The sequence below is a fragment of the Perognathus longimembris genome, chromosome 12 (genome assembly GCF_023159225.1).
Source record: "Perognathus longimembris pacificus isolate PPM17 chromosome 12, ASM2315922v1, whole genome shotgun sequence".
NCBI lineage: Eukaryota > Metazoa > Chordata > Mammalia > Rodentia > Heteromyidae > Perognathus > Perognathus longimembris.
The window spans coordinates 674,432-806,569 of NC_063172.1; the positions used below are offsets into that span (position 1 = coordinate 674,432).

The following is a 132,138-nucleotide window of genomic DNA, read 5'->3' on the forward strand; positions in this document are numbered from 1 at the left end:
TGCGGGCCTCGAGCCCGCAGTCAGAACAAAAGGCTTCCCAGGAGCGCGTGGGGAGGCCCGCGGGGTGGGCGGGAGGGGCGGGGTTCACCTGCAGAGGCCCCAGGCGAAGCGAGCAGCCCTGTGGGCCGTGCTGCAGGGGTGCGGCGAAGGCTGTTTGAGTGGCGCGGTGGGGACGGTGCCAGGTTCGAGAACTGGGGCAGGGGCGTGGAGTGGGAAGGTAAAGGGGATGGGCAGCCCCATTTTCTTGGGGTGTGGCTGTGTGCCAGAGCCAGCCGGCAACGAAAGGGAATCCTGAATGAAGGGGGCGAGGACTAAAGAAAAGGGAAGATACAAGACAAGAGAAAAAAGACAAGAGACAAAGATGGGGTCCGGGAGGTCTGCAGCTCAAGATTGTAACTCAAGACTGCAGCCATGTTTGTTCTTAACTTCCAGCTTATATGCAGATTAGGAACCAGGGAATAGCATAGGGTTACCTAAGGTTTAAGAAAACAGGAAGGCCCTGAAGTTGGTAAATGACAAGGGGCAGTGAAACAAGATAAGGTTGAGTGGTTTACATAAAACAGACTCTGGTGGACATAGTAAAACGTCTCGGGATTAGTGCTGTCCTTCAAGTAAGCCGTGTCCTTGCACGTCCTTGAGATAACAACATAGCCAGAGGTCAGGATGAACTTTGTTGTTGGCTCCCTAAGCCGTGACCTTGCACGCCCTTGAGAGTGTAGCCAGAAGTCAGGATGAACTTCGCTGTTGGCTCCCTACAGCTGTGCCAAGTGGACTGTGGGCGGAACTGCAGTGGGTCCCCAAAATGTGAAAGTGGGACAGGGCTCCCGCCTCTCAGGTAACAGGTGCCGCACCGGGCTGAACCCAAACCCGCCCAGCGGGCTTGCGCCACCGGCTCCCGGAACCAGGCCTGCGTAAGTTACTTCAAGCCCAAACCACAAACTTGCAAAACCCATCCCAAACCTTTCCGTACCCTCGAGTCACCGTCACCCAGGACCTCAAGTCCCTCCGCCCCGCCCCCCACACTCTCCTCAGGTCACCATGCCGCCCTCCTCGACTCTCCATTAAAGGTGACCTGGTGTGTTGCGTTCCTCGCCGGCTCCTTAGGAACTCAGGCTGGCGCGCTCTGGCTCCTGGGTGCCCGGCCCGATCTGCCCCCTCTGGTTTGGATCACTGGATTTCTGCTTTTTCGTTATCCTAATACCCTCATAACCCAGTTTCCTCACGGATCCTTCTTTCACTAGCGCCTTCCTCGGCTGTAGCCTGGTGCCAAGGAAGGCGGCGGTGCTGCCGCCCGGGCGCCTGCGGGGCCCAGCTCCTCAGCCACAGAGCACTGGAGGGCCGCAGAGGGCCCCAAGGGGCCGGGAGCGCGGCTCAGTGCTAGTGCGCTCGCCTCACATGCGTGGAGCATGCATGGCTCCATTCCCCAGCACCACATACACAGCAAAGGCTAGAAGCGGCGCTGTGGCTCAAGTGGCAGAGTGCTCGCCTTGAGCAAAGAGAAGCCAGGGACAGTGCTCAGGCCCTGAGTTCAAGCCCAGGCCCCGAGTTCAAGCCCTGGGACTGGCAAGAAATAAAATAAAGGATCCTAAGGCCTCTCCCAAACATGGAACTGCCCTCTCCTCTGCACGTACAACCATGTGGTCTCTCTACTGGTATTTCCTCTTCATTCCATTTTTTAAAAATCACTTTATTGTATGCACAAAGTGTTTGTAGCCAGCTCTTTTGGGTTTGAGTTTGAGACAGAGTCGTAGGCTTGGGAGGGCGAGGGCGTGCGGAGGGCCTCGTCGGTCCGTCCCGCCCCCCCCCCCCCCAGGCCGGCCTGTCTGGGCTCTGCGACTGGGGCCCCTGGGAGTGGGCTGGATGGTGGAGTCCCGGGAGGCTGGGCCTGTGGAGGGACAGACCCCCCCCCCCCGCGCGTGCCTCCCTCCCAGCTCGGCCCGGTCACGCTGGCCTCCCTGTCCGGGGCTCAGCACTGGCCGCCCAGCACTCCGCAGGGGTCGTCGCCCTCCTCCTGGCCCCAGGTTCCGGGGAGGGCTAGCAAATCTCCTTCTCAAGCTATCTTTTCAAGGCACAGAGGAGTGGATGAAGGTAGGCCTGCGATTGGAAGCGCTCTGTCCACCCCGTCACCTTTCCGTCCCCATCCCCTCCGCAAGAACAGCTGCCCTGCACTGTCCCCGGGGCCACGGCCGCCTGGCCGCCACGCCAGCCTGCCTGCGGGGACTGCCGGCCCGGCCCCCTCCCGTGGCTGCGGGGACGCGGGGTGGCCCCCTCCCGTGGCTGCGGGGACGCGGCCCGGCCCCCTCCCGTGGCTGCGGGGACGCGGGGCGGCCCCCTCCCGTGCCTGCGGGGACGCGGGGCGGCCCCCTCCCGTGGCTGCGGGGACTGCCGGCCCGGCCCCCTCCCGTGCCTGCGGGGACGCGGGGCGGCCCGGCCCAGTCCGCGCCGCACAGGCTCAGCTGGCCTTTGGCTGCCCTGCGTCCCCGGCTTCACTGCTTGGGTTGGCTCCGGGGCTGGGGGGGGGGGGGGGGCCTCGTCCTGAAGCCCAGGCTGACCTTGAACTTGTGATCTCCCCGCCTCCGTGCACAGACCCCTCCCAGGACGGAGTTTGGCCCCACCTCCTGAGGACGGCCCGCCCCCTGCGGGGCCTAGGCGGGTGAGGGGCAGAATCCTCGAGGGGCAGAAGTCCTACCTCCAGGCCCCTTGCCAGCCTGCCAGCGCCCTGAAGCCTCCTGCCTGCACCGGGCACCACTGGGTGAGGAGAGGTCGCGCTGAGGGGCCTCGAGACTCGCCGCTTGTCGTGGTATTGAAAACCCTGGTGAATGGAGAGAATTATGATGATGATTGCCAGTGCTGGGGCAGGGCTGGGCACTGTTCTCGAGCTGCTCTGTGCTCAAGGCTAGTGCTCTGGAGCTGGGAATGTGGCCTAGTGGTAGAGTGCTCCTCTCGTATACACGAAGCCCTGGATTCGATTCCTCAGCACCACATAGATAGAAAAAGCCGGAAGTGGCGCTGTGGCTCAAGAGCTAGAGTGCGAGCCTTGAGCAAAAAGAAGCCAGGGACAGTGCTCAGGCCCTGAGTTCAAGCCCCAGGACTGGCAAAAAAAAAAAAAAAAAAACAATAACCAAACCCAAAACCAAACAAGAAACTGTAACCCCTCTTTACATCACTCTGACAAAAAAGAAATAGAAAAAAAAAAAACGGCTAGCACTCTACCACTTGATCCACAGCGCCACTTCTGGCTTTTTCTGTTTGTGTGGTACTGAGGAATTGAACCTGGGCCTTCATGCATGCTAAGCAAGCAGTCTACCATGAAGCCACATTCCCAGCCCTCCCTGGGAATATTTTATTTTTCATCATTATTTTTGTTGTGATTGTATGTGTGTGCCCGTTGTGACGGTATAGCTCATGAGGTAGAACCTTTCATGAGGCCCAAGTTCTCCAGTACTGCAGTAAATAAATAAATACTGTTCATTTTACTGTTATACAATGCAAATTTATTTCAACATGCTTAATATATTTGGGCACAATTGGAATTGAAAGCAAATTTTGTGTTTGGGTCTAATTTGGTCCATAAAAGTAACACCTAGGCCAGGAGTTAGGCCGAGGTCCCAGGACTGACCAAAACAAACACACACACACAAAACATAAAAACACCACTCAGGTGAATAGACCACAGCTATGTAGGAAGACACACAACACTCACAGAGGACATGACATACCACAGGCAGCCCGCGCAGCACACAAGAACACGCTGCACACACAGAGCACAGAGCACAGAGCACAGCACACTGCTGGTAGGTCGCAGTGGCTTGGGTTCACCAGTCAGCATGATCCCCACCTGCTCTGACAACTCGTACCTCATTTTAGATGACTCCCTTCCCACGATTCCACAGGGGCCGCCTTCTGGAGTCCTTGGCAAGCAACTTGTAGGTCTTCCACTAGGAAATGCTCTATTTCTTGTGTTATTTGTTCCTTCTTCCCCTCCGTCGGTCTCTCCTCCTCCTCCCCCTCGCCCCTGCCTCCCTGCCCACTGAGCCACGCTGGGGGTTGAACTCATGATGTCATGCTTTCTAGACAGGTGGTCTAGGGCTGGGAATGTGGCCTAGAGGTAGAGCACTGGTCTCGTATACATGAAGCCCTGGATTCGATTCCCCAGCACCACATACATAGAAAACGGCCAGAAGTGGCGCTGTGGCTCAAGTGGCAGAGTGCTAGCCTTGAGCAAAAAGAAGCCAGGGACAGTGCTCAGGCCCTGAGTCCAAGGCCCAGGACTGGCAAAAAAAAAAAAAAAATAGACAGGTGGTCTAGCCCTTGAGGAGGGGTCTACCGATTTTGCCCTAGCCTCCTACTTAGGATCTCCCACTTAGCGGGGTGGCAGGCCCCCACGCCACACACAGCTCATGGATTGAGATGGAGTCTCAGTCACTTTTTGCCCAGGCTAATCGGAACCTGCAACCCTTCCCAGTCTCCAGCTGGGATTGCAGGTGTGAGCCACTGCGCTCAGCTGGAATCTCCTTCCTCTTAAGGAAGGAGAATGTATGCATGTTTTACACACACACAATGTATGCATATGCGCCAATGTTGTATATGCTTCATCGCTCTGTAGTGAACACTTGGAATGGCATCCACGTTTTAGCTATTGGGAATGATATGCTATGAACATAGGTTCTTTTGGGGGTATTTACCCTTAAGTAGAATTGCAGAACTTTAGGTCATTTAAAAAAATATTTCAGAAACCATATACTGTTTTTCGACGCACTATGTGCTATGTACTATTTTATCAGCAGTGTGCAGGGGTTCTGATTTCTCTATAGCCTCTCCAATATTTGTTGGTTTCTGTTCTTTTCTCTCTTTGCTGTACTGGTGATCAGACCTCGAACCTTGCGCATGCTGGTCAAGTGCTCTTCCACTCAGCTCTCCCCTCTCCTTCTTTTCTTTTTCGGTGAAGTTATCCTAGTGGGTGTGAGGGTGATTCTCATTGTAGCTGTGTTCTGCATTTCCTAATGATGAGTGCTCTGGACATCTTTTGTGTTGGGATTTATTTCTTTGGAGAAATCTATATTCAAGCCCTTGCCCATACTTGGATAGAGATTTTTTTTTTTTGTTATTGTTGAGTTGTGGTTATTGTTGAGTTTTAAGTGTTCTCTCTACATCATTCTGGATACGAATTCCTTACCTGATACATAGAATTGCAAATACTTTCTTCCACTTCATGAGTTACCTTTTTATTCTTGCTGGTATTCTGTGTGTGTGTGTGTGTGTGTGTGTGTGTGTGTGTGTGTGTGTATGCACGCGCTGGTGGTCCTGAGGCTTGAAGTCAGGGCCTGGGCACTGTCCCTGAGCTTTTTTGCTTAAGGCTGGTGCTCTACTCCTTGAGCTCTGCTCTGGCTTTTTGGTGGTTAGTTGGAGATAGGACTCTCATGGACTTCTTGCCCACGCTGGCTTCCAACAGCGGCCCTCAGATCTCAGCCTCTTGCGTTGAGGAGATTACAGGCTTGAGTCACCAGCGGCTGGCTTGATGTTGTCTCTTGATGCACATTTTATTTTTTACATTTTGTAAAGTCCAGTTTGTTGGTTTGTTTTGGGCATCTGTGCCTTTTCCGTACTGCCCAAGGAACTGTTGCCAAATGCAGTGTTGCAAAGCTTTTGTAATGTGTTTTCTTTGAGTTTTAGATTTCACATTTAAATCCTTGATCCATTTTGAGTTAATTTTTGCATATGATGTCAACTAAGGATCCACTTCGTACTTTCTAGCAAAACCTTAAAATGGTCTTGGGTACCCCTGTTAAAAACTATTTCATCATACATGGAAATGTGTGGTGAATCTGGTCTCTATGTCTGTGTGCCAGTCCCATGCTGTTTTGGTTTTTTTTTGGCCAGTCCTGGGGCTTGGACTCAGGGCCTGAGCACTGTCCCTGGCTTCTTTTTGCTCAAGGCTAGCACTCTGCCACTTGAGCCACAGCGCCACCTCTGTCCGTTTTCTGTATATGTGGTGCTGAGGAATCGAACCCAGGGCCTCATGTATATGAGGCAGGCACTCTTGCCACTAGGCCATATCCCCAGCCCCTCCCATGCTGTTTTAATGGTTTTGTTTTTGTGGATTTTTTTCTTTGGTGCTGGTCCTGGGGCTTTGAACTCAGGACCTGAATGCTGTCCCTGAGCTTTTGTGCTCAAGGTTAGCACTCTGCTACATGAGCCACTTCTGGCTTTTCATTGGAGATTAAAAGTCTCATGGACTTTCCTGCCCTGGCTGGCTTCGAACCACTATCCTCAGACCTCAGCCCCCTGAGTAGCTAGGATTACAGGTGTGAGCCACCGGTGCCTGGCGTAATTTGTAGTTGAATGGGAGGTATTGTACATGCGACATGGCAGAGGCTCTGGATTACATTATCTTTTTTTTTTTTCAGGAAGAGTTGACTTTGTCAAACAGAGTTGGGCTGGGTGGTCCCCTTCAACCATCAGGGCGTAGCTTGTTGCTGTTCCCACGGCGGCGGGGGGGGAGGGGGGGGGGCAGGCCGGCGCCCAGGTGCTGCAGACCGCTCTCCGTTTCTCACCGGAAGTCAGCGTGGTGGCCTCCCTCCAGCCTGATGCGTAGCCCGAGCCCCTTCTCACTCGAGGTATTTTCACGTCTTGTCCTCTAGTTGCGATCCTCCTGCCTCAGCCTCCTGGGTGCGGGGATGGCGGGCGTGCCCCCAGGCCGGGCTCTTGGCACAGCCCCCGCTTGTTCACCGGCCTCTCCTCCGCGTCCTGTGCGGGTGACGGTGCCTCGCCATTTCCGCACTTCTGAGCGTGTCCCTGGACCCGCCTTCCTGAACACAAGCCCTCCACAGCTCCTGCTGGGCCCACTCCCCCCATCCAGCTCCTCTTTGGGGGCCTGGAGCTCTTGCTGGGGCTTTTGCTCGAGGCTGGAGCGCTGTCATTTGAGCCACCCGCCTCCTCTTGGGCCTTTTTTCTGGTGGTTGGAGCTGAGCGTCGTGACTTTCCTGCGTGGGCTGGCTTTGCGCGGATGCCGTTCCCGGCCTCGTGAGTGGCCAGGTCCCAGGCGTGAGTCCCCAGTGCCCGGCTGGCCCCTCTGGCAGGAGGGCTTTTCTTCTGGGTTCCGCCTCGCAGGTCCCCTTTCCCTAGACCCTAGCAGTCCCTCGGTCCTGCGGGGTCCGCGGGCTGGCACCCGGCTTCTCATCGGCACGCTTCCGCCCTCGTGGGGCTTCTCATCGGCACGCTTCCGCCCTCGTGGGGCTTCTCATCCGCACGCTTCCGCCCTCGTGGGGCTTCTCATCGGCACGCTTCCGCCCTCGTGGGGCTTCTCATCGGCACGCTTCCGCCCTCGTGGGGCTTCTCATCGGCACGCTTCCGCCCTCGTGGGGCTTCTCATCCGCACGCTTCCGCCCTCGTGGGGCTTCTCATCGGCACGCTTCCGCCCTCGTGGGGCTTCTCATCGGCACGCTTCCGCCCTCGTGGGGCTTCTCATCCGCACGCTTCCGCCCTCGTGGGGCTTCTCATCGGCACGCTTCCGCCCTCGTGGGGCTTCTCATCGGCACGCTTCCGCCCTCGTGGGGCTTCTCATCGGCACGCTTCCGCCCTCGTGGGGCTTCTCATCCGCACGCTTCCGCCCTCGTGGGGCTTCTCATCGGCACGCTTCCGCCCTCGTGGGGCTTCTCATCCGCACGCTTCCGCCCTCGTGGGGCTTCTCATCGGCACGCTTCCGCCCTCGTGGGGCTTCTCATCGGCACGCTTCCGCCCTCGTGGGGCTTCTCATCGGCACGCTTCCGCCCTCGTGGGGCTTCTCATCGGCACGCTTCCGCCCTCGTGGGGCTTCTCATCCGCATGCTTCCGCCCTCGTGGCCCCGCCCGGGGGAGGAACTGGGCTGTTCAAGCAGCAGGGGGGCTACCGTGTGGCATACTGCCCTGACCGAGGCACCGCCGCGTGGACTCTCCTTGGGGCTGGGGAGGGCGGCAGCTGGAGCAGGAGCTGGGGGCCAACCCCGAGGATCTGAGGCACGCGGATCACGCGGTCCCCGTTTCACAAGCCCCCCCCCCCCCCCAGCGGAGGGCCGGTAGACATAGTGACACCGAGCCAGGCAGAGGAAGCTGGGTGGGGGGAGGAGCCAAGGGAGGGGGGGAGACAGCCGCGTCTGGCCTGGAGAGATAACGGGAGCAGGGCCGGGGAAGGTGCGCGTGGCTCGGCGGGCCACGGCCTAGGGCCTCTGGTGGCGATGGTCTCTCTGCCTCTGGGAGGTCCTGGCACGGACGGACTCCAGGGCACAGCAACCTGCCAGCGTTTCTCAGGCCCTGGGGATGCTGCCGGAGCTCAGGGGACTCAGAACTGGGCTCTCGGCACCAAGGTCCCTTCCGTGGGGCAGAGGAGAATTTGGACGGCTGGCCGACCTGTGGGTCCACACCCCAGTGCCCGGGTTCCAGGGCAGAAGAGCAGAGGGGGCGATGTGCACACAGAGTCCCGGCCCACGAGCCAGCGCGCGCCAGGTGCCCGCCGCAGATAGCAGGGGTGAGGCCGGGCCCGGGGGCTGAGCCGTCTGAGCAGCTGTCAGAGGTGCGTCCGTGCTGTGCCGCGGGCCTGCGTCCTTGGGGAAGGGCAAGCCACTCAACGTGGCGGACGCCGCGCTGGGCCCCTTGCCACGCACGTGAAAATGCAGCTGGGAAGACGGCAGGGAAGGAGGTGGACGCGTGAACAGAGAAAGAACTGGCGAGTGCCACTGAGCTCCGGGAGGGGCCTCTCTCCCAGGCTCCCGCGCCCCCCACCCCCCCCCCCCGACCCCGGGAAGGAGCGTGAGGAGTCGGGGGCAGCAGAGAGCAGAAGGTACCATTTATTGGAATATTAATGACAGCAGCATGAAAGGCAGGCTTCCTTCTCCCTGAAACACGCCAGCCTCTGCTCTCAGGGCTCAGCACAGGAGACCCCACCCTGCAAGTCCCCAGAGGGCAGTGCTCCAGGGTGGGGCGGGAAAGGGTATCTAGGCCAGGCTGGGGGCTGGGACAGGAGGAAAGACGTGCACCCTCACCGCGTGGCTCTCTCCCCCGGGACCTGGTGTTGCCCCTGGGGTGGGCTGACAGGGCTCATGCAACAGTGGGTGGACAGAAGATGGCACAGAGACGCGGCCCCCTGCCCCGTGGCCAGGGAAGGCGGGCCGAAGGACACGCCGTGGCCGTAGCGGTCCACGCGTGGATGGATGTCTGCAGTGCACACACACAAGGGTCACAGGGGCTCTGTCTGCCCAGGCTGTGCCTGGGGAACAGAGAGAAGAAAATACAGATGGCATCGTCATGTCAGGGGCGGGGTCCAGGCCACCATGCCCGCCGAGGGGCTGGGCTACTCCTTGGCACGGCCAATGATGGTAAGGATGTACAGGAAGATGTTGATGATGTCCGTGTACAGGTTCAGTGCCGCGAACACGTACTCCTCCGGGCTCAGGGACAGCTGCTTGTTACCCAGCAGCAGCTGGGTATCCACTGCCAGGAACTGGGGCAACAAGGCAGGATGGTACCGACCGCAGCCCGCGGGGCCCCCCCCGCCCCCCCAAGGCTCACCACCGTCACTCACGCAAGTGAAGAGCAAGGCGCCCAGCGAGGCGTACACGATCTCCAGGATGCGGTTCCGGATGAAGATGCAGAGGATGGCGAAGATGAAGAGCACCACGATGCTCACCAGGAGCACGCCCATGCACGAGGTGAAGTCATAGCGCGTCTAAGGAGAGGGGCAGGAGGCCGGGAGGGCCGGGCCCTGGGAAGGCCTCTGGGCCCGGGAGCCACAGGGGGCCGGGAGGGCCGGGCCCTAGGAAGGCCTCTGGGCCCGGGAGCCACAGGGGGCCGGGAGGGCCGGGCCCTGGGAAGGCCTCTGGGCCTGAGCCACAGCTCTGTCTCAGGAGGGTAGGGAGGGGGCTCCTCACCTGCATGGAGAAGATGACCACCGTGAAACAGACGGCTGTGGTGATGCCCACGGCCATGATGACCGCCTCGGTGTTGTAGAAGCTGGCAATCATCCCCACCATGTAGGACAGGCTGACGGTCAGAATGGACTATGAGAGGAGAGGGGCACGTGGGACACTGGGTGTACAGATCTGCCCAGGCCCTTGCCCACAGCCTTGCCTGTCCCTGCTCTAAGAGCCCGGGAGACTTAGGCTTAAGTTTGGGGGTTACCAGTGCAACAAGATTCCAGGGGTGCTTTCGCCGGAATTCCCCACAGCAGCTGAGGACGATGAGGGAGATGAAGAAGATGGCGTAGGAGACGTAGTAGGTCCACACATTGTCCCGGACAAAGCCCTTCACCTCCTTGACGAAGGTGAACACGGCCACGGTGGACAGGGTCACCGTCAGCTGCACGGTCAGCACCAGGAACACCTGGGGAGGGAGCGTGTCAGCGCGGCCCGGCCGCCCGGCGCCCGCCTCGCGGGGGACCAGCTCCTACCTTGCGGATGAAGGCCTGCCGGATGCTCTTGTCGTCCCAGTTGGTGGCGGGGAAGTCTTGGTTGTCGTAGTAGGAGGGGGGTCCCTCCTCCTGATAGTTCCCATGCTGTGGCGCTAGAGGCACAGAGGCCGGGTCAGCGCCCCCCAAGGGTGCCCGTGCCCCTGCCCCTGCCCCGCCCCTTGCCATACTCACAGTCAGGATCCTGGCCCGGGAAGGGCTGTGGCTGTCCATAAGGGTTGGGAGGGAAGGGGCTCTGGGGGTAGGGCCCCTGGGGGTAACCCCCTTGGGGGTAGGGGCCCTGAGGGTAACCCCCTTGGGGGTAGGGGCCCTGAGGGTAGCCCCCTTGAGGATAGGCGGCGGGGCCATGAGGGTACCCTGGCTGACCATAGGGGGAGGGCTGGAAAGGGGCCTGCGGGTAGGGGGTGCCAGGGTAGGGCGGATAGGGGTGCATAGGAGGCTGGGGCCCCCCCGGATATCCAGGGTTGGGGGGAGGGTAGTTGTCCCCAGACACCAAAAAACTCTTTTCATGGGACATGGCCTCAAGTTCCGCAGGCGGCCCCTAGAGGAGGGAGAGAGAACAGTCGTCCCCGGGGCTGCCGCGGGACCCAGGCTGCGGTGGCAGCTCCACCTGCGGCTGCCAGCCGGGGAGCGAGCCCGTGACCTTTGTCCGGGGCTGCGGGGCAGAGGGGCCCGGAGGGCAGAGGGGCCCGCGGGCAGCGCCGGGGAAGGGGCGGCCGCAGCTGGGCGGGCGGAGGCCGGGGGTGGGGGCCGCGGAGGCGGCGCGGGTGGGGGCCCGTGGGGCGCCCAGGCCCCCCTCGCACCAGCCCCTAAGCGGCTTGAAGGCCCGGGGCTATTTCCATCCCAGGAAATCCCGGGCCATCTGTGGCCCGCGGGCCTCCCCCGAGCGCCGCCCCGCTCCTTCCCCGGCGGGGGCCGGCCCGGATCGGCGGCCGGGCGTCTGCCGGGGGGGTTCGCCGGGAACAGCGGGCTGCGGGGGCGTGGGGGGGATGGGAGCGACCGGAGGGCGTGCGGGGGAGCGAAGCGGGGGTGCCGGAGGCCGCGCGACGGGGGTGCGGGCGAGGGGGGCGCGGACGGCGGGGCGCCCGGGGGGCGGGGGGCCCGGGGGCCGAGGGGGGCGGAGGCGGGGGGCGGCTTCGCGGCGCCGGCCTTCCCCCAGTCGGGGGCGCTGGCCCGCGGGCCCGCCCCGCCCCGCCCCGCCGCAGCGCGCCGCCCCCACCGCTCCGGGGCTGCCGCAGCTCCCCACCCCCACGGCCGCCGCCATCCCGGCCCGGCGGGCCGCGCACCTCGGCCCGACCGGCCGGGCGACCGAGCGACGGCGACGGCGGAGCAGGGCCTGGGCGGGGGCGGCCGAGCGGCCGGGCCCGGGCTGGGGACTCACCGCTCCGGGGCGCCGCAGGCCGATGCGCCCCGAGTCCGCTGCGCGCCGCGCGGTGATGGCCGGTGCGTCCGCACCTGCACCCGCGGGCGGCCGGCTCCGTTGGGCCTGCGCTGGCGGAGACGCAGCGGGGCCTTGTGACGGGGAGGGGCGGGGCCTCGAGGGGCGGAATTGGGGCGGAGCCTGTGAGAGCGAGTGGGCGGGGCCTTGAGAACGCACGGGCCGGCCCTGTGGCGCGAGGGGCGGGCTCTACGGCGCGAGGGGCGGGCCCTGCGGCGGCGAGGGGCGGGCCCTGCGGCGGCGAGGGGCGGGCTCTGCGGCGGCGAGGGGCGGGCCCTGCGGCGGCGAGGGGCGGGCCCTGCGGCGGCGAGGGGCGGGCTCTGCGGCGGCGAGGGGCGGGCCCTGCGTCGGCGAGGGGCGGGCTCTGCGGCGGTGAGGGGCGGGCCCTGCGTCGGCAAGGGGCGGGTTCTGCGGCGGCGAGGGGCGGGCTCTGCGGCGGCGTGGGGCGGGTCCCTGCGGCGGCGAGGGGCGGGCTCTGCGGCGGCGAGGGGCGGGCTCTGCGGCGGCGAGGGGCGGGCTCTGCGGCGGCGAGGGGCGGGGCTCGGGCGGCCCCGTGACTCGCCAGGGCGGGAGGGAAGGGCCTCCTCGTGGACGGAATCCGCTAGGCCCTGCCTGGCGCGAGGCCACCCCGCCTGGCGTGGCTCGGCGCCCCAGGCCCGGGCTCGGCGCCCCTCGCTACCCACGGCGGGTGGGGTGGGTTCTGGCCCGGTTGGCTTGCTCCTCGGGGAGTCCGGAGATAAGCTCCCACGTCCCGGATGTGGGGCGGCCTCAAGGACCCTCCCTTCTCTCTTGGGCGTTCGCTTTCCCTCTCCGTCCACGTCTGACTCCCGCTTGACCCCTTCTCCCCGGCAGTCATGGGGGCCAAGCCGCCAGGCCTGGAGCCCCCGCCCCTGTGCGGGCCCTGCGGCGGGAGCCCCGCGGCCCGCAGAGCCGCTCCCCTTCTCCGCCCCAGTGCCAGGCCCCCCGGGTCCGAGCACCTCCGGGGACCCCGGCTTGCCCCGAGGGCCGTTCCCCGGCCCCGGGGTCGGGAAGACTGTCATCCCAGCTACTCAGAGGCTGAGCTCCGAGGGTCACGGTTCAAAGCCAGCCGAGGCAGGAAAGTCGGTGCCACTCTTCTCTCCAGCTCTCCACCAGGAAAGTGGAAATGGTGCTGTAGCCCAAAGTGGTGGAGCACCAGCCCTGAGCCAAAAGAGCTGAGGGACGGCACCCAGGCCCCGGGTTCAGGAAGCACCACCAACACCGACACCGACAAGACTGTTGAGTGTCCACAATGCGCTGGTGTGGGTCTTTTATTTAACAACTGGGTCTAGTGAAGGGAACTCCTGATCTGCAGCTTTTTTTTTTTCAGTTTCCAAATGGTTATTTTATCAGATTGTTTGAACATTAAATTTATCTTCATTTGCAGTCCAAAGTTACCTGTGTGTGCTGTGTGTGTGTTGCACATGCCCGTGGTTGATTTCACACTAACCGGTTCACTGGTTCATGCAGACTTCGCCATTTGTCGGTGGCGGCGAGTCCCTCACTGCCTGTGACAGGCCCCGTGCAGCAGAGATTGGCACACTGAGTAATGACAGCGTGCTCATGAGGAAGAAGACGCAGCGCGGGCCGGAATGCACTTAGAATTTTGTACAGCCAGAAGTTAACACAATTTTAAAGACCTTGAGAAAAGTGAAAGGAGGAATACGAGCAAGTGCTGGAGGCTCACACCTGCAATCCTAGCTATTCAGGAGACAGATCCAGAAGACTGTGGTTTGAAGTCGGCCAGGACAGCAAAGCCTCTGAGAATCTGTCTCTCCAATAAGCAGCAAAATGGTAGAGCTTGAGGTGTAGCCCAAGAGGTAGAACTCCAGCCTAGTATGAGGCCCTGAGTTCAAGCCCCAGTGGAACAAAAGAGAAAGGAAAGAAAGAAAAAGTAAAGCCCAGCCAGGTCAGGATCCATTAGCTTCACGTTCAGTCTGCCACTTAGGGCCAGGGAAGGGATACCACGGAGAAGGGGTCCCCACGCGGCCCCAGGGAGGCTGTGGGGTGAGTGTTCTAGACTCCAGAGGCTGAGAAGCCAGTCAGGCCAGAGTCTGCGGAGCACGGTATGGGTCAGGAGCTGGGGGGGGGGGAGGAGAGGGCCTCAGGGGGGTCAGGTGTGGTCAGTCAGGCCCTCGAAGGGTCTTCAGCTCTCATCATCATTGTCCCTGGGAGGGGTAGCAGCCGTTGGTACCCCTAGGAGCGCCAGCAGGGAGCAAGGAGGGCAGGGCCTGTGCTGGCACGTGTGAGCCTTTGGCATGGAGCTCCTGGCTCTCAGTGCTTAGCTGTGAGGACCAGGGGCAGGCCTGCAGATACGGTGCTGCCCGTGGTGCTGCCCACGCTGGGAGTAGGGGCGCAGACGCGAACCCCGGGGGGGGGGGTGGCTGTGTCCTGCTCCCCTCGGTGCGTGCAGGAGGAAGGGTAATTGGCTTTTCCCCGGCCCCAGGAAGAAGCCAGGGGAGTGAGGACAACCGGAAGACATCTCCTTCACTTGTCAGCCAGCGGGGACTGCCAGTGGGTCCTAAGGGCCAGAGTCTGGGCTGGGGGGAGAGGGGGGGCTGAGCACTCCCTTGTGGCCTGGGGGCCGGGGCTCCTGCAGGCCGGGGGCAGCTGAGCCAGGCCGGGCGCTGCCCAGACCCAAGCTGCCCAGGCGAGAGCTGTCCAGGTGGCCCCTCCCTCCCTCCCTCCCTCCTTCCTGCCTTCGGTTTCACTTTTGTTTTCCTGTCCTGGTCCTGGCTGAGGTCGTGGTGGCAGGGGTGTATGTGCGGAATGGGGGGGTGGGATGCTCCTGGGGGGGTAGGGGAGGGGGATGGCCCTCTGCTCTAGCCCGCGCCTCCTCCCAGGGCTGTGCGGGGGAATGGAGGCCGGGACCGCGGTGGAGCTCTGGGGGCTGCCCCCCGACGTGCCCGAGGAGCTGCTCACGCTCTACTTCGAGAGCCGCCGGCGCTCGGGCGGGGGCCCTGTGCGGGGCTGGCAGCGGCTCGGCCGCGGGGGCATCCTCACCTTCCAGGAGCCTGAAGGTAGGGGGGAGGGCAGGGGGAGGGCAGGGGAGGGGCCGCCGCGGGCCCCGACGGCCCCGACGGCCCTGACGGCCCGCTCCCGCTCACAGACGCCGCCCGGGTCTTGGCCCAGGCGGAGCACCGGCTGCTGGGGGCCCGGCTGGGGCTGCGGCCGGCCCCGCCCCGCGCGGCGGCCCGCCTGCTCCTCCAGGGCCTGCCGGCGGGCACGGCTCCCGCGCGCCTGGAGCAGCACGTGCGGGGCCTGCTGGGCGCGGCGGGGCTCCCGGAGCAGCCCTGCCGCGCCCTGGCCAGCCCCCGGCCGGACCGCGCCCTGGTGCAGCTCGCGGCGCCCCTCTCCGAGGCTGGTGAGAGGCCGGGGGTGGGCGGAGGGGCGGGCGGCGCGGGGGGTGGGCGGCGGGGGGGGCGGGGCGGGCGGCGCGGGGGGGCGGCGCGGGGGGGGGCGGGGCGGGCGGCGCGGGGGGGGCGGGGCGGGCGGCGCGGGGGGTGGGCGGCGGGGGGGGGGGACGGCGAGGGGCGGGCGGCGCGGGGCGGCACGGGGGGGGGGGGCGGGCGCTGACCGCGCGCCCCGTCCGCAGCGTTCGCTGCCCTGGCGGCGGCGGCCCGGGCGCGGGGCCTGGACGGGGCCCCCGTGTCGGTGGCCTGGGTCCCCCAGGCGCGGGCGGTGCGCGCGGTGGCGGAGGCGGGCGCCGCCCCGGTGGACCCGCTGCTGCTGGAGCTGTACCTGGAGAACGAGCGCCACAGCGGGGGCGGCCCGCTGGAGGGCGTGCGGGGCGCGCGGGGCGCGCGGGGCGCCGTGGCCGTCTTCCGGCAGTGGCAGGGTGAGCGGCCCCCCCCCCCCCCGGGCGGCGGGCGGGCCCGGCGGGGCGCCCCCTCCTCCGGGAGCCTGACGGGGTTCTGTCCCCCGCGAAGCGGCCGAGCGGGTGCTGCGCCGGGAGCACCGGCTGCAGGGCGCCAGGCTGAGCCTCGTCCCTCACTACGACGTCCTGGAGCCCGAGGAGCTCGCGGAGGACGCCGCCCCCGACGGCCCCGCCCCCCAGGGGCCCCCCCAGGCCCGGGGGCAGGCGGAGCCCCTGGACGCCGCGCCGTCGGGAGCCTCGCCGAGGACGGAGCCCGCGGGCTCTCCAGAACCGGCTCTGCGGGACGGCCCGGGGCCTGGGGGGTCGCCCGCTCGCGAGGGGCCCCCAAGCCCGGGGGCGATGGGGTCTCCGGCGGGGCGGGGGGCCGCGCGTCCGGCGCCCGTGGAGCCCGCGGGACGGGTGGGCCCCGGAGGCGGTCCGGCCGGGGCCGGGGAGGAGAGCCCGGGGCCCGGGGCCCCACTGGGGCCGGAGGACCCCGCAGAGCTGGTCCTGACCATGGAGCCCGAGGCGCTGCGCTTCCTGCAGCTCTACCACCAGGACCTGCTTGCCAGCCTGGGAGACGTCGCCCTCTTCCCCCTGGAAGACATGGACGTGGCTGGCTTTCGGGTTCGTGACCCTGGGAGCCTCCCCTTCCTCCCCCCCGGCCCGGGGCTCTGGGTGCCCTGCCCGTGCCCGGAATCTGACAGGTGCCCCGGCCCTGCAGCTCTGCGGAGCCCAGGCCCCGTGCCAGGCGGCCCAGGAGTTGCTGCAGAGTCTGCTGGGCGGCCTGAGCCGCTACGTGCTGCGCCTGAAGCTCCCGGGCAGCGCCCGGTTCCTGCGCGGCGGGGAGGGCGGGCGCCTCCTTCGCGGCCTGGAGGCCCGGTTCCAGTGCGTCTTCGGGACCGAGCGTCTGGCCGGGGCCGCTCCGGACACGGACCCCGAAGAGGTAGAGACGCCCCGGGCCTGCCCTCCGCGTTCCTCCCACTCCAGGCCCCGGTGCTTCCTCCACCCTGTCGCCCCCCCCCCCCCCCCAGGCTGATCCCGACGAAGCCCTGTGGGTCCTCCCTGGCCACAGCCATGCCCCGCGCCCCGCACTCAGGAGCTGGGAGAGCACGAGCGTGGGTAGGTGCCCGGGAACTCCAGGCCTCCTGGGCTGTTTTGGCCTCCCCCGTGGCCTCTTCCGCTCCACCCCCGCCCCGCTCTTCCTACCCTTGAGCACCCCTCCCTGAGCCTGACCTCTGACCCCGTGGCCTCTCCCTGTCCGCAGAGGAGGTCGGAGAGTGGCTGGCCACCTTGGAGGACTGGCTGCCCCTGGAGGTGGGGGAGGAGGAGTGTGAGGAGGACTCGGTGTCGCCCAGCCCCCGCGCCCCGGGGCAGCTGGAGGAGGAAGCCGCCCTGCAGCTGGCGCTCCACAGGTCGCTGGAGCCTCAGGGCCAGGCGGCCCAGCGGGCGGAGGCCGCCATGCTGCGGCAGGCCCTGGCCCTCTCGCTGCTGGAGCCGCCCGCGTCAGAGCCGCCGGAGCCCCTGGACGGGGCGTCCGACGGCCGCACCCAGCTGGTGGTTCACGCGCCCTTCGAGCAGGACATGGAGGAGTTGGAGCGGGCGCTGGTGACTGCCTTGGAGGGCCATCTCGCGGAGGAGACGGTGGGGGCCCCGGGCCCCGGGCTGCCCGCAGAGCTTCGTGCCCGCCTGGAGCGGTACTATGGCGTGAGTGTGGCCTCGCGGGGCGACTGCACCGTCCTGCGCGGCTTCGGGGCCCAGCCTGCCCGGGCCGCTCGTCACGTAGCTGCACTGCTCGCTGGGCCCTGGGAACCTGGTGTGGCCCTTCCCCCGGCGGCCTCGGACACGGCTGGTGCGTGGGGATCCTGGGCTGGGAGAGGGCGGAGTGGGCCGGCTGTGGGCCCAGTGCCCAGCGCCGTCCTGACACCCCCTCCCCCGCCCCTGCCAGCGCCGGCGCCGAGGCCGCAGGGCCCCCTGGGAGCGCTGGAGGCCCTGGCCCAGAGCTCCGAGGAGTTCCAGCAGGTGGTCCAGGCCTTCTACGACACCCTGGACACCGCCCAGAACAGGGTCCACATCGTCCGGGTGAGCCTTGGCTCCATCTCCCTGCCCCCCCGCTGACCCCCCGTCTCGCTGGCCCCCTGTCTCGCTGGCCCCCGTCTCACTGGCCCCCCGTCTCGCTGGCCCCCCATCTCCCTGACCCCCCCCTTGCTGGCCCCCGTCTTGCTGGCCCCCCATCTCCCTGCCCCCCCGCTGGCCCCCCATCTCCCTGCCCCCCGCTTGCTGGCCCCCCATCTCCCTGCCCCCCGCTGGCCCCCCGTCTCGCTGGCCCCCCGTCTCGCTGGCCCCCCATCTCCCTGCCCCCCCGCTGACCCCCCGTCTCGCTGGCCCCCTGTCTCGCTGGCCCCCGTCTCGCTGGACCCTCATCTCCCTGCCCCCCCGCTGGCCCCCCGTCTCGCTGGCCCCCCATCTCCCTGCCCCCCCGCTGGCCCCCTGTCTCGCTGGCCCCCGTCTCGCTGGACCCCCATCTCCCTGACCCCCCCTTGCTGGCCCCCCGTCTCGCTCCCCCCCTCCCCCGTCTTGCCATCCCCCCGTCTCGCTGGCCTCTTGGTCTGGAGAGCTGTCACTCTCTTATGCATTAGCTCAGCTGGCCAGAAGTGGCTCAGCACAGACGAGCTAAAAGCTAATGGAGGCCCAGGGGAGCTTTGACCCCCCCCCCCCATTGCTGTTCTCTGCTCAGAGGGCGTTCACAGCCGGAGTGGAGGACGCGTAACCTCTCAGATATTAAGGCAGAGGTTTTACAGAGGGACGTGGCAGATGACCGGCCTGAGCCAGGCTCCTTGACAGACTGCCTCGGTTTCCTTGTCTGGAGCGTGGAGTGGTAGTGCCACCGTGTGGCCCTGTGGGGAGGATCCGTCCTGTGTGGGTTCTTCAGCCTCCACAGGCCTCCCTGCACGTAGCAGCCGCTCCACCCACACCTGGGTGCACACACACACACACACACACACACACTATGGCCACGTAGCACGCATATACACGCACACTGCATACAACCTGCACATACAACAGCGGATCAGACATGGCAATCTCTGTCTTTGTCTCTACACACTTATATTTAGGTTCAATTCCAAATCCTGCACGTCTAGGTATGCGTGTGTGTGTGTGTGTGTGTTCCCATGTGCAAGTGCAGAAAGAGGCTTCTTGCATCTTTCTTGCTAAACTTGGCAACCCTGAGGATGGACACGTTGCCAAAAAAGGCTGTGAGCAGTTGGTGGGGGTGCACTGTGGAGCTGCAGGAACCCCGCCCCCCCCCCCAAAGGAGAGCCGAGCGACCAGGGCGGCCAGGGAGACAGAGCACACGTGCTCATATGGAGGAAGCCACGCCAGGGCTGACGGGGTGCACAGGAGGAGGGGCACCCACAGAATCTGTGCCGCCCGAGGGAGGACCGAGGAGGAAAGGTCTGCCAGGCCGCTCGTCGGTCCAGTGAATCGTGTAGGGAGAAGGTAAAGAGTGAAAAGGGATGGGGGTGGGGAACCGCTAGACTAGGAAACACAAAGACAGAGTCAGCTGGATGGAAGTGCAGAGTAGAGGACGGCACCCCCCAAAAGATGGAGTGTGCTCGGGGCGGAGGGAAGAACCCACACAGGGAAGGCCACCACCAGGGGAGGGGGGGCATTGGAGACCTTGACTGGGGGACTGTCCAGCAGTCGCCAGACACCAGCTCTACCACAGCCCTCAGCACCCATGACTGCCGTTACCCTGCTCACCACCGCACTACAGGGACCACCCCCACCGTCACCTGTCACTACTGCAGCACTGACACACCATCAGCATCACTGCGACGACCACCTCACCAGTACGCCCTCACGGTCACCACCACATCCTGGGCCCCCGCCCCCCCCCTCCCCGGCCAGCAGCAGCGCTGGGGCCATGGCCTGCCGGGGTTGTGAAGTGCAGGCGCTAGCTTGGTTCTTCTGCTGAGTTTCTCTGCGACTCTAGATGACACACTGGAGTTTCCCCCACATGTTTACTTGTTTGCCTCCTGGAAAAGTAGGAGAGGCCGCTTGTCCTCCTCTTTTGTCTCCTTCTTACAATGTAACCAGTCCCATGATTTCATTATGTAGTGAAGGCACGAGCCTCACCTGTGTTCTCCCCGCTTGTCTGTCTCCTATCGCTAGAGCTGATCATGAGAAAAATGCCAACCTTGAATCATAGTGACGTAAAAATATTCCTAGAATTTAGAGCTGTGTTGCCTGAGAGTGTCCTGGAATTCAAGGCCTAATGCCTTGTCTCCTCTTGTAATTTTCTACTCTGTGTGTGTGGTGTGTGTGTGTGTGTGTGTGTGTGTGGTGTGGTGTGTGTGTGTGTGTGTGCGTGCGTGCCAGTAGTGGGGCTTGAATTCAGGCCCTAATGTTCTCAGCTCTTTTTTTTGTAATTTATTTATTAATTACACAATTTTTTGACAAGGTGTTGTGCAAAAAGGGTACAGTTACATAGTAGGGCAGTGTGTACATTTCTTGTGATATCTTACACCCTGTTTTTCTTTCCCTTCCCTGGGTCAGGTAGACATATATACAATATACAATGTACCAAGAAAATATACAGTAGCCACGTGGCCTACGCCCAAGAAAATTCACCTAGGGCTTTAAATGTAATGTCGGCATTAGACAGTATGTCGACAGTAGTCTTATATGAACGTACGTACATAGCTTTTGAGCTGTTGTGATCCACTGAGGGGTCGATTTTTTATCTCAGCTCTTCTTAGCACAAGGCTGGACTTGATCTCCATGATTTCGTAGTGCTTGAGTTATACCTCTGGCCTGGCTCTTCGTGGTTAGGGTCTCATGGATCTGTAACCCTTGTCTGCTTCAAACCTCGGTCCTCAGACCTCCACCTCCCAGATGACACCTAGCTTCCCTTTTCCTGGTTCATGTTTGACTCCTAGAGTGCTCTGCCCTCTTCGCTATCCTTGGGTAGATTTTGCTGTTGAGTTGAGTAGGAATATCTCAGTGTGGTTAGTGAACACCTTTGACTTTTAGGTTTATTTGCCTTTTATAATTAGCAGTATTTCGCAACTCTACTTGGATATTGATATAAACATTCCATGTTCCTTCATGTGCTAATGTGTACTTATTTGTCTTCACTCTTATTAATAGCTTGGCTTGGATATGGTGTTCAGGTCCAGACTATAGTTTCCTCATTTTTAAACATATTGCTGGGCTGGGAATATGGCCTAGTGGCAAGAGTGCTTGCCTCGTATACATGAAGCTCTGGGTTCAATTCCTTAGCACCACATATATAGAAAACGGCCAGAAGTGGCGCTGTGGCTCAAGTGGCAGAGTGCTAGCCTTGAACAAAAAGAAGCCAGGGACAGTGCTCAGGCCCCGAGTTCAAGCCCCAGGACTGGCAAAGAAAAAAAAGTTTTCAAAAGCCTTGTAAACTTATTGCTTTTTTTTCTTCCTTTTTACAAATGCCTTTCTTGGAAAGTTTTAAGAAAAGAAAGAGAAAGAATCTCTTAATGACTCCTTAGCAGCTAGTGTGGATGGTGAGAAAGCCAATGTGACATTTGTTCCCCGTCTGTGTACTCACCTTGGTGGGTGTGTGCGTGTGCGTGCGTGCGTGTGTGCACTTGCGATCTTCTCTTTGCGTGTGTACACTTACGACGTTCTCTTCACTGGCAAGGCTGAGGGCTTCCCTCCGCGCAGGGCCTGGGCACCGTCTTTCCCATTCCTGTCCTTGGTGTCACGTGTCCTCTGCCTTCAGCTCAGCAGCCGTCTCCTGCCGTGCCTGTCCCCAGATGTGCGTGCCTGTCCCCAGATGTGTGTGTCCCGGTCCCCAGATGTGCATGCTTGCCTGTTGTCCTATGATTCCGAGCTCTGGCCTCCTCCGCTTGCCTCACTTTCTCCCGGGTTCTCCCCTGGCAACCTTCTCTTTCCCCTTTGCTCTGTCCCTGCTGCCCCCCGCCCCCATCTACCACTGGCGGGAGTCTCCTGCGTTGATAACCATTTCTTCATCACCTGGTGCACCCGCAGGACTCCCCCTTTCCCTCCTTCCTTCTTCCCTTTCCCGATTCTGTTGGGGTCTAACCCACTTGCCAGGCAAGCACTCCACCGAGGAGCAGCACCGGCAGCCCAGCAACCCCATTCTCCGTGTCTCCACCGGTGCAGATGCTCTAGCTGCGGCTGGAGCTGCGTCCTGGATACCAGATTCCTTTGTATTCCTCTTAAGGGACGAATGGGAATTGAAAAGCGCTGCCTGGGCCCCGCCGAGGCGGGCACGGTGTTGCTCACCCAAGGCCTTCTTTCCACCTGGAGGGGCTGGGGAGGGAAGGCCGTTCCGAGGGCCGCGTGGTCTCCTGTTTTGGCTCCCCTTCCTCCCCTGGCCTCCTGTCCGCCCCTGGACACAACACACGGGGGCTCCACGCCCGACCCCAGACCTCAGACTTCCCCGCCCCCCCCCACCGCTCCTGATTGCGGGGCTCAGCTCTGTCCCCGGCCAGCTCGCGGGTGTCCCAGGGCCCCCGTGGCCGGGCCTGACCGCCGCGCCCCGGCCCCCGCCCCGGCAGGTGGAGCGCGTGCGGCACCCGCTGCTGGAGCAGCAGTACCAGCTGCATCGCGAGCGCCTGTCCCGCCGCTGCCAGCGCCCGGCGGAGCGGGTCCTGTACCACGGCACCACGGCCAGCGCCGTGCCCGACATCTGTGCCTACGGCTTCAACCGGAGCTTCTGCGGCCGCAACGGTAGGCGGAGGCCCGGGGCCGGGGCCGGGGCGGGGGCTCTGCCGCCCCCCGGCCCCCCTGACCTCCGCGGGGCGGCCCCGCAGGCGCGCTCTACGGCCAGGGGGTGTACTTCGCCCGGCGCGCGTCGCTGTCGGTGCTGGACCGCTACTCACCCCCGGACGCCCGCGGCCACAAGGCGGTGTTCGTGGCTCGGGTGCTGACCGGGGACTACGGGCAGGGCCAACGCGGCCTGCGGGTGCCCCCGCCGCGCGCCGCGGGCCACGCCCTCCCGCGCTACGACAGCGCCGTGGACTGCGTGCAGGACCCCAGGATCTTCGTGGTCTTCCACGACACCCAGGCGCTGCCCACGCACCTCATCACCTGCCGGCAGGGCCCCCCGCCCGCCCCGGGGAGCCCCCCGCGCCCCGCCCCGGACACCTGACCCCAGGCCCGCGCCGCCCCGGCGCCCGGCCCGAGGCCCCGGAGCGCCGGGCCCGGCCACCAGGGGTCAGCAGAGCCCGGCGGGAGGGCGCCGGCCGGACCCGCCCGCCCGCGCGGGGCTGAATAAACCTGTCCGCCCAGCCGCGGGGCGGAAGAGCACGCACCGCGTCCGATCTCTGTGTGGGGCTGGGGTCGGCGGCTCCCGGGGCCGCGGGCCGCGCGGTGGGACCGCGGCGCTCGAGCGACCCCGACCCCGCGCGGTCTGGGGCCCAGCGGCCCGGGCCCGGCCCGGTGTGCGTGCGCGGTGGGCGCCGCGGGCCGCCCGGTGAGCGCCAGCCCCGCGCGGGCCTGGGCGCGCGGGCGGGGCTCGGGGCTCCCGGCCGGGCGGCGGCGCGCGGCTCCGGTGGGGACGGGGCGGGGCTCCGGGTGGCCCCGCCCGCGCCGCGCCGCGCTCCTGCGCCCGGCAGTCTGCGGCAGCGGGGCGAGGGCGAGCGGAGTCGCCGGCACGAGCAGCGCCGAGCACCGAGCACCGGGCGGGTACGGAGGGGCTCGCCGCCCGCCGAGCCGCGGGCCGGGTCCGGTCGGGGTGGGGTCGGCAGCCGGCGACCCGGAACTGGGGCAGCTCAGCCGGTCCTGCGCCCCGCAGATTGCGGAACTGGCCGGGAGGTGCGGAGGTGTGGGGCGGGAGGCTGCGGCGCGGCGGCGCGGACCTGGGCCGGGGCGGACCTGGGCCGGGGCGGCCGGGGCCCGGCCCGCGGGGGGCGTGGGGGGCGAGGGTCCCCGCGGGCGCCCGGCGTCTCCTCCCCGCCCTGGCCGGAGGGCGGAGGCACAGAGCCCACATTGTGCCCCCACGCCACCCCATCCCCGCCGAGACAGAGCCCTATTCACCCCCTCGCACGCCAGCCCTCGGGGCCGGGGCCGGGCGCGCGGGGTGGGCGCGCGGGGCCGGGCGCGCGGGGTGGGCGCGTGCGCCCGGGCCGGGCCGCGCGGTGGAGAGCAGGGTGGGCGGCGGGAGCGGCGGCCCGGCTCCCGGCCTTGCCGCAGCGGAGCTCCCACGCCGCCGCAGCGCCAGCTATTTATAGCCCCTCGCTGCGGAGATCCAGGTGGGATGCCGGGACGGGAGGTGGCTCCGGTGGTGCGGACCCTAGAGACCAGGCGCCGGTCGGGGTTCTCCGAGGGCGGGACAGGGAGGCGGTGGCGGCCGTGGGGTCGGGGTCCTCCCAGGGCGGGGACAGTGGGGGGGGGGCTGGGGTCCTTCTCCCAGGGCGGGGACAGTGGGGGGGGCTGGGGTCCTTCTTCCTACGGCGGGATGGGGTGCGGGGGGGGGGCCTGGCCCGCCTCGCTGGAGGACTGGAGGACGGGGAGTCTAGGGCCGGGCTGGAAGCCTGGATCCGAGGGCGGGGCGTGTGTGCGGCCTGTCCGCCCCCGAGGGGCCGATGGCCCCCTCATCCCCCTGGACAGATGGGGGCGTCGAGGGGGCAGTGTTGGGCGACTGGGCGCGTGGGCATCGGTGCTGGAGGCGGGGAGGGCGCGGCTGGGGGCGCGCGGGGCGGCCGGCGAAGGCGTCTCCACCCCCAGGCAGACGTGGGGTCCCCGCTCTCCCCGCAGGAGGCCATGTCCGCGGAGGACTCGGAGGCCAGGCCGGCGGCGGAGAGCGGCTCCAACGGCAGCAGCGGCTCGCCCAGCCCCGGGGACACGCTGCCCTGGAACCTGGGGAAGACGCAGCGGAGCCGGCGGAGCGGCGGCGGCCCCGGAGGGAACGGGAGCGTCCTGGACCCCGCGGAGCGCGCCGTCATCCGCATCGCAGGTAGGGGGGGGCGCTGCCGGGGAGGCGCCGGCCCGGCCTGCGTGGCGCGCAGGTGCGCGCGGGGGCCCAGGCCCCGGGGCTCCGCGCCCAGGTGAGGCCGCCCGACAGCGCCACCTGCCGTCCCCGCCCGCACAGGGTGGGGCCGGGGCGGCCCGGGCGGCCCCCCTCCGGCTGCCCCGGGTGCTCGCTCCATAGCGCCGGGCCGCCCACCAGGCTCTTGGCCGCCCCTAGGGGGCGTCAGGCGGGAGGGCGCGGGAGGAGGGCGCGGGAGGAGGGCCTCCTGAGCAGCCAGAGCCTCAGCCTCTCCCCAGTCCCTGCCCCGCCGTGCCCTCCAGGGCCTGCTGGGCAGCCTGTTCCCGTGGGAAGCAGGCCACCAAGGGCTGCGGGCCGAGGGGCAGGAACAGGGGGCACTGAGCCCATTCCCCGAGTGAGCCTTCCTCTGGAAGGAGAGGAGAGGCCCTGGAGGAGGCAGAGGGTGGAGCAAGGCCAGTGCCAGCCCAGGTGGTGCCGCGTGGAAGGACTTGGTCGGCAGAAGCTCAGGAGCAGCGTGGCGGAGGGGTCGGTGAGGGGCGACGGATGCCTTCCAGCCACTCTGCCCGTCGCCTTCCGGGCGACGCCTTGGTCACACCGAACAGGGCTGCTTCCCCACGTAGAATCGTGCGTGCCCTTCCCCGACCCGAGAAGAGGAGGGAGGGGGCTCCGCGTGTTTCCGCAGCCCCTGCAGGCTGCTCGGCTTCTAGGGCACCGTGGCCCGAAGCCCCAGGCAGGGGCTTTGCGTTCCCTTCTGGTGGTTTTCTTACGTCTGTGACCTCTAAGTGGGGCTTCTTCCTTAAGGGAGGGCGCGGAAGGTTGGCAGGAACCATGCCAGGGGTGGCTCAGAAAGGTGTCTGTCAGCAGCAGGTGAAGGGCTTTGCCAGTGTGGTGGGTGGAAAGGAGCGTGTGTGCGCGCGCTGATACTGGGACTTGAACTCAGGGCCTGGGTGCTGTCCCTGAACGTTTGTGCTCAGGGTGACACCTCACCACTTGAGCCATCGCTCCGCTCCCGGCCTTTCGCCTGTTAGTTGGAGATAGGAGTGCACAGACTTCCCTGCCCAGGCTGGCTTTGAACTTCTGGAGCCGCTCACACCCGGCTGGGAGTGCTTTTTAATTTAGTGTCAAGCTTTTTTTTCTGTTTTATCTACTTCAGGTCTCTTGGATGCAAGTAGTAGTAGTAGTTGTTGTTGCCTTTTAAGGGCTCTTTACACGCTGGAGACAGCAACTCGATCTGCGATTCTACACTGGGAGGATTCCAGTGACTGCCCTGGAACCGAGCCAGGGCCGGGGGGCCGGGGCGGGGGGGGGGGGGGGGGTGGGGGGGTGGCGCGGGGCGACCAGGTGAGGTCGCGGCCGGCCGGGGAGAGGCGGGGCCGGGGCGGACCGGGGCTGGCCGGGGCTCCGGCGGCCCCGCCCCGCCTGCCCTGGGGCATCCTGGGTGCGGGGCGGATCGGGGCGGCGCGGGGCGGGGCGGGGGCGGCCTCTTTAAGCGGGGCGCGCGGGCGGCGGGAGGGCAGAGCGGCCCCGGCCCCGCGCCCGCCCGTGCCCCGCGCCGCCCCGCGCCGCCCCGCCCCGCGCCCCCGGCATGGCCGCTTGGCCGGTGTCCGGGCCGCCGCCCGACGAGCAGGACTTCATCCAGGCCTACGAGGAGGTGCGGGAGAAGTACAAAGGTAGGCGCCGCCGCCCGCTCCGGGGGTCCGGTGCCCGCGCCCGGCCCCGCCGCCCTCCGGCCCCGCCGCCCTCCGGCGCCGCCGCCCGCCCGCCGGCCCCGCCGGCCCCGCCGCCCGCCGGCCCCTGCAGCCGCCCGCGCCGCCCTCGGCCGGCGCTCCAGGACCCCTCGCGTCCATGACCGTAATAGGACATGGTGCGCGGGCGAGCGGGCGGCGGGCGGGCTCCGCGGCTCCCGGGTCTGCGCCCTCCCCGCCCCCGCCCCTCCGCGGGCCGGGCTGAGCCCGCCCACCCCCGCGCCCCTCCGCGGGGTCCCGCGTCTGCGCCGGGTGGGGCCGGGCCGTGGTGGCATAGCTGCCGCCTTCCCTCACCTCCCCGATTTGTCCAGGCCTAGGCGCACCCTCCCTTGGCAGGGACCCCATTGCGCCCTGCCCTCGCCCCGGGGGAGCGGCCCCTCCTTCCTCTCCAGAGGGGCCAGCATGGCTGCCTCGTTCGCAGGGACCCTCCAGGCTTGCCAGGCTCTCGTCACACCTGGAAGCCCCGCTGCCTGGGGCTGGGCTGGGCCCTGAGCAGTGTGGACGCCGCCCGGTCCTCCCGGGCTCCCAGCGGGCATGGCCGGGACCCTGGCAGGGCCGAGGAGGGTGCTCCAGGCACGGCCCGGCTGGAGCAGGTTCCAGCCCCATGGGGTGGCTTTCGCTGGCTCTGCCCCCAAGGGCAGCTCAGGGAGAGAGGTTCTGCTAGGGCTTTGTTGGGAGCCCTGTGGTGGGGCGGTCCAGCCTGCACCTCACCCAGGCAGCTTTCCAAGTGCTGTGGGCAGCATGGATGTGGGCCCTGCCCCCCTGCCCGTGTGGGGCTCCGTGGGCCCTGCCCCCCTGCCCGTGTGGGGCTCCGTGGGCCCTGCCTCTGCCCGTGTGGGGCTCCGTGGGCCCTGCCCCCCTGCCCGTGTGGGGCTCCGTGGGCCCTGCGTCTCTGCCCGTGTGGGGCTCCGTGGGCCCTGCCCCCCTGCCCGTGTGGGGCTCCGTGGGCCCTGCGTCTCTGCCCGTGTGGGGCTCCGTGGGCCCTGCGTCTCTGCCCGTGTGGGGCTCCGTGGGCCCTGCCCCCCTGCCCGTGTGGGGCTCCGTGGGCCTTGCGTCTCGGCCCATGTGGGGCTCCATGGGCCCTGCCCCCCTGCCCGTGTGGGGCTCCGTGGGCCCTGCCCCCCTGCCCGTGTGCTGGGGCTCCGTGGGCCCTGCCCCCCTGCCCGTGTGGGGCTCCGTGGGCCCTGCGTCTCTGCCCGTGTGGGGCTCCGTGGGCCCTGCCCCCCTGCCCGTGTGGGGCTCCGTGGGCCCTGCCCCCCTGCCCGTGTGGGGCTCCGTGGGCCCTGCGTCTCTGCCCGTGTGGGGCTCCGTGGGCCCTGCGTCTCTGCCCGTGTGGGGCTCCGTGGGCCCTGCGTCTCTGCCCGTGTGGGGCTCCGTGGGCCCTGCGTCTCTGCCCGTGTGGGGCTCCGTGGGCCCTGCGTCTCTGCCCGTGTGGGGCTCCGTGGGCCCTGCCCCCCTGCCCGTGTGGGGCTCCGTGGGCCCTGCGTCTCTGCCCGTGTGGGGCTCCGTGGGCCCTGCCCCCCTGCCCGTGTGGGGCTCCGTGGGCCCTGCGTCTCGGCCCGTGTGGGGCTCCGTGGGCCCTGTGTCTCTGCCCGTGTGGGGCTCCGTGGGCCCTGCGTCTCTGCCCGTGTGGGGCTGGCTCCCCGCATCTTGTTCTCCGTGCCACTTACCCGGCACTTCTGGGACCCTGGACTCCCAAGCTCGACCGCCACATCCCTTGGTGGGCTTTGGCGGGGGTGGGGGGCCATGCCTTGCTCCCTGCCTGGCTGGCCCTGCCCCACCAGGGCTCACCTCCGCACTGCAAACAAGAAAGTGGCCACCTACTCGGGCCACAGCCCTCCCGACAATCCCCAGGACCGAGCCTGTACGAACTGGCTCCTCCTGCCGGAGCTGGGGCGTATGCGGAGTGGTGCTTCCCGCCGGCCTTGCTCGGGCGTCCGCGCGCCGGGAGGCCTGTCCCGCCGTCCCAGAGCCTGAAGTCATCCGGGCCCGAGGGACTTTCCCTCCTCCGGCTCATCAGGGACCCCGTCCCTGGACTCCCCCCCAGCCAGCCCCTGTGGGGCCCCTGATGGCAGGCCCGCTGGGCTGGCCGGGTCCCTGTCTGTCTCCGGGCTTGGCCTTGGAGGCTGGGAGGGCGCGGGAGGACTCCTGCCTGCTTCTGCCACGGTGCAGGGGTGTCTGCCCGAAGCAGGACGGTCCTGTGACGTGACGGTGCAGCTGTCCCTGCGCACGTGCCTCGCGCCGCCAGTCAGAGCAGAGCAGGTGCTGGGCTCCCCCCGCGGGGCGAGGCGCAGAGGGCGCTCAGGACGTGCTCCGTGCCCGGGGCCTGCTTGGCCCTGGCCTCAGGCGAGCGACGGGGGAGAGGCCAGAGGCGTCCCCTGCATCCGCCCATCTTCCAGACCCCAGCCCCATGGGCCGGGGGGCTGCCGCGTGCCAAGGCGCCGCCCCTCTGTTCCCCGGGGGGAGGGTGCGCTGCGTGGGGAGGGCGGCGGTGCGGCCCCAGGACCTGGGGGGCTGGGCCTCCCTGCCTCAGCCCTGCAGCCGCCCTCTCTGTGGCCGGGAGGAGGGCCCAGGGCCCTGGTGAACTGAGCAAAGGCTCTGACCTCGGCCCATGGCCTCCGGCCCACTCTGGCGATTGCCCCCACCCCCGCTCTTGCCCCCACCCCCTCTCTCGCAGAGACACTCATCTCTGACTCACCCCACTGACCTTTACCCCCTCACAACTGCTCAGGCCTCCTGGACATGTCCTTCCTGGCCCTGCCCTGGAAACCCCCTCTCTGAAAAGCGCTCCTCCTCTGAGATCCCCCCTGCCCTGAAGGGCCCTGCTCCTCCTCCTCTGACTTCTAGAGAGTCCATCTGGCTGAGCGTCCGCCCTCCTGTCCACCCCACCTTCGGTCCGGTGGTGGGGCCTGGGGTCGTTCCTCCCTGGGTGTCTCATGGAGGGGCCTCCCTCGCTTCAGGGCTGTGGCCGGCTTGGGAGGGGTTCCCGCTGCGGCTGGGGAAGCTCCGGGTCCGGGCCGCCCTGCGGAGGGAGCTGGTGGTGTGGGGGAATGGAAGCGGGGTTGTCTGGGGTACCCAGGGCAGCTTGAGGTCCCCAGCAGTGCTGGGGTCCGGCCGGGCCCCTGGCTCATGCAAGGCAAGGAATGGGGCCACTGGAGTGGGGCACCCACCCGGAGACCTGCCCTCTTCCGGAGAAGGTACTGGAAGGGGCTGGGAGCTGTCAGGGTATCCACAGGAAGCCCTGGCTGGGGGCTCGGGGCCTGGGCCTGCCGGGTGGACCCCTCCTCCCTCATGTGTCTCTGCCCTCTCTCAGGCTGGACTCTGAACTCCATTATCTGTGTGCCGGCACCAGTCCAGGGCTTTGCTGGGTGCTTCCGCGGGTGAGCAGTGGAGTTGTCAGCTGGAGGGACGGGAGCTTAGCTGGCGGGGGCGGAGGCCAGCTGGAACTCTCTGGAGAGGGCTTGGGGTCTGTGTTTACTGTCAAAAGTAAAATGTCTATATTGTCTAATGTCGACATTACACTTAAAGCCCTAGGTGAATTTTCTTGGGCGTAGGCCACGTGGCTACTGTATATGTTCTTGGTCCATGGTGTATTGTATATATGTCTACCTGACCCAGGGAAGGGAAAGAAAAACAGGGTGTAAGATATCACAAGAAATGTACACACTGCCCTACTATGTAACTGTACCCTTTTTGCACAACACCTTGTCAAAATTTTTTGTTTAATTAATAAATAAATTACAAAAAAAGTAAAATGTCTAGGGCTGGGAATGTGGCCTAGTGGTAGAGTGCTTGCCTCATATACATGAAGTCCTGGGTTCGATTCCTCAGCACCACATATACAGAAAAAGCCAGAGGTGGTGCTGTGGCTCAAGTGGCAGAGTGCTAGCCTTGAGCAAAAAGAAGCCAGGGACAGTGCTCAGGCCCTGAGTCCAAGCCCCGAGACTGGCAAATAAATAAATAAAAAGGTGGTCTCAGTCACCTCTCTGCCCCAATCCCTGTGTGGGGCGGAGGGGACTTGGCCGCTCTGCCCGTAGTGCACACCCCGCAAGGCACATGCTTATTGGCTGCTCGTTCCAGACAGCTTGATCCGGTGAAATCACAGTCCACGCATTGACAGCCCACAGCCACTGTCAACCTCAGGACACTGTTGCCCCGAGCCCCTGGCAACACCGAGCTCCAGTCCCTAGAGACCGGGCTGGATCGGACACTCCGTAGAGACTGAGCCTGTGCCTGCCTTCACCTCGCAGAATGGGTTCCTGCTTGGTCATGGCGCAGGGTATGGGCACCCCTTCCCATGAAACGGGGGTGCCAGCTCTTGCTTCTTCTTTTTGTCTTGAACTCTGGGCCTGGGCGCTGTCCCTGAGCCCCTCAGCTCAAGGCTGCTAGCACTCCACCACTTTGAGCCACAGCACCACTTCCGGTTTTCTGGTGGTTCATTGGAGCTAAGGGTCTCATGGACTTTGCTGCCCGGGCTGGCTTCGAACCCGGATCCTCAGATCTCAGCCTCCTGAGTAGCTGGGATGACAGGCGTGAGCCACCGGTGCCTGGCGGCTTTTGCTTATTAATTGATGAGTTGTCCCTGCCTTTGGGTTGTGGCGAATAACGATGTGACCTTTTGTGCCGATGCCTGTCTGTGCTTCTCGGTGGGCACCTAGGAGTGGATCGGCGGGGTTGGGTGGTGACTCTGGATTGAACCGTGTGAAGAACGGCCAGATAGCTTTCCAGCCTCGCTGCAGCGTGGGCGTCGGCGGTTTCACGCCCTGCCCGCTCCGGCTGGTGGCCGGCAGCCTCTCACTGGGGTGTGCGGTGCTGAGGCGGGGCTGGGTCCTCGTCTGCGCGGTGCGCGGGCTCGGTCCTTGCGCCACACCCCCATGCCTGTTTCTTTGCCGCGTCGCCAGGCTGGCTTTCCACTCACGGTAGCCCAGGCTGGCCTTCGGGCTTGACATCCTCCTGCCTCTCCCACCCGGTTCCGGGAGTACCGTGTGCCCCACCGAGACTCCTCCTCAGGCGAGTGAGGGCTCAGCCTCATGGCCAAGCCACCACTGAACAGCCCGCTTCGTGCGATCACCGCCGCTTATTTGCTCGACCCTTTAGATGGACATCAAACTCGTATTTATAAAGGCTGCACCTCTAGATCGCCCTCCAGTGCCCGTGAGCCCGGCCTTCACTCGCTCGCCCATATGGTTGGTGAACAACAAAGCCCAGTGTGAGCCAGGTGTTGGTGGCTCACGCCTGTAACCTTAGCTACTCAGAAGGCTGAGGAGTGTGGTTCCAAGCCAGCTCGGGCAGAAAAGTCTGTGAGACTCACCTCCACTTGGCCACCAGGAAATCAGAAGTGGAGCTGTGACTCACGTGGTAGAGTACCAGCCTTGAGTGGAAAATTTCAGATCAGGGACAGTTCCCAGACCCTGAGTTCAAGCCCCAGCACTGGCGTGTACACACACACAAATCTAATCTGACTTAATGTGCGAATTCTCTTTAATGTAAGTTTTTTATCAATGCACATTACTTTGCGTTCTTTGGCTGTTAATGAAGGCAGGAGGTGTCCTTTCATAGTTACCGACATGGACATTTTTCCTTTTGAGTGGCCTTTCCAGAAGCTGCCTTCCTTTTTCTACAGAGCATTTTGCTGTGGGAGGCTTGGGGCTTGCTAGGCAGGTGTTCTACCACTTTTTTTTTTTTTTTTTTGCCAGTCCTGGGCCTTGGACTCAGGGCCTGAGCACTGTCCCTGGCTTCTTTGTGCTCAAGGCTAGCACTCTGCCACTTGAGCCACAGCGCCACTTCTGGCCGTTTTCTGTATATGTGGTACTGGGGAATTGAACCCAGGGCCTCATGTATACGAGGCGAGCTCTCTCGCCACTAGGCCATATCCCCAGCCCCTACCACTTTTTCTTTTTCAGAATTTTCCACGCAGGGTCTCTGGCTCCGTGGCCGGGGACGGGCCTGCACTGGGACTTTGCTGTCTGCGCCTCTGTGTAGCTGAGACTCCCCCGTGGGCACGACGCTGGCTTCGCTAAACTTTTTTTCTTTTATGCCTGTCTTGGGTCTTGAACTCAGCTTAGAATTTATCTGGGGCTGAGTGATATAGAACAGTCTGAATCGTGTCCTCAGGGTCTGGGTGCGGGTTCAGGCTTTCAGAGAAGATTGTAAACAAAATTCAGCTTCTGAGAGCAGGGCTGGGGAGTGGAGCCCGTGGGGGGCCCCGGTGAGGGGGCTTCGTGCTGAGCCCCGGGTAGGAGTGGAGCCCGTGGGGGTCCCGATGGGGGGGCTGCGTCCTGCGGCCCCCCAGGGGGGGGGGGAGTGGAGCCCGCGGGGGCCCGGTCTGCGGGGAGGGCTGGGTGGTGCTGTGTGCCAAGGGGAAGGTCAGGACACTGAACACTCCGGGGTGAGCTGGGGAGGAGGCTGCGGCCGCTGCGGAGGGGAGTCTGGGGGCGTGCTGGGGCTGTCCAGGTCTGTGGCCGGGTCCCAGCGCCTCTGCCCCTCCGTGTCTGCGGCCTCCGTTCCTGGCCCGGCATTCGTGACCCGGCGAGCCCCTGCTGTACTCCTGCCCCTGCCTGAGCCGGCGCGTGAACGGACCACACCGGGCTGGCCGGTCCCAAGCAGGCCCTGCCGCTGGCACCTCCTGCCCTCTCCCCGGCTGTGTCCCAGGCCACAGTGCTGCCGTCCTTTGTGCTTCACCTTCCTCCTTCAGCAGATTCCTTTAGTGCTGGTGGCCGTGCCTGTCATCCAGCCACGCAGGAGGCTGAGATCTGAGAACTGGGTCAGCCTGAGCAGGAAAGTCTGCGAGACTCTTACTTCCAATTAACCACCAGAAGAAAAAAAAAGCCGGAAGAGGAGCTGAGCCTTGAGCAAAAACAGTTGAGGAGGGGCTGGGAATGTGGCTTAGCGGCAGAGCGCTAGCCTAGTGCATGGGGCCCTGGGTTCGAATCCTCAGCACCACATACACAGAAAAAGCCGGAAGTGGAGCTGAGCCTTGAGCAAAAATAGCTCAGGAACAGGGCCCACACCCTGAGTTAAGCCCAGGACCGGCACAGAAGAAATTAAAATGACATTTCTTTGCTTCCTGTGCTTTTAAGATGACAAGCAAGAAGCGACACCACAGCTCGCTTAGAAGTCTCACCAGCTCACAATGTGCACACACCGTGCACAAGTTCTGCCTCCAGCAGGGTCTAGCTCAGCCACCTGTGTCTGTGTAACATTCTTCCAGTCCCCCAGTGTGTGTGTGTGTGTGTGTGTGTGTGTGTGTGTGTGTGTACATGTGTGTGTACCGAGGCTTGAACTCAAGGCCTCGAGCTCTAGCTTGGCTGTTTCACTTGAGGCTGGTGCTCTACCACTTGAGCCACAGTGCCACTTTTGGCTCTTTACTGGTGAACTGGAGACAAGAGTCCCACAGACTCTCCCCCTGGGCTAACTACTCCAAACCGCAGTCCTCGATCTCAGCCTCCTGCGTAGCTAGGGGTTCAGGCCTGAGCCACCAGCCCCGGGTTTCATTTCCCTCGAAGGTCTCACTGGCAGACATCTTCGGCCTCCATGTTGCTTCTCCTGCTCCTCCCCTCCCTTCTCTTCCTCCTCCCTGCCTCTCCTGCCGCTGGGTCTCTGGGTTCCCTTGTCTGGGCTTGTACTCCCGGCCAGCGGGAGCCATGTGCCTGGCCCCCCTCAGTAGCCTGTGCTTCAGTTTGCGTTGTCACCACACCTGGCTTTCAGCTGGGCAGACTTACGCGTTTTCTGTCACATGCTTTAAAATGGTCTAGTTTCAGTGTGAAAAAAATTCTTCTCTGTTCCTGCCTGTTACCCAATTTCCAAGTGATTTCCACACGTTTAGCCCTGTCACAGTGGTACCCCGCCCCACCCTGGCGGCTTCCTGCGGTTGCCATGACAAATGACCACACACAAGGTTATCTGCAGCAGCCGGCGTTGATTCTGCTGGGGACCTGTGGGCCTGTGGGCCAGAGGTCCCGAGTCCAGGGCTGGGGAGGAGGGGGGCTGTGCTTCCCCGGGGGGAGGTCCCGAGTCCAGGGCTGGGGGGGAGGAGGGGGGGCTGTGCTTCCCCGGGGGAGGTCCCGAGTCCAGGGCTGGGGAGGAGGGGGGCTGTGCTTCCCCGGGGGAGGTCCCGAGTCCAGGGCTGGGGGGGAGGGGGGCTGTGCTTCCCTGGGGGGGAGGTCCCGAGTCCAGGGCTGGGGGGGAGGGGGGGGCTGTGCTTCCCCGGGGGAGGTCCCGAGTCCAGGGCTGGGGGGGGGGGGAGGGAGGGCTGTGCTTCCCCAGGGGAGGTCCCGAGTCCAGGGCTGGGGAGGAGGGGGGCTGTGCTTCCCCGGGGGAGGTCCCGAGTCCAGGGCTGGGGGGGAGGAGGGAGGGCTGTGCTTCCCCGGGGGAGGTCCCGAGTCCAGGGCTGGGGGGGAGGGGGGGCTGTGCTTCCCCGGGGGAGGTCCCGAGTCCAGGGCTGGGGAGGAGGGGGGCTGTGCTTCCCCGGGGGAGGTCCCGAGTCCAGGGCTGGGGGGGAGGGGGGCTGTGCTTCCCCGGGGGGAGGTCCCGAGTCCAGGGCTGGGGGGGGAGGAGGGAGGGCTGTGCTTCCCCGCCCCCGGGCAGGGCAGGGCCAGCCTCGGCTCCCGGGCCTCCCCCTGTGCTGCCTCTCTGCAGGTCCCGCCCTTGCTTCCCTCTGCCTCTCGTATCTGTACGTGTGCGTAGATCCGAGTAACGTTAACCTAGGGTCGTGTTCCTTGGTCACTCTGTTCATTTTCTCACTTAGTTTATTTCCTAGGGCTGTAACAAGATGTGTGAGGCTGGATACTGTTGCAAGGAAAGGAGGTTTATGCTGCACAGTTGTACATGCTCGGGGACTGGGATCACCCGGGTCGCAGTTTAAGGCCAGCCCCTCCTACACACGCCAGGCCCCCTCCCCTGACACCCGGCACGTGGTGGCAGGATTGCCATCCGCTACTTCGGAAGGATTGCCGCTCCGGGCCGGCCTAGGCAGAGGAGTTTCCCATCTCAGCAGAAGGACAGAAGCAGGACTGGCGTGCGGGTCCCTGGCTCAAATGTGACCAGAGCCGCCGGCGCGCGGCCCGGTGGCTCCTGCCCGCATCCCAGCCGCCCAGGGGCTGAGAGCAGAGGACCACAGTGCAAAGCCAGCCTGGACAGCAGTGCGCGAGACTCGTCCCCAGTCAACCGGCAGAAAGTTGGAAATGGAGCCGTGGCTCAACTGACAGAGCCCAAGCCTCGGCCAAAAAAGCTAAGGGTCAGTGGCCAGGCCCTGAGTTCGAGCCTTAGGACAGGCACAAAAGAAAACAAAACCAAAACCCAACCAACCAACTAATGACAACAGAAAGCCAGTGCAAGCTAGGGGCTCATACCTGTCACCCCGTTACGTAGGAGGTGGGGGATCAGGGCTGGAAGCCAGCCCGGGCAGAAAAGTCCAGGTGACAGTGTTGTAAGAGAGTGCAAACGGGACAGCACCAGCTGGGCGAGTGAGCTGCGTGCAAGACCCTGAGTTCAGACACCAGCACCATGGAAGGAAGGAAGGAAGGTAGGAAGGAAAGAAAGAAAGGAAAGGAGAGAAGAGAAGAGAAGAGCCAGTGCAGTGTGAGGACTGAAGGCCCAGCAGGCCATAGCCGAGCTCAGGCGCTGAGTCCAAGCCCCAGTACTGCCAGGATAGCAGGCATGAGGCACCAATGCCTGGCTGTTGTTCGGTTATCAGACAGGGTTTTGTATGTAGCCCAAGCTGGTCCTGCATTTAGGATTCTCCTGCCTCAGCCTCCTGAGAGCCAGGCTTATGGGCATGTCCCACCATACTTGCCTTATTAAGGTTTTTTTGTGATGGTTCAGAGTCTTGTACCTGCTAGGCAAGTGCTTTACCTCTTTCGCCTAGCTCCCAGCCCTTTCGGGCATCAGTTATCTTCTTCTTTTTTTTTTTTGGCCAGTCCTGGGCCTTGGACTCAGGGCCTGAGCACTGTCCCTGGCTTCTTTTTGCTCAAGGCTAGCACTCTGCCACTTGAGCCACAGCGCCGCTTCTGGCCGTTTTCTGTATATGTGGTGCTGGGGAATCGAACCTAGGGCCTCGTGTATCCGAGGCAGGTACTCTTGCCACTAGGCCATATCCCCAGCCCATCAGTTATCTTCTTGATCTCACGTTTTGACCCACATAGCTCGGATCATTGGCTGAGATGGGGTTTTATGAACTTTCCGCCTGGGCTGGTCTGCGAGCACAATCCTCCTGATCTCCACTTTGAGTAGCTGGGGATTATAGGTGTGTGCCGCCAAGCCTGGCCAAATACTTTGTATGGAAACTGCTGCAGTGGACAGCTTTGTAATGGGATTATTGTCACGTCCGTGACTGTCACTAGGAAGAATGTCTGGGTCACATGCTTTTCAAAAGTTAAGCTATATTTATGCTAAGATACCACTTTTTTCAACTGTCATATTGGCAAAAATCCGAAACTCTGGTCTTCTGGGAACTCTTGAAGCTGTGGGAACGAGGCTGGTGGACGTGTCTATCAAACACAGTGTCCGGCAGGAGCAGAAGACAGGCGCAGCGGTGGTGGGGTGCCCGCGTGAGATGAGACTGCGGGTCTCCCTGAAGACCCGGGAGACCCCCCGGGTGGGCGGAGACACCACCACCACGTGCGTTAAAAGGAGGAAAACCAAGAATCACATGGGGGCTGGGCCCCAGTGGCTCAGGCCTGTCGTTCCAGCTCCTCAGGAGGCTGAGATCTGAGGATCACAGTTCAAAGCCGGCCCCGGGCAGTTAGTTAACCACTAAAAAGCCTGAAGTGAGGGGTGCTGTAGCTCAAGTGCTAGAGCACGAGCCTTGGGCAAAGGAGCTCAGGGACAGCACCGGTGTGTGTGTGTGTGTGTGTGTGTGTTGGGGGTGGGGGGGTGCTGTCAAGCAAACTGCACCACGTCCCTTGCCGGTCAGCAAGGCGGAGACTGTGGGTGGGTTGGTGGGGTGTGGTCAGGGCCCCCTCTGTGGCCAGCTGTGGGCCCTTCGGCCTCTGACTTGGGCTGCTGCGTTCAGAGTGCGGTTCACGCATGCGTGCTTCCCAAGCTTGACGTTCTGGCTGGATCTTTTCTCCTTTCTTTTTGTTGGAAGGTTCGAACTCAGAGCCTTGACCTTGCTTGGCTCGCGTGCTTTCTCTGTTGAACCACAGCTCCAGCCCTGCTTTAATAAGCTGGTTATTTGGAAGGTGGCGTCTCTAGGACTTTTTCCCCTGATCCCCGGTCTCAGCCTCTTGAATAGCTAGGATTACTGTGCAAGCCGCCGGTGCCCCGCTGTGTTCTGGCCGCCTTGGGCTTGTTCTGCAGTGTTTTACGTCTTGCACTGCTGTTCAAGGCCTGCCCTGCTGCTTTTCCCCGACCAGTATGCTGACTTATATGCTGTGTTTGAATTCACCCCCCTCCCCCCCCCCGTGAGCTTCGTTCCATTTGGGTTGGGTTTGTTTCGGTGGAAGGAGAAGGAGCTAATGTTGAATCCTTGATAGGCCGGCACCCAGAGAGCAGCCCCGCTTCGCCTTCACCCTGGCCTCCCTCCTGACACCCTTCGGCTGTGCCTGGGAGGGGCCTCTGGGGGCCTGCGCTTCGCGGGGTGCGTATCCTCACGTTAGCTAGGTGCCATCTTCCTAGTTTACTGGACAAGGGTGTGTGCCTCTCGTCCCCCCGGTTCCCAGGCCCTGCCCATCCCACACAGCCACGTGCTGGACTCCAGCCCTGGCTCCGAGGCCCCTCAGGGCGGGGTCCGGGCAGCGCCCGTCCATGCACCCCGGGGTGGAGGCCGCGGCCGGCGGGGAGCCAGGCAGCCCCGGGGTCTCCGCCCTGGGGACCTCGTGCAGGGTGCTCTGCCGCGGGTGGGTTTCTCCGAGCCGTGGCGGGACATTCTGTACCGAATCGCCGTGTTTCCTCCTTCCGCCCCGTGAGCCCCCGGGGCAGGTTCATGCCCTCTTGGGGAGAGCATGGCAGAAGTTTTCAGGGTCCCCCACCCACGTGGCCTGAGGACACCCTTGCCCCGCCAGGCTGCCTGCCTTCGGGTGACCCCCTGGGAGCCGGCGCCCGCCGGGATCCAGCTTCCCGCTGTGCCGGAGCAGTGCCGGCCGCGTCCCGCCCTCTCCGTCAGGAAAATCACTTGGCATCTACGGCTGGCTGCCACGGCCCCAGGGCCCAGAGGACCCGGGCAGCGAGGCGTGAGCAAGCTCCGTACCGCGGACCAGGCTCCGCTGCTTATCAGCCGGAGCTGGAAAGACGGGGGTCCCACTCCCCGCACCCAGCATCCTCTCATGGCCCCATCTCGTTCCCAGGCCCTCCTTTTTTTTTTTTTTTTCCAGTCCTGGGGCTTGGACTCAGGGCCTGAGCACTGTCCCTGGCTTCTTTTTTTGCTCAAGGCTAGCACTCTACCACTTGAGCCACAGCGCCACTTCCGGCGTTTTATATATATGTGGTGCTGAGGAATCAAACCCACGGCTTCATGTATATGAGGCGAGCACTTTACCGCTAGGCCACATTCCCAGCCCCATCCCAGGCTCTTCTTACTGTCAGTTGCAGAATCTGCCTGTCCTGGTGAGCTCCTGCCAGGGCTCTGTCTCCTGCCTGCCCCCCCTCCCTCCTCCCCCCCCCCCGTTTGTGGAGCACGGGTGGACGCCGCCCAAGGCCCTTGCACATGCTGCTCCTCTCATGTTTCCCCTTCCTGCCCACCCGGAGGCAATGGAAGAACCTGCGCTGTGTTCCCGAAGGTCACGTGGCCCGACTTCTGAGGTGGCACCACGTGGCTGTTTCAGGCTGGTTGACAAGGAGATGGGGCTTCCTCCCAGCACCTTCCGCGCGGTGACTTCTGTGAGCCGGGTCTGGCCGTGCGCAGAGCTGAAGTTGGCCTCACACGGCCTCCGCCTCCCCAGTGCCGGGGCTGCAGGCAGCTCGGCACCCCTGACAGGCCCCGGGCTGCAGGCAGCGAGCCGCACGCCCGACTTGTGGAAGCTCAGGGCAAGGTCTGCACACCTGGCACGGCTGAACACGGAGGACAGACAGGCCTTCCCACAACACTTGTCTGTCCCCACTTCCCCTTAGCTTAAAACCATGGTCTCATGAGACTCAATCTTATGCAAATAAAGAGAAACAACACCGATGTGTGTGTGTGTGTGCGTGCGTGTGCGCGTGTGTGCGCGTCCTGGTCCTGGGGCTTTGAACTCAGGGTGTGAGCGCTGTTCCTGAGCTTTTTGGTAAGGCTTGCGCTCTGCCACTTGAGCCACAGAACCACTTCCAGCCTTTTGTGTGTGTGATTAATTAGAGATAAGAGTCTCACAGGCTTTTTCTGCCTCGGCTGATGCTCCGATCTCCGCCTTCCTACGTAGCCGGGGTTACAGGTGTGAGCCATTGGCAGCACTGATTCTTTTTTGGTATTGGGGTTTGAATTGTGGTTGTGAAGCAGGTGCTCAACTGCTCGAGCCAGACCTCCAGTCTGTGTGTGTGTGTGTGTGTGTGCGTGTGTGTATAGTTTGACAATGAATCTCACACGTGGTGGTACATACCTGTAATCTCAGTACTCTGGGGATGGAGCAAGAAGATTGAACTCAAGTTCAGTTTGTGCTACACAGTGAGGGACTGTTTTAATAAAAGTACTGTTTGGGCTAGGAATATGGCCTAGTGGCAAGAGTGCTTGCCTCATATACATGAGGCCCTGGATTCGATTCCCCAGCACCGCATATATAGAAAATAGCCAGAAGTGGTGCTGTGGCTCAAGTGGCAGAGTGCTAGCCTTGAGCAAAAAGAAGCCAGGGACAGTGCTCAGGCCCTGAGTCTTAGGCCCAGGACTGGCAAAAAAAAAAATACAATAATTGGGCTGGGAATATGGCCTAGTGGCAAGAGTGCTCGCCTCGTATACATGAAGCCCTAGGTTTGATTCCTCAGCACCACATATATAGAAAATGGCCAGAAGTGGCGCTGTGGCGCAAGTGGCAGAGTGCTAGCCTTGAGCAAAAAGCCAGGGACAGGGCTCAGGCCCTGAGTTCAAGGCCCAGGCTGGCAAAAAAAATAAGTACTGTTTGCCTGTAGGCCAACCTAGGTTTATCTAGATGCAGCTTAAAAAGAAGTAGGAATTTGTAAGTGCAAGATCCCCCACGTCTTGTGTGATGCCTCACTTTGCCATTTTCTTCTTTTGCAAACTAGTATTTCCTGAAACCCACCCTAGCTGGGAGGGTGGAGTCCTCGGGGTGGGTGGGGTGGGGTGGGTGTGTGGTGTGGAGCCAGCTGGGTCCCAAGCTGGGTGGGTGCAGTCCTCGGGTGGGGTGGGGGGGTGGGGGGTAGGAGGGTGGGGGTAGGGGTGAAAACAGCTGGGCCTGCTGGGTCTCAAGCCCAGGTAGGGACAACATTGTATATTTTATTGGCCCAGGTCTGTGGGTGCAGCGGGCCTGGTCCCTGTGCTGTTCCGGCCTCTTCTGCAGCTGCAACCTGACCCACAGTCAGCGGGCGCGGGAAGGAGCTGCCCAGAGCGGCTTCCTGGCTGGGTCCCCCGTAGGGTGGTGGGTGGTGCTGGGGGACGGGTCCCTGCAAGGGAGGGGGAGTCTCCCGGTAGCTGTGCAGGTGGTGTGCAGATGGTGATGGAGGCAGAGGCCGAGCCAGGGAGCCCCGTGGGGCTGGCACCGAGGGGCAAAGGCCCCAGGGTTTTGACCGGAGCCCTGGAGCCCTGCGTGGTGGGTGCCCCGGTGGGGGCCGAGGGTGATGGGGGCCTGGGTGGGGACAGACCCCGGAGGGGCTCGCTGGGGCTCCAGCCCCGCAGCCCTGGCCGGAGGGAGGGCGGCCTGAGCGGCCGGATCTGGGCCAGGACGGGCTTTGTGCGCCTGCGGCGGCCCGGGGCGGAGCCCGGCTCGGCGGGCAGGGCGGTTAGCGTTAGCGGCCGGGGCGGCCTGCGGGCCGGGGAGGAGGGGCGAGGCCCCGCCCACCGGCGGCCCCGCCCACCAGGCGGCCCCGCCCACCCCAGCGGCCCCGCCCAGCCGGGCGGCCCGGACAGTGCGGGTGCGGGGCGGGGCGGAGCCGAGCCGAGCCGGACAGTGCGGGTGCGGGGCGGGCGGGGCCGGCCGAGCCGAGCCGGTCCGTGCGGTGGGTGCCGAGCGGCCTCGCAGCCCTCGCCCCGCGCCCGCCCTGCGGAGCAGCATGGACCCCTCGAGAGCCATACAGCATGAGATCAGCTCGCTCAAAGGTGCGGCCTGCCCACCGCCCGCTGGGCGCGGGGTCTGCGGGGTCCACGGCCGGCCGGTTCCCTTGCGGGGCGTTCCGGTGCGGGGCGCTCCCACTCCGTGTCCCGGGCTCCAGCCCCGCGTCCCTGCCCGGCCTCTGCAGTGGGGGGCGGGGCCCGAGGCCGCAGTCCCGCCTCTGCCGGCCGCCCGCAGGGTCCGGTCCAAGGGGGCTGCATCGGGTCCATGGGGGGTGCATCGGGTCCATGGGGGGTGCATCGGGTCCATGGGGGGTGCATAGGGTCCATGGGGGGTGCATAGGGTCCATGGGGGGTGCATAGGGTCCATGGGGGGTGCATCGGGCCCATGGGGGGGTGCATAGGGTCCATGGGGGGGTGCATCGGGTCCATGGGGGTGCATCGGGTCCGTGGGGGGGTGCATAGGGTCCGTGGGGGGTGCATCGGGTCCATGGGGGGTGCATAGGGTCCATGGGGGTGCATAGGGTCCGTGGGGGGTGCATCGGGTCCATGGGGGGGGTGCATCGGGTCCATGGGGGGGTGCATCGGGTCCATGGGGGGGTGCATAGGGTCCATGGGGGGTGCATAGGGTCCATGGGGGGTGCATAGGGTCTATGGGGGGGTGCATAGGGTCCATGTGGGGTGCATCGGGTCCATGGGGGGTGCATCGGGCCCATGGGGGGTGCATAGGGTCCATGGGGGGTGCATCGGGTCCATGGGGGGTGCATCGGGTCCATGGGGGGTGCATAGGGTCCATGGGGGGTGCATAGGGTCCATGGGGGGGTGCATCGGGCCCATGGGGGGTGCATAGGGTCCATGGGGGGTGCATCGGGTCCATGGGGGTGCATCGGGTCCGTGGGGGAGTGCATAGGGTCCGTGGGGGGTGCATCGGGTCCGTGGGGGGTGCATCGGGTCCGTGGGGGGTGCATCGGGTCCATGGGGGGTGCATCGGGTCCATGGGGGGTGCATCGGGTCCATGGGGGGTGCATCGGGTCCATGGGGGGTGCATAGGGTCCATGGTGGGGGTGCATAGGGTCCATGGGGGGGTGCATCGGGCCCATGGGGGGTGCATAGGGTCCATGGGGGGTGCATCGGGCCCATGGGGGGTGCATCGGGTCCATGGGGGGTGCATCGGGTCCATGGGGGGTGCATAGGGTCCATGGGGGGGGTGCATAGGGTCCATGGGGGGGTGCATCGGGCCCATGGGGGGTGCATAGGGTCCATGGGGGGTGCATAGGGTCCATGGGGGGTGCATAGGGTCTATGGGGGGGTGCATCGGGTCCGTGGGGGGTGCATCAGGTCCGTGGGGGGTGCATCGGGCCCGTGGGGGCGTGCATCGGGCCCGTGGGGGCGTGCATCGGGCCCATGGGGGGTGCATAGGGTCCATGTGGGGTGCATCGGGCCCATGGGGGGTGCATCGGGTCCATGGGGGCGTGCATAGGGTCCATGTGGGGTGCATCGGGCCCATGGGGGGTGCATAGGGTCCATGTGGGGTGCATCGGGTCCATGGGGGTGCATCGGGTCCATGGGGGTGCATCGGGTCCATGGGGGGGTGCATAGGTTCCATGGGGGGTGCATCGGGTCCATGGGGGGTGCATAGGGCCCATGGGGGGTTCAGTGGGCCCATGGGGGGGTGCATTGGGTCCATGGGGGGTGCATAGGGTCCATGGGGGGTGCATAGGGTCCATGGGGGGTGCATAGGGTCTATGGGGGGGTGCATCGGGTCCGTGGGGGGTGCATCGGGTCCGTGGGGGGTGCATCGGGTCCGTGGGGGCGTGCATCGGGTCCATGGGGGGTGCATAGGGTCCATGGGGGGTGCATCGGGTCCATGGGGGGTGCATAGGGTTCATGGGGGGTGCATCGGGTCCATGGGGGGTACATAGGGCCCATGGGGGGTGCATCGGGTCCGTGGGGGCGTGCATCGGGTCCATGGGGGGGTGCATAGGTTCCATGGGGGGTGCATCGGGTTCATGGGGGGGTGCATCGGGTCCATGGGGGGTGCATAGGGTCCATGGGGGGTGCATAGGGCCCATGGGGGGTGCATTGGGTCCATGGGGGGTGCATCGAGCCCATGGGGGTGCATAGGGCCCATGGGGGGTGCATCGGGTCCATGGGGGGTGCATTGGGTCCATGGGGGTGCATCGGGTCGATGTGGGGGTCGGGTCTGGTCCATCTTGGGGGACTTGCCGGGTCCATGGGGGGGGCCGAATCATGTCCATGAAGTAGCTGTGTAGGGTCCTTGGGATGCCTGGATCAGGTCTATGGGGGTCCAGGTCGGGTCCATCTTGGGGGACTGGCTGGGTCTATGGGGGAGATGTGTGCATTGGGTCCATAGGGGGCTGGGTCAGGTCCATCTTGGGGGTCGTGTGCATCGGGTCCATGGGATGGGGTGCTGCATCAAGTCCTTGGGCTGGTTCGGGTCCATCTTGGGGGGCCAGGCCCATGGAGGCCGGCTGGTTCAGGCGGGGAATTTGTGTCCCGGCGCCGGCGGACGGGCGGGCCCCAGCAAGGCCATACTGTGGCTCTTTTGTCCTGGGTTGGGGAGCTCGGGCTACCCAAAGGCCCCGGCTGGTTGCCCTGGAAACCCACAGGGGCCCCGTAATGGGGGGTGGGGGGCCAGCCTCACATGCCTTCTTCCCAGTGCGGAGTGGAGTCTGCCTGTGGGTGGGGTGGGGTGCTCTCCCTGCGGAGGGGGGAGGTGGAGGGGCTCCGTGTGCAGGGGTGCACCTGTGGGAGCAGGCTGGGCACCGCCGGTTCAGGCTCTGTCTACCCCGCCTGCAGGGGTGTGGCTGTGGAGGGGACCCCACATCCCCACCCCACCCTCGAGCTGGGTGCACCCGCCCCCTCCCTGGGGGCTGGCAGGAGGGTGGGTTGGGCAGAAGCTTTAGGACTTAAGGGCTTTGGGAGAGATGGGGGGTCATTTGGGGGCCTGTAGGTCCTGCGGGGCTGATTTGGTGATGTAGAGATGGGAGAGGATTAGGTTAGGAAATCGTGCCAGCAAGATGGCGCGGATGTTCAGGTGGGGCCCCGGGGCGCGTTGGCGGGCTGCGACCGGCCCGGTGGTGGGTGCGGGTACTGCCGCGGTCCTGGGGACAGGCCTGGAGCTGGGGCGCGACGCGGTGTCCCCCGTGGTCAGGTTCTGCAGGCCCTGGGGTGTGGCCGCCGCCCGTTCTGGTCCTGTGGCCCTGCAGTCCAGCTCCGCCTTGCCCGCCCTCCCAGGGAAGCCCGCCCGCCGCCGCCCCCCCTTCCTGCCTGGCTGGGGCGGGAGGATTTCGGGAACAGTTGGCTGAGTCTTCAGAGTTTCCACTGGCCGCGGCCCGGGGCAGGGATCTGTGTGTGTTGGGGTGTGCTGTTTGGAGCCTGCCTCGGGCACCATGGAGACGCCCATAAACCGTCCCACGCGCTGCTTTGTTGGCTGTCAGCCCAGGGCGGGCCTGCCCGCCCTCCTCAGGATCCCCCACCCCGCCCTATTTATAATCAGTTCCTGGGGTTGCGGTGACGGGTGGGAATGGGTGTGTCCTCTTGGGGGAGCTCAGATCCGGGTGGGGGTGGGGAGAACCCAGCCGGGAGCGCCGGGTGCCGTGCCGGAGGGGCTTTCAGTGACGGGGGTGGGGCCGGACAGCTCCCCGGGCCTCCAGTGGAAGGTTTTCCTCCTTCCTTTGGGTCCCTGCGGCTTTCCTGCTGTCTCTGCCCCGGGCTCTGTCCCGGTGAGCCTGGGGACCACCAGTGCCGGGGTGGCAGCGGCTCGCCCTGGATTCCTCGCATCCGCTGGCTCCTGACAGCTGTCCGGATGGGGGAGGGAGTGGCCTGCCACCAGAGCCCCACCCTGGGCGCTGCCCCACTGTAGCATGCCATGAAAGTGTTAAGTTCCACGGTCACTGCCCCCAGGCCTGGCATGTGGCGGTGGGGGCTCCGCGCCTTTGCCCGAGGGGCAGCAGGCAGCCGTGGAATGCACAACTGCCCGTCTGTGTGCTCCGGCAGCTGCCCCTGCCGCTCCCCTCACCCCCGAGCCCCCAAGACCCCAGCTGCCTCTGAGACCCAGCCCTCCCTCCGACCCCTCGATCCCTGAGCTCAGAACAACCCAGCGCCCCTTCTTCAGACCCCCCGTAGGCTGTACCCTGGGTCAGCGCGTGGGCCTGGGGGCCCTTCCCGCCCGCTCTGCTCCCCCCCTGCCCGCCCGGTTCCGCGGCCTCTCGGGGACTCTTGGACCGTGTCCTTCTCCTTACAGTCTGTGGAACCTCGGAGAAGCGTTTTAGAAACTGATGTAATTTCTGTCATTGGAGCTGCGGGGCCTGGGAGGGGAGGGCAAGGCGGTGGGGGCGGCTTCTGCCATGGGATGCCCCCCGTTCTGCAGGGGGCCCCCTCTTGCCTGAGTGTGGGAGGGGCCGTCCCTCCTGCTGAGTCAGAGGGGGCCGGCCCGGCGTCCTGGAGGGCGGGCGGGCGGGCAGGCGGGAGGCTCGGCCGGCTGGCGGCAGTGCCGGCAGGAATCCACAAGCCAGGCGCCAGAGCCCCACGGCCCCGCGCTTCACGCCGCCGGAGCCCGTCAGCCCGCTCAGCCCCGCCAGAGCCCGTGCCGGGAGCCTCGCCCTCCCTCCTTCCCGGCAGCCATGGTGGCCGGCATGCTCATGCCTCTGGGCCAGCTCCGGGCCATCTACGAAGTGCTCTTCCGCGAGGGCGTGATGGTGGCCAAGAAGGACCGGAGGCCCCACAGCCCCCACCCCCACGTGCCCGGCGCCACCAACCTGCAGGTGACGCGCGCCATGGCTTCCCTGCGGGCGCGGGGCCTGGTGCGGGAGACCTTCGCCTGGCGCCACTTCTACTGGTACCTGACCAACGAGGGCATCGTCCACCTCCGGCAGTACCTGCACCTGCCCCCCGAGATCGTGCCTGCCTCCCTGCAGCGCACACGCCGCCCCGTCTCCACGGCGGCCCCCGCACGCCGCTCCCCCCACGTGCAGGCCGTGCAGGGTCCCCCGGGCTGCCCACCCAAGCGGGGGCTCGTGCCAGCCAGGGACCCCGCCCGGGAGGAGCGGCGGGTCTACCGCAGGAAGGAGCCCGAGGAGGAGGCACCCGAAACCCCCGCGGTGCCTGCCACCGCCTCGGGGACCCTGGCCAGGCCCGTCCCGGAGCCCACCCCAGCCACAGGTCAGCCACATCCCAGCTCCGGTCCAGGAAGGGCGGGAAGGGGCCGCGGATGTCAGAGGTGCCCAGGCTCGGGCCTGGTAGGCGATCGCGTGCCCGGCCTCCGGCCGCACCAGCAGGTGGCGCCGTCATTTCCCGAAGCTCCCGGGTGCCGGGGCCGTGGACCCACGTGCCTCGGTGGGGCGGGTCCCGCGGGCCCCGACTGGCGAGGCCAGCTGTTGGGACGGTCGCCTGAGCCCCAGCGTGGGGCCCTTCTCTCTAGCCGTGTCCCCCCCTCCCCAGCGGCCCGGCGGATACCCCTCTCTCTGCGCCTGGTGGGGCGGCAGGAGGCCCTGGCACACGGCTTGGCCTGAGCCCGAGTCTGCATGGTGGGGTGCTGTCTGCCGGGGCCCGGGGCCAGCTTGGGGTGGGCCGGGGCCTGGATGTGGGGCTGAGGAGAAGGGCAGAGCGGGGGCCTCTCCTGTCTCTAACCCATTCGGGGGATACCAGCACACGCGCCTTGCGCCCAAGACCCTCGGGGGGCCCCTTGGCGCCCGCTCAGGCCGTCCTGGGTCCTCCGGTACCAGGCAGGCCCACACCCTAGGAGAAGTCCATTCTCTAGGGACGAGGACCTGGGTGAGGTAGAGGCCCCCCCGGGGCACCGCTGCCTCGCAGGTGCCGAGCAGCAGAGCCCCACTTCTGCACTGGAATGTCTCCTTGGGCCCCAGGGCCTGGATGGAGGAGTCCATCCTGTAGCCGCCGGCCTGGGGGGTGGGTAGCGGGCCACCCCTGGGCTCTTCCCGCGGCCTCGTGCCACTTGGTGGCCTTTCTGGTTTCCCTGTGAAAGGTGGCAGTGTCTGAGCTCTCTCCCACCATCAGCCGGGTGTGGCGAGGGAGGAAGCCCTCCCCCCACCTTCCTTCCTCGTCCCGTGCCCCCGGCTAGGCCAGCTCAGTGGGCAGTTGGCTGCAGGGCTGGGTGAGGGCTCTGGGTGTGGCTGTGGTGGGCAGAGCGGCGGGCACCCCCATCCCTGACCGAGGTGACTCAGTCTTCCCTTCCCAGACACAGCACCGGTGGCAGCTCAGAGTTTCCAACAGGAAATGAGCTCCAGGCTGAGTCAGGGCCGCAGGCGGTCCCCTCCCTCCCCGCAGTCCCGCAGGGCTGAGCCGGAGGCCTTGGGCTCTGGGTGTGGCGTGAGGGCCAGGACTGTGCCCGGACTCACGATGGTAGCGGGGACACGAGGGCCCTACCCAGACGCCAGGGCGGCCGCTTCTTCCCTGTGTGTCCAGAGCCCTGTCCTGTGTGTTGTGCTGGTAGATGCCTGGGAAGATCAAGTCCAGCCTGAGGGACCCTGTGTTGTCTGTGTGCCCAGGGAGACAGTGCCTGCCCATGCTGAGCCCAAGCTCCCCACATCAGATGCTGCTGGTTTGAGCAGATCCAGCGAGAGAGTGCGCACTCCAGTAGAACTGCTAGTTACCCCTCTTGCTTTGTTGTTGTTTGCTTTGAGAAAGGGTCTCACCGCATAGAGCCGTCATGAATGGCTCCTCAAGCGGTAAGACCCAGGAGGTGCTCTGTGCAGAGGCTGATGCTGGAGCCTCGGGGGGGGGGGGGGGCTGTGCTGGTCATCGAAGTGGCCTCTGTCTACTGGACCGCCTCTGTCCACCCAGGCCGGGCTGGGGAGCCCTGGCCCTCCGTGTGCCCCTGAGGTCTGTCTGTCGGGTAGCCCCACGGCTTCCTGGCCACACACCAGCGTGGAGGGAGGGTGCCCCCTCCTGTAGATGCCGACACAGCCTCTGCAGACCCTGGGAACCCCCAGACACCAGGAGGGACTGTGCAGGGAACGTGGTTGGAGGGGAGGCCCAGCTGAGCCAGGGCCTGCCTGGGGAGGGGGAGCTGTCCTGCAGAGTGAGGCCGGACCGGAGGAGGCGAGCTTGGGGTCTCCTCGCGTGTTTGTGGGTTTCGCTTACGCTCCAGAAATAATGTTTTGCCCCGCTCAGAACTTAGAACAAGACCAGAAGCGTGTGGAGAAAAGATGTCTCCGCACGCTCAGGGTGTCGGCCCTCAGGGCTTTATCCTGGGTAGGAACATCACGGCTTGCCCTCCGTGGCGGAGGTGCCGGGGAGCTCGGTTCTCCTCCAGTGCCCCGTCCACCAGCGGGGGCTGTGGGGCTTGGCAGGTTTGGCGGTGATGGCGAGCTTTGCACGTGGTCGCCTTGCTTGTTTGGGGGCAACCTGAAGGACTCCAGCGGGGTTTGCCTGGGTCGCGGTGGGTTTGGATCTGCGTTTCCAGCCGGGTTGGAAGGTGTGGATGGTTGGGAGGTGATGCGTCTGCCGAATCGGGAGAGCACGGTGGCTGGAGGGAGCTGCTCATGGAGGACTTGGGCTAGAGGATGGGGTCTGCTCTGGGGTGGAGGCGGGAGAAGCGTGGTCAGAGATACGCAGCTTGCCCAGCTGTTTGGCGCCTGACTTTGATGGGCACCACCACCGGCACCAGAACGAGCGGAGCTGTGCTTCTGCAGCACAGCCTCCAGGATGCTGGGAATGTGGGTGGGTGGGGGGGTGGCGGGGCAGGGTGGTGGGCGTGGCTCGGGGGCCCGAGAAGGGACGGGAAGCTGCTGGGGCCGCTGGGTGTGGCAGCTCTGTACGAGGGCAGTGGACTGGGGCTCTGGGCTCCGGGCTCTGGGGATCGAGGGCTCTGGGGCTCGGGCTCCTGGACAGAGGCAGGCCTGCCCTCCATCCTTAGGCTCAGCCCAGGCTGAGGTCTGTGAGGAGGAGCCATAACCCCAGAGCTGGGTGGGGAGGCCAGGGTATGAGTGAGGGAGCCCTCCCTTTGCCTCCCACCCCTCCCTTCTTCCTGCTTTGCTGTCCTCTCTCTCTCTGCGGGCTCTGGGAACAGCCTCGTTGACAGCTCTAGGGGCTTTGCTATGGACAGATACAGCATGGAGGAGCTCATCCAGCTGGGCCAAGGTAGGCATGGCAGGGCTGTTGCGGGCTGCAGGCTGCCAAGGAAAAGAAGGGGGAGAGACGGAGGTCTCTGGCCGGGGCTGGGCTCTGCCTGGTGGCCAGCCTGCTGCAGGGCTCTGCTGCTGCAAGGGCCTGCTTGCTCACCAGCCAGTCCCACGCACGCTTGGGGGACAGAAGTTGCTCTGAGGCGCTTGAGCCTGCCTGGCTTGGCCTCTGCCCACTGCTGCCAGTGGCTGGCCGGAGCCTGGCAGGAATTGGGCTGCCCTGGTCTGCTTTGGGGCAGCCATCATCCCCGATCATCTGGGGACCCGAGAGCTTGCCACGATGGGCTTAATTTCCATCAGAAATGGTGGGGGGTGTGTGGGGGGGTGGTGGAGCAGGGAAGGGAGCAGGCTCCAGCCGCCCTGCCCTGGCCTTCTGTCTGTCTGGCCTCTGCTGGCAGCCTCGCTTGTCTGGTCCTAGCAGTCAGTGATCAAAGCTGTATTGCTATGTGGTGCTGAAGGTTGCAGTATACATTGGAGACTCAGTTTCATGGTACCACGGGCCAGCCGCTCACTGTGTATCGTGCCTCAGTTTCCTCATCTGGATGCCACGGATCCCTATGGACAGCATAGGACTTCATGGGATTCGTGTCGTCATAAAGTGGATCGGTGCCTGACTCGGGGATGCGTGGGGTCTGGACGTTAGCGCCCTTTCAGCCCTCCGGCAGGGCCGAAGGGCCAGGCCCCTAGTCAGGCTCCTGGAGGGGGCGGGCGGGCCTGAGCTCTCCTCACACAGACACGCGTAGCCTGCCTGCATCCGCTTCCCAGCGTGCACTGGGCTCCAGGTCAGCGGACACCGAGCGGACGCGGCGCAGGCCTGCGTGCCGACCTCCGACCCCACGCCTGCACAGGGCAGGACTGCTGGGGGCCCAGGGTCAGCCTTCCCCATTCCAGACCTCCCGGGACGCCAGCAGACAGCCAGTGCTGCGGAGCCGAGGAGCTGTCCTGTGGTTCGGGCCCCAGTTTGGGGTTGTCTGGGTCTCTGCCCTGCAGCGCGACCTTGGGGAGGCTCTTCTGGCCACTTGGGGGGCCAGGTGTTGTATTGAGTGACATGTGCTCGGCCTTCTGGGAAAAGAGGGGGGTGGCACCTGATTGGCTGCTGTGGTATTTCCCAAGAGAACCCCTAGGAGGTGTCCAGCCTTGGCTGCTGGCTGCCACCCCACCCTCCTGCCCAGATGTGGCCCAAGCCCCCTCACGCCTCCTTCAGCGCCCCAACCCCGGGACACGGCCCGAGCCCCCTCACGCCTCCTTCAGCGCCCCAACCCCGGGACACGGCCCGAGCCCCCTCACGCCTCCTTCAGCGCCCCAACCCCGGGACACGGCCCGAGCCCCCTCACGCCTCCTTCAGCGCCCCAACCCCGGGACACGGCCTGAGCCCCCTCACGCCTCCTTCAGCGCCCCAACCCCGGGACACGGCCCGAGCCCCCTCACGCCTCCTTCAGCGCCCCAACCCCGGGACACGGCCTGAGCCCTCCCTCGCCTCCTTCAGCGCCCCAACCCCGGGACACGGCCCGAGCCCCCTCACGCCTCCTTCAGCGCCCCAACCCCGGGACACGGCCCGAGCCCCCTCACGCCTCCTTCAGCGCCCCAACCCCGGGACACGGCCCGAGCCCCCTCACGCCTCCTTCAGCGCCCCAACCCCGGGACACGGCCCGAGCCCCCTCACGCCTCCTTCAGCGCCCCAACCCCGGGACACGGCCCGAGCCCCCTCACGCCTCCTTCAGCGCCCCAACCCCGGGACACGGCCCGAGCCCCCTCACGCCTCCTTCAGCGCCCCAACCCCGGGACACGGCCTGAGCCCTCCCTCGCCTCCTTCAGTGCCCCCCAGGCCGTGGCCCGAGCCCCCCTGGCCTCCCTGGGTGGGTCCTTATTATAGCATCACCCGTGGGAGCCGAGGGCCGTGCCCGGGCAGGCGGGACCGCGGGGCGCCCTGGCTCCGCACGTCATGTTCTAAGTTGGGACGAGTGACGGGCCTTGCTTGCCTCCTCGGATATTTATATCGCCCGGGCCCCCTGCCCGCGGCTCCCGCGGCTCCCCTCCCCCTCGGCGGCTGCCGACATCGCTGGGGCCTGCTCCCGCCGCGCCGCCGCCCGGCTTGCCGCCTCCTGAGGGGCCCGTGACCCTCCCCACCCCTACCTGCGCCCCGGCTGCCCCGCGGGCTTCAGCGCTGTCCCCGATGAAGATTGTGCCCGGTAGGTGGGGCGCCCTTGGAAGCGCTCTGAGACTCCGGCTGGGTCGGAGGCCAGGGGTTCTGTGCTGCACAAGCCTGTTCTCCGAGCCCACCCGCACCCTGCCCCAGCCCCCGCCCAGGGCCCCACAGGGGGACTTGGGGCCTGTGGAGTCCCTCTGTCTTGGAGTGAGGTGGGGTTGGTTGCAGGCCTGTGGTGAGGACCACAGGGGCCAGGGCACAGAGCACCCCTCCCCCTCCCCCCGTGCCTGCTGGCTGCCCTGGAGGGCGCCCTTGGCAGAAGAAGGGGGTTGGGGCTCTCCTTGATGAGTGGGGGGGGGCGTGGGGGGCTGATTTTCTTAGGGAGGCTGGATGTGCCCCAGCCCAGGCTAGGGTAGGGGGGCCGCGACTTGGCTCCCTTCCCCCCCCCCCCCCGCAGTGCCTCAGGCCCCTCCTCCTGGCCCGAGAGGCTGCGGGGAGGCAGGGGTTAAAGCTCCAGCTAACCTTGAGCTTGACAGCCCTGCGCGGGGACAGCTGAGCTGCTCCTGTGGGTGGGGAGGGAGGGAGGGAGGAGGGCCGGCGGAGGCTGGGCCGGCGTGCGGCTGGGGCCGGCCGGGTAGTCCCGGGCTGCCGGTGGGTAGGGCGGCAGGGCGGTTCCCACAGCCCGAGCGGCGGCGCCGCGGGGTGGCCCCCGCTCCCTCGCAGTCCTCGCAGGGAGGCGCCGCCTGGCCCTGGCCCTGCTCGCCAGGGCAGCCATGGAGCCCTCGGGGAGCCTGTTTCCCTCCCTGGTGGTCGTGGGCCACGTCGTCACCCTGGCCGCCGTGTGGCACTGGCGCAAGGGGCGCCGGCAGGCGCGGGACGAGCCAGGTAAGCCACCGCCCCTACCCCGCGCCGGGGGCGTGCCGGGCGCCAGGCCCACCCCTCCCCGCCCCTCGCCCTCCTCTTCCCGTCCCTGGGCTAAACACCAGTCTTTGGGAAAGCCCGTTGGTTTTCTGCTCTCGCTCTGCGCTTCCCGGGGTGTGGAGGAGCCCCGGTTCTGTGGCTGTCTCTGGCCAGGAGCCCGTCCCGGGCAGGTGGGTGGAAGGACAGGCCCGGGGTGAGCTTGGGGCAGCGGAAGTGCCTGCCTCTGGAGGGAGGCCCCTCCCCTCGCCCGCCCTCCCCTCCCCACTGCCGCCGCAGGAAGGTGTGCTTAGAAACCGCAGCGGCAGGTGTATGTGTTGTCCCGGGCAGGGCTGAGGCGGGGCGGGTCCGGGTGGAGCCCGGGGCCTGTCCCGGGGCCTCTGGCACGGGGCAAGGCAGGCATCCCCAGTCCCTTCAGCCCAGGACCCAGAACCCACTGCAGGGTGGGTAGGCAGCCAGGCCCCGCTCTGCCCTCCACGGCTCAAAGTCACCAACTCCTGGACTGCCGTTGGAGTGGGCCGTGTCCAACCCGGGCTGGGGTGGGGCCGAGCGCCTGGAGCCTGGGACGGCCCTTGAGGATTGGGCAGTGCAGACCCGGGCTCCTGGCCAAAGGGTTGCCCCGAGGGGATTCACTGCAGGCCAAGACTGGCATGTGTGGGGGAGTGGCGCGGCCGCCCCCTGCTGGGTGTCAGCCTGCAGTGCAGGGTCCGAGGCAGTTCTGGGGTCCCCTGGGGCGGAGGCGGGGGAGGGGGGATCACCGGGCAGTTCTGGGGTCCCCTGGGGCAGAGGCGGGGGAGGGGGGATCACCGGGCAGTTCTGGGGTCCCCTGGGGCGGAGGTGGGGGAGGGGGGATCACCGGGCAGTTCTGGGCTCCCTGGGGTGGAGGTGAGGGAGGGGGATCACCCGGCAGTTCTGGGGTCCCCTGGGGCGGAGGCGGGGGAGGGGGATCACCGGGCAGTTCTGGGGTCCCCTGAGGTGGAGGTGGGGGAGGGGGGATCACCGGGCAGTTCTGGGGCCCCTAGGGCAGAGGTGGGGGTCCCGGGCAGTTCTGGGGTCCCCTGAGGCGGAGGTGGGGGAGGGGGATCACCGGGCAGTTCTGGGCTCCCTGGGGTGGAGGTGAGGGAGGGGGGATCACCGGGCAGTTCGGGGGTCCCCTGGGGCGGAGGCGGGGGAGGGGGGATCACCGGGCAGTTCAGGGGTTCCCTGGGGCGGAGGCGGGGGAGGGGGATCACCGGGCTGTTCTGGGGTTCCCTCGGGTGGAGGCGGGGGAGGGGGATCACCGGGCAGTTCTGGGGTCCCTGGGGCGGAGGCGGGGGAGGGGGATCACCGGGCAGTTCTGGGGTTCCCTGGGGTGGGGGAGGGGGTCACCGGGAAGTTCTGGGGTTCTCTGGGGCGGAGGTGGGGAAAGGGGGTCACCGGGAAGTTCTGGGGCCCCTAGGGCGGAGGTGGGGGTCCTGGGCAGTTCTGGGGTCCCTGGGGCGGAGGCGGGGGAGGGGGATCACCGGGCAGTTCTGGGGTTCCCTGGGGTGGGGGAGGGGGTCTCCGGGAAGTTCTGGGGTTCTCTGGGGCGGAGGTGGGGAAAGGGGGTCACCGGGAAGTTCTGGGGCCCCTAGGGTGGAGGTAGGGGTCCTGGGCAGTTCTGGGGTCCCTGGGGCGGAGGCGGGGAGGGGATCACCGGGCAGTTCTGGGGTTCCGCGGGGGGAGGCGGGGGTCCCCAGGTAGCTCGGGCTCCCTGCAGTCGGTGACTCAGAGCACCACCAGGGGTAGCTTCTGGGCCCGGGGCGGGACCTGCCCCCTCCTCTGCCCTCCCTCCCCCCCCCCCCGCCCCTCGCGGCCCGGCTCGGGCGTGGCGTGCCAGGTCCCCCCGGGCCCGCGCGTCCCGGGGCGCGGCTTCCGCCTGGGCGGGGCTCGGCAGGGGCCGGGCTGGGGCCTGGAGCTGGGCCGGCGCGGGGCTCGGCGCGGAGCAGGGCTCGGGGCGCGGGGCGCGGGGCGCGGGGCTCGGCGCGGCGCGGGGCCGGGAAGCGCGGGGCTCCGCGGCGCTCATGGCCGGGGCGGGGGCCGCCTTTGCCCCGCCGAGGGGCGTCGTGCTGGAGCCGCCGGGCTGGCTGGACCGGGGCAGCGAGCCGGCCCGCCGGGGCTACCTGTACTCGCAGCTGTGCTGCGCAGGTGCGTGCGGCGCCGCCGGAGGGCGGGGGGGGGGGGAGGGCGGGGAGGGGGGCCAGGCCGCCCGGCCGCCGAGCTCCGGGAAACACCTGCGGAGGGGGGGCCGGGTGGGGGAGGGGGCGGGGCGGGGCCTCCCGCGCGGAGGGGGCGGGCGGGGCGGGGCCTCCCGCGGGGCGGGGCGGGCGGGGCGGGCGCAGCCCTGGCTCTGGGCCCCGGGCCAGGCTCCTGCCCCCTCCCTCCCCCCCCCTACTGGCCTCCCTTCCGTGCGTGGCAGGGGCGCGTGGGCTGCGCGGGCTGGGCGCGCCGGGCCCGGGGCCGCCACCTCCGACAGCATGGCGCGGGCGGCCTGTCGGGCTGCCCCCTTCCCCCCCCAGGCTGTAGGGAGGGAGGGAGGGAGGGAGGCTTTGCCCCCTGCCGCCTGGCCTTCCTGTGGGCGGCCAGCTTGGAAGTCGCCTGTGGGGTTGAGTGGATAAGGAGGCCCAGGGAGAGTCTGCGGGTGGGGGGGCAGGGCAGCCCGGGCCGAGGGGCGCTGGACCTGGCTGGGGGGAGCGGAGGCCTCGGCCCCGGGCCGGTGGGGGCAGCGCCCGCGGCGCAGGCTGGCGTCTTCCGGGGGTCCTCCGGGGCTGCGGGTGTCGCCCCGGGTGCCTGGCGTCTCAGTGGATTCCCGGCTTCCCTGTACCCACCCCTGGCCTGTGGCGAATTGCTGAGCAAGGGCTGGGCGGCAGCCCGGCCTGGCACCCCAGGCCCGCTTCCTGGCTGGGGAGGGGCTCCCGGCCTGGTCCTCGAGAGAGGCAGCAGTCTGAGGCTGGACAGGGTGTGAGTGAGTGAGTGTGTGTGTGTGTGTGTGAGAGAGAGAGAGAGAGGGAGAGGGAGACTCGTGAGCAGCTGAGGCTCTCTGCCTACTCGGAGCACGCACCTACAGTGTGGGATGGGGCTGGGGTTTGAAAGCCGCGGGGTGAAGAAGGAGGGTCTCGGGCCGGACATGACTGGGCAGGCATTAGAGGCCTGGCAGAGCCCTTGGAGCTGGCAGCCGAGCAGCCCCCTTCCCTGCCCTGCGGGCGCCCCGGCTCTGGCCATAGAGGGCCACGGGACCCGGGCGTGGTGAGCTTTTTCTGGAATGGAGGCCTGAGGTGCTGTGGGAAGGGGGTGTTTCTCAGTGGCTCACAGCTGGATCACATCTAGCCAGATGCGTGGACTGGAAAATTCTTGCGGTCTGGGTGGTACATTCTTTCCTATGGTGATGGGGCAGACAGGCAGCTCCCGGGGCTGAGGGATGGGAGGGAGTCACCCGGGCCCTTTAGCCTTTGCCCCGCCGGCCACCTTTACAGCACATAGCCGCTGCCGTCTGCGAGCCCCACCTGGCTACAAACAGCCCCAAACAGCTCCCAGGCGGCGGGGCTTCCTTTCTAGTGAGTCACAGCCCGCTGGCCCCCTCCCCAGACCTGACTCACTGGCTGTGCGCCCTGTTGGGGTGGTCCTCTGCCCCCCCGCCCCCCCCCCCCCCCCGCCCCATGCCCCTGGAAGGGGAGGTGGCCAAGCTCTGGGCGGCTGCCAGGGTGAGCCATTGTTCAGCTATGAACTTCACTTTCTGGCCTGAGGTGGGCTGGGCTTGGGTGGGGCTCAGCAGAACCTTTGGGGGTTCTGCCTCAGATTGGCCTTGAGCTGGTCCAAGAACCCAGCAGGTGGGCTTGGGGGCTATGGGGCGAGGCACGGTCCCTTCACAGTACAGGGGGGCTGTGGGGCGAGGCACGGTCCCTTCGCAGTACAGGGGGGCTGTGGGGCGAGGCACGGTCCCTTCGCAGTACAGGGGGGCTGTGGGGCGAGGCACGGTCCCTTCGCAGTACAGGGGGGCTGTGGGGCGAGGCACGGTCCCTTCGCGGTACAGCGGTGGGATGTGATGTGCAAGGAGCCCGCAGCCCAGGTGTCAGGCAGGTTCGCGTCTGTCTCCAGCAGGGAAGGGGGCAGGCTGAGGCGGCCGCCCAGGACAGAGGCCTGTAGGAGTGCCCAGTGAAGACGGGGTGGGGGGTGGGTGGGCTTGGAGCTGGCCCCAAGCCGCCCTCGGCATCCCCACTGCTATGATGGGGGGTCGTCTCCCTTGCTGGGTGGTCGTGAGGAGGGCGGAGCTTCGTGTTCCGTCCCATGGGGGGGCCCCCTCCCCCAGGTCCTGCGCGTGAGGAAACCCCAGCTTCCTGTTCTGCGGGCTCGGGGTGTGGCTGTGGGGGAGGGGCCGCCCTCCTCCTTCCGGTGGACACACCCCTCGCGGCGCCACGGGGTGGGGCTCCCCCCAAGCCCAGCCTTTGCTGAGGAGTGAGGCCGGCAGCTCCGAGCTGATCTTGTGTGGAGAGCGAGTGCCCCGCTCACCCGCCAGCCTCCCGCAGCCGGTTTGCCACGAGGGCCGGACGGGCGTAGCACCTGAGGCTGAGTGACCGGCCCCAGCATGTCTCAGCACCGGCTCCGCGTCCCCGAGCCCGAGGGCCTGGGTGGCAAGAGAACCAGCTCAGAGGACAACCTCTACCTGGCTGTGCTCAGGGCTTCCGAGGGCAAGAAAGGTAGCCGGCGCCCGCCGGGCAGGCCCGGCAGGAAGGGCCCCTGCTGCGGCAGGAAGCCTCGGCACTGGCGGGGTGGGGCCCAGGCTCTGACGGTCTGGGTTTGGGGGACAGGTTCTGAGATGAGCAGCGACCTGCACCCAGTACCGAGTGGGTCTTGAGCATATAGGGTCGGGGGCGGCCGGGCTTGCCGTGTCGTTGGGACGCAGCCCCTGATCAGCCCTGTCTCTGCCCTGCCGCTGCTCAGCCTGGGAGGCATGTGGGGCGCGGCAGGTTCTGACTTGTGCACCCTGAACCCTGGGTGTGGCCACAGCCCCAGACTTCTTCCCACCTCCTTGGGAGACAGCAGGGGCTTTGGCCTGCAGCACCTCGCCGGGCCGGGTTGGCCGGGGTCTGTCTCTGCTGTCTCGGTGGAGGTGGAGGCGGGGAGGACCTGGCTCTCCAGCATCTGGAAGGGCTGCCGGTCGGGGCCCCCAGTGTGGTCTGGCTGGCCGGGCTGCGGAATCCACAGGGGGTCCCCTCCGGGTCCTCCCTGGGCCTCTCCCGGGCCGAGTCAACTGGCCTCTGTCTCCTCCAGATGAGCGGGACCGTGTGCAGAAGAAAACCTTCACCAAGTGGGTCAACAAGCACCTCATCAAGGTGGGTGAGGGCAAGGTGCCGGGCTACCCCTGCCCGCCGGGTCTTCACGCTGCCCGGGCTCCCCTTTCGTCTCTGAGACCTGTTCTTTTCTGTCCTTTCCTCCACGCTCCCTCCTGCCTTCCTTCTCCTCTTCCTTCTGGTCTCTGCTGCAGCACTGGAGGGCAGAGGTAGGTGGCTGTGTGGGGCCAGGCCCCCCCCCCTGGGCCCTCGGTGTCCACGGGGCTCGGCTCCCAGCGCCCACTCTTCTCGCAGGCGCAGAGGCACGTCAGCGACCTGTACGAAGACCTCCGCGATGGCCACAACCTCATCTCCCTGCTGGAGGTCCTCTCGGGGGACAGCCTGGTACGTGCGCCCCGGGCCTCGGGGGCCCTGCACGCTCCCCGCCCCGGCCCCCCGCCGTGCCCCGCTGCCTTCTCTCCTCGGGGCCTTTCCCACCTGCCCGTTCTGTGTCCAGCGCAGCCCCCCCCCCCTTCCCGGGAGCAGCCTGGCCTTGCCCCTCATTGTGCCTCCTGATCTTGGGGGGTCGGCATTGCAGATGCAGGTCTGGCCTGTGAATTGGCCTGACCTTGTGCCGCGGGCCACTCTAGCCTTTGCTGTCCTCTGCATTGGAGCCCTAACACATGACCTCATGCTCTGCTCTGCTCTGGTTTCTCTGCTGCTTGGACTCTGAATCTTGACCTCTGCCCTTTACCCTTTGCCCTGCTCTGGCCGGGCAGCCGAGGGAGCGGGACGTAATCAGGAGCTTGCGCCTGGTGAGTTCTGGTGCGTGCTGGCCACGGCGGCACCCGGGCTCCCGAGGTGGGAGCCCACGCCGCTCGGCCAGGGCTGGTGGCCGGCGTGGCCTGGCCCCCGTCTGGCCCTTGGGTGGGAGACGGTGGTGTGTCCGACTCCAGGCCATCTTGCCCCCGGTCCCGCTTCGGTCCAGGCCTGGCCCCACCAGAAGCTGCGGTGGCCACCGGGCAGAGCTCCCCTCCACTGCCACCGCCTCCACCCTCTGCTTCCTGGCTATTGTCTCCTGCCCACCCCTTCCTTCCTTCCCTCAGCTTGGGTCACGAGTTCCCAAGCGCCTGCTGGCCTGGGTTGGGGGTCCCCCTTTCCCAGGGTTAGGAGAGACCTGGGATGTGTTGAGGTGCTGTCACCCACTGAGGAAGATGCTTGGGGTAGTCACTGCTGCCGCCCTGGGCCTGGGAGCTGTGGCTACCCAGAGGGTCCTGACCCTGCCCTGCCTTCTCTCAGCCCCGGGAGAAGGGGAGAATGCGCTTCCACAAGCTACAGAATGTCCAGATTGCCCTGGACTACCTGCGCCATCGCCAGGTAAGACTCCCGGCCTGCCCTGTCCCCCCACACAGGCTTCGGCCCGACTCTGCCCCCAGCCCCAGGCCCCGGCCCTGTCCTGTCCCCAGCCCCAGGCCCCTGTCCTGTCCCCAGCCCACAGTCCTGTCCTGTCCCCAGCCCCAGGCCCCGTCCTGTCCCCAGCCCCAGGCCCCGGCCCTGTCCTGTCCCCAGCCCCAGGCTGCAGGCCCCAGTCCTGTCCTGTCCCCAGCCCCCAGTCCTGTCCTGTCCCCAGCCCCAGGCCCCGTCCTGTCCCCAGCCCCAGGCCCGGCCCTGTCCTGTCCCCAGCCCCAGGCCCCGTCCTGTCCCCAGCCCCAGGCCCCGGCCCTGTCCTGTCCCCAGCCCCAGGCCGCAGGCCCCAGTCCTGTCCTGTCCCCAGCCCCCAGTCCTGTCCTGTCCCCAGCCCCAGGCCCCGGCCCTGTCCTGTCCCCAGCCCCCAGTCCTGTCCCTGTCCCCAGCCCCCAGTCCTGTCCCGTCCCCAGCCCCAGGCCCCCTGTCCCGTCCCCAGCCCCAGGCCCCGGCCCTGTCCCCAGCCCCAGGCCCCGGCCCTGTCCCCAGCCCCAGGCCGCAGGCCCCAGTCCTGTCCCCAGCCCCCAGTCCTGTCCTGTCCCCAGCCCCAGGCCCCGGCCTGCCCTGAGGGCCGTGATTGACAACTCCCTGCACTTAGGTGAAGCTGGTGAACATCAGGAATGATGACATTGCGACGGTAACCCCAAGCTGACCCTTGGCCTGATCTGGACAATCATCCTGCACTTCCAGGTGGGGGAGCGGCTGCCCGCAGGTTGCCAGGCTCCTCGGCTGCCCTGGAGGTGGTAGCCTCGGCATGGGCGGGGGAGGGTTCTGCCAGCCCCTTGCTGGCTTGGTGTAGCCCAGGGACCCAGGCCTTTCTCGGGAAGCCTGCTGTCCCACGCCCTCTGCCCCCGCGGGGAGGGCGTGCGGAGCCTCCTCGCAGAGGAATGTGCTCTCTGCCGGCATGCCCTGGGAAGCTCGCGGAGCGCTGGGGCTGCCCGGGCTGACTCACCCGTGGCCTGTGCTGCCTGCACAGGAAGCCACAAATCTGAGATTGGGGCTTGGAGCCGCTCTGGCACGGCAGCTGAGTCACAGGGGCTGGCAGCCGACGGGCAGGCAGCTAGCAACAGGCCTGCAGACGCACTGATGGCGGGCAGGCCGGCCGGCAGACACGCCACGCACGGCTCCCAGAAACCTTAGCTGGGCCTGCCCCCATTCCTCCAGTTGCAGCAGCCTTTTCTAGACCTAGGGTTCTGGTTCAACTCTGGGTCTGCACGGGCCCTTCCGATGCCTGTCACCTCCTGCTCTGCCAGTTTCTGGTCCGGCGTGCATCCCGGGCTGCCCCAGCTAGGGGCCCGGGAGGGGCAGCACCGGGGTGGGGCTCTGACTTGATCTGTGGCAGGTCGCAGCGTCCCCCCAGCCCCGGGGGCCCACCCTGCCTCTGCTGACACGGTTGGCCCGTGTGCCCCAGCTGGGCGGCCCGGCCCCTCGGCCTCGTGCGAGCAGTCACGGGTGCGGGGTGGGGCGGGCGGGCGGGCGGGCCCGGTGGCCAGGGCTGAACCGCCGCCTCCCGCCGCTCAGATCTCCGACATCCAGGTGAGCGGGCAGTCGGAGGACATGACCGCCAAGGAGAAGCTGCTTCTGTGGTCCCAGCGCATGGTGGAGGGCTACCAGGGCCTGCGCTGTGACAACTTCACCTCCAGCTGGCGCGACGGCCGCCTCTTCAATGCCATCATCCACCGGCACAAGTACGCGGGGGGCGGAGGGGCGGAGGGTCGGGGTACGTCAGCCGGGCGACTTGGGCAAGTCAGGGCCAGGCAGGGAAGTGACGGCGGGAGGTGGTGCCTGCCGGGGGAGGGCTGGCCGGCCTCCTCCCGTCCCTCCCCTCCCCCCCCCCCCACGTCTTGCTCACCTCCTGGGGCCCTCGGCAGCACCTCCGTTCTTCCAGACCTGTGGGGGGGGCAGTGGGGCTCGGTCCTTCCCTGAGGCCCTTCAGAAGGGGCCTGGTGGGTCAGGAGGCTGCAGGGAGCCCCGGCCCGCACAGCCTCCCTCCACGGGCTGTGCCTGCGGCCGCCGCCCAAGACTCCAAGGCTGTGGACACAAGAGGGTCTCGGGGCGGGCGGGCGGGCGTAGGGACCTGGCGGGACAGGCGGCGAGCCTTGGAGCTCCGTATGCGTCAGGACCCGCGGCGTTCGCGTGGCAGCTGTGGTTTGGGGGGGGCTCCCTGTCCTGCCGTGGTCTGCCTCACCCCCACCCTGTTCCCCAGGCCCATGCTCATCGACATGAGCAAGGTGTATCGGCAGACCAACCTGGAGAACCTGGACCAGGCGTTCTCCGTCGCCGAGCGGGACCTGGGGGTGACGCGACTCCTGGACCCCGAGGGTGCGAGCCGCTGCTGCCCTGCCCCCCTCCCCCTCCCCCTCCGCACGGGCCCCTCGCCCCCTCCCCACGGGCCCCTCATCCCCGGCCCCACGCCGCTCCCGCCCCGCTGACCCCGGCCCCTCCCCCGCAGACGTGGACGTCCCTCAGCCGGACGAGAAGTCCATCATCACCTACGTCTCGTCCCTCTACGACGCCATGCCCCGGGTGCCCGGTGCCCAGGACGGGGTGAGGGCCAATGTGAGTCGCCCCCCGGGAGGGGAGGGGCCGGGGTCCGCCCTGCGGCGGCCTGACGGGCCCTGTGTGCCCAGGAGCTGCAGCTCCGCTGGCAGGAGTACCGCGAGCTCGTGCTGCTCCTGCTGCAGTGGATTCGCCATCACACGGCCTCCTTCGAGGAGCGCAAGTGCCCGGCCAGCTTCGAGGAGATCGAGGTGGGTGTGCCCGCCTCGTGTGTGCCCGCCTCGTGTGTGCCCGCCTCGTGTGTGCCCGCGGGGGGCCGGGGGCCCGTGCCCGCCTCGTGTGTGCCCGCCTCGTGTGTGCCCGCCTCGTGTGTGCCCGCGGGGGGCCGGGGGCCGTGCCCGCCTCGTGTGTGCCCGCCTCGTGTGTGCCCGCCTCGTGTGTGCCCGCGGGGGGCCGGGGGCCGTGCCCGCCTCGTGTGTGCCCGCGGGGGCCGTGCCCGCCTCGTGTGTGCCCGCCTCGTGTGTGCCCGCGGGGGGCCGGGGGCCGTGCCCGCCTCGTGTGTGCCCGCGGGGCCGTGCCCGCCTCGTGTGTGCCCGCCTCGTGTGTGCCCGCGGGGGCCGTGCCCGCCTCGTGTGTGCCTGCCTCGTGTGCCCGCGGGGGCCGTGCCCGCCTCGTGTGTGCCCGCGGGGGCCGTGCCCGCCTCGTGTGCCCGCGGGGGCCGGGGCCCGTGCCCCCCTCGTGCAAGTGTGCTGACACCCCGTGTCTGTAGATCTGTGGTGCCAGTTCTTGAAGTTTAAGGAGACAGAGCTTCCAGCCAAGGAGGCGGACAAAAACCGGTCCAAGGCATCTACCAGTCCCTGGAGGTGAGGGCGCCGGGGCAGAGGGTGGGCGGCCGGGGAGGGGAGCCCCAGAGCCTGCCCCTCCCGAGCTCGCGCGCGGCCCTGCCGAGCCCCGGCGACCCCGGCCGCGGCGGCAGAGGCCTCAGGCAGCCTCCGCTCACAGGGCGCGGTGCAGGCGGGCCAGCTGAAGGTGCCCCCCGGCTACCACCCGCTCGACGTGGAGAAGGAGTGGGGCAAGCTGCACGTGGCCATCCTGGAGCGGGAGAAGCAGCTCCGGAGCGAGTTTGAGAGGTGGGTGGGGTGGAGGCGGCGGGCGGGCGGGCGGGCGGGGGAGCCACCCCAGGGTGAGTCACTGCCTGGGGAGGAAATTCCCCCCAGCCGTGCTCAGGACCAGCAGGCAGCGGGGCAGCCGCGGGGCGGGCGGCGGGGCAGGCGGGCGGCGGGGGGCGGGGGGACTGGGCACCGCGGCACCCCCCGGCTCAGCGCCGTCCCCCGGGCTCTGGGCTGCAGGTTGGAGTGTCTTCAGCGCATAGTCAGCAAGCTGCAGATGGAAGCTGGGCTGTGTGAGGAGCAGCTGAACCAGGCCGACGCCCTGCTGCAGTCGGTAGGTGGGCGGGGGTGAGGCGGGGGGGGGGGGGGGTGAGGCGGGGGGGGGGGGGCTGCCTTCCCCGCTCCCCCACAGGATGGGAGGGGCTGCGGCAGCCTGCGGTGGCCCTCGAGCTGGCTGGCGGGGTGTGGGTGGGGCCGGGAGGGAAGGGAAGCGCCAGTTCCTCCCTCCTGGCGTGCTGCCAGCTCCGACCTCTGGGCATGGGCCGGGACTGGACCTCCGCCCTGCCACCTCCCAGCTGACTCCTTCCTTGACAGCGCGCTCGGGGGGACGGCGGTGGGTGGAAGGGGCCCCCAGGCTGGCTGCCGGCCCAGATGGAGCGGGCCCGTGCGGCTCTGGGCTGGAACCCATTAAGCGGCCGAGCGATGGGCGTGACCGACGGGATGAGTCACGGGAAGGAGCCCCGGGGATGCGCCCTGCGGACTGGCCGCGAAGGTCTCCGGGTGGCCTCGCGGAAGTCCTCGGGACCGGGTGCCAGTTCCTCCACAGAGCTAGCCGGCGTGGGTTTCCTGAGCAGCATGCCGGAGAGGCCCGTAGAGTCGACGGGGAGGGGAGGGAAGGACGAGGCTCCCAAGCCGGGGGTCGGCTGAGCGCGGGGTCTCGCTCTGGGCGTGGGTGGCGTGGCGAGGGGCCTCCGCGGGGCCCCCCGAGTCAGGCACGGCCCCCTGCAGGACATCCGGCTGCTGGCTTCGGCAAGGCCCCGCAGCGGGCCGGCGAGGTGGAGCGTGACCTGGACAAGGCGGACGGCATGATCCGGCTGCAGTTCAACGACGTGCAGACGCTGAAGGACGGCCGGCACCCGCAGGGCGAGCAGATGTACCGCAGGTGGGCACCCGCCCACCGCAGCCCTGCCCGGGCGGCCGGGGCGCGGGCCCGGGCCGGGCTCTGACCGCCTCCCGTGCCGCCCAGGGTTGTACCGGCTCCACGAGCGCCTGGTGGCCATCCACACGGAGTACAACCTGCGGCTGAAGGCGGGCGTGGCCGCGCCGGTGACCCAGGTGACCCTGCAGAGCACACAGAGGCGCCCCGAGCCGGAGGACTCCGCCCTGCGCTACCTGCAGGACCTGCTGGCCTGGGTGGAGGAGAACCAGCGCCGCGTGGACAGCGCCGAGTGGGGCGTGGACCTGCCCAGCGTGGAGGCGCAGCTGGGCAGCCACCGCGGCCTGCACCAGTCCATCGAGGAGTTCCGGGCCAAGACGGAGCGGGCGCGCAGCGACGAGGTGCGGGCCCCGGCCGGGTCCTGCGGCCGCAGGGGCTCCCCTCCCCGCGGGCCTCGCCCCTCCCCGCGGGCCTCGCCTACTCCCCGAGGGCCTCGCCCCTCCCCGCGGCCCTCCCCCCTCCCCGCGGGCCTCGCCCCTCCCCGCGGCCTCCCCCCTCCCCGCGGCCCTCGCCCCTCCCCGAGGCCCTCCCCCCTCCCCGCGGGCCTCGCCCCTCCCGCGGGCCCTCACCCTCCGTCTCTCGCAGGCCCAGCTCTCCCCCGCCGCTCGGGGTGCCTACCGAGACTGCCTGGGCAGACTAGACCTGCAGTACGCCAAGCTTCTGGTGCGTGAGGGGCCGGGGGGGGGGGGCGGGGGGGGGCGGGGGTGGCAGGGGGGGCGGGGGAGAGGCGGCGTGGGCCGCGGGCCTGCTGACGTACCCCCTGTCTGCCCACAGAACTCCTCCAAGGCCCGACTCCGGTTCCTGGAGACCTGCATGGCTTCGTGGCAGCCGCCACCAAGGAACTGAAGTGGCTCAGCGAGAAGGAGGAGGAGGAGGTGGGCTTTGATTGGAGTGACCGCAATGCTAACATGGCTGCCAAGAAGGAGAGCTACTCGGTGAGGCGGCCCTGCCTTCTAGAACCTTCGCCCTCCCCGCCCCCTCCCAGTGTCTGCAGTCCTCTGCTGTCTGAGTGGGCGGAGCTCAGGTCAGCGGGTGCCACCGTGCTCTGCTCCTCGTGGGTGGACCCTGACTTTGTGGCCTGAGGTCTAGCGCGGGCTCTGCCCTCGGGGCTGGGCTCCCCGCACCCCTGGTGGGGGTCAGGGTGTCCAGTGGGGGTCAGAACCCCCTTCGCTGGCCTGCCAGGGTCTGCCCAGACACACAGCGGTGGGTCTGGGACTTGGGTCCCGTTTGCCAGCCTTCCTGATGCTGTCCCTGGATCAGGCCCTGATGCGGGAGCTGGAGCTGAAGGAGAAGAAGATCAAGGAGATTCAGAGCACCGGGGACCGGCTCCTGCGGGACGAGCACCCGGCCAGGCCCACCGTGGAGGTGCGGGCGGGGCCCGGGGTGGGGGAGGGGCCCGTGGGTGAGGGGGACCTGGGCTGTGGGAGGCCCACTGAGGAGGTGTGGGCGGGGCCTGGGGAAGGGGGGGACCTGGGCTGTGGGAGGCCCACTGTGGGGGTGTGTGGGGGGGCCCGGTGTAGGGAGGAGCCCCTGGTATGGGGGCCCACTGTGGGGGTGGGGGGCTGGGGTGGGGGAGGGGCCCCTGGTATGGGGGCCCACTGTGGGGGTGTGTGTGGGGGCCCGGTGTGGGGAGGAGCCCCTGGTATGGGGGCCCACTGTGGGGGTGGGGGACTGGGGTGGGGGAGGGGCCCTGGTATGGGGGCCCACTGTGGGGGTGTGGGCGGGCCCTGGGGTGGGGGGGGCCCTGGTATGGGGGCCCACTGTGGGGGTGTAGGCGTGGCCTGGGGTGGGGGAGGGGCTCCTGGCATGGGGGCCCACTGTGGGGGTGTGGGGGGGGGCCGGGCTGTGGGAGGCCCAGGCTGTGGGAGGTCCCCTCCCCATGGACGCGCGGGCGGCCCCGGGGGCCCCGGGCGGGGTGGGCCCCGGTCTGAGGAGCACCGTCCTGCAGTCCTTCCAGGCGGGCCCTGCAGACTCAGTGGAGCTGGATGCTGCAGCTGTGTTGCTGCATCGAGGCGCACCTGAAGGAGAACACGGCCTACTTCCAGGTGAGGCCGCCGCGCACCCCGGGGGCCCAGCGGGCAGGGCGGGTTCCGGGACCCTGGGGCTCCCCGTCCCCCGCGCCTCGACCTGTGGGGCCCGACCCGGTGGGTCTGTGACCTGCACTGCCGCCCCAGTTCTTCTCAGACGTGCGGGAGGCGGAAGAGCAGCTGCAGAAGCTCCAGGAGAGCTGCGCAGGAAGTACAGCTGCGACCGCGCCATCACCGTCACGCGGCTGGAGGACCTGCTGCAGGACGCGCAGGTGAGGCCGTGCGAGGGGCAGCTTGCTGCGGGCCCCACGCTGCTGGGTGGGCTGGGGCGTCCGGGGGGGCGGTCGTGCCGCGGGGAGCGGTGAGGGAGGAGGGCAGAGGGCGTGGCGCCGCGGAGGGGGAGGCACTGTGGAGGGAGGACCCCGACCCGGTCCGGGGGTGCCTGGAGCCGGACGCGCTGACCCCGCGCCGCCCTCCCCCAGGAGGAGAAGGAGCAGCTGAACGAGTACAAGGGCCATCTCTCGGGCCTGGCCAAGCGGGCCAAGGCCGTGGTTGCAGCTGAAGCCCCGCAACCCGGCCCACCCCGCGCGCGGCCCGGTTGCCCTTGCAGGCCGTGTGCGACTACAAGCAGGTGGAGGTGAGCGGGCTGGCCCGGGGGGGGGGGGGTGGCGAGGGGGGGCATGGCCACGCCCACACGGTCTCTCCCTCCGCCTCCCAGGTGACCGTGCACAAGGGGGACGGTGGCAGCTGGCAGGCCCCGCGCAGCCGGCTCACTGGAAGGTGCTCAGCGGCTCCGGTGGGGAGGCTGCCGTGCCCTCCGTGTGTTTCCTGGTGCCCCCCACCCAACCAGGAGGCCCAGGAGGCCGTCACCAGGTTGGTGGCCAGGGGAGGGGTGGGGGGCGGGGGGGGGGGGGACGGTGTGCGGGCAGCGGGCAGGGTCCCGTGTGCCCTGACGCCGGCTCTGACCGCCAGGCTGGAGGCCCAGCACCAGGCCCTGGTCTCGCTGTGGCACCAGCTGCACGTGGACATGAAGAGCCTGCTGGCCTGGCAGAGCCTCAGCCGCGACGTGCAGCTCATCCGCTCCTGGTCCCTGGTCACGGTACAGCCGGGCACCGGCCGGGGGCCCCTGGGGGGGAGGACGGAGCCGGGCGGCGGCTTGGGGACCCCGCGGGCCCGGCCCCCGCTCAGCTTCGCGCGCCACCCACCCCCAGTTCCGCACGCTGAAGCCGGAGGAGCAGCGCCAGGCCCTGGCAGCCTGGAGCTGCACTACCAGGCCTTCCTGCGGGACAGCCAGGACGCTGGCGGCTTCGGGGCCGGAGGACCGGCTGGCCGCCCAGCGCGACTACAGCTCCTGCAGCCAGCATTACCAGCAGCTCCTGCAGAGCCTGGAGCAGGGTACGCGGGGGCGGGGCCGGGGGCGGGGCCGGGGCGGGCCGGGGCCGGGGCCGGCGGGGCGGAGGTTGGGGTCCACGCTGAGCCCCCGGATCGCCCTCCCCCGCCCCCCCTAGGAGAGCAGGAGGAAGTCCCCGCTGCCAGCGCTGCATCTCCGAGCTCAAGGACATCCGGCTGCAGCTGGAGGCCTGCGAGGCGCGCATGGTGCACCGCCTGCGGCTGCCGCTGGACAAGGAGCCCGCGCGGGAGTGCGCCCAGCGCATCGCCGAGCAGCAGGTGGGTGGGCGCCGGCCCCGCCCCCGCCCCCGGCCCCGCCCCCGGGTCCCGGCCCCGCCCCCGGGTCCCGGCCCCCGCCCCCGGGTCCCGGCCCCGCCCCCCAGGTCCGGCCCCGCCCCCGGGTCCCGCTCCCCGGCCCCGCCCCCGGGGCCCCGGCCCCGCCCCCGGGTCCCCCGCCCCCGGCCCCCGCCCCCCGCGTGCTCAGCGCGCCGGCTCCATCTCTCCTCAGAAAGCGCAGGCGGAGGTGGAGGGGCTGGGCAAGGGCGTCGCGCGGCTCTCGGCGGAGGCCGGGGAGGTCCTGGCGCTGCCCGAGCCCTCGCCCGCCGTCCCCGTCCTGCGCTCCGAGCTGGAGCTGACCCTGGGCAAGCTGGAGCAGGTCCGCAGCCTGTCGGCCATCTACCTGGAGAAGTGAGTGGCCCGTTCCCGCCAGGAGGGACCCGCGGGGTCCGGGGCTGCGCGTGGCCGCCGCCATGGCGCGGAGCCTGAGTGTCTTCCAGGACCGAGTGCCACACGGGGCATCTTGGGGTGGCTGGGGGGCGGCGGTGGGAAGCAGTCCAGTGAGGGACGAGCACGGGGGGGGGGGGGGGGGGGGCGGGGGGCAGGCGGCCCGAGTTGGAGAGATCTGGGGTGCAGACAGGCAAGGACCAGCGAGGAGTCAGCTCCACTGCCTAGACGGCCAAAGGTGGGGAGCCAGGCCCGCCGGCCTCTGAGGGAGGGGCCTGCATGGGGGAGGGGCCCTCATGAGGGGGGAGGGCAGAGCACTGTCAAGAGGGCTTTCTCCCCAAGACGGCGAGGGCCTGGAGGAGCAGCACCTGCCCCTCTGCCCTCCCCCCAAACCCTGCCCCCACACCCTGCCCCTCTGCCTGCCCCCCATGCCCTCCCCCCCCACCCTGCCCTTCTGCCCCCCATGCCCTCCCCCCTCACCCTGCCCCTCTGCCCCCCCACACCCTGCCTCCCACACCCTGCCTCTCTCCTCCCCTCCCCCTCCGCCTTCCCCCTCCCTCATCACCTTGCCCCTCTGCACCCCCCACACCCTCCCCCTTCCCCTTGCCCCTCTGCCCCCCACGCCCTCACCCCCCACCCTGCCCCTCTGCCCTCCATGCCCTCCCCCCACCCTGCTCCTCTGCCCCCCATGCCCTCCCCCTGCCCCTCTGCGCCCCCACACCCTCCCCCCCGCCCCTCTGTCCCTCCACGCCCTCCCCCCCACCCTGCCCCTCTGCCCTCCATGCCCTCCCCCCACCCTGCTCCTCTGCCCCCCATGCCCTCCCCCCTCCCCCTGCCCCTGTACCCCCCACACCTTCCCCCCCACCCTGCCCCTCTGCCCCCCACGCCCTCCCCCCCACCCTGCCCCTCTGCCCCCCCCACGCCCTCCCCCACCCTGCCCCTCGGTCCCCCCCACGCCCAGCTGCAAGGCCTCTTCTGCTCTTTCTTGGTTGTTTATTTATTTCAGCCTCTTTCAGTTCAGAAGCATGAAAGGCGGTATATATTTACACGGGTTTTCCAGAAGCGTACCAAGCAATCTCCTCCATTCCTGCCTTGACTGTCCCGACGCAGGCCCCAGCACTGACGCCCAGCGTTAGTGCTTGCTGTGCTGCAGGCGGGCCGCCCTTCCTTCTCACTGTGGGCCGCCGTGCCACGTGGCACCTGGTGCCGGCTCACCTCGGGCCCCTCGGCCAGCCCGAGCTGAGGTGCTGGTACTGAGGTTTGAACTTGGGGCTGCTCACTCTTGCTTAGTTTGTAGCTCAAGGCTGGAGCTTTACACTTGAGCCACAACTGCATCTCTCACTTTTTAAAAATTAGACAGAAGGGCTGGGAATGTGGCTTAGTGGTAGACTGCTTGCCTAGCTTGCATGAAGCCCTGGGTTCGATTCCTCAGTACCACATGAACGGAAAAGGCCAGGAGTGGCGCTGTGGCTCTAGTGGCAGAGTGCTAGCCTTGAGCATAGAGAGGCTCAGGGACAGAGCCCAGGCCCTGAGTCCAAGCCCCGGGACTAGCAAAAAGAATAGAGAGGGAGAGAGAGAGAAATGTCTGTTGAGTCTGTCTGCCAGGGCTGCCTTGAGCTGCCGTTCTCAGATCTCAGTGTCCCGAGTAGTTAGGGTTACGGGTGTGAGCCGCCGGGCCCTGGCTGCAGCGAGTCTGAACTGCACCGGTGTGCCAGGCCAGCCCCGTCCACCTCCCTCGCCTGGGCTCGCCGGGGCCGGGCTCCCTCCGCCTCTCACCCCATGGCTGGGGCAGCCGCTGGAGCGCCACACGCCCTGGCTGAGCCCCTCCCCGCCCCTCCCCAGGCTCAAGACGATTAGCCTGGTGATCCGCAGCACCCAGGGCGTGGAGGAGGTGCTCAGGACTCACGAGGAGCAGCTCAAGGAGGCCCAGGCCGTGCCTGCCACCCTCCCGGAGCTTGAGGCCACCAAGACCGCGCTCAAGGTACGCCTGGAGGCGGGCACCCGCCTCCTGGGCGGGGGGAGGGGAGGGCGCTGGCAGGGGCCCGGCGTGAGCCGCGTCTGCCCTGTGCCCCGCAGAAGCTGCGTGCGCAGGCCGAGGCGCAGCAGCCTTGTTCGACGCCCTGCGGGACGAGCTGCGGGGGGCCCAGGAGGTGGGCGAGCGGCTGCAGCAGCGCCACGGGGAGCGCGACGTGGAGGTGGAGCGCTGGCGCGAGCGCGTCGCCCAGCTGCTGGAGCGCTGGCAGGCCGTGCTGGCCCAGGCCGACCTGCGGCAGCGCGAGCTCGAGCAGCTGGGCCGCCAGCTGCGCTACTACCGCGAGAGCGCCGAGCCCCTGGGCGTCTGGCTGCAGGACGCCAAGCGCCGGCAGGAGCAGATCCAGGCGGTGCCCGTGGCCAACAGCCAGGCTGCGCGGGAGCAGCTGCGGCAGGAGAAGGTGGGGCCTGGGCGGGCGGGCAGCCGGGGGGGGGGGGGGGGAGGGCGCCTGGCCGTCGGTGCTCACCTCTCCGCCCTCTCAGGCCCTGCTGGAGGAGATCGAGCGCTACGGAGAGAAGGTTGAGGAGTGCCAGAAGTTCGCCAAGCAGTACATCAACGCCATCAAGGTGAGCGCCTCCCCCCCCCCCACCCCGTGCCTGACCCGCCTTCCAGGTCCCTCTGCCAGGCGGGGGTTGGGCTCTGGGGAAGGCCTGTCGGGAGCCGGGACCGAATGCAGCGATTCTTGCAGGACTATGAGCTCCAGCTGGTCACATACAAGGCGCAGCTCGAGCCGGTGGCCTCCCCAGCCAAGAAGCCCAAGGTCCAGTCGGGGTCGGAGACCATCATCCAAGAGGTAGGACGGGGACGGCCCCGCTCGGCTGAGGGTTCAGGGGAGGCCCACGGCGTCAGCTCTGTGCCGGCCTGAGCCTGCTCCTCTCCCCACAGTACGTGGACCTGCGGACGCGCTACAGCGAGCTGACCACCCTCACCAGCCAGTATATCAAGTTCATCAGTGAGACCCTGCGCCGCATGGAGGAGGAGGAGGTAGGGCCGGGTGGGGAGGCCCGGGGCGTCTCCTGGCGTGTATCCTGGAGGCAGCCCGTTAGACCCTGAGCTCACTCCCTGGTGCCGCCCAGTGCCCTCTCTGTATCACGGCTGCCCGGGCTGACCCCGCCCGCGGCCCCGCCCACACCCGCAAGCCCCGCCCTGGCCTGACGCTGTGCGCTGCTTTCCGCCATGGTGGCTCGTGCCTCCTCTCTCCCGTCGGCGACCGCCCTCACCTGCACCCTCCGCCTCCCACGCCTCCTTCCTGGGGATTCTGCCTGGGCTCCTCTCTGCCCTTGGCTCTGGGGGGGAGCTGGGGGGCTGGGGAGGGACATTCGAGGCGCCGGCGCCGGGCCGCACGCCACCCGTCCGTGTGTCCTCCCGCCTCCTCTGCTCAGACTGCCGGCTTGAGCACCTCTCCTGACTGCCGCCCCGCCCCGACTGCCTCGTCCCGCCCACCCCACGTGGCTCTGAAAACGGCCCCTACCTAGGGGGAGGGCCCTGAGGCGGGGAGCAGGCCGCCGGGGTGGGCGGAGCTCAGGCAGGACCGTGGCGAGACCGCTTGCAGGCCCTGCGACTTTCTGCTTTGCTCTCTCTCTCTCTCCCTGTCCGTCTGTCTCGTCGCCTGTCTGCGGGAAGAGGGGAGGAAGCCCGGGCCTCCTTCCCCGGGCTGGTGAGCACGGCGGGCTGGAGGCGCGTGCGGTGCGTGCCCGGGCGGGTGCACGCCGTCTCCGCGGCCGGGCGGGGGCCTCTGTCCTCCCTGACCCTGCGCCGCGCCGTCCGTGTGACTGTGGTGGCACCGTGTCATCCGAGCGCCCGCCACCCCCCCCTCACGCTCTCTCTGGTTCTCTTCTCTCCGCCGCGGCCACAGAGGCTGCTGAGCAGCAAGCGGGCGGAGGAGCGGGAGCGGCTGGCGGAGGTGGAGGCCGCGCTGGAGACCGCAGCGGCAGCTGGCCGAGGCCCACGCCCAGGCCAAGGCCCAGGCGGAGCGCGAGGCCAGGGAGCTGCAGCGGCGCATGCAGGAGGAGGTGGCGCGCCGGGAGGAGGCGGCGGTGGACGCCCAGCAGCAGAAGCGCAGCATCCAGGAGGAGCTGCAGCACCTGCGGCAGAGCTCGGAGGCCGAGATCCAGGCCAAGGCCCAGCAGGCGGAGGCGGCCGAGCGCAGCCGGCTGCGCATCGAGGAGGAGATCCGCGTGGTGCGCCTGCAGCTGGAGAGCACCGAGCGCCAGCGCGGCGGGGCCGAGGACGAGCTGCAGGCCCTGCGCGCGCGGGCGGAGGAGGCCGAGGCGCAGAGGCGGCAGGCCCAGGAGGAGGCCGAGCGCCTGCGGAGGCAGGTGCAGGAGGAGAGCCAGCGCAAGCGGCAGGCGGAGGCCGAGCTGGCCGCGCGCGTGAAGGCCGAGGCGGAGGCCTCCCGGGAGAAGCAGCGGGCCCTGCAGGCGCTGGAGGAGCTGCGGCTGCAGGCGGAGGAGGCGGAGCGGCGGCGGCGGCAGGCCGAGGCGGAGCGCGCCCGCCAGGTGCAGGTGGCGCAGGAGACGGCGCAGCGCAGCCTGGAGGCGGAGCTGCAGAGCAAGCGCGCCTCGTTTGCAGAGAAGACGGCGCAGCTGGAGCGCACGCTGCAAGGAGGAGCACGTGGCCGTGGCGCAGCTGCGGGAGGAGGCGGCGCGGCGGGCGGAGCAGCAGGCCGAGGGCCGAGCGGGCGCGGGAGGAGGCGGAGCGGGAGCTGGAGCGCTGGCAGCTGAAGGCGAACGAGGCGCTGCGGCTGCGGCTGCAGGCCGAGGAGGTGGCGCAGCAGAAGAGCCTGGCGCAGGCCGAGGCGGAGAAGCAGAAGGAGGAGGCGGAGCGCGAGGCCCGGCGGCGCGGCAAGGCGGAGGAGCAGGCCGTGCGGCAGCGCGAGCTGGCGGAGCAGGAGCTGGAGAAGCAGCGGCAGCTGGCGGAGGGCACGGCCCAGCAGCGCCTGGCGGCGGAGCAGGAGCTGATCCGCCTGCGGGCCGAGACGGAGCACGGCGAGCAGCAGCGGCAGCTGCTGGAGGAGGAGCTGGCCCGGCTGCAGCGCGAGGCGGCCGCCGCCGCCCAGAAGCGCCAGGAGCTGGAGGCCGAGCTGGCCAAGGTGCGGGCGGAGATGGAGGTGCTGCTGGCCAGCAAGGCCCGCGCGGAGGAGGAGTCCCGCTCCTCCAGCGAGAAGTCCAAGCAGAGGCTGGAGGCCGAGGCCGGCCGGTTCCGCGAGCTGGCGGAGGAGGCGGCGCGCCTGCGCGCGCTGGCGGAGGAGGCGAAGCGGCAGCGGCAGCTGGCCGAGGAGGACGCGGGGCGGCAGCGGGCCGAGGCGGAGCGCGTGCTGGCCGAGAAGCTGGCCGCCATCGGCGAGGCCACGCGGCTCAAGACGGAGGCCGAGATCGCCCTCAAGGAGAAGGAGGCGGAGAACGAGCGTCTGCGGCGGCTGGCCGAGGACGAGGCCTTCCAGCGGCGGCGGCTGGAGGAGCAGGCCGCCCAGCACAAGGCGGACATCGAGGAGCGGCTGGCCCAGCTGCGCAAGGCGTCGGAGGGCGAGCTGGAGCGGCAGAAGGGCTGGTGGAGGACACGCTGCGGCAGCGGCGGCAGGTGGAGGAGGAGATCCTGGCGCTGAAGGCCAGCTTCGAGAAGGCGGCCGCCGGCAAGGCGGAGCTGGAGCTGGAGCTCGGCCGCATCCGCGGCAGCGCCGAGGACACGCTGCGCAGCAAGGAGCAGGCGGAGCGGGAGGCCGCGCGGCAGCGGCAGCTGGCGTCCGAGGAGGAGCAGCGGCGCCGGGAGGCGGAGGAGCGCGTGCAGAGGAGCCTGGCCGCGGAGGAGGAGGCCGCCCGGCAGCGCAAGGCCGCCCTGGAGGAGGTGGAGCGGCTCAAGGCCAAGGTGGAGGAGGCGCGGCGCCTGCGGGAGCGGGCGGAGCAGGAGTCGGCGCGGCAGCTGCAGCTGGCGCAGGAGGCCGCGCAGAAGCGGCTGCAGGCCGAGGAGAAGGCGCACGCCTTCGCGGTGCAGCAGCGGGGAGCAGGAGCTGCAGCAGACGCTGCAGCAGGAGCAGAGCGTGCTGGAGCGCCTGCGCGGCGAGGCCGAGGCGGCCCGGCGCGCCGCGGAGGAGGCCGAGGGGGCCCGGGAGCGGGCCGAGCAGGAGGCGGCGCGGTCCCGGCGGCAGGTGGAGGAGGCCGAGCGGCTGAAGCAGGCGGCGGAGGAGCAGGCCCGGGCGCGGGCGCGGGCGCAGGAGGCGGCCGAGACGCTGCGGAAGGAGGCGGAGCAGGAGGCGGGGCGGCGGGCGCAGGCGGAGCAGGCGGCCCTGCGGCAGAAGCAGGCGGCGGACGCGGAGATGGAGAAGCACAAGAAGTTCGCGGAGCAGACGCTGCGGCAGAAGGCGCAGGTGGAGCAGGAGCTGACCACGCTGAAGCTGCAGCTGGAGGAGACCGACCACCAGAAGGCCATCCTGGACGAGGAGCTGCAGCGGCTGAAGGCCGAGGTGACGGAGGCCGCGCGCCAGCGCAGCCAGGTGGAGGAGGAGCTCTTCTCCGTGCGCGTGCAGATGGAGGAGCTGGGCAAGCTCAAGGCGCGCATCGAGGCTGAGAACCGCGCGCTGATCCTGCGGGACAAGGACAACACGCAGCGCTTCCTGGAGGAGGAGGCGGAGAAGATGAAGCAGGTGGCCGGAGGAGGCGGCGCGCCTGAGCGTGGCCGCCCAGGAGGCGGCGCGGCTGCGGCAGCTGCCGAGGAGGACCTGGCGCAGCAGCGCGCCCTGGCCGAGAAGATGCTCAAGGAGAAGATGCAGGCGGTGCAGGAGGCCACGCGGCTCAAGGCCGAGGCCGAGCTGCTGCAGCAGCAGAAGGAGCTCGCCCAGGAGCAGGCCCGCCGGCTGCAGGAGGACAAGGAGCAGATGGCCCAGCAGCTGGAGCAGGAGACGCAGGGCTTCCAGCGCACGCTCGAGGCGGAGCGGCAGCGGGCAGCTGGAGATGAGCGCGGAGGGCCGAGCGCCTCAAGCTGCGCGTGGCGGAGATGAGCCGGGCCCAGGCCCGCGCGGAGGGAGGACGCGCAGCGCTTCCGGAAGCAGGCGGAGGAGATCGGGGAGAAGCTGCACCGCACGGAACTCGCCACCCAGGAGAAGGTGACCCTGGTGCAGACGCTGGAGATCCAGCGGCAGCAGAGCGACCAGGACGCCGGGCGCCTCCGGGAAGCCATCGCCGAGCTGGAGCGCGAGAAGGAGAAGCTCAAGCAGGGAGGCCAGGTTGCTGCAGCTCAAGTCCGAGAGGTACCTTCCGTGCGGGCGGGCGGGCGGGCGGGCCGGCCGGGCGGGATGCCCGGGGGGGGTGGAGGGGGGCTGGTGATACGGGCTCTCCCCGCTCCCCTCCTCCCTGACCGCTGTCCTCCCCGCCCCTAGATGCAGACCGTGCAGCAGGAGCAGAGGCTGCAGGAGACGCGGGACCTGCAGCAGAGCTTCCTGTCGGAGGAAAGACAGCCTGCTGCAACGAGAGCAGTTCATCGAGCAGGAGAAGGCCAAGCTGGAGCGGCTGTTCCAGGACGAGGTGGCCAAGGCCCAGCAGCTGCGCGAGGAGCAGCAGCGGCAGCAGCGGCAGATGGAGCAGGAGAAGCAGCAGTTGGTGGCCAGCATGGAGGAGGCGCTGGCGGCGGCAGCGGGAGGCGGAGGAGGGCGTGCGGCAGAAGCAGGAGGAGCTGCAGCGCCTGGAGCAGCAGCGGCTGCGGCAGGAGAAGGAGCTGGCCGAGGAGAACCAGAGGCTGCGGGAGCGGCTGCAGCGCCTGGAGGAGGCGCACCGGGCCGCGCTGGCTCACTCGGAGGAGGCGGCCGCCGCCAAGGCCCTGCCCAACGGCCGGGACCGCGCCCGACGGCCCCGCGGCGGAGGCGCCGCCCCAGCACGCCTTCGAGGGGCCTGCGGCGGCCGGTGGACGCCCGCCGGCTGCACGAGGCGGGGGTCCTGAGCGCGGAGGAGCTGCGGCGGCTGGCCGAGGGCGGCACCACCGTGGAGGAGCTCGCGCGCCGCGAGGACGTGCGCCGCCTCCTGCAGGGCGGGCGGCAGCGTGGCGGGGCTGCTGCTCAAGCCCGGCGACGAGAAGCTGAGCGTCTACGCCGCCCTGCAGCGGCAGCTGCTGAGGCCCCGGCACCGCCCTCGTCCTGCTCGAGGGCCCAGGCCGCGTCCGGCTTCCTGCTGGACCCCGTGCGGGAACCGGCGGCTGACCGTGAACGAGGGCCCGTCAAGGAGGGCGTCGTGGGCCCCGAGCTGCACCACAAGCTGCTGTCGGCCGAGCGCGCCGTCACCGGCTACACCGACCCCTACTCCGGGGAGCGCATCTCGCTCTTCCAGGCCATGCAGAAGGACCTCATCGTCCGGGCCCACGGCATCCGCCTGCTGGAGGCCCAGATCGCCACGGGCGGCGTCATCGACCCCGTGCACAGCCACCGCCTGCCCGTGGACGCGGCCTACCGGCGCGGCTGCTTGGACGAGGAGACGAGCCGCGTCCTGGCGGACCCGAGCGACGACACCAAGGGCTTCTTCGACCCCAACACGCACGAGAACCTGACCTACCTGCAGCTGCTGGAGCGCTGCGTGGAGGACCCCGAGACCGGCCTGCGCCTGCTGCCGCTCACGGACAAGGCCGCCAAGGGCGGCGAGCTGGTTTACACGGACTCGGAGGCCCGGGACGTCTTCGAGAAGGCCACCGTCTCGGCGCCGTTCGGCAAGTTCCAGGGCAAGCCCGTGACCATCTGGGAGATCATCAACTCGGAGTACTTCACGGTGGAGCAGCGGCGGACCTGCTGCGGCAGTTCCGCTCCGGCCGCATCACGGTGGAGAAGGTCATTCAAGATCGTCATCACCGTGGTGGAGGAGCACGAGCGCAAGGGCCAGCTCTGCTTCGAGGGCCTGCGCAGCCTCGTGCCGGCCGCCGAGCTGCTGGACAGCCAGGTCCTGGACCGCGAGCTCTACCAGCAGCTGCAGCGGGGCGAGCGCTCCGTGCAGGAGGCCGCCGAGCTGGACCGCGTGCGCCGGGCCCTGCGGGGCGCCGACGTCATCGCGGGCGTGTGGCTGGAGGAGGCGGCGCAGAGGCTGAGCGTCTACGAGGCCTCCAGGAGAGGCCTGCTCCCGCCAGAGGTGGCGGTGGCCCTGCTGGAGGCCCAGGCCGGCACGGGGCACATCATCGACCCCGCCACGAGCGCCCGGCTGACGGTCGACGAGGCCGTCCGTGCCGGCCTGGCGGGCCCCGAGCTGCACGAGAAGCTGCTGTCGGCCGAGAAGGCCGTGACTGGCTACCGGGACCCCTACTCGGGACAGAGCGTCTCCTTGTTCCAGGCTCTCAAGAAGGGCCTCATCCCCCGGGAGCAGGGCCTGCGCCTGCTGGACGCCCAGCTGTGTACGGGGGGCATCGTGGACCCCAGCAAGAGCCACCGCGTGCCCCTGGAGGTGGCCTACGCCCGGGGCTACCTGGATGAGGAAACCAGCGGGGCCCTGTCGGCCCCCGCGGACGACGCCAAGCTCTACCTCGACCCCGGCACGCGGGAGCCGGTCACCTACGGGCAGCCTCCAGCAGCGGTGCCGGGCCCGACCCGCTGACCGGACTGAGCCTGCTGCCGCTGTCGGGAGAAGGCGGCCCGGGCCCGGCAGGAGGAGGTGTACTCGGAGCCGCAGGCGCGCGAGACCTTCGAGAAGGCCCGGGTGGAGGTCCCCGTGGGCAGCCTCCAGGGCAGGACCGTGACGGTGTGGGAGCTCCTCAGCTCCGAGTACTTCACGGAGGAGCAGCGCCAGGAGCTGCTGCGGCAGTTCCGCACGGGGAAGGTCACGGTGGAGAAGGTCATCAAGATCCTCATCACCATCGTGGAGGAGGTGGAGACGCGGCGGCGGGAGCGCCTGTCCTTCAGCGGCCTGCGCGCGCCCGTGCCCGCCAGCGAGCTCCTGGCCGCCGGGGTCCTCAGCGGGGCGCAGTTCGAGCAGCTCCAGGACGGCAAGACCTTCCGTCAAGGATCTGTCGGAAGTGGGCTCGGTGCGCACGCTGCTCCGGGGCGCCGGCTGCCTGGCCGGCGTCTACGTGGAGGACTCCAAGGAGAAGGTGGGCGTCTACGAGGCCATGCGCCGCGGCCTGCTCAGGCCCAGCACCGCCACGCTCCTGCTGGAGGCCCAGGCGGCCACCGGCTTCCTCGTGGACCCCGTGCGCAACCAGCGCCTGTACGTCCACGAGGCGGTCAAGGCCGGCGTCGTGGGCCCCGAGCTGCACGAGAAGCTGCTGTCGGCAGAGGAAAGCCGTCACCGGCTACAAGGACCCCTACTCCGGCTCCACCATCTCGCTCTTCCAGGCCATGGAGAAGGGCCTGGTTCTGAGGGACCACGGCCTCCGCCTGCTGGAGGCCCAGATCGCCACGGGCGGCGTCATCGACCCCGTGCACAGCCACCGCCTGCCCGTGGACGTGGCCTACCGGCGCGGCTACTTGGACGAGGAGACGAGCCGCGTCCTGGCGGACCCGAGCGACGACACCAAGGGCTTTTTCGACCCCAACACGCACGAGAACCTGACCTCCCTGCAGCTGCTGGAGCGCTGCGTGGAGGACCCCGAGACCGGCCTGCGCCTGCTGCCGCTGAAGGCCGCGGAGAAGGCCGAGGTGGTGGAGACCACGCAGGTGTACACGGAGGAGGAGACCCGCAGGGCCTTCGAGGAGACGCAGATCGACATCCCCGCCGGGGGCGAGCGTGGCGGCTCCACCATGTCGCTGTGGGAGGTGATGCAGTCAGACCTGATCCCCGAGGAGCAGCGGGACCGCCTGATGGCCGACTTCCAGGCCGGCCGCGTGACGAAGGAGCGCATGATCATCTTCATCATCGAGATCATCGAGAAGACCGAGATCGTGCGCCAGCAGAGCCGCGCCTCCTACGACTTCGTGCGCCGCCGCCTGACGGCCGAGGACCTGCGCGACGCCCGCGTCATTTCCCTCGAGGCCTACGACCAGCTCCGCCAGGGCACCCGGAGCCTCCACGAGGTGCTGGAGGCCGAGTCCGCCTGGCGCTTCCTCTACGGCACGGGCTCCGTGGCCGCGTGTACCTGCCGGGCTCCAAGCAGGTGCTGAGCGTCTACCAGGCCCTGAAGCGGGGGCTGCTGAGCGTGGAGGTGGCGCGCCCGCTTCTGGAGGCCCAGGCGGCCACGGGCTTCATGCTGGACCCGGTGAAGGGCGAGCGGCTGACGGTGGACGAGGCCGTGCGCAGGGGCCTGGTGGGCCCGGAGATGCACGACCGCCTGCTCTCCGCGGAGCGCGCTGTCACCGGCTACCGCGACCCTTACACCGAGCAGGCCATCTCGCTCTTCCAGGCCATGAAGAAGGAGCTGATCCCCGCGGAGGAGGCCCTGCGGCTGCTGGACGCCCAGCTGGCCACCGGCGGCGTCGTGGACCCGCGCCTGGGCCTTCCACCTCCCGCTGGAGGTGGCCTACCAGCGCGGCTACCTCAACAAGGACACGCACGACCGGCTGTCGGAGCCCAGCGAGGTGCGCGGCTACGTGGACCCCTCCACGGAGGAGCGCCTCAGCTACACACAGCTGCTCCGGCGCTGCCGCCGCCACGAGCCCGGCGGCCACCTGCTGCTGCCCCTGTCCGACACCCGCAGGCTCACCTTCCGCGGCCTCCGCAAGCAGATCACCGTGGAGGAGCTGGTGCACTCCCAGGTGCTGGACGAGGCCACCGCGCTGCAGCTGCGGGGAGGGCCTGACCTCCGTCGGAGGAGGTCACCAAGAAGCTGCAGAAGTTCCTCGAGGGCACCAGCTGCATCGCCGCGTCTTCGTGGACGCCACCAAGGAGCGGCTCTCGGTCTACCAGGCCATGAAGAAAGGCATCATCCGCCCCGGCACGGCCTTCGAGCTCCTGGAGGCGCAGGCGGCCACCGGCTACGTCATCGACCCCATCAAGGGCCCTCAAGCTGACCGTGGAGGAGGCCGTGCGCATGGGCATCGTGGGCCCCGAGTTCAAGGACAAGCTGCTGTCGGCCGAGCGCGCTGTGACCGGCTACAAGGACCCGTACTCCGGGAAGCTGATCTCCCTCTTCCAGGCCATGAAGAAGGGGCTCATCCTGAAGGACCACGGCATCCGCCTGCTGGAGGCCCAGATCGCCACGGGCGGCATCATCGACCCCGAGGAGAGCCACCGCCTGCCCGTGGAGGTGGCCTACCGGCGTGGCCTCTTCGACGAGGAGATGAACGAGATCCTGACGGACCCGAGCGACGACACCAAGGGCTTCTTCGACCCCAACACGAGGAGAACCTGACCTACCTGCAGCTCATGGAGCGCTGCGTCACCGACCCGCAGACCGGCCTGTGCCTGCTGCCGCTGAAGGAGCGCAAGCGGGAGCGGAAGACGTCCTCCAAGTCCTCGGTGCGCAAGCGGCGCGTGGTGATCGTGGACCCCGAGACGGGCAAGGAGATGTCGGTGTACGAGGCCTACCGCAAGGGCCTCATCGACAACCAGACGTACCTGGAGCTGTCGGAGCAGGAGTGCGAGTGGGAGGAGATCACCATCTCTTCCTCGGACGGCGTGGTCAAGTCCATGATCATCGACCGCCGCTCCGGCCGCCAGTACGACATCGACGACGCCATCACCAAGAACCTCATCGACCGCTCGGCGCTGGACCAGTACCGGGCCGGCACCCTCTCCATCACCGAGTTCGCCGACATGCTGTCCGGCAACGCGGGCGGCTTCCGCTCCCGCTCCTCCTCCGTGGGCTCGTCCTCCTCCTACCCCATCAGCCCGGCCGTCTCCAGGACCCAGCTGGCCTCCTGGTCCGACCCCACGGAGGAGACGGGCCCGGTGGCCGGCATCCTGGACACGGAGACGCTGGAGAAGGTGTCGATCACGGAGGCCATGCACCGCAGCCTGGTGGACAACATCACCGGGCAGCGGCTGCTGGAGGCGCAGGCCTGCACCGGCGGCATCATCGACCCCGGGCACCGGCGAGCGCTTCTCGGTCACGGAGGCCGTCAACAAGGGCCTGGTGGACCGGGTCATGGTGGACCGCATCAACCTGGCCCAGAAGGCCTTCTGCGGCTTCGAGGACCCGCGCACCAAGACCAAGATGTCGGCCGCCCAGGCCCTGAAGAAGGGCTGGCTGTACTACGAGGCGGGCCAGCGCTTCCTGGAGGTGCAGTACCTGACCGGAGGCCTGATCGAGCCCGACTGCCCGGGCCGCGTGTCGCTGGACGAGGCCCTGCAGCGCGGCACGGTGGACGCCCGCACGGCCCAGAAGCTGCGCGACGTCAGCGCGCACTCCAAGTACCTCACCTGCCCCAAGACCAAGCTCCGCATCTCCTACAAGGACGCGCTGGAGCGCAGCATGGTGGAGGAGGGCACCGGGCTGCGGCTGCTCGAGGCCGCCGCCCAGTCCAGCAAGGGCTACTACAGCCCCTACAGCGTCAGCGGCTCGGGCTCGGCCGCCGGCTCGCGCGCCGGCTCCCGCACCGGCTCCCGCGCCGGCTCCCGCCGCGGCAGCTTCGACGCCACCGGCTCCGGCTTCTCCATGACTTTCTCTTCCTCCTCCTACTCCTCCTCGGGCTACGGCCGGCGCTACGCCGCCTCGGGGTCCTCGGCTTCCCTGGGGGGCTCGGAGTCTGCGGTCGCCTGAGCCCCGCCTGCGCCCCGCCCGCCCGCTCTGCATGTGTCCCGGCTCCCCGCCGAGGCGCGGGGTCTCCCTCTAACACGTCCAGGGGTCTTCCTCCCCAGCGGTGCCTGAGATTAACCAAAAAGACCAGACTAACATAGAATACGCATACGCACGCACGCACGCGCGCGCGCGCACGCACACGCGCGCGCGCCCTGTTTAGACAGCCTGTGTGTTGGGAGATGGGGTTGCCCCCCCCACTGCCACCCCATCCCCTTGGGGCTTCCTGTCCCCGTCTTCCTGCCACTCACCACAGCCAGGTGCCTTGGAGGGCCCAGCGCCAGCTCCCAGCCCGCCCCTCAGCCCGCCCCTCCGTCCCCCCGGAGGCGTCGGCCCCCCAGCCCGGCCTCGCTGCCTGCCGAGGGCCGGCTCGGCCCCGCGCGCCCTCTCCAGCTCTCTCCCCGGGCTAGCGTCCGCTCCCAGCTTGCCTCCCGGCCTGGCCTGTCGGCTCGGTGGGTCTTCCCGGGGAGGGGGGTCCTGGTCTGGCCGCCTCTGCCCGCCTGCCCTGAGAAGCTGCTTTCCTGTGGGCACCGGGGCCGGGCGCGGAGGCGGCGAGCCCGGCCCCGCCTCTTCCCTGGCTCCGCCACTGTGCCGCTCCGCGCCCGAGCTCCCCGCCCCCGGCCCCCACGCTCGGCCCCCGGCCTCCGGCTTTCGCCTCCAGCCCCTGCTCGCCCCGTAAGTGCCTTCTGTGTCCCCCCGCGGCCCCGGGCCCCAAGGCCCCGGCCCACGTGTCTTTCGGGTGTTCTGGCTGGGCGGGGCTGGGGGTCCCGAGGACCTCATCTTCTCCCACAGGCCCGGGGGCTGCCAGCCCGCCCCGCTCCCAGGGAGCCCAGCTCGCCTGTGGCCCTGGGCGGCGGGCCGCGCCCCCCCCCCCCCGGGCCCCCCCTCCACTCTGTGAGTGAGCTTTGCATGTCCCACTAACCCGGCCGGCGCGGGTGGAGGCGCCAGCAGAACACTAACCTGACCACGGCGGAGCCTGGCCACGCCCGCCCCTCAGTAAAAGCAATTCCAACATTCCTGTGTGTCTCGCCTCGTCCTTGGGGTCTGGGGGAGCCACTGGGGGCCGGGGGAGCCCGCGGCTGCGAGCAGCCCGGGCTCCGAGCTCAGCCACGACGTCTGGGCCAGGCGGAGGCCCAGGGCCCGCGCTCGGGGCGGGCATCCGTGGCCGTGGCCGTGGCCGTGGCCGCAGAGCAGGCAGCGCCCCGCACGGCGGATTGGAGGGGAAGGGGTGGCCGCGGCGTCTGGGGGGTCCCCCGTGACAGGTGGGCTCACGGCTGGTGCCCCACGCGGCTTGGTCAAGGCCCCAAGGCCTCACCTCCCAGTCTGTCTACCGTGCCCCACGGGAGCCGGCGAGGGAGGGAAGGCCTCCGTGTGTGCCGACAGCCCACGCGGGTCCCGGAACCCGGATCCCGGGTCTTAGCAGAGGCCTGGGGCCCGAGCCTAAGTGAGGACCGTGTGAGGTACCGGCCCTCACAGGGCCACGCCTGGCAGTGTTGTCCAGGAACCCCAGCCCCGGGCACGCGGTGACCCGAGGCTCCCTGGACTCCAGCTGAGCCCTGGGCGGGCGTTCACAGAGGCAGTGGGGCAGGGAGGCCTGAGGGTACATGCCTGGAGAGAGGGCGGGGTCAGCACCCACTGCGCCCCGGACACCCACTGCACCCAGGACACCCACTGCGGTCAGCACCCACTGCGGTCAGCACCCACTGTGGTCAGTACCCACTGCGGTCAGCACCCACTGTGGTCAGCACCCACTGCACCCAGGACACCCACTGCACCCAGGACACCCACTGCGGTCAGCACCCACTGCACCCAGGACACCCACTGCACCCAGGACACCCACTGCGGTCAGGACACCCACTGCACCCAGGACACCCACTGCGGTCAGCACCCACTGCACCCAGGACACCCACTGCACCCAGGACACCCACTGCAATCAGCACCCACTGTGGTCAGTACCCACTGCGCCCTGGACATCCACTGCACCCAGGACACCCACTGCACCCAGGACACCCACTGCGGTCAGCACCCACTGCACCCAGGACTCCCACTGCAGTCAGCACCCACTGTGGTCAGCACCCACTGCGGTCAGCACCCACTGCACCCAGGACACCCACTGCACCCAGGACACCCACTGCAGTCAGCACCCACTGTGGTCAGTACCCACTGCGCCCTGGACATCCACTGCACCCAGGACACCCACTGCACCCAGGACACCCACTGCGGTCAGCACCCACTGCACCCAGGACTCCCACTGCACCCAGGACACCCACTGCAATCAGCACCCACTGTGGTCAGTACCCACTGCGCCCTGGACATCCACTGCACCCAGGACACCCACTGCACCCAGGACACCCACTGCGGTCAGCACCCACTGCACCCAGGACTCCCACTGCAGTCAGCACCCACTGTGGTCAGCACCCACTGCGGTCAGCACCCACTGCACCCAGGACACCCACTGCACCCAGGACACCCACTGCAGTCAGCACCCACTGTGGTCAGTACCCACTGCGCCCTGGACACCCACTGCACCCAGGACACCCACTGCACCCAGGACACCCACTGCGGTCAGCACCCACTGCACCCAGGACTCCCACTGCAGTCAGCACCCACTGTGGTCAGTACCCACTAAGGTCAGCACCCACTGCACCCAGGACACCCACTGCAGTCAGCACCCACTGCGCTCAGGACACCCACTGTGTCAACACCCACTGCGGTCAGGAACTGTGCCCAGGACCAGAATTCAAGCCCCATGGCCAACTGAAAAAAAAACGACAAGCAGAAGGGAGGGGCAGGGAGAGATAGGACCAGCCCCACGGGCTCACGCCCGCAATCAGAGCTGCCCGGAGGCTGAGACCTGAGGATCAAGGTTTGGAGTCAGCCCAGGCAGAAAATCTTTAAGACTGTCCAATTAACCAACAGGGCTGGGGATATAGCCTAGTGGCAAGAGTGCCTGCCTCGGATACACGAGGCCCTAGGTTCGATTCCCCAGCACCACATATACAGAAAACAGCCAGAAGCGGCGCTGTGGCTCAAGTGGCAGAGTGCTAGCCTTGAGCGGGAAGAAGCCAGGGACAGAGCTCAGGCCGAGTCCAAGACCCAGGACTGGCCAAAAAAAAAAAAACAAAAAAACCAATTAACCAACAAAGAGCCAGAAGCGGAGCTGTGGCGCAAGTGGTAGCGCGCCATCCTTGAGTGAGAAGCTAAGGGACAGCACCCAGGCCCTGAGTTCAAGCCCCAGTACTGGCACAAATACACGTGTGCACACACACAAAGTCTAACATTGGTGCAACTGGTGTTCCAGCAGAAGGTCCTGTAGGAAATGAAAGGTTCCTTTTGAAGAAATAATAGGTGGTCATTTATTTCCCAAGTAGATGAGAAGCATGGCTATTATTTTTTTTAAAGCACAGTAAAATTCAAGTGTAGCAAGTATCTACTTCAAAACACATTGTAGCAAAAGTGTAGAAAAATCAAAGACAGAATAGAATCCTGATTCAGCTAGAGAAAAGGCAGATCGCCCAGTCAAGGACAACGGTTGGACGGGCGGCCAGAGACTCAACTCTAGGTGAACTTGGGGCCTTCTCCCTGCCCGGGCAGCGGGGCTCAGCCTGGGCCTTGCGAAGGCCACAGACACAGTCAGAGCCTGCATCTTAACAAGAACCCAACTCATTTTAAAGCAAATTTTAAAATCACGTGTGGGTCTGACGAGACATTTCTTCAAAGACTGGTCACCCATGATAAGATGTGGCTCTTGTTCTTGCCAGTCCCGGGGCTTGAACTCGGGGCCGGCTTTTGCTCAAGCCTAGCAATCTGCCACGTGGGCTGCACCTCCAGCTCTTGGGGTGACTTTTGGAGATCATCGCATAGGCTTTCCTGCCTGGGCTGGTTTTGAACCGTGATCCTCAGATCTCGGCCTCCTGAGTGGCGAAGATCACAGGCAGGAGGCTCGACTGCCCAGAAAGGGGTATGTTTTTAATAAAAGGGTGTTTTTTGGGGGCGGGGGTCTTTCTTTGGTGCTAGGTGAAACCCCAGCCTTGGGTTTGCTAAGCACACACAGTGCTGCTGCTCGGCACGCCAAGCCCAGACCGCTGCTTGTGACCTGCGTTGATCTGTTCTTGCCTCTGCAACGAAATGAAACAGACTCGGTCATTTGTGGGCAATGGGCATGCAGGGCTACACAGCTCTGGAGGCCGGAAGCCCAGGGGCGTGGGCCGCGTGTCCGGCCAGGGTCACTCCTGGCTCAGTGATGCCTCACGTGGCAGAAGGGGTGAACTGCAATGGCCTCCACGGTGTGGGGGGGGTGGGGTCCTGCTGGTGCCCTGGGCATTCACAAGGTCACGGGTGGGGGGTCCACGGGTCCCCTGAGCACTCACGAGGTCACCAGGGTGGGGGAGGGGTGTCCCGGGTCCCCTGAGCACTCAGGAGGTCACCAGGGTGGGGGAGGGGCGTCCGCGGTCCCCTGAGCACTCACGAGGTCACCAGGGTGGGGGAGGGGCGTCCCGGGTCCCCTGAGCACTCACGAGGTCACCAGGGTGGGGGAGGGGCGTCCGCGGTCCCCTGAGCACTCAGGAGGTCACAGGGTGGGGGAGGGGCGTCCGCGGTCCCCTGAGCACTCACGAGGTCACGAATGCCACTTCCTGGTGGAGGAGGAGAGGTGTCGGTTCCGACGTGAGCGTTGGGTGGCAGCGGTCACCGCGGTGACAGTGGACTAGCCCAGGAGGTGGGGAGCAGAGCCCACGAGAGCCACGGGGCTGGCCGGTGGCCTCCGCCCCTCGCGGCTCTCGCGTCCGGCGCTCCCGGACGTCTACAGCGGTTTGGGGTGCTGAGGCCTCGAGGACTCGGAGGTGCCCAGAGGTCACACGCGCGGGACTCGGCCCCACGGGGAGGCGTGAGACCACGATGACTGCAGGAGGCCACAGCCGGGATGGAGGGAAGGCGGCGCCGGGCCAGGCCGCGCCCGGTACGCAGAGCCCCCCACCCCCCAGAGGGGGGCACAGACCGCTCCCGCCCGGAGGACCTGGCTCACCCCACGCCAGGGCACCTGCCACCCAGCGGCCACGGCCCGGCCACGACCTGGCAGCCCACACACCGAGGGAACTGCACGTCCACGCGGTTAGTTTCACGGTGATCCTGTAAACACTGAACACTCTAGAACATTCTCTTCTGCCTTCCGACATGATCTTCGTAAAGCGGACTGCTGTTACAAAATACGAAGTAATTACTTGAAACAGATTTTTAAAATAAAAAAAAATGTGGTTTTTTGTTTGTTTGTTTTGGGGACTCAGGGCCTGAGCGCTGTCCCTGGCTTCTTTTCGCTCAAGGCTAGCACTCTGCCACCTGAGCCACAGCGCCACTCCTGGCTTTTTCTATATCTGTGGTGCTGAGGAATCGAACCCAGGGCATCATGTATAAGAGGCGAGCACTCTTGCCACGAGGCCAGCCCTAAAATAAAATGTTAAGGGTGACGGAAGATATCAGTCCTGAGAGATCTATTGTCCAGGCTTAAAATAACGCTCATATGTATTTCCACTGGACGGGGGAATCGTTAAGCGTAATTACGTAATTGAAAGCATTAAACTGCCGGTGTGGTGGTTCTCACGCGCGAATCCTAGCTGGCGGTGGAGGCGGGAAGACCTGAGTCTCGAACAGCCTCGGCTTCAACCCTGCTGCAAGCACCCGCACTCAGGGCCGGAGAGGCCCGTGAGCCTGGGCTCCGCCCCCGCCCGCGGGGAAACCGGGGTGGAAACGTCACAGCGCCCGCTTGGCCCTCGTCTGACGCCTCTCACTTCCAAAGTGTGGGAAATTCAACAGCAACCACAGCAGCACGAGCCGCGGACGGGGAGCCGGCGGCTGCTGCCTGGAATCCTAGCTACTCAGAAGACAGAGCTGAGGGCCCAGGCTGGAAGCCAGCCGCGCAGAAGCCAGCGATCGACAGGACTCCACACCCAGGTAACCAGACGGGGACAGTGGGGCTGGCGACACAGCCCGAGGGACCCAGGTACGGCTGTGAAGGAGCAACGCCAGGCTGTGCGGGTATGGGCACGCGCACACACACACGCGTGCACACACGCTCACACACACTACAGCACGGTATAATCAACGCATCTGTGTGTTTTATTTCAGGACAGGAAGGTAGATGCATGTGGATTTAAGTCTTCTTAGATTGTGTTCCTTGAGACTTCACGGTTAAAAATTGTAAGAAATTGGAATCGGCTTATAGAATTTTGCTTTATTTCTTTTTATGGCGGTCCTGGGCTTGGACTCGGGGCCGGGGTGCTGTCGCTGAGTTTTTCCCGCTCAGGGCTAGCGCTCTGCCGCTCGAGCCACGGCGCCGGCTCTGGCCTCCCTGGTGGCTCCCGGCCCTTCCTGCCCCAGGCTGACTTTGAACCGCGATGCTCAGAGCTCGAGTCTCCTGAGTAGCTAGGGTTACAGTCGTGAGCCCCCACTGCACAGCTAGAATTGAGTTTTCCCCCCCTTATTTTTAAGATAAAGGGGGAGGTAGGAAGGAGGAGTATGCTTCTGGAAGTTTCCTTTATTCCTGTAGTGAATGCCAAGAAAATGCGCTTGCCCACGGTGAGGTATGAGATGGACCGTTTATTGTTTCCAGAGCTGAGGACCAAGCTCAGGGCCTTGTGCTGGCCAGGCAGGCGCTCTCCCGCTGAGCCACCTCCCAGCCCCGAGATCGACCCTTTCATATTTATTCATTTTTATTGTTTTTTGTAAATAATCGCGGGGGAGGGGGGCGTTTCAAAACAACCCTCACGACCTAGCGTGTCGCGAGTCGGTGTCTACCGAGAGCAAGCTCGCGGAGCGGAGGCCACGCCAGCCGCGTTCCGGGTGGCGCGTGGTGGAGGGACCCGGCCCGGGGCTCGCACGAGGGAAGAAGCCAACGTGAGCGGAAGCTGAGCCGGAAGGCGGGGGCTGGGTTAAAGTGCGTGCGCGGCCGTGTGCTTCCCAGGGTGAGGACCAGAGACGTGGGCGACTGGACTCGCTGAGCCCTTCACGTCAGGCTGTGAGCGTGACCTTTAGAAGCAGCCCGGCGTCTGTCCTGCAGGGCGTGGGTGAGTGGAGTTTGACAAAGGGGCCTTGAGCGCGACAGGGCGGCCTGCCAGCCCGGCCATCGCCACATCGCCTCGGCGCCCGGGGCGGGACGCGCCGCTCTCTTGCCCTGGTCTCCAGGGGTGTTTATCAGCTGCTTATTTTTCCAGTTCTGCAAAGCCCTCAGGGAACGACTTCATTATTCCAAATTTTGTTTTTCAAACAGTCCTTGAGGGGCTGGGGATATAGCCTAGTGGCAAGAGTGCCTGCCTCGGATACACGAGGCCCTAGGTTCGATTCCCCAGCACCACATATACAGAAAACGGCCAGAAGCGGTGCTGTGGCTCAAGTGGCAGAGTGCTAGCCTTGAGCGGAAAGAAGCCAGGGACAGTGCTCAGGCCCTGAGTCCAAGGCCCAGGACTGGCCAAAAAAAAAAAAAAAAAAAAAAAACAGTCCTTGAAGCCCAAAGCTGTGCCTTCGTGCTACTCCTGTGTGACTCTGTGGTGTCACTCTGTGTGACCCTGTGCTACTGTTACTCTTGTGTGACTGTGTTACTCTTGTGTTATTCTTGTGGTGTTACTGTTACTCCTTTGTGACTCCTGTGGTGTTACTGTTACTCCTGTGTGCTCCTGTGGTGTTACTGTTACTCCTGTGTGACTCCTGTGGTGTCACTCTTACGGTGTTACTCTGTTACTCTTGTGGTGTTACTCTGTGTTACTCTTGGGTTGGGGGGCTGGGGGCACTTTAGGCCTCTGGGCTTTAAGCAGAGACTTAGAAGCTACTTCTGGAGAAAGGCGTTCACTTCTCCACTTGACCCTAAGTTAACTGAAAGCAGACACTCAGCCCCATTTCCATCTGTGTCTGCTCTGAGCTCTTCTCTCCTGCGTCCACCTTGGATTTCTGAGAACAGCGGACGGATAAACATCTCTATGACAGGGAACCCAATTGCCCTGTACGGCAGCCCGGCACACGGCAGGACAGTGTCCCCAGACCAGGACAATTGTGTCACCTGAACCCAGATGGCAACCGGCCGGGCCACACCCGGCCTCAGCCCTCCCCCAGACTTCCCCCCTTCCACGCTGGAGCTCGCAGCAGAACCCCAGGACGGGTGGAAGTGCCACCTTCCCTCCTCCCGGGCTCGGCCGTGGCATCCACGCCCCATTCTCTTACAGACCCCTTCCCCCGGCCCCCCATGAATTGTCTGTAGCTGGCACGCCGGGGTGAGTGGCCAGGCCGGACATGGGACGTGTTGGCACCTTGGCTCCGATTCCAGTTGTCCGCTCGGCCGGTAGGTGACCTTCCGCGCTCCCAGGCCCGGCGCAGGGACACGGCTGTGCCCAGAACAAGAGCGCACCTGAGGTTCAGGAACGGCCCTGCCCCCCCCCAGGCGCGGCCCGCGGGGGCTGTGCTGGCTGCGGGCAGGGGGCCGTGGGCGTCTGGGGCAAGCCCTGGCAGCGGAGAAGCCCTTTCTGCTCGCCTGTTGGGGGCAGAGGCCTGGTCCCCCCTCTGCCTGTCCCCATTGTGGCGGCGAAAGTTCTGGGAAGATGTGACCGTGGAACGCTCCCAACCCAGCCCAGCCCAGCTAGAAACAACCACACGCATCCACTTGCTACCCTAGACAGAGCCCGGAGCCAGCTCAGACCGAGAGGACAAGTGCACCCCGGGAGGAGGAGGCACTGGCAACCGGGGCCTCGGGCCCAGAGGGTCAATGGGGGGGGGGGGGCTCCTCCTCACGAGACAGTGGCAAGGAGGGACTGCCAGGCATCCAGCAGACACAGCTAGGTCCTGCTGCCACATACCTCCCCCCCCCCCGTGGGGTCCCCTGGAGATCCCTGCTGCCAGCCCCCCCGTGGGGTCCCCTGGAGATCCCTGCTGCCAGCCCCCCCGTGGGGTCCCCTGGAGATCCCTGCTGCCAGCCCCCCCGTGGGGTCCCCTGGAAATCCCTGCTGCCAGCCCTCCCGTGGGGTCCCCCTGGGATCCTGGGTCCTGCTGCCAGCCCTCCCCCCCCCGGGAGCCCCTGGGAATCCTGGGTCCTGCTGCCAGCCCTCCCCCCCGCCCCGGGAGCCCCTGGGAATCCTGGGTCCTGCTGTCAGCCGCCCCCATGGGGACCCCCAGGAATGCCAGGGATGAATTTACCAGAGCTTTGCAGCCTGAAACCCTCCCCTCGGCAAGGTCTGGGGGAGCAGGGGCTCCTTCTGGGGGTGCACTGGCAGGCACAGAGCTGCAGGCTGGTTGCTGAGCCCCGTCACCACACCCCACCTAGACCAGGAGGAGGACGCTGACTGCGGAGGGTGGGGACCCTCCCCACTTTGCAAGCGCTGCTTGCAGACCCAGGCCGCACCCCTGGCCCGCCGGCCCGGCCCGGGCTCTCTTGGGCCTGCTGTGAGGACGCTGGCCCGGCAGCAGGGATGCGGCTGCTCAGGCTGCCGGCTGCGGCTTCCGCCTCCACTCCCGGCTACCGCCACTCCCAGCCCCCTCCCCCTCCCCCTCACCCCCCCCCCCTCGCGGCTCTGCTTCCCCGGCAAGGATCCAACCTGCCCATCACGCAGTGCCTGGCCCAGCGACCCCCTCCCCGAGAGCCGAGCTGGGAAGAGCGTGACCTGGGGGCCCGGCGGCCTCACGTCGTCAAGGTGCTCCTTAGGCCGGTGCTTCCTGCGCTCGCCAGCCGACATTTTACTGACGAACCGCAGCTGCGTGGCGGGACTCGCCCGGCAGGGGGCGGCAGAGCCCGGTTCCCGCACGGGGCAGCCACCGGGCTTCTGAGGGAAGAAAGAGGGCATTGTGTGGGGCCTGCCGGGAACCAGGCCCGAGACCCCGGCCCTGCCGCCTGACGTCGCCCCGAGTCACCCCCGCCGGGGCCCCACACCGGCCGGGCTGCGGCGCCGAGCCCCTCGCACTCAGGACTTCCCGTCGCCGAAGCGGCCGTTGTGGGCGGGAAGCTCTGCGAAAGCCGTCGAAGGCCGGCCTGAGGTCGCAGACTTTTGAAACACAAAAAGCAGATCCAGGTTGTTTATGATATACGACCGTCCAAGAGCCGGGCGTTTTGCTTTTGGGCAAGGAAGGGTTAGGGGGGACAGCGGACGGCCTGGGATTGGGGCCCGCGGAGGAGGGAGTCCCGAGGGAGAGGCCGGCCAGGGCCAGGCGTGGGGGTGGGAGCCCCGGGGACGGAGCGCCGAGCTGCCCGCACCGCCCAGTCAGCCGCTGCTGACGGAATCTCAGCTGAAGCCGCAGCCGCGCCTCGGTCAGCCCTGGTCCCGGCTCCATGCCCGCCCTCGGCTGCCGCCATGGACAGGCCCGCGCGTGCCCCCCTCCTCCCCCCCTCCCCCTCCCCCCTCCTCCCTCCCCCTCCTCCCTCCCCCCTCCTTCCTCCCCCTCCTCCCTCCCCCTCTTCCCTCCCCCTCCTCCCTCCCCCTCCCGCCCAGGCTCCCCACAGGCGTGCCCCGTGCTCAGCCGTCGGGGTGCTCACTTGTGGGGACTCCCTTTGGGCAGCGCCTGCCAGGGGTTTGGCAGAGGAAACAAACCAAGCAGCGGAAGGAAGACGTGAGCGGCCCGGGAGGCGGCACCCGCACCCCACAGACAGACGGGGGGGGGGTGCAGCAGAGACTATTTGGAGAAATGGTGGCCCGTAGAGTCTCACATTTCACAGGACATTCATCTGCAGAGCCAAGAGGCTGGGCTAACTCCAGCCAGGGCGGCCTAGCCGAGCGGCTGCGCCCGAGCACCGGGAGCCTCTGGGAACAGGGAGAGGGGGCGAAAGCTGACAGCTCCACCCCATCCCGCAACATCGTCCTTCAGAAATGAGGACATTTTGGCGCTCTTCTTAGGTACCCAAAAATAGTTTGTTGTGAGTAGATTCAGAGATCTACCAACCCAAGTTGTCCATTTCTGATCGGCTGGAAATACTGAAGTGAACCTTCCAGTCAGAAATGGAATATTAGGCACTAACTTGAGTCCATATGAAGAAACACAGGTCACCCATGAAGATGGGACGGAGAGACACGTGAGTGTGTAGAGCTAGGCTTTCCATTTTGCCTGTAACTCCCTTCTCCCCTACTTTAAATATTCTGGCCAAACACGAGTGGCCATGGCCCGGCCTTCCCCCGAGTGGCGCGACCCTCGGCAGAGAGGGTGCCACAGAAGAAAAGAAGATCACCGACCAGCGCATTTTCCAGGAGCTCCGGGAAGTGGCCCTCGGCCTCTGAGGACGGGGATTACAGGTGTGAGCCACCGTGCCCAGCCCAACTTTGACATTTCTCCACCGTCCTGACTTTAGCCAGCCAAGGTCTAGCCGTCCTCTCCCGGCTTGATTTCAAAGACAATAGGACAAGCCACATGCCAGGGTCTGGCTCCAGCGTCCCCGCCCCTCAGGAAGCTGAGCACCGCAGAGGGCGGACCTGGCGCCGGCGTGGGCGGGAAAGTCCCTGAGACTCTTATGTCCAATTAGCCACCAAAAAGCCAGAAGTGGAGCTGTGGCTCAAGAGGAGAACGCTAGCCTTGAGCAAAAAAGCTCACACAGCATGGAAGACGACAAAGCAATAATTTAAAATCATGCTGATGGCAACACGATGGACCAATGATGGATTTATGACAACAGTAGCACAAAGCAGTTGGAAATGTAGTAGCGCAGTAGCAAAATAGTATTTAAATGTACCTTGTCGTAATACAAGTCAGGCTGCTACCAAGTAAGCTACTGGTGGTAATTCCTGGGGCAGCGGGGCGCCGGGGCTCACGCCTGTCCTCCTTGCTCCCCGGGAGGCTGAGGCCAGAGCGGAGGATCGATGTTTCGGGCCAGCCGGGACGACAGAGCGAGACGTTGTCTGCAAACAAAACACCTGTAAAAACCCAACATCATTCATGACAAGGAGGGTCAGCCAACGAGGACCGGGGAGGACCCGGCCCGCCGGAGAGCCCTGCAGGGCCCAGCCCGGGGGCGTAAGGGTGGGCACCAGTGCTGGCCAGGCAGTTAGGCAGGGGAACAGGGGATGGCCTCCAGACTGGGCGGGCAGAAGGAAATGACCCCCAGGTTCAGATCACACCTGTCATCCTAGCTACTCCGGGGGCTGAGATCTGAGGGCCCCAGTTCAAAGCCAGCCAGGGCAGGAAAGTCCAGGAGACTCTTATCTCCAATGAACCACCAAAAAGCTGGAAATGGCGCCGTGGCTCAGGTGGCAGAGCACCAGCCTGGAGCCCAAACGCCGCCGGGGCCTGAGCGCAGGGTCTGAGCGGCCTCGCCTTCCTTTCCTGCGAAACGTGCCGATGGCAGTCAGCGCGCTCGGGCGGGGAAGTGCGAGTCAGAGCTACCACGCGAGGCGGCTTGTACCCGTGGGTGGCCTGGATTTGTTTTTAAGTTTTGGAGGGAACGTAGGGAGTTCGAAGCCGTCCACAGCCGTGGGACCGGAGCGGTGCTCTGGGCGCGCGCCAGCGTCCTCAATGGAAACCCCAGGCGGCGCGGGCCTGGGCGCTCCGCTCGAAGCCACCGCTCGTGTCCACAGAGAACTGCCGGAAGGGGCCGGCCAGCCGCCTGGGACGGGCGTAGAGGTGGAAACGTGGCTCGTTTCCACGCGGGAAGTTGGCTCTGGGGGCTCAGGAAGGAATGAGCGCCAGTGCGTGCCATGGTGGAGGAACCTCGAAATCAAGATGGCGGAGGCGCGGAGCCAGACGCGCACGGCGGCGTGGCCGGGGGGGCAGAGGGCCTTTCTTCAGGCGCCAGCCCCCGAGTTCAGCCCCCAGCACCGCCCCGAACCTGTGATCTCATTCACACGCCATGTCCGCAGGAGGCAAAGCAGCGGAGGATCGGCGCAAGAGAGTCGCAACGCGAGCGGAGCCGTGAGTGCGCGGCCTCTGCCTCCAACGCACACTGTGCGCTTTCAGAGTGGACTCTGTCGCGTGTGAGGCGTGTCGAGGGGGTGAAGCGTGGGTTTCTCGTGTGTGGATTGTGTCGAGGGGGTGAAGCGTGGGTTTCTCGTGTGTGGAGTGTGTCGAGGGGGTGAAGCGTGGGTTTCTCGTGTGTGGAGTGTGTCGAGGGGTGAAGCGTGGGTTTCTCGTGTGTGGAGCGTGTCGAGGGGGTGAAGCGTGGACTCTGAGTGTGTGGATTGTGTCGAGGGGGTGAAGCGTGGGTTTCTCGTGTGTGGATTGTGTCGAGGGGGTGAAGCGTGGACTCTGAGTGTGTGGAGCGTGTCGAGGGGGTGAAGCGTGGGTTTCTCGTGTGTGGATTGTGTCGAGGGGGTGAAGCGTGGGTTTCTCCTGTGTGGAGTGTGTCGAGGGGGTGAAGCGTGGGTTTCACGTGTGTGGAGCGTGTCGAGGGGGTGAAGCGTGGGTTTCTCGTGTGTGGATTGTGTCGAGGGGGTGAAGCGTGGGTTTCTCGTGTGTGGAGCGTGTCGAGGGGGTGAAGCGTGGACTCTGAGTGTGTGGAGCGTGTCGAGGGGGTGAAGCGAGGGTTTCTCGTGTGTGGATTGTGTCGAGGGGGTGAAGCGTGGACTCTGAGTGTGTGGAGCGTGTCGAGGGGGTGAAGCGTGGGTTTCTCGTGTGTGGATTGTGTCGAGGGGGTGAAGCGTGGGTTTCTCCTGTGTGGAGTGTGTCGAGGGGGTGAAGCGTGGGTTTCACGTGTGTGGAGCGTGTCGAGGGGGTGAAGCGTGGGTTTCTCGTGTGTGGATTGTGTCGAGGGGGTGAAGCGTGGGTTTCTCGTGTGTGGAGCGTGTCGAGGGGGTGAAGCGTGGACTCTGAGTGTGTGGAGCGTGTCGAGGGGGTGAAGCGAGGGTTTCTCGTGTGTGGAGTGTGTCGAGGAGGTGAAGCGTGGGTTTCTCGTGTGTGGAGCGTGTCGAGGGGGTGAAGCGTGGGTTTCACGTGTGTGGAGCGTGTCGAGGGGGTGAAGCGTGGGTTTCTCGTGTGTGGATTGTGTCGAGGGGGTGAAGCGTGGGTTTCACGTGTGTGGAGCGTGTCGAGGGGGTGAAGCGTGGGTTTCTCGTGTGTGGATTGTGTCGAGGGGGTGAAGCGTGGGTTTCTCCTGTGTGGAGTGTGTCGAGGGGGTGAAGCGTGGGTTTCACGTGTGTGGAGCGTGTCGAGGGGGTGAAGCGAGGGTTTCTCGTGTGTGGAGTGTGTCGAGGAGGTGAAGCGTGGGTTTCTCGTGTGTGGAGCGTGTCGAGGGGGTGAAGCGTGGGTTTCACGTGTGTGGAGCGTGTCGAGGGGGTGAAGCGTGGGTTTCTCGTGTGTGGATTGTGTCGAGGGGGTGAAGCGTGGGTTTCTCCTGTGTGGAACGTGTCGAGGGGGTGAAGCGTGGGTTTCTCGTGTGTGGAGTGTGTCGAGGGGGTGAAGCGTGCGTTTCTCCTGTGCGGAGCGTGTCAAGCCGCAGGTGGGTGGCTTTTCCACAGGCCCAGGCATGTTTGGAGACAGGAGTGAAGAGGGAGGAGGACAGCAGCGGCGTCTGTAGCCTACGTGGTAGAAGGCGGTGTCTCTCAACCCCAGACAGAAACGCCCTCGCGGCAGCAGCCTTCAACCGGGAGCCGGCGGGCGGGGCCGGCATTCCCACGCTGGGTCCCGGGCCCCGATGAATCCTTCCAAGAAGAAATGGCCCAAGGAAAAGAAAGTGAAGGTCCCAGTGTGGGTGGCGCGCTCTCGGCTCCGTCGGGAGAGAGCTCTGCGCTTGCACGCAGTGGAGACAGGCGGACTCCCGGGCCCTCCGCAGCGCCCGCCCGGTCAGATGGGAGCCAGGGGGTCCACCACCTCCACAGTCGTCGCGGTGACTCGGGTGTGCGTGCCCCACCCCGGTTGGGTCCCCGGCGGGAATGGCAGGACATCGTCGGAGAGAAGCAGAGAACGTGTCACCTAGCCTTCAGTGCGGTCGGATCGTTCTGTGTCGTGGCCGCCATTGTTGGTTTTTTGTTTTTTGTTTTTTTGTTTTTTTTTGCAAAAGCAAGGCAAAGCTTTATTCAGGCGAGCTGCAACTCGGGCCTCGCCCTACCCACCGACACAGCGGAGGTGAGGAGGGAGCCCCGAGCTGCAGTTACACAGGGCTTATAAAGGCAAAAACAAAGTTACAGCCATCAGGTGTTCAAGCAAGCAAGATTAGGACACGGGTACAAATCTGATTGGCTCAGGGCCCGCGGCATTCTGGGGGCGGTTGGAGTTCAGCATTCCCAGGCGGTTAGAGTTCTCGACCGACTGGGCCCTAATGGGCTTGTCCTGGGTCTGCTCACAGGGCCTGCTTATCTCAGGTTCACGTGGTAAAGTGGGGTTCGCGTGGTAAAGTGGGGCCTGACTTCCAAGTCTGGCACTTCATTTCCCCCTTTTTCTCATGGCCGCCATTGTTGATGACACAGGGGACGTGTCCTCACAGTGGGTTTCAGCGTGTCGGGCCTGTGGGCAGCTCTGGGCTCCCGCACCCGCACCCCGAGCAGCCAGGACCCTCGTGTGGTAAGACCCTCCACCCGTGCAGCTGACGGATGCAGGGGTGCCGCACTGCTGTGCTCAGACCCCCCGGGAGGCCCGGGGCTGTCCCCCAGGCTACCCCGTCTTCCTGAGCCGGACTTGGGGTCCGGAGGGTGGGGACAGGACCTTGGCAGGCCCCTCACACCGCAGGCCTCGGACTGGGGGTCCCGTGGCCTGAGTGCTGCCCTGAACTGTCACTAGGGAGGGCGGGGGGGGCTGGCGGGAGCCCTCACCGGCCCCACACACAGCACTGACCGCCGGTCAGCGGGGGCAGTGGCCACCAGGCTCGGCGGGGGCTCCGGGCGCTCGGCGGGTAGGGGGCCCTCCTGGTGTTCGGTGGGGGAGCCCGATGCTCAGTGGGGGCTTCCGGTGCCCGGCGGGGGCTCCGGGCCCGGCCCTCGGCGGGCGCTCCCGTTGGCAGTGAGGGAGGAGCTCGTGGACCCTGCCCCGGGTTCTCCCTGGCGGGATGGATGTCAGCGTGGTCCCGGCCGCTCGCTTCGGCCTTTCCTCTGAAATGAGAGCAGGTGCTCCGTGGGGTGGGGGTTGTGCTCCCCGGGGGTGCTGAGTGCCCGTGGGTCTCTCCACCCAGCCAGGGCGCTGGGGTCGGGTTTTGAACCGGGGCCGTGTGCTTGGCTGGGGCCCCCCGGCTGGGCTGATGGCCTGAGCCGCCATCCTCCTCCTCTTGGGTCCCCGTCGTCGCCGGGGTCAGGCGGGGTCACATTCCGTCCCCGGAGACACGCCTCCAGGAGTCGTACCACGATCCTCCTGACCTCAGCCCCGCAATGGCCAGGACGACAGGCATGAGCTGCTCGCTCCTTTGGTTGTCCCCAGGGGTGGTGATCTGCGTTTCCTCAGGGATCTGGAAGCGCTCTGGGGACCTGGGCTCCTGTCCCTTTGCTCAGCAACACAGCCTCGTCCTCCCCTCTCCATCGCTGGTCTGCGTTCCACGTCGGTGCGTGTGAGCCGCAGGCCAGAGCCGGCCCCGCGTGGGGTCCCGGCCCCGGGGCACGGAGGCTGAGGCGAGGGTGAGCAGCTTTCAGGGCGGAAAGGCGAGGCTTCCCCAGGGCATTTGGGAGCAGAGGTCCCTCCCGACCGGGACCCGCAGAGCCCGGCGTGGGGGGCGGGCCGTGCCGTCGCCATGGCGCGCCGTCGGGAATCGGCTGCCAGAGCTGTTCCCACGGGAATGAGGCACTGTGGGTCTCCTGTGTGCGGGGCCCGGTGCTTCCCATCAAGTGGGGTGCCCCCCAACACCCCGCCCCTCGTAGCCAGGCAGACACGCAGCCCTGCCTCCCGCCCAGAGTCCCCACTGCCACATGGCTGGTGAATCAAAAAAGATGGCTTTCCCTCAGTGCGTCCAGCCTGCCACACCCGCGTTCCACCGCCCGCCACTGCCCTGGGGGCCCGGGCTCACCCTGCTGGCCCGTCCCGATGATCTCCGTCCCACTGTGTGAACATCCTGCGCCCCAGCACCAGAACACCCCATCTGCTGCCTCCTGACCTCCCCTCCCCCGCCACACACTCCCCTCTCTGGCTGCCCAATCCTCAAACCCCACTCGGGGCCGGGGGTCAGCAACACCCCAACCCCTGTCAGTGCCATCATCACACCCTCATCACACCCTCATCAAACCCTCTTCAGGCCATCATCACACCCTGATCACACCTCCACCAAACCCTTGTCAAGCACTCATCACACCTTCATGACACAATGATCACATCCTCTATCACAACGTCCACCACACCCTCATCACGCCTGCTACCACACCCACATCACACCCTCATCACACCCTCATCACACCCCCATCACACCCTCATCACACCTCCATCACACCCTCATCACACCCTCATCACACCTCGATCACACCCGGAACACACCTCCATCACACCCTCATCACACCTCCATCACACCTCCATCACACCCTCATCACACCTCCATCACACCTCCATCACACCCTCATCACACCTCCATCATACCTCCATCACACCCTCATCACACCCTCATCACACCCTCATCACACCCTCATCACACCTCCATCACACCCTCATCACACCCTCATCACATCTCGATCACACCCGGATCACACCTCCATCACACCCTCATCACACCTCCATCACACCTCCATCACACCCTGATCACACCTCCATCACACCCTCATCACACCTCCATCACACCCTGATCACACCTCCATCACACCCTGATCACACCCTCATCACACCCTCATCACACCTCCATCACACCTCATCACACCTTATCACACCCTCATCACACCCTCATCACACCTCCATCACACCCTCATCACACCCTCATCACACCTCCATCACACCTCCATCACACCTCCATCACACCTCCATCACACCCTCATCACACCCTCATCACACCCTGATCACACCTCATCACACCCTCATCACACCCTCATCACACCTCCATCACACCCTCATCACACCCTCATCACACCCTGATCACACCTTATCACACCCTCATCACACCCTCATCACACCTCCATCACACCCTCATCACACCCTCATCACACCTCCATCACACCTCCATCACACCTCCATCACACCTCCATCACACCCTCATCACACCCTCATCACACCTCATCACACCCTCATCACACCTCCATCACACCCTCATCACACCTCCATCACACCCTCATCACACCCTCATCACACCTCCATCACACCCTGATCACACCTCCATCACACCCTCATCACATCCTCATCACACCCTCATCACACCTCCATCACACCTCATCACACCCTCATCACACCCTCATCACACCCTCATCACACCTCCATCACAGCCTCATCACACCCTCATCACACCCTCATCACACTTCACACCTCATCACACCTCATCACACCCTCATCACACCTCCATCACACCCTCCATTCCAGCCTCGAGTTCCTTGATTTCTGCAATCCACTTCCTGGGCTGATTATGCCCCTGCCTTCTTATTTCCTTCTCTGTTGAGGTCTTCTGGGGATTGAACTTGGGGCCTTGCTCTCGCAGGCCAGTACTAGGTGCCGGCAGGGAGGCCTGGTGTGTTCCCCGGCCCGCCCCTTCCCCGTGCCCTCCCTCCTGTCCCTCCTGCCAGCAGATGGGTCCCACTGTCACGCACCGATTCCTGCACTCACGTCGTGTTCCCAGTAACTCTGCATGCGTTCTTCAGAGTGATTTCACTTTGATTTGCCGCACGCCTGTCTAGGTTTGTGGCCGCCCTCTCCCCGGTGGCAGGCTCCTTCTCCCCTGAGCTCCCGCCCCTCCCCCCCAGGCAGGACAGGGAGCTCTGAGGCCGGCCTGGGGCTCTGGGGAGCCCCCACCGGGGTGTCCCCTCAGGCTGCGGCCAGCCAACCCCACCTGGTGTCACCTCGCAGGTGTGGGAGGTTCTGGAAGGCCTGAGCGTGTGGGTGAGCGCCTGTTCAGACAAGGACGGAGCCTGGCCCAGGGCACCGAGGGGTGGGTGGGAGAGGGGCAGGCGCCGGGCGCATCTGCTCCCCCCAGGATGGAGGGGAGGACGGAAAGGGCCTGCAGGGCCTCGGGAGCACAGCCCGGGCCAGGGGGAGGAGAGGGGGCCGGTGAGCCATCCCCGAAAGCAGGGGCAGCCAGGGGCCAGGCCAGGGACCGCAGAGCTGGGCGCTCCCGGGCCCCCAAAAGCCAGGTAGCTGAAACCACAGACTCGTTCTCTCATGGCCCTGCGGGCCCCGCAGGGTGGGGTACAGCCACCCTCACTTCTGCCCTGGCTGGATCTCAGGTGCAACCCGCCCTAGCACGCATGGCCCAGGGCTCTGCCCTGGTCAGCACCGCAGACTAACCACAGTGTCCCCGCCTCCTCATCACTCCCCAGGGCCCCCTCCACCCCAGGGTCCCCCAACCCCAGGGCCCCCACCACCACCCCAGGGCCCCCCTCCACCCCAGGGCCCCCCAACCCCAGGGCCCCCCTCCACCCCAGAGCCCCCATCCACCCAGGGCCCCCCTCCACCCCAGGGCCCCCCTCCACCCCAGAGCCCCCACCACTACCCCAGGGCCCCCCCCACCCTAGGGCCCCCCCCACCACCCCAGGGCCCCCCCCCTCCACCCCAGGGCCCCATCCTCCACCCTAGGGCCCCCCTCCACCCCAGTGCCCCCTCCTCCACCCGAGGGCCTCCCTCCACCCCAGGGCCCCCACCATCACCCCAGGGCCCCCACCATCACCCCAGGGCCCCCCTCCACCCCAGGGCCCCCCTCCACCCCAGGGCCCCCACCATCATCCCAGGGCCCCATCCTCCACCCCAGGGCCCCCCTCCACCCCAGGGCCCCCCCTCCACCCCAGGGCCCCCCACCACCAGCTGGGGCAGCTGCTGTTTCTAGACAGAAGCCTTGCAGTTGCTGGGACCCTGTGGCACCCTGCACTGCCCTGCCCTCCCCCAGCGTGAGCCGGAATGTCTGTCCGCTGGTCCCCCTGGGCCTGCGGGGGGGGGGGGTGGGGGGGCTGGCCCACAGGACCCCAGTGCCGTCTCTGCTGCAAGTGGCCTTTCTGGGAGCCACACCTCCCTGGGGGGCCCGGGTATGTTGGGGCCCCAGCCCGCTTGGCCCAGGTCCCGGGCCTGGCGTGAGGGCTGGGAGCGGGGGCCGGCTGGCGTCCTGGGGCAGGTGGTACTCAGGCCACAGTGGAAAGGTGCTCCTCCCGCTGTGGGGCAGACGCCTGCACGGAAGATGCTAAGGGGGGGCTCTCCCCGGACTCGAGGCTGTGCCCCCGCCCCGCCCCGCCCTGGGCACCCCCGCACAGCCTCCGCTCGGGCTCAGGGACACGTCGTGGTGTTGGATGAGCGCCCAGCCTGATGACCTCATCCTAGCTGAGTGACAACTGCGGACGCGCGCGTCCAAGTAAGATTCAGCCGGAGCCAGCGAGAGTTTTCTGGAGCTTTGGGGAGAGGCTCGGTGCCTCTGCCGCCGCGCCTCCCCGGGCCGTCTGTGCGGCCCCCTCTTCTGCTCTGGTCCTCTAACCCTGCTTGAGGACCCCTCGGCCCTGCCCGTGGACTCCCGCGCCTCCACCGCCCCAGCGGGCGTGGGGCCCTCAGACCCAGATCCCCAAGGGTCCGTGCCCATCGGCCCACTCGTGAGCGCTCATCCCAGGCCTGAACGCAGGGCACTGGGCCGGAGCGTTCGTGCTCAAAGCTAGCACTTTGCCGCTTGAGCCACACCTCCACTTCTGGCTTTTTGCTGGTTAATTGGAGATAAGAGTCCTTTGGATTTGTCTGCCCTGTCTGGCTTTGAACCTGGATCCTTATATCCCAGCCTCCTGAGTGGCCAGGACTACAGGAATGAGCCGTCAGCGCCCGTCTTGTCTGGGCCTTTTTTTTTTTTTAATTTATTTATTAATTGAACACAAATTTTTTTGACAAGGTGTTGTGCAAAAAGGGTACAGTTACAAAGTAGGGCAGTGTATACATTTCTTGTGATATCTTACGCCCTGTTTTTCTATCCCTTCTCTAGGTCAGGTAGACATATATACAATATACAATGTATCAAGAACATATACAGTAGCCACGTGGCCGAGCCCAAGAAAGTTCCCCTCGGGCTTTAAATGTAATGTCGATATTAGACAATATGTTGACAGTAGTCTTATATGAACGTACATACATAGCTTTTGAGCTATTGTATTCCACTGAGGTCAATTTTTGACCTTTATACGTTGAGTAATTGTTTGGTTTTAGTTACATACTGTTGGGTCGCTGCCCCAATCCTGTGGGAATACTATTTGACAAGCAGTTTTTGGTTTCACAGACTTGGTCTCTACTGTCTCTCCGTCGCCCTTTGTTAACAGTCATATATCAGGGAGATCATGCCCCTTTGTTTTCTGTGTTCTAGGCTTGTCTCGCTCAACATTATTTGTTCGAGTTCTGACCATTTCCCCGCGAATAACAATATTTCACCATTCCTAATCGCTATGTAGTATTCCATTGTCTATAAGTATCATATTTTTTGGATCCATTCATCTGTGGAGGGGCATCTGGGTTGTTTCCATATTTTGGCTATTGTGAATTGTGCCACAATAAACATGGAAGTACAAATGTCTTTTTGATATCTTGGGACCTGCTGTTCAGGATAGATGCCTAGGAGTGGAATGGCTGGGTCATAGGGTAGGTCTATATTGAGCTTTTTGAGAAACCTCCATACTGTTCTCCAAAGTGGTTGTACTAATTTGCACTCCCACCAACAATGGAGAAGGGTTCCTCTTTCCCCGCACCCCCTCCAGCATTTGTTGTTTCCTGAGTTCAGAGTATAGGCCATTCTAACTGGGGTGAGGTGGTATCTCAGGGTTGTTTGTATTTGCATTTCCTTTACTACCAGGGATGTTGAACATTTCCTCATGTGTTTCTTTGCCATTTTTATCTCTTCTCTTGTGAAGTCTCTCTTTAGCTCCTTTGCCCATTTCCTAATTGGTTTATTGGGCTTGGAGGGGCTTAGTTTTTTGAGTTCTCTGTAGATGACAGATATCAGGCCTTTGTCTGTTGCTGTGCTGGTAAATATCCTTTCCCATATCGTTGGCTGTCTTTCTATTTTGGTGGCTATGTCCTTAGCTGTGCAGAAACTTTTTATTTTGTAGTAGTCCCATTTGTCGAGTCTCTCCCCTATCTGTTGTGCCCCTGGGACTCTATTCAGGAAGTTCCTTCCTGTGCCTATAAGTTCTAGTGTCTTTCCTACTCTGTCCTTCAGTAGTTTCAAGGATTCAGGTCTGATATTGAGGTCCTTGATCCATTTTGAGTTGATCTTGGTGCATGGTGATAGGCTTGGGTCTACTTTGAGTTTTCTGCATATGGCTGCCCAGTTCTCTTGTCTGGGCCTTTCAAACCACAGAGATGTTCTTGTTTCAAAATATAGCCAGTGAAACTGAGGGAGAGGGCAGCAATGGTTAGAAAGCAGCGTATGCGTGACCTTGCTTCAGTAACCGCAGCCCTTGCTCATCACCTTCACGACGAAGAAAGAAAAATATCGCAACTGTCGCTCCGGTCATCCTTCCCTTCCCACTGAAGCCGTCTCTCTTGTCTGACTCAGTGTCCCCGGGACCCTTTCCACGGCCCCTGGGACTCGGAACACCCTGGAGAAGCGATTGTGTCAATCCGCCCACGGCGCCTGGCTCCAGACTCTGGACCTCCCGCCTCCCCTACCTCCCTACCGGGGTCCCACAGGCCGGCTCCTGAGGCCGGGTGCTGAGGCGGCCTGCCGTGCGGACCCCATCACAGGGGCCTGTGTCCACAGCTTCAGCCATTCCCACCACACCTGCCGGGGCCGCAGCTACAGAGCTGCTCCTGCCTGCATCCCGCCCTGGCCGTCTGGAAGGGCTGTGCCTCTCTGGGCTGGGGGGGGCCCTGGCTCCTCCCTGTGCCCTCTCCCTGGGCTCGAGTGGGGGGGGTCCTGGCTCCTCCCTGTGCCCCCTCCCAGGGCTCGAGTGTGGGGGGGTCCTGGCTCCTCCCTGTGCCCCCTCCCTGGGCTCGGGTGCGGGGGGGGTCCTGGCTTCTCCCTGTGCCCCCTCCCTGGGCTCGAGTGTGGGGGGGTCCTGGCTCCTCCCTGTGCCCCCTCCCAGGGCTCGAGTGTGGGGGGGTCCTGGCTCCTCCCTGTGCCCCCTCCCTGGGCTCGGGTGCGGGGGGGGTCCTGGCTCCTCCCTGTGCCCCCTCCCTGGGCTCGGGTGCGGGGGGCCTTGCTCGTCCCTGAGTCCTTGGCGGTGGCCTTGGTGTGGCGGAGCTGTGGCCCCCCTGGGGGCTGAAAGCGTGGGCAGCACTAGGTCCGGGGCCTGCTGGCGGGGTGCCCGGGCCTTCATGCTGACAGCTCGAGAGGGGGCAGGGGGGGTGCAGGGAGAGGGGCGCAGGAGAGGGGGCAGGGGGGGTGCAGGAGAGGGGCGCAGGGGAGGGGGCAGGGGGGGTGCAGGGAGAGGGGCGCAGGGGAGGGGGCAGGGGGGTGCAGGAAGAGGGGCGCAGGAGAGGGGGCAGGGGGGGTGCAGGGAGAGGGCGCAGGAGAGGGGGCAGGGGGGTGCAGGGAGAGGGGCGCAGGGGAGGGGGCAGGGGGGGGTGCAGGGAGAGGGGCGCAGGGGAGGGGGCAGGGGGGTGCAGGAAGAGGGCGCAGGAGAGGGGCAGGGGGGTGCAGGGAGAGGGGCGCAGGAGAGGGGGCAGGGGGGGTGCAGGGAGAGGGGCGCAGGGGTCCCCCTGAGGGCGTCCCAAGTCACACGGCTGGGGCTCCTGCCACCCACTGTCCCTGAGCAGTGTGGAGCCCGGGGTCACCCCGCTCTGGGGGGGGCAGTGCGGCCCTTGGGATAGGGTTGGGCAGGGGTGCCGGACAGTCCAGCCCGGGGCAGCTGTCCCTGTCCCTGCGCTGGTGGAGAGGGCGCGGCAGAGGACAGGACCCAGCCCGCAGCGGTCAGGAGCCGAGCCTGCCCGCACCCCTCATTCAGGCGAGCTCTCCTGCCGGCCCGCTGGCCCTGGAGGCCGGACCGAGGCTGGGGAGGAGAGACTCGGGGATGAGGGCAGGGCCGCCCGGGCTGGCACTCTGGGGGGAGGCCGGGGGCTGGAGGGGCCCTGGGAGGCGCACAGGGCCGAGGCCACCCCTCCTCAGCTCCGCAGCCCGTGTGGGCTGCTCCCTGCCGGCCCACCGAGTGTGCCCGGGCCCGGGGTGGGTGCTGAGAACCGGGCGTCCATGGGACGGGTGGGCCCGGCCCCGGGCGTGGGCCCGATGAGCCCTCCCGCGGGGCGGGCGGCGTCCACCACCCTCCGCCCGCCGCGAGTCTGCGGCCTGCCCTGGCCTGTCTGCCGCCCACCTCGCCCAGCGTTTCCGATGGAACGTTCCCAGGGCACAGCAACACAAACCCATCACAAAGGCTGAGGCCAGACTGGGGCGCGTCTGGGGGTCACAGGCGCGGGGCGGGCGGGGCGGGCGGGGCGGGCGGGGCGGGGCGGGGCGGGCCTCGGGCCTCAGCATCCAGCATCCAGGTTCCACACCTGTCTGCCCATCCCTCCCCTCCCCGGGCGCTGGGCCCGCCGGGGCTCCGTGTCGGGGCGGTGGAGGGGGCGGTGGGTGGGAGGGGCGTGGGAAGGCCCGCCCGGCGCCCACCCGGTGCCCGTGCCCACGGAGCGCACGGTGCGCCTGCCAGGACCACGGAGCCTCCACCTGCGCCCTTGGCTGGCAGGCACAGAGGAGGGCCTTCTAGGCTAGAATTTCGAGGGGTTCCCAGCTGGACGTTTGGGGGCTTCCAGGCTGGGATGGGGTGGGGTCACTCTAGCCCCCCCCCAGGGGGCAGGAAGTGCAGCCGGGGTGGGAGGTTTCTGGAATTGAGAAATGACCAGTCCCAGGTACCAGAAAGTCCTGAATGGGGTGCCTGGGCCCCAAGGGTGGGGCAATTAAAGAGAGCAGAGGGATGTGGAGGCCCCGGGGTGGGGGCGCAGCTCAGGCTCCCCCAGGGCGCCCTGAAGCACACGAGAGCCTCAGCTTCCTCGGAGCCCCAGCCCGGCGCCCCCTCCCGCCGCCTGTGGCCGGGGCTGGGCCCTGTCCCCCGGGACCTCCTGCAGTCCTGAGAGGGAGGGGACGCGCCCCCCCCCATGGCTGAGGCAGGCACAGGCTGCCCGGGGAACACAGGAGAAGGAGGAGGGAGTCGTGCTGGAGCCAGGCTGGGGGGCCCGCCGAGGGGCGGGCGCAGGGGGCAGGAACAGCAGGGGCGGGGCGGGGGGGGGAAAGCGGTCCTGGGTTCTTCAAGGGTCCAATCCGGCCTGCCCGGGGCGGGGGGGGATCAGGAGCGGGGACCCCAGGTGGGACCCCATCTCCCCGGCATGAATGAGGGGTGGGGACCCGGGGCGGCCCTGGCCGCCACCCGGTGCGTGAGCAGGAGGTACAGGGTGCAGGCACCCCCAGCTTCCCCTCGACGTGCCATGGGGGTGACCCACGCAGGCCCCGCCCCTGGGGGGTCTGGGCACACGCACCCCCCGGTCAGCGGCTTCGAGAGGACCTGCGAGGGAGGGTGCCAGGCCGCCAGCCCGCTCAGCCCGCTGGCCTGGGTCCCCGCAGCGGCTGCAGCGCCTGCCCGGGGAGGGGGCCCCGCAGGGGGTGGGAGGGCACCGGCCGCACGGGGGGGGGCGGGGGGAGGGCACCGGGCGCACGGGGGGGCGGGGGGGAGGGCACCGGCCGCACGGGGGGGGGCAGGGGGTGGGAGGGCACCAGGGCAGGAAGGGCACTGCTGACCGTCAGCTCGGTCCGAGATGGGGGCGCCTGGACCAGCTTGTCCCGGCAGCCCGGAGTTTTGAAGCAGCCTGGGAGACGCCCTGGGCCGGCTGAGCCCGGGGGTGGGGTGGGGGGACGGGGGACGGGGCAGCTTCTGGCTGAGCTGGGGCAGGACCGGCTGGGGCCCGAGGACTGGCGAGGTGCCACACAGGGTCTGCAGGGGGGCCCAGGCCTGGGGGCACCGGGGGGCCGGCCCGGGTCAGCAGCGTGTGTCCTCGGGGTGTGGGTGACGGTGCGTCCACGCGTGCCAGGGACCTGGAGAGGGCGCTGGAGGCGGGCCGGAGGGCGAGGGGACCTCAGTCAGCCTGGCCGCCCAGCCGCCGGTCACCGCTGCCGAGACGCCGGCAGCGCCCCCCTCGGTACCCGCCACAAGGCCTCCTGCCAACACGCGTGTCTTCCTCGGGGACGGCCCGGGCCTCCAGCCCCAGACCCCCACAAAGCCCATCTTTCCGCCCTCCATCCCCAAGCCCCCTCCCACGCCCGCCCTGACCCCCGCCCCTTCCCACAAGCTCAGCCGGCGGGGTGGGTGAGGCCTGGCAGAAGCTGCGTGCCCCGTCCCCCCTCCCGCAGCAGGCCCGGGGGCCCAGCCCGCCCCACAGGGCCCGGGACTCCAGGCCGGAAGCAGGGCTCTGTGCCCCCGGGGCCCTGGGGGCGCGGCAGGAGCTCGCGGCAGGCAGCCTGGTGAACGCAGCGGGTTTTCTTCCCCGGCTGTGTCCAGCGGCTCCGGTGGGCGAGCGGTGCGGGCAGCTGGCATGGTGGGCACTGGCCCCTGGCCAGGCAGCAGTGCCCCCAGCGCCCATCTGGGGACAGGGCTCCCCATCAGGTGCCCTGGGGCCCTGGGGGCCTGGCGGAGGCGGGTACAGAGCCAGCCTGGGGCCGCACCCGGGGCAGTACCTCTCCCAGCTCCTCTATGGGCGGAAGTGGAGGCCCTGGCGGGGCACTGGCCCCACGTTCAGGAGCAGGACACCAGGCTCAGGACCCCGTGGGGCCCAACGGAGCGGAGCTGGTGTGGCCTGGCCGAGCCCTTCCGGAGGGGCTGCAGCCTGAGGGCGGCCGGGCCCCGGCCCTGCGGGTGCCTGGGGAGAAGGGGCCAGAGGCAGCGCCCAGCGCCCGGGAGGGGAGAGGCCACCGGGGGAGGACGGACGGCGTGGGGCCTGGCTGTCCGCTGGCGAGAGGGCCACGGCAGAGGACCGTGGAGGGGGGACCGATGGCGGCAGCCGGGGCCCGGCGGGACTCAGGACGACCACTTCGTGGTTGGGCTCTGGTGTTTCTGAGTGGTGTTCTGTGATTTGTTTTTGGCTCAGGTGGTTCTAGGGGGCTGAACTTGGTAGGCTGGTGTTCTGCCACTTAACCCACGCCCCAGCCTTACTTTGTGCTGGTTATTTTCAACGTGGGTCTTGTGAACTTTCCTGCCTGATCTGGCCTTGACCCCCCGCCCTCCGCCCTCCGCCTCCGGAGCAGCTTGAGTGCCGGGCTCCAGCCTCCAGCAGCGGGGCACAGCCGTCTTAGTGAGCCCTCGGGGCGCCTGCGTCCCAATTCCTCCTTGCCAAGTACACTAGCAGGCGGAGGGGCTCCCCGTCCCTGTGATGCGCTCCCGGGGGGGGGCTCCCCGTCCCTGTGATGCGCTCCCGGGGGGGGCTCCCCGTCCCTGTGATGCGCTCCCGGGGGGGGCTCCCCGCCCCTGTGATGTGCTCCCAGGGGGGGGCTCCCCATCCCTGTGATGCGCTCCCGGGGGAGGGCTCCCCGTCCCTGTGATGCGCTCCCGGGGGGGGGCTCCCCGTCCCTGTGATGCGCTCCCGGGGGGGGGCTCCCCATCCCTGTGATGCGCTCCGGGGGGCTCCCCGTCCATGTGATGTGCTCCCGGGGGAGGCTCCCCGTCCCTGTGATGCGCTCCCGGGGGAGGCTCCCCGTCCCTGTGATGCGCTCCCGGGGGGGGGCTCCCCGTCCCTGTGATGCGCTCCCACGTGACGCGCCCGCAGCAGCCTCTTCTCAGGTAGGTCCCCATAGGAGGGACGGAGGGCTCGGCCTGGGGCAGGTGACACAGTCCAGCCCAGCCCACAATGGGAAGCAAGCGGCTGGCTTTCCACGCCCCGGCCCCGCGCCCCCCCCCTCGCCCCGGCTCTGCGCCCCGGCCCCGCGCCCCCCCCTCGCCCCGGCCCCGCGCCCCCCCCTCGCTCCGGCTCTGCGCCCCGGCCCCACGCCCCCCCTCGCCCCGGCCCCGCGCCCCCCCCCTCGCCCCGGCTCTGCGCCCCGGCCCCGCGCACCCCCCCTCGCCCCGGCTCTGCGCCCCGGCCCCGCGCCCCCCCCCTCGCCCCGGCCCCGCGCCCCCCCCCCTCGCCCCGGCCCCGCGCCCCCCCCCCTCGCCCCGGCTCTGCACCCCGGCCCCGCCCCCCCCCCTCGCCCCGGCTCTGCACCCCGGCCCCGCGCCCCCCCCCTCGCCCCGGCTCTGCACCCCGGCCCCGCGCCCCCCCCCTCGCCCCGGCTCTGCACCCCGGCCCCGTGACCCCCCCTCGCCCCGGCTCTGCGCCCAGGCCGCCCCCTCTACCCGGGAAGACCCAGGCAGGGAGGACTGGGCTGGCCCGCAGCGGCCGGGGCGGTGGTGGACAGGCTGGGGATGAGAATGGGGCACGGGGCACAGGGGCGGCGAGGCCTGGTCTCGACTTCGGCCCTTGGGTCTGGAGGCCAGGCAGAAACCAGGCGCCTCTGAGCGCAGGAGCGCCCAGGGGAAGGCCAGGTCCAGCCCGCGCCCGGCCCGTGCCCACGCAGGGCTCCAGCCCTGCCAGGAGGGGGCGCCTGTGAGGGCGTCTGCGGCCTGCGGGGCTGCCAGGCTGCCATGTCCAGCCCTTCCAGGGAGAGGTCAGCTGGCTACAGGACCCTCCCCATCCCGTCCCCCTGCCCTCACCTCTGCCCGCCCCCGCAGGCTGCCCCCCTCTGCCCGCCCCCACAGGCTGCCCCCCTCTGCCCGCCTCCGCAGGCTGCCCCCCTCTGCCCGCCCCCGCAGGCTGCCCCCCTCTGCCCGCCCCCGCAGGCTGCACCCCTGTCCACCCCGAGGGGCTGCTGCCCCCGCCTGCCTGATGGAGGCACCGCCTGGACGGCACCGCCGGGCCCCCTCCGCCTGCACAGTGACCTGCAGACCAGCCCGGGTTAGCATGGCGACGCTGCTCTGGGGCTCCCGGCCCCCCACCTCCTGGGTCTCTTCCTTCTGAGCGCCCTGTGTGGCCATGGGGGAGCCGAGTGGGGGGACGCGGGGCGCTGCCTCTAGGCAACAGCAAGTGGGGAGTGGGCGGTGCTGGGTAGGGGGGCTCCCCCTCGTGATTCCCCGACACCCCTCCCTGCTGCCTAGGTGGCGCAGGCCCAGGGCTGGGTGCCGGCCGCGCTGCCTGGGCTCCGGGGGCTCCCGGGCTGAAGCCCTGGCCAGGGCAGTCCTCGCATGGAGGGGTCCAGGCAGGGGCAGCCTGGGGAGGGGGGGTAGAGCCCAGGCTTGCCCCCCAGGCGGGACCCACAAGAGCGGAGCTGGAGGGCACAGCGGGCAGCGGCTGCTGTGGGAAGCCGGAGGCAGCGTGAGTTGGAGCCCGGGGATGGGGGCCTGGAAGACGGGGCCCCATGCGCACAGCTGGCGCAGGCTCGCCCGGAACAGGCAGGGGCGCTCGGGGGAGGGGGGCCCGCCCCTGAATTCACCAAGCACCCGGATTCTGCGGCCTGGTATGGGGCTGCCGGCATCAGCCTGGCCGCAGGAGGAAGTGACCTGGACGTGGAGTGTACCCCAGCACCTCCCCGCCCCACAGGCCCCTACAGACCTGTCCTGGCCGCCATGAGCAGGACAGGGACGGACAGGGCTGGAGGAAACGTGGGCTCACACCCCAGCCTCCCACTGTGCTGGGGCCAGGGCTCCCCAGCCGCCCGCAGGGCCCCGCAGGTGCCTGGAGTGGAGACCGTGCGGGAACAGTTCACACAGGCCGCCAGAGGCAGCCCTCAGGCTCAGGGGAGCCCGGTGAGCAGGTGTGACCGTGAGCCGGTGCGGGGGGCGACCTCAGCAGCCCCCCCCCCGCCCCGCGCCCCAGGCGGAGTCCTGACCCCCCTCTGTGCTGGGCCCCAGGCTCAGGGGCCCCGACGGTGGAGTCGGAGGTGGCTGGTGGCTCTGGATGAACTTCTGATGAAGAACGACCCAGGCAGAGGTAAGGACGGGGTGAAGGAAACAGGCCCCCGCCCTCAGGCCCTGGGGCTGGGGGCAAAGTGGGAGACGTCTCAGGCCTCGCCTGCGGGGGGTGGGGGGGACCAGCAACCCACTTCAGTCCGGCCCCTCAGCCTCTGGGCAGCAGAGGGAAGCACCCGCCAGGAGATGCACCCTAAGTCTGCTGGGCTGGGGCTCCCCACGGGCCCCCTCCACCTCCCCTCCGGCATGCCAGCCCCACGGGCGAGGGTTGGGACTGGCCCCAGGGAGTGGCCGGCATTCCCGAGGGGACAGAGGGACTTCCTGAGCCCAGGTGGAGAGGCTGGCAAGGCCTGGCCATCTCTCCCAGACAGAGCTTCAAACCAGGGGCCCCACAGAGACCCAGGCCCAGGTGTGCCCACTGAGGAGGGCCCCTGAGTCGCCCCGCCCTGGACAGGACTCCGCGGCCCTGTCCCCCAGAGGCCCAGGCAGAGCCGGGCGGCCCCTGGCAGACCGAGAGCTGCAGGCTCCGGCGAGGCCTCCCGGGTGGCATCGAGGGAATGTAGGCCGGGCCGCACCGCATTTCCTTTGCAAACGCCATTCAAAGTCAGGGCGCACAAAGGTCGCTCCCCCGCCCCCACCCGCATTCTTCCGCCGTGACTCCGTGGGGAGGGACGAGGGGAGGGCCCTGCGAACGGGCCGGCAGCCCGGTCCCACGTGGTTCCCGCCACCTGCTGGCTGCCACCTGGCCACCGCCCCCAACGCGGGCGGGGCGCGCGGGTTTAAATGGGGAGCGAGCTGCGGGCCGCGCGCAGACCCGGCGGGCCGGACCTGAGTGCCGGCGGCGGCCTGAGCCCACGCGGGACCGGAGCAAAGAGCGAAGGGAGAGACCCGAGCCCAGGGAGAGACCCGAGCGCGGCGGAGCCCAGACCCCAGGTGGGGACCCCAGCGCAGGCGGAGCCCAGAACCCGGGTGGGGACCCCAGCGCAGGCGGGGACCGGAGCCCAGGTGGGGACCCCAGCGCAGGCGGGGACCCGAGGGCAGGTGGGGACCCCAGCGCAGGCGGAGCCCAGAGCCCAGGTGGGGACCCCAGCGCAGGCGGAGCCCAGAACCCGGGTGGGGACCCCAGCGCAGGCGGGGACCGGAGCCCAGGTGGGGACCCCAGCGCAGGCGGGGACCCGAGGGCAGGTGGGGACCCCAGCGCAGGCGGGGACCCGAGGGCAGGTGGGGACCCCAGCGCAGGCGGGGACCCGAGGGCAGGTGGGGACCCCAGCGCAGGCGGAGCCCAGAGCCCAGGTGGGGACCCCAGCGCAGGCGGGGACCCGAGGGCAGGTGGGGACCCCAGCGCAGGCGGGGACCCGAGGGCAGGTGGGGACCCCAGCGCAGGCGGGGACCCGAGGGCAGGTGGGGACCCCAGCGCAGGCGGGGACCCGAGGGCAGGTGGAGACAGGAGCGCAGGCGGGGACAGCGGCGTGGCCGGTAGGATGCAGCAGGACACTGAGGAGGGAGTCCTAGCGGCTGGGGCTGGGCCCTGGAGCCTGGGCCCTGGCTGACCCCCCCCCCCCAGGTGGGGTGCAGGTGGAGAGGCTGCAGCGGCCAGCCCGTGCCTCTGCCCCGCGGTCCCTCCCCGTCAGTGCTGCGGCCTGGGCCTTCTGCAGAGCTGGCTGGTGCTGGTGGCAGAGATAGTTAGGCTGACAGACCCAGGAGCCTGAGCCTCCCGGAGCCAGAGCCTCCCGGAGCCCGCTGGGGCAAGGGAGACGGGGCTGAGCCATCAGGAGCTGCCCACCTCCGCCGGGAGCGGGCGAAGGAGAGCGAGTTACCCAAGGACCCTGGGAGGCAGGGGTGGGGGAGGCCAGCCCGTGTCCCACCCTTACCGGCCGCCGGAGCGGGGGGCCCACCCCTGACTGGCAACGGACTTGGTCCGGCCTCAGGTTTGCTTGCCCACCTGAGGAAGCCTCCGCTGAGCTCAGGGCTGCTGGGGCCCTGGGGTGGAGCTGCAGGAAGCAGGCTGGGCTCCTTCCCCTCCGCTGCCCATGGCTACAGGAATCTGCTCCACCTCCCTCCCTAGCCGAAACCCACCCACCCTCACGGCTCACGCTTGCCAGCGGCCTCTCCCTGGGACACAGGTTCTTGGCCTTGATCTCCTGTCCCTCCCCTAGCTGTCCCCTGGTGGAGCCCGCTCTAGACACCCTCTGTCTCTGTCTCTCCCACAGTCAGACTCTTCTGTCTGTCCAGACACCAGGCGTCCCCTCCTACCCTTTCCTGTGGCAGCCCGGGAGGGAGCAGGGCAGAGAGACTGACAGCAGGACCCCAAGCAAGGTCACCCACCAACTGACAGGGAGCGAGACTGCCAGCCAGCACCACACACCAGAACCCAGTTGCCCGGGGCCCAGCCCTGCCCCAGATTGCTGCTCCCTGGCTCCCGGTCAGCTCGGCGGTTTCCCTCCTTGAATCTCTTCTTTGTCCGGGGGACTCGAGCGGCTTCCTTGCCTGAGCTCAGGTTGGGGCTCTGGTTTCCGGCCCAAGCACTGCCGGCTCCACAGCACCCAGCCAGACGGGGCCTGACGGCCCAAGGGCTACCCAAAGCGGTGCCCGCCTGGCCCTCCCTGCCTCTACTGTAGCCCCAATGCTGGACCCCACCTTGGCTGGGCAGCAGGCTGCCTGTGCTCCTCCACCCCTCACGGCCCTCACCCGCCCAGCGTCTTTGGGCCAGGCTGGTGCTGGGTGCCCGGCTCGCAGGCTTGGGCGGCGACTCAGTGGGCGGGAGGTGGGCTGCGCTGGGTCCCGAGGGAGTGGTCTCAGGATGCCTCGTGGGCGGTGGGGAGGGAGGGAGGGGACAGAGGACACGGCCCTGCCTCGCTGGGTGCTGGCGCCTGAGACAGGCGGGCCCGCCCTGGGTCTGTCGTGGCCGCTCTGTGGTCTGGAGCCGGCCTCCCCACGTCACCAGGCCCCTTCCTCAGAAGACACGAGGCCACAGCTCAGGATGGCCGGGGCCGTCCACTGCCCCGGGCCTGGGTTCGTGCCGGCCGCCCGCAGGCCGTCCTGGGTTATCCAGAGTGGACGTCCTTGGCCTTTGGCATAGCTGCTAGCTCGGGCTTGCTGGACGTGACCAGACTCTCTTCCCGGAGCGTCCTCAGCGGCCCGTGTATCCCCCAGACCCATGCCCCCCCCACGGGGAGTCAGCACTGCCTTCCTGGCGGCTCCTCCTTCAGAGAGGCCGGTCACAGGTCACAGGTCACAGGTCACGGGACGGCAGGTGGCCGCTGCCCTCGGGCCCTGGCTCCTGGCCTGTGTGGCTCTGCCGGGAACGCCATGCTTAACAGCCGGAGTCCTCCCGCCTAGGGAGGGCACCCCCGCAGCGTGTCACCTGCGTGCCAGGGCCTCCGCTGTGCCTTCCGCCCCGTCCTCCCCATCATGGTCTCTCTCCCCCCCGCTCTGCGTCCTAAGCCCCCCGCCTGGGTGGGCTGGGCTGGGCGGGGCTTGTCCGCACAGCAGGCCCGCGGCTGGACGGCTGGGAAGGCCCGGGGCCAGTGTCCGTGCCGGGGGAGGGAGGACTGGATTTTGTCAGGGAGGAAATCCCAGGATCACGTGGACCCTGCGGTGACGGCTGAGTCACTCCAAGCCGTGGGAAGGGACCGGGGAGCTGGCGGGAGGTGGTTCCCGGAGGGGCTGGCGGGGAGCTGCGCGCACACAGCCCTCCTTGAACTGGGCCGCGACGTTCACCGGTTGTATGCGCTTGTCCCTCGGATGAGAGAGGGCCCCGCCCCGCCCCGCCCCTGCCCCGCCCAGGCGTATTCCAGGAGGGGATGAGCGTTTGGAAGGGGCCTGAGGGTGGCCAGGAAGGGTCAGAGAAGGCCCTGTGCCACGGCCAGGCGGAGGCCCGGGCAGGGCAAGGAGGAAGGCTGGGGGCACAGGACGGGCCGTGCGGAGCCATGGAAGGGCTCTGGCGGGGCTCTCGTGGACACGAGGCCGCCACGCAGCCAGCTGTGCCCCTCACGGCAGCTGTGAGGAGCCGCTGGAGCCTGGCGGGGCTGCGGGGCGCGCTGGCGCGGGTGCCCGGGGCGTCCTGTGGGGGGCGGGGGGCGGGCCAGGACCACGGGGCGGGCTGGGCCACCCCGCGGGCGAGGGCGGGCCCGGGAGCCGATCCACTGCGTGCGTGGACGGAGCGCAATCCGGTTACGGAGGAGGGCCGTGTGCCAGGGCGTCGGGTCCAAAGGGCATTTCGAGTTTCGTGGCGGAGCCCTGTGTGGGGGAGGAAGGCGAGGGCCTCCCCTCGACCCTGCGTGCCGGGCAGAGCTGGGGGGTGTGGCCCAGATGAGCTGAGCAGAGAGAAGGTTCCAGCGGTGCTGAGGCCCTGGGCCGAGAGAGAGGACGCGGGAGCCTCGGAGCCCCGTGGGGAGGGCCCGGGCCCGGCTGGCCGGGAGGGGCGGGCACGGGGCGGGGCCCATGACGGGGGGAGGGCCACCGACCCGGGCCGGGCTCCGGGAGGACCGGTCCTGTCTCCCCCGGCTCCAGGGAGGCCTGGGCCATCCCGTGACCGCTTTCTCCCCGTGTCTGTCATCTTACGAGGACACCGGGTTTCCGGGCTTGGGGCCAGGCTGCTCCCTGTGATCTCACCTCAGTGACAGTCACAGATCCTGTTTCCAAATAAGGCCACCTGCGGAGTCCCGCCCCGTAGGACGTTGAGTTACCTTTTGGGGCAATTCCCGTGTGGGAAGGTGACAGGCCTGGGTGGAGGTGGCCAGAGGAGCGCCGGCAGGGAACCAGAGAGCCAGGGCGCGAAGGCCCGAGCGTCAGCACCCTGGGTGGACGGGGAAGGGCCTCGGAGCCGGGCAGAGCCGGGCAGCGGAGCAGGCTCAGCCCCTCCACGGGGCCTGGGGCTGAGGGGTGTCCCGGGAGACCCTACTCCTGGAGCTCGATCTCCAGTCCTGCAAGGCGGCCGCCCACTGCGCCTGTTCTCTGAGCTGGCCGGGCGACCTCTCTCCCCTCAGGGACCTTGCAGGGCGGGAGAGGGCCTCCCAAGGTGCGTGTCCCACGGCCCAGATGGGCCGTCTGAGCCCTCTGCTACCAGAGCAGGGGGTGCTATTCTGGCCCAGAGGGGCCGCCGGGGCTGGTCCGGCCTGGAAGGGCCTGACCTCCCGAGTCTCCGCGTGGGGCCTCAGGAGCCTTGACGGATCCTTTCTGTTCCTTACAGGACACGGGTGGACCCCAGGCAAGGTCTGCACGAGCCACGGTGCGCGATGAACGGCCAGTCCTCTCCTGCGGATGCCCCGGCCTCCCAGGGCACCGAGCAGGCCACCGCCCCCCAGGATGCGAAGGCCATGCTGGGAGGCGGCACCGCTCCGGCAGGAGCCTCCCTGGCCATCGCCGGGGTGTACGTGGAGGCCTCGGGGCAGACCCAGAGTGTCTACGCGGCCATGCAGCAGGGCCTCCTGCCCGCGGGGCTTGGGCTGGCTTTGCTGGAGGCCCAGGCAGCTACCGGGGGCCTGGTGGACCCCGCCCAGGGCCAGCTGCTCCCTGTGTCCGAGGCCCTGCGGCAGGGCCTGGTCGGGCTGGAGCTGAAGGAGAAGCTCCTGACCGCCGAGCGTGCCGCCACCGGGTATCCCGACCCCTACGGGGGCAGGAAGCTGGCCCTCTTCCAGGCCATCGGAAAGGAAGTCGTAGACAAGGCCCGTGGGTGGAGCTGGCTCGAGGCCCAGCTGGCCACGGGGGGCCTGGTGGACCCCACGCAGAAGGTGCGCGTGGACCCCGGGCAGGCCTGCCGGCAGGGCCTCCTAGACCAGGAGACCTGGCACGGCCTGACGGAGCTGGAATCCAGCCCGGACGGCGGCACGTTCCTGGACCCCAATACGCTCGAACGCCTGCCCTACGGCACGCTGCTGAGCAGGTGTGTGCGGGCCCCCGGGTCAGGGCTGGCCTTGCTGCCCCTCAAGACCACCTTCCGTACCCTGGCTGGGGCGGCCAGTGTGGCCGAGTTGCTGGAGGCGGAGATCCTGGACGAGGAGACGGCGAAGGGCCTGCAGGAGGGCACGCTGGCCGTGTCCGAAGTGAGCCTGCGCCCCGAGGTACGGCGCTACCTGGAGGGGACCGGCAGCCTGGTGGGGGTCGTCCTGCTGCCCGAGGGCCTCAAGAAGAGCTTCTACCAGGCCGCCGCTGAGCACCTGGTCCCCAAGGGCGCTGCGCTTCCGCTCCTGGAGGCCCAGGCCGCCACCCGCACGCTGGTCGACCCGGCCACGGGCCGGCAGCTGCGGGTGCCGGAGGCGGTCAGGGCCGGCCTGGTGGGCCCAGAGCTCCACGAACAGCTCCTGGTGGCGGAGCAGGCGGTCACGGGCTACCATGACCCCTTCAGCAATTCCCAGGTCCCCCTCTTCCAGGCCATGAAGAAGGAGCTGATAGACCGGCCCCTGGCCCTGCGCCTCCTGGAGGCGCAGCTGGCCACGGGCGGGGGTGGTATGCCCAGCCCGCAGGCTCCGGGTGCCCCCGGGGGCCGCCCTGCGCTTCGGCTGCCTGGACGAGGAGACGCGGCAGGACATCGCACGGGCGCCCGGCTTCTCAGACCCCGGCACGCACGAGCGCCTGCACTACGCGGAGCTGCTGGCCCGCTCCGTCACCGACCCCCGAGACGGGGCTGGCCTTCCTGCCCCTCCCAGGGGCGCCCTCGGGAGAGGAGCCCCGGGGACCCGCCTTCATCGAGCACCGCACCCGGCGGGCCCTGATGGCCGCCACCGCGTCCGTCTCCGTGGGGAGGTTCCGGGGCCGGCCGGTGTCCCTCTGGGAGCTGCTCTTCTCGGAAGCGGTGCCCGCGCCGCAGAGGGGAGCCCTGGCCCGGCGGCACCAGGCGGGGACCCTGGCGCTGGAGGAGCTGGCCGCTGAGCTGAGGGCCAGGGTGGAGCGGGCGGCGGCCACCCCCGCGGTCACCTTCCCTGGGCTGAGGGACACGGTGACGCCGGGAGAACTTCTGGAAGCCCAAATCATCGACCGGGAGCTGTGCGAGCGGCTGGAGCGCGGGCAGGCCTCCGCCCAGGACGTGGGCGGCCTGGCCACGGTGCGGCGGTACCTGCAGGGCACGGGCTGCATCGCCGGCCTGCTGCTGCCGGACTCCCAGGAGCGCCTGGGCATCTACGAGGCGCGCGGCCGCGGGCTCCTGCGGCCCGGCACCGCCCTCATCCTCCTGGAGGCCCAGGCCGCCACGGGCTTCATCATCGACCCCAGAGAAAACAAGAAGCACTCCGTGGAGGACGCCCTGCGGGCCGGCGTCATCGGGCCCGACGTGTTTGCCAAGCTGCTGTCGGCGGAGCGCGCCGTCACGGGCTACACCGACCCCTACTCCGGGGAGCGGATCTCCCTCTTCCAGGCCATGCAGAAGGACCTCATCGTCCGGGCCCACGGCATCCGCCTGCTGGAGGCCCAGATCGCCACGGGCGGCGTCATCGACCCCGTGCACAGCCACCGCCTGCCCGTGGACGTGGCCTACCGGCGCGGCCTCTTCGACCAGGTGCTGAACCTGATCCTCCTGGACCCCGCCGACGACACCAAGGGCTTCTTCGACCCCAACACGCACGAGAACCTGACCTACCTGCAGCTGCTGGAGCGCTGCGTGGAGGACCCCGAGACCGGCCTGCGCCTGCTGCCGCTCCGCGGGGCGCGCCCCCCGCTGGTGGACGGCCCCACGCGCCGGGCCCTCCAGAGCCTGCTGCTCTCGGTGCGGCACGGCCGCTTCCGGGGGCAGAGGGTGTCGGCGTGGGAGCTCATCAACTCCGAGTACTTCGGCGAGGCGCGGCGGCGGCTGCTGCTGCGGCGGTTCCGGCGGGGCGGGGTGACCCCGGAGGGGGTGGCGCGGCTGCTGCGGGAGGAGTCGAGGAGGTGGGCGGACGTCACGCTGCCGGCGCTGCGGGGCCGGGTGACGGCCCACCGGCTCCTGGAGGCCGGCATCATCGACGGGGAGCTCCTGGACCGGGTGCTGGCGGGGGAGCTCGGCCCGGACGCCCTCCTCCGCGCGGACGGCGTCCGCCGGTACCTGCGGGGCTCGGGGGCGGTGGGGGGCGTGCTGCTCCCGGCCTCCGGCCGGCGGCTCAGCCTCTACCAGGCCATGACACAGAGGCTGCTGCCGCCCGGCGCGGCGCTGGCCCTGCTGGAGGCCCAGGCGGCCACGGGCACCCTCCGGGACCCCCGCGGCGGGGAGAGCCTGTCGGTGGACGAGGCCGTGCGCCGGGGCGTGGTGGGGCCGGAGCTGTACCGCAGGCTGAAGTGGGCCGAGGCCTCCCTCACCGGCTTCAGGGACCCCTTCTCGGGGGAGAGGGTGCCCCTGCTGGGGGCCATGAGAAAGGGCCTCGTGCCCGCGGAGCAGGCCACCCGCCTGCTGGAGGCCCAGGTCTCCACGGGGGGCGCCGTCGACCCCGCCGGCCGCCACCACCTCCCCCCGCCCGTGGCCGTCCAGCGCGGCTGCCTGGACCGGGAGATGGAGGCGGCTCTGTCCCGCTCCCCCGAGACCTTCCCCACGCCGGACGGCCGGGGGCTCACCAGCTACGCCCGGCTGCTGGAGCAGGCCGTCTGGGATGAGGCCTCTGGCCTGCGCCTCCTGCCCCTGCCCGAGGGGGCCCCTCCCGTCCCGACCGAGGGGCAGGTCCGGGAGACCCTGCGGGCCACCCCCGCGGGGGGGGACGGCACGGCGAGCCTCTGGGACCTGCTCGCCTCCGGCCGCTTCACGGAGGAGGAGCGCCGGGGCCTGGTGGAGGCGGTGCAGGTGGGGAGGACCTCCCCGGCGCAGCTGCAGGAGGCCGTGCGCGGCCGGGTGCGGGAGGCGCGGCTGCTGGCCCGGGCCCGGGTCTCGCTGCCGGGCCCCCGGGGGGAGGTGCCCGCCGCCTGGCTGCGGGACGCGGGCGTCATCACGCAGGACACGCTGGAGGCGCTGGCCGAGGGCTCGCAGCGGCCGGCCGAGGTGGCGGCGCGGCCCCCCGGTGAAGGCCCGCCTCTGGGGAACGGGCTGCGTGGCCGGCGTCCTGCTCCAGCCCTCGGGGACGAAGGTGACCCTCTCCCGGGCCACGCGCGACGGCCTGCTCCCCCCGGGCCTGGGCCGGCGGCTGCTGGAAGCGCAGGTGGCGTCGGGCTCGCTGATCGACCCGCTGGGCAACCGGAGGCTGTCGGTGGAGGGGGCGGTGAGGGCGGGCCTGGTGGGCGGGGAGCTGAGCGAGCCGCTCCGGCAGGCCGAGAGGGCCGTGGCCGGGTGCGTGGACCCCCGCTCGGGGGGCAGGCTGTCCCTGTGGCAGGCCGTGCTGCAGGGGCTCGTGCCCCCGCGCGAGGGCCTTCCCCTCCTGCAGGTGCAGCTGGCCACCGGGGGGGTGGCGGACCCCCTGCACGGGGTGCGCGTGCCCCCGGCCGCGGCCTGCAGGCTGGGGCTTCTGGACGAGCGAACGGTCCAGGAGCTGACGGCCGCCACGGAGGACAGCAAGTTCTTCTTCGACCCCGGCTCCCGCCGCCGGGTCACCTACCAGCAGCTGCGGGAGCGGTGCGTGCAGGAGGCCGGCACGGGCCTGTGGCTGCTGCCGCTCCCCGAGGGCGCGGCGCTGGGGGTGGACGAGCACACGGCCGTGGCCCTGAGGGCCATGAAGGTGCCCGTCGGCGCGGGGCGGTTCCAGGGCCGCCGCGTGGCCCTCTGGGACCTGCTGCACTCCGAGTACGTGGATGCTGACAAGCGCCGAGAGCTGGCGGCGCTGTGCTGCTCGGGACGCGCCACGGCCCTGCGGCAGGTGGTCAGCGCGGTCACCGCCCTGGTGCGGGCCGCCGAGACGCGGCCCTCCCCCGCCGCCTTCCCAGGGCTGCGGAAGCAGGTGTCGGCCGGGGATCTGTTCCGATCCCAGCTGATCGACAGACAGACTCTGGATGAGCTGAGCCAGGGGAAGAAGACCGTGCAGGAGGTGGCGGAGATGGAGAGCGTGAGGCGGTCCTTGGAGGGAGGCAACTTCATTGCCGGAGTCCTCGTCCGAGACACGCAGGACAAGATGAGCATCCCCGAGGCCCTGCGGAGGGGCCTCCTGCGGCCCGGCACCGCCCTGGTGCTCCTGGAGGCCCAGGCGGCCACCGGCTTCGTCATCGACCCCGTGCAGAACCGGAAACTGACCGTGGAGCAGGCCTTCCAGGAGGGGATGTTTGGCAGGGAGACGTACGAGAAGCTGCTGTCGGCGGAGCGCGCCGTCACCGGCTACACCGACCCCTACTCCGGGGAGCGGATCTCCCTCTTCCAGGCCATGCAGCGGGACCTCATCGTCCGGGCCCACGGCATCCGCCTGCTGGAGGCCCAGATCGCCACGGGCGGCGTCATCGACCCCGTGCACAGCCACCGCCTGCCCGTGGACGTGGCCTACCGGCGCGGCTACTTCGACCAGGAGATGAGCCGCATCCTGGCGGACCCGAGCGACGACACCAAGGGCTTCTTCGACCCCAACACGCACGAGAACCTGACCTACCTGCAGCTGCTGGAGCGCTGCGTGGAGGACCCCGCCACGGGCCTCTACATGCTGGAAGTCGTGAGGAAAGGAGACGCCGGCACGCACGTCGACGGGGCCACGAGGCAGGCCCTGCGCTCCAGGGCGGTGAGCGTGCAGGCGGGCAGGCTTGCCGGTCAGACGGTGTCTGCGTGGGACCTGCTCTCTTCTCAGTACTTTACAGAGGGACAGAAGAGAGAGCTTGTGCAGAAGTATAAGGCCCAGAAGGTGAGCCTCGAGGAGCTGGTGGAGGTCATCGTCAGGACGGTGGAGGGAAGTGACAGAGGAAGCCGGGCCGTCACCGGGGCGGCCACCCACGAGGACGGGACAGCGGCGGAGAGGCCCGGTCCTGGGGCGCCGGATAAGGAGAGTCTGGACGCCCTTCCCAGCCAGGACCTCACCCGGCGGGAGCCCGTGAACGCACAGCTGGAGGGCAGTGGCTGCATTGCCGGGGTGATCGCACCCCTGACCCGGGAGGTCATGAGCTTCGAGGAGGCCGGCAGGGCCCAGCTCATCCCTGCAGGCTTCGTGGTGCAGATGCTCGAGGCCCAGGCGGCCACCGGTTGTCTGATGGACCCCGGCACCCACCAGAGACTGTCTGTGGACGAGGCCGTGGCACGGGGCCTCGTGGGGAGAGAGTTCCGGGAAAGACTGGTGCGTGCGGAGAAGGCCACAAAGGGCTACGAAGACCCCACCTCGGGGGAGATCATCTCCCTCTTCCAAGCCATGCAGAAGAAACTCGTCCCGCGGGAGGAGGCCCTGAGGCTGCTGGAGGTGCAGATGGCCACCGGCGGCATCGTCGACCCGTGGCACCGCCGCCGGGTCCCCCCGGAGACGGCCTGCGGGCTCGGCTGCCTGCACGAGGACGTCCTGGCCCTCGTCACGGACCAGAGACACATGAGGAGAAGGTTCACGGACCCCAACACGCAGGAGAAGGTCACCTACAAAGAGCTCCAGGACAGGTGCCAGCGCGAGGCGTCGGGCTGGGCCTTGTTCCCGCTGGTCAAGGACTTGAAGGATGCAGACTACGTGGATGAGGCCACCAAGGCGGCCCTGGAGGCCCAGCAGGTGGAGATCACGGTGGGGAGGTTCCAAGGCCAGAGGCCTTCGGTGTGGCAGCTGCTCAACTCCGAGTACGTGACGGAGGACAGCAAGCGGGAACTGGTTCGGCTGTACAAGAGAGATACGGCACAAGCGCTGGAGAAGGTCGTGCAGATCATTCTCCGAATGATCGCCGAGAAGGAAGCCAGCGGAAGACAGCTGTGGTTCAGAGGCCTCAGAAGCCAGGTGACCGCCGGGGAGCTGCTGCAGTCCGCCATCATCTCCAGACAGACGCTGACGGACTTGGAGCAGGGCACGTGCACGGTGGAGGAGGTCGAAAGGAACGCAGACGTCAGGCGCTACCTGGAGGGCACGGGCTGCGTCGCGGGCGTCCTGGTGCCGGTGCCCGGGGAGCCGGGCCGCCAGCAGACGATGAGCATCTACCAGGCCATGTGGAAGGGCGTGCTGCGGCCCGGCACCGCCCTGGTGCTCCTGGAGGCGCAGGCGGCCACCGGCTTCGTCATCGACCCGGTGCAGAACCGCAGGCTGTCGGTGGAGGAGGCCGTGGCCGCGGGCGTGGTGGGCGGTGAGATCCGGGACAAGCTGCTGTCGGCGGAGCGCGCCGTCACGGGCTACACCGACCCCTACTCCGGGGAGCGGATCTCCCTCTTCCAGGCCATGCAGCGGGACCTCATCGTCCGGGACCACGGCATCCGCCTGCTGGAGGCCCAGATCGCCACGGGCGGCGTCATCGACCCCGTGCACAGCCACCGCCTGCCCGTGGACGCGGCCTACCGGCGCGGCCTCTTCGACGAGGAGATGAACGAGATCCTGGCGGACCCGAGCGACGACACCAAGGGCTTCTTCGACCCCAACACGGAGGAGAACCTGACCTACCTGCAGCTGCTGCGCCGCTGCGTGCGAGACCCAGACAGCGGGCTGCACCTGCTGCGGGTGGCGGGCCCGGACTCCGCCGTGCACGGGCTGGGGGAGGAGCTGCGGGGCGCGCTGCGGGACGCCCACGTGACGCTGGCCTCCGGCCACAGCGTGTCGGCGTGGGAGCTCCTCTTCTACCGCGAGGTGGGGGACGCCACGCGCGAGGACCTGCTGCGCCAGGCCCGGGCCGGCGCGCTGACCGTGCAGGACGTGGGCGCCCGCCTGGCCTCGCTGCTGGCCCGGGCCGAGGACCCGCGCAGGGCGCTGGGCGAGGCCACCATGGAGGTCCGCGTGGGCCGACTCCGGGGGCCGGCGGTGCCCGTGTGGGACGTGCTGGCCTCCGGTTACGTGAGCCCGGCCGCCCGGCAGGAGCTGCTGGCCCAGTTCAGGTCAGGGGCCCTGGCCTTGCCCACCCTCACGCGCAGGCTGACCACCATCATCGAGGAGGCTGAGGACCCGGAGGCCCAGGAGGCGCCCGGTGCCCACCCCGAGACGGGGCACGCTGGACGCAGCCGGCAGGAGCCTGACGCCCAGCCCGGGCACGGGCCCGGTCCATCAGGGCCCTCCCCAGCCGGGGCCGGGGCCGAGGCCGCCCAGCAGGAGCCTGACGCCCAGCCTGGGCACGGGCCCAGTCCACCAGGGCCCTCCCCAGCCGGGGCCGGGGCCGAGGCCGCCCAGGGGCAGCAGGAGAGGGCTCTCCGGGCAGCCATGCTGCAGGTGCACTCGGGGCCACTGCGGGGCCAGCCGGTGTCGGCCTGGGACGTCCTCTTCTCTGCCTACCTGAGCCAGGCTCGCCGCGAGGAGCTCCTGGCCCAGCTGGCGGCCGGTTCCCTGCGCCCAGCCCAGCTCGCCGCCCTCCTCACCCAGATAGTGGAGGAGACGGAGGAGCGGCTCGGCAAGGTGACCTTCCGCGGCCTGAGGCGCCAAGTGTCTGCGTCCGAGCTGCGCACCTCGGGGATCCTGGGCCCCGAGACCCTGCAGGACCTGGCCCAGGGGACCACGACCCTGCAGCAGGTGACGGAGATGGACGAAGTCAAACGCTACCTGGAGGGCACGGGCTGCATCGCGGGCGTCCTGGTGCCGGTGCCCGGGGAGCCGGGCCGCCAGCAGAAGATGAGCATCTACCAGGCCATGTGGAAGGGCGTGCTGCGGCCCGGCACCGCCCTGGTGCTCCTGGAGGCCCAGGCGGCCACCGGCTTCGTCATCGACCCGGTGCAGAACCGCAGGCTGTCGGTGGAGGAGGCCGTGGCCGCGGGCGTGGTGGGCGGTGAGATCCGGGACAAGCTGCTGTCGGCGGAGCGCGCCGTCACCGGCTACACCGACCCTACTCCGGGGAGCGGATCTCCCTCTTCCAGGCCATGCAGCGGGACCTCATCGTCCGGGCCCACGGCATCCGCCTGCTGGAGGCCCAGATCGCCACGGGTGGCGTCATCGACCCCGTGCACAGCCACCGCCTGCCCGTGGACGTGGCCTACCGGCGCGGCCTCTTTGACGAGGAGATGAACGAGATCCTGGCGGACCCGAGCGACGACACCAAGGGCTTCTTCGACCCCAACACGCACGAGAACCTGACCTACCTGCAGCTGCTGCGGAGAGCCGTCCTGGATCCGGACACTGGGCTTCTCTTCCTGTCCCTGTGCACGCGCTGAGCAGCTTGGCGTGTCCCCCTCACTTGCCGAGACGGGGCAGTGCAGCTACATTTTTTAAATTGTTTTCACTCTTCCTATCTGGGTTCTTTGGTCTTGTATTCCATTAAAGGTTGAGGAGCTGAAAGTCGTCATGGTTTTCCAGTACGCTGTCTGTGTCTCCTCAGTCTTTTGTCCTTTGTCTCCTTTCGCCTGTGTCGTGGCCCGTGGGGGTGAGCCCTCCGTTCTCTCATTAGTGTGTCCCCGTTTTCCCTCTGACTTCAGCACGGGGGTGCCTCTCTCCCCAGCCTGGAACCCTGGGACCCCAGCCAGTTGGAGTGTGATCTTCAGTAAATGCGTTTCTTTCTTCGGTAGAATGACGTCCCCGTTCTGAATGGCTTCCTGGCCCTCCTGCCGTCCTCGCCAGCGCCTTGGCTGTGTTTGGGCGGTGGTGGCCTCCCCTGGCTCGAGTCTCACCCGGCGCTGGACAGTCACCACCAGCCCGCGTGGGCCTCGGTGTCCGGCAGCACTGCCCCGGCGGGGCCCTGGCCGGCTGAGGAGCTTCATTTTGGAACGTGCCTAAGCAGTCTGTTTATTCGGAAACGTTTATGGACACATAGTAAGCTTAGGTCTTTGTTTTTAATTTAAAATGAAATAACGTTTGTTTGGGTCCGGGGTTGGTAGGGAGGAGGAGGGCAGGGCCTGGTGCTGACAGTGCCCTGGCCCGGCACACATTCCAGGTAGTGAGACAGAGCGCGAAAGCCATTTACTTGTAGCTCTTTTCATTAGCTCATATTGCTTGGGGGGGGGGGGGTCTTTATTATGTCTCCACATGTTTACACTGGAACACAATCACTAGTCTCTTGCCTTTGGTATTCCATTTTCCTTTTTTTTCCTTTGGCAGTTCTTGGTTTGCACATAGAGAGAGCCTCTCGAGGCTGTGTGGACCACTGAGCCACAGGCTCGGCCCTGGTTTTCAGTGGTTGTGTTTACGACAGGGTTTCCTCCCTGGCGCTGATCTGCGCATGGCAGGGCTCCCGCGCCCCGAGGATGGCAGGCTCGGCTCCCACACCTCGCTGCGTGCGGTGGAAAAGGCATCACATGGACGTTTCTGGAACTGTAAACCCTCCCATGCTCCGCCTCACAAGGAGATAGGATTACAGGCATGAGCCACCAGTGTTGTTGGACTTTGATTTCAGATTTTTTTTGCCCGACCTGGGACTTGAACTCAGGGCCTGAGCACTGTCCCTGACTTCTTTTTGCTCGAGGCTAGCACTCTGCCACTTGAGCCACAGCGCCCCTTCTTTTTCTATTTATGTGGTATTGAGGAATCGAACCCAGGGTTTCATGCATGCTAGGCAAGCACTCTACCACTGTCACATTTCCAACCCCCTGATTTCAGATTTTTGAAGGGTCATCCACAAAACTGCATTGTTACATTAAGATTAAATAAGGAAAGGGCTGGGAACGTGGCTCAGTGGTAGAGTGCTTGCCTAGCATGCATGAAGCCCTGGGTTCGACTCCTCAGCACCACATAGACAGAAAAAGTGGGAAGTGGTGCTGTGGCTCAAGTGGTAGAGGACCTTGAGCAAAAAGAAGCTCAGGGACAGTTCAAGCCCCAGGACTGGTGAGAGATAAAGAGAGAGAGAGAGAGAGAGAGAGAGAGAGAGAGAGAGAGAAGGAGGAGGAGGAGGAGGAAAAGAAGAAAAAGAAGAAGAAGAAGAAGAAGAAGAAGAAGATTAAATCAGGACAATAGCAGTGTCAAGTCTTGAGTGACTTAGAGCTCTGCCCAAGTAGTCTTCACAAGGCTGTGGCTAAGTTGTGGGAGTCTAGGTACTCACTCGTAAGTCCTGGAAGCACCTAGAAATCCTGTTGGCCTTGAAGTGGGCCAGTGACATGCTCCCATTTGCTGACGTTTTCCCTCGAGACTTATTCATTCTAGTACTAGAGACATGGAGACTTTTTTGGTTGAGTCACTGTGTCGTCTCGTGATCTTCCGGGGGGTTCTGCGCCCCCTGACTGCGCTGCTGAGACGGATGAGTTTGCCCTGGTGGGCGCCATCTTGGTTTGGTTTGGACTGCGAGGGGCGCCTGCCTCCCGTGACAGTTCTCTTTCCACGTCCGTGTGTCGTGGGCAGATGCCCCACGGGCAGCACGAGGCCCAGGAGTGGGGCCGAGGGTTGGGTGGCCATGCGTAGAGCAGAGGCACCTCCTTCAGGCAGGCCCAGGACAGAGTAGGGGAAAGAGAGGCCATGTCTTTCATCCTGTCTAGCTTAGCAGGGGGATGAGGGAGCTTCTCTCTGGACTTTGGCTTTCCACGCCCAGTGCAGGGCTGAGGAGACGCTGCCCCCGGGCAGCTGTCGGTGCAGCAGGAAGAGAACCACCCTGCAGAGGAAGCACGACCCTGGGCCTCCGAGCTCCCAGCCTGTGCCAGTCCCGTGCCCCTGGGAGCTGCTGCCTGTATCCTGTCGCTGTGACAGCAATAAGGCCAGGCTGTGCTACTGGACAAGTGGGGCCTGGGTTTTGATTCTGACTTGACAGGCGGTAAGTGGAGGCCCGGGAGGCTGAGCCACTCAGGGCCCAGCAGCAGGCTGGCGGTCGGGCTCCAGTTCCCAAATCGGTCCTCACCCAGGAGGCCTGTGCCAGCCACTGAGGGGTCAGGAAGCTCTTAGGTCTGTGGTGTTGGATTTTATTCCGTTCACTTATTTACTTGTTTTCCTGAGCCTGCATCTTCGTAGCTGAGGCTTCCCTGGAGCCTATGAATCCCAAGTGCTGGGATTATAGACAAGGACTGCCACACCCGTCTGTCTTTTCCTCACCGAAGTCCAGCCCCAGGCTGACAAGCCCCCTGTACTCCTACTGCTAAACAGTCACGGCTCTTCCCGCAGGATGCTAGCACCTGTAAGGCTCATCTGCTGTCCTAGCTGGGCACCGGTGGCTCACACCTGTAATCCTAGCTACTCAGTAGGCCCAGATCTGAGGATCACGCTTCCAAGACCTGGGCAGGAAAGTCCATGAGACTTTTGTCTCCAATCAACCACCCAAAAGCCATAAGTGGATCTGTGGCTCAAGTGGTAGAGTGCGAACCTTGAAAACTAAGTGCTCCTCAGATAATGGCATAATACCCTGCTAACTTGATTTTACTACTCTGTTGACAAAGTGCAATTGGATCTTTTTGACAAATTTTCGGAATGACTGGAACCATACAGTCTAACATTCCTCTAGGACAGTTTGGCGACCATGGTGACGTTCCATTGCCGCGGGCCTTCGACACTAAGGGGCAGCTTTCGTGGACCTCTGCGCTCTTCCGTTTCCACAATGCCATCTTCTGGCTCTATTTCTCATGATTAAATACACTGACATCCCCTGAAATCTCTCTTGAAACAATCGATCGTGTAGGTCCCACCGGTCCTTCCCAACGCCCACGCCTGCAGCCGCCCGAGCGCCCTTCCTGCTCACCAGGCTGCGGGGCCGGTGGCACCTCCAGAGCCCTCGCGGACTCTCCTCCCGCACCAACAGCGCCCAGGCAGCCCACAACACCCATGCTGGCTTCCTGAGCACCAGAACGGACGCCCCATCCCGCCACCCATCTCACAGGGGCTAGCCCCTTGCCACTGCTGTGTTCGTTGTAGTCTTCAAGTCCAGCCTGCCTGTGCCCAGAGGGTGCCGCACAGGACGCAAGCCCAGGAGGCGGGGCCGTGGGCGGAGAGCAAGGTGAGGGCCCCGGGCCTGCCTCTCACTCCGGGCTCCCCCCGCCTGGCCTTCTCCTGCCTGCACCCGGAGCACCTGCCCCAGCCAGAGAGCCGGCCGACCCTCCACTGGTGGTGGGGGCGGAAAGGCAGGGATCCAGAGAGCAGGTCACCCTCCTCCCCACAGGCGTGGGAGGCTCCGAGAGACCCTCGGGGGACAGGAGGCCATGCCTTCCACTGGAAACGCCACGCGTGGGGGCCGCTCTTCCAGTGAGGGCGGCAATAGCAGTTGTAGGTGTCTAGGCTGTAAACAGTACGCGCGTCTCCTCTTCTAGTCTGCCTCAACCACAGTGCAGGCAGGGCCGCTGGCTCTCCTCGCCGCAGTGACCGACCGTCCCCAGGCCCCGCAATGCCGCCCTCCGTCTCTGCCGCCCGGCGTGGACACCTCCTCAGTTTCCCTGCCCGGTGTCAAGGCCGTGCTCCCAGGTCCCCAGGGGTTAGCACGCCGCCTCCTTAGATGACCTGCCGAGCTCTGGGCCCCGCCGAGCTCTGGGCCCCGCCCACCCACAGCTCCGGCCATGGACCGGCCAGGGGCCTGCCGTGTGCCGGCCCCGTCCCGAGCGGGAAGAGCAGACCCCCCCCCCCCCCGAGCTCCAGGAAGAAGCCGTGGCCGGGGCGGCTGAGTGCCCCAAGCGCTCCTGGGAAAGCCAAGGGGGGCTGGGGCTGGGGGAGGCTGCGCGGCCTGCCCGAGAGCCCAAGGAAGGGCTCCGAGGGTGTGATCCGGCGTTCGGGCTGAGGAAGCCCCGCTGGCAAACAGCCGAGGGCCAGGCCTTACGGCAGGCCCGGGGGAGGGCCGGAGAATGAGGAGGGCTGCCCGGGCCCACGGCGAGGGCCGCCGTCTGGCCTTCACAGTGGGTGACAGGGCCCACCGGGCTTCCCAGCCCAGCCTCGGCTCCTAGGACTCCCAAAGGCACCGCAGGCACAGGCAGGGCGCAGCAGGGCACAGCAGGGCACAGCAGGGCACAGCAGGGCGCAGCAGGGCACAGGCAGGGCACAGGCAGGGCACAGCAGGGCACAGCAGGGCGCAGCAGGGCGCAGCAGGGCACAGCAGGCACAGCAGGGCGCAGGCACAGGCAGGGCGCAGCAGGCACAGCAGGGCACAGGCGCAGCAGGCACAGCAGGGCACAGCAGGCACAGCAGGGCACAGCAGGGCACAGCAGGACACAGCAGGGCACAGCAGGCACAGCAGGGCACAGCAGGGTGCAGCGGGCACAGGCAGGCACAGAGGACACAGCGGGCACAGCAGGGCGCAGGCACAGCAGGGCACAGCAGGACACAGCAGGGCGCAGGCACAGCAGGGCACAGCAGGACACAGCAGGGCGCAGGCACAGCAGGGCACAGCAGGGCACAGCAGGGCACAGCAGGGCACAGCGGGCACAGGCACAGCGGGCACAGCAGGGCACAGCAGGCACAGGCAGGGCGCAGCAGGCACAGCAGGGCGCAGGCACAGCAGGCACAGCAGGGCGCAGCAGGACACAGCAGGGCGCAGCGGGCACAGGCACAGCAGGGCACAGGCACAGCAGGGCACAGCGGGCGCAGCAGGACGCAGGCAGGGCGCAGTGGACACAGCAGGGCACAGCAGGGCGCAGCAGGACGCAGGCAGGGCGCAGCGGGCACAGCAGGGCGCAGGCTCCGTGGGGTTGAAGTTTGAAGGCAGGCGGGTGAAGGTGGGCACGGACCCCCGCAGCGGGCGTGCAGGGTTACAGAAGCGCTCCGCCGGGCCCCTCCTGAAGGGAGGAGGGGCTGCACGCGAGCCTCCCTTCCCGGGTCCCGGAACGCCGGGCCGCCTGGGGAGAGGCGAGGGGCGTCCGGGGAGCCAAGGCCTGGAAGCGGGAGGCCCGGAACGCGGGGCCGGCGGGAGCCCTGTGGGGACGCATTCAAGCCCACCGCACGGCGCGCCGCGGGGGTCTCCCGCCCTTTCCGATCGTCGGACCGGGAGCGGGCGGGGAGAGTGCGCCCCGCGTCTACGGCCCCCGGGCGCCCGCAGGGACGTGGCCGCCCCCAGGTCCGGACGCGGCGGGGCTAACCGCCAGCGCAGCGGGCTCGAAGCCGGGCCCACCCCAGGCCGAAGGCGGTGGGGAGGCGGGCCGGAAGCAGCCTGCGCCGGAGCCCGGGCCGGCGCGCGCGCAGGCGGGCCGGGGGCAGCCGAGCCGCCCTTCCCCCGGAGCCCCGGAGAGCCCCACCCCTGCGCGGGGGGCGGGGCCTGCGCGGGGGGCGGGGCCTGCGCCGGGGCG

The 132,138-nt window shown here is 67.4% G+C and overlaps 7 protein-coding genes across 7 annotated transcripts; 4 read left to right on the forward strand and 3 right to left on the reverse strand.

The window, feature by feature from the left end:
- Positions 1–8,800: 8,800 nt before the first annotated feature.
- Positions 8,801–11,966, reverse strand: Grina (glutamate ionotropic receptor NMDA type subunit associated protein 1). Its single transcript, XM_048359315.1, has 7 exons — positions 11,820–11,966; positions 10,613–10,979; positions 10,421–10,533; positions 10,153–10,353; positions 9,903–10,031; positions 9,557–9,700; positions 8,801–9,475 (listed from the first exon to the last, which is right to left on the reverse strand). The coding sequence occupies exons 2-7, from the start codon at positions 10,953–10,955 to the stop codon at positions 9,326–9,328; spliced, it is 1,080 nt and encodes a 359-aa protein (XP_048215272.1). The 5' UTR covers positions 10,956–10,979; positions 11,820–11,966; the 3' UTR covers positions 8,801–9,325.
- Positions 11,816–12,916, reverse strand: LOC125361012 (proline-rich protein HaeIII subfamily 1-like). The gene has a single exon (XM_048359211.1). The coding sequence runs from the start codon at positions 12,914–12,916 to the stop codon at positions 11,816–11,818; it is 1,101 nt and encodes a 366-aa protein (XP_048215168.1).
- Positions 12,917–14,706: 1,790 nt separating this feature from the next.
- Parp10 (poly(ADP-ribose) polymerase family member 10) lies at positions 14,707–22,925 on the forward strand. Its single transcript, XM_048359212.1, has 10 exons — positions 14,707–14,914; positions 15,004–15,258; positions 15,490–15,732; positions 15,824–16,377; positions 16,475–16,696; positions 16,785–16,872; positions 17,018–17,602; positions 17,699–17,832; positions 22,314–22,485; positions 22,569–22,925. The coding sequence occupies exons 1-10, from the start codon at positions 14,752–14,754 to the stop codon at positions 22,904–22,906; spliced, it is 2,754 nt and encodes a 917-aa protein (XP_048215169.1). The 5' UTR covers positions 14,707–14,751; the 3' UTR covers positions 22,907–22,925.
- A 3,405-nt stretch (positions 22,926–26,330) lies between these two features.
- LOC125361014 (formin-2-like) lies at positions 26,331–38,396 on the forward strand. The gene is made up of 4 exons (XM_048359213.1): positions 26,331–26,415; positions 26,827–27,083; positions 27,206–28,210; positions 38,151–38,396. Exons 1-4 carry the CDS (start codon positions 26,331–26,333, stop codon positions 38,394–38,396), a joined length of 1,593 nt encoding a protein of 530 aa, XP_048215170.1.
- A 4,555-nt stretch (positions 38,397–42,951) lies between these two features.
- Positions 42,952–45,032, reverse strand: LOC125361015 (extensin-like). The gene is made up of 3 exons (XM_048359214.1): positions 44,586–45,032; positions 44,174–44,233; positions 42,952–43,959 (listed from the first exon to the last, which is right to left on the reverse strand). Exons 1-3 carry the CDS (start codon positions 45,030–45,032, stop codon positions 42,952–42,954), a joined length of 1,515 nt encoding a protein of 504 aa, XP_048215171.1.
- Positions 45,033–46,243: 1,211 nt separating this feature from the next.
- Positions 46,244–82,317, forward strand: Plec (plectin). The gene is given in 78 exon segments (XM_048358590.1): positions 46,244–46,801; positions 58,133–58,194; positions 58,347–58,361; positions 58,447–58,536; positions 59,431–59,508; positions 60,194–60,224; positions 60,227–60,285; positions 61,117–61,283; positions 61,802–61,917; positions 62,048–62,154; positions 62,226–62,349; positions 62,864–62,935; positions 62,938–62,957; positions 63,097–63,224; positions 63,444–63,537; positions 64,212–64,227; positions 64,230–64,364; positions 64,450–64,760; positions 65,005–65,082; positions 65,194–65,224; positions 65,227–65,354; positions 65,680–65,784; positions 66,368–66,379; positions 66,381–66,464; positions 66,594–66,642; positions 66,645–66,718; positions 66,929–67,000; positions 67,002–67,046; positions 67,048–67,083; positions 67,165–67,183; positions 67,186–67,280; positions 67,282–67,319; positions 67,419–67,545; positions 67,658–67,694; positions 67,697–67,755; positions 67,757–67,841; positions 67,955–67,968; positions 67,971–68,114; positions 68,344–68,522; positions 70,401–70,539; positions 70,635–70,665; positions 70,668–70,990; positions 71,073–71,156; positions 71,279–71,383; positions 71,476–71,574; positions 72,446–72,511; positions 72,513–73,193; positions 73,195–73,260; positions 73,262–74,135; positions 74,138–74,586; positions 74,588–75,235; positions 75,237–75,288; positions 75,291–75,526; positions 75,528–75,548; positions 75,550–75,606; positions 75,608–75,832; positions 75,962–76,030; positions 76,032–76,205; positions 76,207–76,416; positions 76,418–76,465; positions 76,467–76,607; positions 76,609–76,689; positions 76,691–76,720; positions 76,722–77,343; positions 77,346–77,398; positions 77,400–78,113; positions 78,115–78,135; positions 78,137–78,172; positions 78,174–78,542; positions 78,544–78,825; positions 78,827–79,613; positions 79,616–79,980; positions 79,982–80,281; positions 80,284–80,344; positions 80,347–80,483; positions 80,485–80,818; positions 80,821–81,506; positions 81,508–82,317. Coding segments are annotated over 78 exon segments (14,028 nt in total). The 5' UTR covers positions 46,244–46,263; the 3' UTR covers positions 82,186–82,317.
- A 34,963-nt stretch (positions 82,318–117,280) lies between these two features.
- Eppk1 (epiplakin 1) lies at positions 117,281–126,212 on the forward strand. Its single transcript, XM_048358592.1, is given in 6 exon segments — positions 117,281–118,516; positions 118,518–118,688; positions 118,690–121,017; positions 121,019–125,009; positions 125,103–125,849; positions 125,852–126,212. Coding segments are annotated over 6 exon segments (8,769 nt in total). The 5' UTR covers positions 117,281–117,313; the 3' UTR covers positions 126,181–126,212.
- Positions 126,213–132,138: the final 5,926 nt, after the last annotated feature.

What these genes read in the sequence shown, in the direction of transcription:
- Grina (XM_048359315.1), bottom strand. Translation starts at nt 10,955, where the DNA reads ATGTCCCATGAAAAGAGTTTTTTGGTGTCTGGGGACAACTACCCTCCC. An exon ending in CCCGGGCCAGGATCCTGACT is followed by an intron (nt 10,534 to 10,612) that starts GTGAGTATGGCA and finishes CTGTGCCTCTAG; the next exon opens with CGCCACAGCATGGGAACTAT. An exon ending in GGCAGGCCTTCATCCGCAAG is followed by an intron (nt 10,354 to 10,420) that starts GTAGGAGCTGGT and finishes CTCCCTCCCCAG; the next exon opens with GTGTTCCTGGTGCTGACCGT.
- LOC125361012 (XM_048359211.1), bottom strand. Translation starts at nt 12,916, where the DNA reads ATGACAGTCTTCCCGACCCCGGGGCCGGGGAACGGCCCTCGGGGCAAG.
- Parp10 (XM_048359212.1), top strand. Translation starts at nt 14,752, where the DNA reads ATGGAGGCCGGGACCGCGGTGGAGCTCTGGGGGCTGCCCCCCGACGTG. An exon ending in CGGACACGGACCCCGAAGAG is followed by an intron (nt 16,697 to 16,784) that starts GTAGAGACGCCC and finishes CCCCCCCCCCAG; the next exon opens with GCTGATCCCGACGAAGCCCT. An exon ending in ACAGGGTCCACATCGTCCGG is followed by an intron (nt 17,833 to 22,313) that starts GTGAGCCTTGGC and finishes CCGCCCCGGCAG; the next exon opens with GTGGAGCGCGTGCGGCACCC.
- LOC125361014 (XM_048359213.1), top strand. Translation starts at nt 26,331, where the DNA reads ATGGCCGCTTGGCCGGTGTCCGGGCCGCCGCCCGACGAGCAGGACTTC. An exon ending in GGTGCGGGAGAAGTACAAAG is followed by an intron (nt 26,416 to 26,826) that starts GTAGGCGCCGCC and finishes CTCCCTTGGCAG; the next exon opens with GGACCCCATTGCGCCCTGCC. An exon ending in CTCGACCGCCACATCCCTTG is followed by an intron (nt 28,211 to 38,150) that starts GTGGGCTTTGGC and finishes CCCGGTTCCCAG; the next exon opens with GCCCTGCCCATCCCACACAG.
- LOC125361015 (XM_048359214.1), bottom strand. Translation starts at nt 45,032, where the DNA reads ATGGTGCCCGAGGCAGGCTCCAAACAGCACACCCCAACACACACAGAT. An exon ending in CAGCCCCGCAGGACCTACAG is followed by an intron (nt 44,234 to 44,585) that starts GCCCCCAAATGA and finishes GTGGGTTTCCAG; the next exon opens with GGCAACCAGCCGGGGCCTTT. An exon ending in CCCAGGACAAAAGAGCCACA is followed by an intron (nt 43,960 to 44,173) that starts GTATGGCCTTGC and finishes TCTCCCCCATAG; the next exon opens with ACCCAGCCAGTCCCCCAAGA.